The sequence below is a fragment of the Clarias gariepinus genome, chromosome 20 (genome assembly GCF_024256425.1).
Source record: "Clarias gariepinus isolate MV-2021 ecotype Netherlands chromosome 20, CGAR_prim_01v2, whole genome shotgun sequence".
Lineage (NCBI taxonomy): Eukaryota > Metazoa > Chordata > Actinopteri > Siluriformes > Clariidae > Clarias > Clarias gariepinus.
In genome coordinates, this window is record NC_071119.1 from 27,845,919 (window position 1) to 27,990,000 (window position 144,082).

The window sequence follows — 144,082 nt, forward strand, 5'->3', positions numbered from 1 at the left end:
ATGATGCTTGATTTGTGATGTCAAAAGCACATGTGGCGCGCGCCTACTCGCGTCTCAAGTATTCATTCCTGGGGGATCAACACCCACTAATAAAAGGTTCCCTTTAATCTTTGTTCACAATTATTTTATTTTATTTATTTTTTTGCGGCCGCAGTACATTATAAATGTATCCCAAAAAACCGCAACCCGCAACTCCGTATTGTTTCCCGCAACTCCTTTTCTAAAATAGCCCAATTGTGCAGGAAAACCGCTACCCTGGCAACCATGACGCTTAAGCTTTACCAGCGTCCACACCTAATCCTCAGCCTAGTGGACCAATTAGGGTGCCTCTGCTAGTAGCTGATTGTTACACGAACAGCACTCTTAAAGAAACATGCACAATATTCTCAGTCAGTATCACAGTAGTGCCAAAAACGCTACTCAGCTTTATGCTGCTAAAATTAATAGGGGCAATAGTTTACTCTCTTTTTAGCTGTACATAACCTTACAGGGCTATATATATATATATAGTAGCGTTTTTCACTGCTAAGAAGGAATTTGGAGAGTGAGCTTCCTTGCTGCCCAATGCAAATGTGCAAATGGCTGGGAGTAATTTTTCAGCACAGCACGAAGTAGCATGAACAGCACATTCAACAGGTCACACACGTATCAACACTCAATATAACACACATCTAACCCACACACACACAATATGGCCGAAGCCACTAACTCAAACACTTTTTCCCAACTAGGTGAACACACAACAACCCCTCCCGCAAAGCATGATGGTTGCTAGTCGAAACCCCGCCCACGCCACACTGCCTCTACCCGAGCTGTGACCGTCCCCGGTCACGATGGCGAACTCAGTCTTGGAGGCGGGAGAAGGAGGGCCGCAACCCTCTCCCTGGTGCCCCCACCCAAAAGTCTTGCAAGGGTGCTCGCGATCGCTGGGTAGGGCCCTTCTTTGCCGTGCAGACGTCGCAACTGTGAACAAAGAGTACACTATCAGTATGACAGCCCGGCCAGTAGAAGCGAGCGCGCAACCGCCGCAGAGTTTTCGTTACTCCGAAGTGTCCCGCACCCGCATGCCCATGAACCATCCCTAACACACGTGCCTGCAGAGTCCGCGGCACCAGCAGCTAAAAATATTCGCCAGCGCCGCACGGCTGTTCCCAGTGGCGGTAGAGTAAACCTTCCCGCAACGCTAGTCGGTTAAACTGCGAGTGGAGAGCTTTTACCTCTAGTCCCAGGTGAGCGACCGCTGCATAGTCTGGTCCCCGGCCCGCGTTAACCCAACCTAGTACCTGCTGCAGCGCCGGATCCTTCTCTTGCTCGGCAGTTAGCTGATCACAGTCCAGCTGTGGCACAGGCGAAACGACTACAGGCAGTTGTTTAGACGACGCAGTAACTCGGCTGCACGCCGGCTTGGACGGCTGATTACCGACGGGGATCCGGAGGACTGCGCAGGGAGAATGCTCTGAGTCAAGCGGTTCGGAAAGTGTTCAACGTCGTAACCACCCACGCGCTCTTCAACCCGCTCGCAGTACCGACAACGCTCTTTGCTGCATGGCCGGCGGGATAAAGCATCGGCATTAGCATGCAATTTTCCTGCTTGGTGCTGAACGGTAAAATTGTAGTCCTGCAACCGTTTGAGCCAGCGCGCTAACTGCCCCTCGGGCTCTTTAAAAATAAGCAGCCACACCAGCGAAACATGATCGGCCTAAAATATTTAAGCAGCTCGCGCCGCGTGACGCAGTAATTCCTTTCCAGTCCAGACAATGCGAAGTAGGCGATAGCACGTTCTTTGCGGACAGGGGATAGTCAACACAAAACCACCACGATTCGTCTTTTTATGCACAATCACAACCGGTGAAGACCACGGCCCGGACGCTGGCTCTATGTCGCCCGAGTCGGCCATCTCATGCAGCTTCTGTTCGGCGATAGCTTGTTTAGCTAATGGGAGGCGTCTCGGATGTATCCGAACAGGAGCTGCGTTACCTGTATCGATCGTGTGATGCACCATATTGGTATGAGTGCACTCGCGCTCATTTACCGCAAAAATGTCTGCGAACTCGTGTAAAAGGGACTTCACTGTGTCGGTCTGTGTCTGACTTAACCCCACACTGCTACGCTGCATAAGCTCGGCCATTATTCTCGCTCGGTCTGCTACCGGATGTTTACATGGCGCGTGCACCGGAAGTTCCGCCCCCCTGGGCGCTTTCGGCACTAGCAACCTGGCTAACCCGAAGTTACCACGCAGAGTTCCGTCAGCGAGATTCAGTACCGCACCCTACCTTTCCAAAATGTCCAACCCCAAGATACAATCATCCTTGATGTCTGCCACAAAGAATGGATGAGAAAGACTGATTGCACCTACTTGTTTTCGCACTGTGCGACAGGCCCGTATCTCCAGATAGCTCCCCAACATGGTGCGAATGTTCAAGGCTGAGTCCAGCAGCATACAACCGCGCTCGCCTCGTTCCAATAATCCCCAGCGCAGCAGCGAAAATGTAGAGCCGGTGTCTACAAGCGCCCGTAGCAAATCGTTCTCTAGGCCACAGTTCACGTAGACCCCGATTTCCTACACGTCCCGACCGAAAGTTAAATCCAGCAGTTGGGGAAACAAAGACGGCTGTGGGAGGCAGTTTCCCCTCGGCGCCCCCCGGAGCTAGTTTAACGGCTGCTGGTGTACGCTGTCCTCAGGCGTGAGAACGTTGCAGCGGTAGTCCGGCAGTCCCTGGCCTCGGCGTCATCGCGAAATCTCGGAGGCTGATTCGAGGCCTAGCCGCAAGGGGTAGCCCTGTCCCCGGTTAGGTTCACCTACCAAGTAGCCCCAAACCACGGGAGATTGCTCGGCTCTTTTGCCGTGGTGTTCTGCCATGATGGGCTCAGCGCGCTCGGCCTCGCGCAGCACCTTAGACAGAGAAGCCGCGACGGCCGAAGTCCCTGAAGGAACGCACGATGAGCTAGCTCTTCCTGCTTGTCGTGCTTGAATTCCGGGTAGCTCCTCGCGGCCTTCTTACAGTCATCTGCGCCGAACCGGAAGTGGAGCGACTCCCGCAGCTTCGCCCAGTCATTCCGCTCACCAGTGTAGCTTGCTCCGGTGCCTGCGCTGCGTCACCATTGGAATCCCCCCCAAGGTCCAGTGCCGGAATTTGTAACGCGCCGCTCCGCTCCGGTCGCCGCTCTTTGCTCGCGCTGGCCCCGACCTCCTCCTCAACTGTTCTGCTACTCGGCGGCCTACTTGAATTCTCCGGATGTCCTCTCGGGTGCGTTCTAACCCGTTACTCTCCATCCCACTTCTGACACCAAATTTAGCGTTTTATTTACTGCTAAGAAGGAACTTGAAGAGACGAGTGAGCTTCCTTGCTTCCCAATTCAAATGGCTGGGAGTAATTTATTCAGCACAGCACGAAATAGCATGAACAGCACATTCAACAGGTCACACACGAATCAACACTTAATAGAACACACATCTAACCCACACACTCACAACATGGCCGAAGCCACTAACCCAAACACCTTTCCCCAACAGGGTGAACACAACAACCCCTCCCGCAAAGCATGATGGTTGCTGGTCAAAACCATTTTCATATTTGCCATTTTCATAAGGATTTGAATTTGATGTGGGCATCAGAGGTGGAAAGTAATGAATTACATTTACTCGCATTACTGTAATTGAGTATATTTTTTTGTGTACTTCTACTTTTTAAAGTGGAAAACTTTTTAAATCTGTAATTGTCTGATGCAGACACAGCTGAAAGTGAAATGCCAACAAATTCTTATGATCAAACCCCTGGTCATATTTAAGCGACCACTTTGATTTCAAGCACAACAAAGGGAACAGATTTATTATGCAAGGGTGTGCATAATAATTTATTTATTATGCAAGGATGAAAAAAAAAAGTAACTCAGTAACTTTTACTCTGAGTAAATTTTAAATGATGTTCTTTTTATTCTTACTAGAGTAGATTTTTATAAGAGTAACTTTACTTGTACTTCAGTAAAAGATCACTGAAGTAACAGTACTTTTACTTGAGTACAAAATTGTATTACTCTTTCCACCTCTGGTGGGCAGCTAAAGAAAGCCAGTGCAGGGAGCCAAGAAGTGTGGAGGTGTGGAATAACTTGGGAAGGTTGAAAATGAGATGGGCAGCTGCGTTCTGGATCAGCTGCAGAGAACAAATGGTGGACAGAGGCAGGTCTGCCAAGAGCGAGTTGCAGTAGTCCAGTCTTGAGTATGCAGTTGTTGTAGTTCATTTGCAGTTTGACTTAGGAAGAGAGGCAGATACTTCCTGTAAGTTGTATGAAAACAGATTAACAAAATGTGATTAAAATACACAAATTTGATTCTCAACTGCATATTACAGGTTTACTCTAAACATTCACTGTATATTATACTATTTCATGGGTTGAATATGATAAGCCCTTCCATTTCATTTAGTTGTAATTAATGTTGTCCTAATCCACCAAAACCTCTGCTTACAAGTTTCTCTGAAGATAGAATTTCAGTTAATTTGAACAACAATTCTGTGTTGTAAGTTTGATCCAGTCTTTGCATCTTCATGACAAAAAGGATCTAATTGTAGATTAATGGCCTACTAGATGTCGCTGTTTGTTGCTAAAAGACATTGTGTTCATTTACCTTCACCTCAGCAACAAATGTGTTAGTGCTCCACTATGATGTGTTTTGAATGTGTTTTGAATCATGTTATCATTGAGTTATTGATTATAGTAATAACGCTGTTTTAATTACTCACCTCTGACTACTGATAAAATTATAAAATAAATAAAAATCACTGTTACTATTATAGCACAAGTTGTGTATGGAAAATGTATGTGTGACTTTAACCACGTCATGATTGTTGGTGTTGGGGCTAGTGGGAGTATTTCAAAAACTACTAATCTGATGGTAGTTTCACACACAACTAGAGTTAACACAGAATGGTGTGAAAAAGTGCGAGCTACATTTTTTGGGGGGTAGAAATCTCTTAATAATTTTAAGGGACTGAGAAAAAAATGGACAAATTTGGCAGATACAGTGTAGAAGATCACACATGCTACTAATGTTAGCCAATAACAGGAGTCTTTGAAAAAGGTTTCCAGTCTTCATCTGTCCAGATTCGTTGACCCTCTGCCATAATTACCTGTCTGGGTTTTGACTGACAGGGGTACAATTTCTGCTCTTGTAGCTCAATGTAAAACATGTATTGTTCCTTGGTGAGTCCACCTTCACCAATGAAGTGTACTACCCAGACTGTTGCATGCCCAGAGTGAGGCATTGGGATGGATCAATTATGGTTTGGGCAGTGGTTTGCAATATCATGGCATTCCCTAGGCCCAATATTTGTGCTAGATGGGCATGTCATGCCAAGAACTATCAAACCATTCTGGAGGACCATGTGCACACAGTGGTTCAAACATTGTATCCCGAAGGCGATGCCGTGTATCAGGATGATAATCCACCAATACACACAGCAAGACTGGTGACTGAATACTTTCTGTACCCACTGTATGTTTTGGAATCATGTGTAATGGTAACAGTTGACTCTGTGTGTAATTACTTTTGCAGGTTTCACAGAGAGTCACATGCATCTCTGTGTCACTGCAACTCATAACAGAACCTGCTGTATGTAGGGGAGTAGGCTGGTGTGTATGAATGTGTGCAGTTCGGTGGAAAAAAAATCTGTGTGAAAGTGTATGTGGTTGGACTGTTTCTTCTCACATGCATAAAACTAGCACTATAAAAGTAGAACACACTTAAGGATAAAACTGTTAGCATAAAAATTCTTGTTTCTAACCTCCATAAAACAATACAATTTCAATTTCAATTTATTTTTTAAATAATAATAATTTAAATAATTTTATTCATGGTTATTATACCATAATGTGTTAAAAAACACAATCAGCAATTTAACAGCTTTAACTGAAAATGAATAAACAGAATAATCTCAAAGCTCCAAGACATCTACAGTATATTATTAAGTGTTGTTGTGATTGACAGTTGACAGTTGTCCCACCTGGAGAACACTGACAAGTTCTCTTTTGGCTTCCAGACAGCTGTTTCATCATCAAGATTTAAACTGTTGTCACTCAGGACTAAAACCTACATATCAAAACAATATACAGTATATCTAAATAACCTACATACATTCTAAACAAATACATTACAGATTATTCAGGAGAAACACAGTGAGGAAGGTAAATACAGTCATTATGGTGGTGATGAAAATTCAATAACACTGAGCTAAAGAGGAAGAAACACTGGAAAATATCAAGATTAAACCCAGAGTGTTTCTGACTGACTCTGTGAATCATGGACCAGATATATATTTTATATCAGATGTTTTTAAAAATATAGATTTAAAAAGAGATGATTATGGTCTAATACACGTGAGCGATTATAATGAGAGTTATCTACACATGCAAACACACAGCTGAATGTTCAGTGTTACATTAATACTCTACTGTCGAAGCATTTTCTGCTTTCAGCTTGTTCTGACTTGCTTTTCCTGACATTCTGTCGTTTATGACGTTAGGTCTGAATGCACTGTAGATAAAAAAAACTGATATTCTGTCTCAGAAACAGAACCTCCACTGATCCATCAGGGTGTGTGTGAAGCTTGACCATGTGATCTGTGCTATAATTCAGTAACAAAGCCACTGTGTATTAAAGAAGCTCTAATCATAAGTATCTCTGCATGACGTGTTATGATAAGGCTGTGTACCAGAGCTCCATACAGCATGGAGTTTAACTGCTTTGTGCTCTGAATTCCTCACTCACACTGATGTTTGGGACGAAGGGGAAATGTCTGGCTAAGAAACTTCTTACAACTTTGCTGTAGCCCTGTTCCCTGAAAAAAGCGGGAACAAGATGCTCCGTGAAAACACTATGGGAACGTCCTTTTGTTCAACCGGTTGTAAAGCATGTGTGTATCAAACACGCCAAACTTTGGCTTATATAACCTCGGTCAGGTGACATCAATTGATGAGGTGCACCTGCACGTTATAAATAGCACTGAACCGGAAACATCCTCAGGTCAATTTTTGTCTGAAAGGATGTCCAGTCATGCACGCAGTGCGGCATTGGAGCGCAGCATTTTGTTCCCGCTTTTTCAGGGAACAGGGTTACAGCAAAGTTACCCGAGACGTTCCCTTTCAAAAGCTACACTCGATGCCGGCGGGAAAACGCTATGGGAACGAAAATACCAACGCCGCCGCACTGCAAGTGTCTGGACCCCAGGGTTGTATAGTGTGTGTGCACAATCACCAAATAGATCTCAGACATAACTCTCTCAAAGCAGCTTTTTAAGATGCTAGTGAGGCTAGTGGCTAGTGCGGTGAACGTAAATCTAAAGAGCACATACTGGACACAGTAAGTGAAATCTTTTGTGCTCTGGAGCTGTAAATGGCGGAGGACAGAATGCTTTGAGAACAACTGGGTGCATGGTCAAGAATGGAACTTTCGGAAGATAGTTTGGGTGAGAATGCAGAATAGCTTTGACTAGCTCAGGAGCAAAGTCTAGACAGGATGGGGAGTCTGACAAAGCCTGCAAATCCCCAATTCTCTTCAGAGAAATAATGGCCATAAAAAACATCTTAAGGGTCAGAAGCCTGACTGGTGCTGACTCTAGTGGTTTGAAAGGGGTATCAACCAAACCTTCGTGCACAATCGCTAAGTACCAAGAAGGGACCGTCGCTCTAGTGAGTGGCCTCAACCGTTTAGCTCCACAGATAAAGCGGGCAACTAAAGGGTGCTTTTCCACAGAAACCCCATCAGTCAGAACATGACAAGCCAAAATAGCGGCTACATACGTTCTGAGTACTAGGGCATAAGCCTGAGGACAACTTTTCTTGCAGAAACTCCAGTTTTGAAACAATTTGGCAGTGGACTCGCTCTACATGTACCATGTACCATGATGCCATGCACCAACTTTTAAACACACTCCATTTGAGGGCATACGTTCTTCTACGTTTTTCTTGGACACAAACCCCGTTTCTCTCGGAAACCAAGAAATATCGACTGTAATAGCCTGACTCTCTGTCTGGCAGGGGAACATGTTCTATGGCCCCTATTTCCAGCAAAGTCTGTAATTGTTGAGTCAGCAAATGCGCTAGTTCCGGTTTCATGGAAGTGGAGACCACGCCATTAAAACGCGGAGGACGATGTGCAAAATGAATCCTGTAGCCTCTCTTTACAGTGATTTGTACCTAAAGAGACATACCTGGCAGTAGGTTCCCTCTCTGGAAGCGGCACAAGTTTTGACACTTCAGCTAGATGTGGGGGGTGTTAGATGTTCGGCATCCTGAAACATCGCAGGAAGGAACCAAACACCTACCATTTCGCTGGAGACCAGTGGTGGCAGAGATTGAACCACAGCCTCCTGAGGGTGCCAGAAAGGAGTCTATATTCCTTATTGGAATTTATATGTGCCCCTCCACGGGGGGGAGACACCCCCATGGTCTTGGGCATGTAAGCCTCAGGACTTCTTTTTAGAGGAGATGATGCTCCTCAGGTCCGGCCTCTTTAAGGAGGTGAGATGTGAGCATCAAAGAGGAAAGCGCAATCCCTGTCCTTGATGCCGGTAAGGTTAAGCCACAAATGTCTCTCCGTGGCGACCATGGCAGCCATAGAACAACCAATAACACAGGCCGTCTGTTTGGTGGCACAGAGAAATAAATTTGTGGCTCTGCGTAGCTCTGCAAATGCCGTGTCGTCGATAGACCCGCCAGTATGCCTGCAAAACTGCCATGGTGTGCAGGGCAGCACCAGCCTGACCCGCTACCTGAAAAGCTTTCCCACCAACGAAGATGTTAGTCTACACGGCTTGGTGGGGAGTGTGGGCTTTTTCAGGGAGGTTGAGATCCCAGAAGCGTCTCTTCAATCTGGGGCATCATCATATAAAACCGCACTTTTGCATCAACATTCTACTAAATCGATGTCAATAGCACAAAAACACAGGTTGAATAGTGCTTATTCCATGAATGAGTTAACTCATCATGGAGGTCGCCAAAGAAGGGGAGGGACCATCGTTGAGGCCCCTCCCCCGGCCACCCGACAGAAACCTGTTGTCTAACTTTGAGCACTTGGGGATTTATTTTTTTTTTGTTCCTGCAGCCAGTCTAGGTGTAATCACTCGACTGCCCACGTTACTACTTCTCTTGTAATTCCTTATATGCTCGCTCATCACCAGAGGAACATTTTGAGAAGGTCCATCTCTGCTGAAGCAAGAGAGGAAGTCTTTTCTGCCTTTTCACAAGGAAGCGCCAGGGCGCGCTTGCGAAGTGAATGCTAAAGCTTTGCTTTCTGATAAAGCAAGAGCGCGAGAGAAAAGAAAGATTCCGTCTCATGTGCATCTGCCAGATCAGCACGTGAACCCCAAGAATGAGCCGCAAACCACCGTTTTGGTATTGTCCTTGGGTTTATTATTTGTTTTTGTCACTTGTCACTCAAAAAGTTAACTCTGTGTTGGTGTATGATCGCCAAACACTCTTGAACCTTCAGCCTGCTGTGGAAAATTTAACACGGTTTGAGAATAATGAGCAAAATCATCTTCCCCCACTGTTATTGGGAATACCTGCTGACCTCTACCGCTGTGCAGTTCCAGGTCGCCGGAGAAAGAGCTCTCATCGCTGGGGCAAACGCAGCGGTCATTTGGCGTGTTTTCCTGTGACCTTCTGCTCGATTCATGGAATTGATCAGTATGTATTATGTCTCTGGGTTTCATAAACATGGTACCCTGGCGTGTTACATGGATGTGGTTGGCTCGGAGAAATTTTCTTAGTCGCCGGCTGTGAGGGGTGAATAGAGGGAACCTGCGCTCGCTGTGTCGGGCGCCCTGGCCTTATCTCAACCCGCCCTCGACTCTAAACAGGATGGGCCTGGTAAATGTAAGGTCACTACCCGACAAAACCTTCATTCTAAAGGAGTTTATTACCTCACGTGGTTTGGACTTTCTTTTTATAACGGAGACATAGCTGAGTGTTGGTAAGTACGGTGCCTTCTCTGAACTTCTCCCACCATCCTATGCGTATCTAAACTCTCCGAGAACATCGGGTCAAAGAGGAGGAATCGCGGGGGTCTATAGGGATAACTTCTATTGTAAGCAGATGTCATTACTGACGTTTTCCAGCTTTGAGCTGAACTTATTTGAAATTGGCCGCTCCCACACAGTGTTGTGTGGAGTGATTTATCATCCACCCAAGTCAGTGTCGGGCCCCACGCAGGAGCAGGGGCACACTCTTGTTCATGTTTTATCTCATGGATTATCTATTTCTCATGCTGTCAGAGTGTCAAAAAGTAGAAAGAAAATGGAAAAAGGACAAATTGCAAGTGTCTTTTATTTCATTGAGAGATAGTTGGCGTCTTTATCAGAAAACTGTAAAAGCTGCAAAAACTTTGGCTAACTGTCATGAGCCACGCGTTTATTTCAGTCATTTAATGCAATTCTCAATGGGGCCCAAATTGTCAATTTCGAAAGCTCTTATGCAGTGCGTGAAAACTTTCTCCAGTTTTTTATTGATAAGGTTTCTTCTACAAGGGCTCTTATTACATCTCCTGCAAGTAACCCATCTATCTTCATTTCCGTCCCTAGCTCTGCTGTTTTTAACCAGTTTGAGCCCATCTCTCTTTCCTAATAAAGGTTAATAATATTATGAAGCCTGCAGGATCTCCAGCTGATCACATTCCTCCACATCTTTTTAAAGAGTTGGCTCCCATTCTAGGTCCTATAGTTTTAAAAATTATAAATAGCAGCTTGGGATCTGGGGTGGTACCCATAAATTTTAAACAAGCAGATGTGCAACCTTTGTTAAAAAAAAAAAAAACTAATCTTGATCTGTCTGTGTGTTTAATTACAGACCAATCTCCAAGCTACCATTTCTGTCTAAGATTCTGGAGAAGGTAGTTTATACACAACTAATAAGTTATCTTGGTGAGCATGGAATTCTTGAGGTCTTTCAGTCTGGTTTCAAGGCTTTTCACAGTACTGAAACAAAGCTGTTAAGAGTCTTAAATGACATTTATCAAGTCAAGTCAAGTCGCTTTTATTGTCACATCCTGTTACTGGTACACTGGTACCGTACACAGGAGTGAAATTCTTACGTGCAAGCTACACAAGCAATAGTGGTGTACAATTATAAGAATAAATACACATATGGATAATACAGTAGTAAAATATCGTGTAAGTGTTATTAAAAAAATAATAATAAAAAAAAGAAAAAAAAGTGAGCATAAGTATACACATATACACATACAAAATATACACACATATACACGTCTATATATATATATATATATATACATACATACAGTGGTGTGAAAAACTATTTGCCCCCTTCCTAATTTCTTATTCTTTTGCATGTTTGTCACACAAAATTTTTCTGATCATCAAACACATTTAACTATTAGTCAAAGATAACACAAGTAAACACAAAATGCAGTTTTTAAATGATAGTTTTTATTATTTAGGGAGAAAAAAAATCCAGACCTACATGGCCCTGTGTGAAAAAGTAATTGCCCCCTGAACCTAATAACTGGTTGGGCCACCCTTAGCAGCAATAACTGCAATCAAGCGTTTGCAATAACTTGCAACGAGTCTTTAACAGCGCTCTGGAGGAATTTTGGCCCACTCATCTTTGCAGAATTGTTGTAATTCAGCTTTATTTGAGGGTTTTCTAGCATGAACCGCCTTTTTAAGGTCATGCCACAACATCTCAATAGGATTCAAGTCAGGACTTTGACTAGGCCACTGCAAAGTCTTCATTTTGTTTTTCTTCAGCCATTCAGAGGTGGATTTGCTGGTGTGTTTTGGGTCATTGTCCCGCTGCAGCACCCAAGATCGCTTCAGCTTGAGTTGACGAACAGATAGCCGGACATTCTCCTTTAGGATTTTTTGGTAGACAGTAGAATTCATGGTTCCATCTATCACAGCAAGCCTTCCAGGTCCCGAAGCAGCAAAACAACCCCAGACCATCACACTACCACCACCATATTTTACTGTTGGTATGATGTTCTTTTTCTGAAATGCTGTGTTACTTTTACGCCAGATGTAACCTTCCAAAAGGTTCGACTTTTGTCTCGTCGGTCCACAAGGTATTTTCCCAAAAGTCTTGGCAATCATTGAGATGTTTTTTAGCAAAATTGAGAGCCTTAATGTTCTTTTTGCTTAAGTGGTTTGCGCTCTGGAAATCTGCCATGCAGGCCATTTTTGCCCAGTCTCTTTCTTATGGTGGAGTCGTGAACACTGACCTTAATTGAGGCAAGTGAGGCCTGCAGTTCTTTAGATGTTGTCCTGGGGTCTTTTGTGGTCTCGGATGAGTTGTCTTTGCGCTCTTGGGGTAATTTTGGTCGGCCGGCCACTCCTGGGAAGGTTCACCACTGTTCCATGTTTTTGCCATTTGTGGATAATGGCTCTCACTGTGGTTCGCTGGAGTCCCAAAGCTTTAGAAATGGCTTTATAACCTTTACCAGACTGATAAATCTCAATTACTTTTGTTCTCATTTGTTCCTGAATTTCTTTGGATCTTGGCATGATGTCTAGCTTTTGAGGTGCTTTTGGTCTACTTCTCTGTGTCAGGTAGCTCCTATTTAAGTGATTTCTTGATTGAAACAGGTGTGGCAGTAATCAGGCCTAAGGGGTGACTACAGAAATTGAACTCAGGTGTGATAAACCACAGTTAAGTTATTTTTTAACAAGGGGGGCAATCACTTTTTCACACAGGGCCATGTAGATTTGGAGTTTTTTTTCTCCCTTAATAACGTTTTAAACCTTCATTTAAAAACTGCATTTTGTGTTCAATTATGTTATCTTTGACTAATAGTTAACGGTTTTTGATGAGCAGAAACATTTAAGTGTGACAAACATGCAAAAGAATAAGAAATCAGGAAGGGGGCAAATAGTTTTTCACACCACTGTATATATACATATATCTACATATGCACATACACACATATGCATAAATGTATATACCCATACACACACGATTGTGGGAGTGTGTCTACTTGTGTATAATGTATAAGGAATGTCCGCAATGAATGTTGTGCAAAAAGGCAATTATGTGCAGTATGGAGTGCATAAAGTGGCTTAGTGACTATAAAGTGACAGTGTGAAAGTGACAGTGTAGTGTCAGTGGAGACCTATTGGTCAGTGTTCAGTAGTCTGATGGCCTGATGATAGAAGCTGTCCCTCAGCCTGCTGTTCGGGACCGGATGCTTCCATACCTCCTGCCTGACGGGAGCAGTTTAAATAGGTGGTTACTGGGGTGACTGAAGTCTTTGATGATCCTCCTCGCTTTCCTCAGGCTCCGCTTCCTGTAGATGTCCTGGAGGGAGGGAAGCTCACCTCCAATTATCCTTTTGGAACACCGCACCACTCTCTGCGGAGCTTTGCGGTTGTAGGCGGTGCTGTTGCCGTACCAGGTCGTGATGGATCCAGTGAGGATGCTCTCGATGGCACAGCGGTAGAAGGACCTAAGTATGCGGGGGCTCATGCCAAATCTCTTTAGTCTCCTGAGAAAGAAGAGTCGCTGCTGCGCCTTCTTCACTGTTTTGTCAGTATGAACTGACCATGTGAGATCCTCTGCTATTTGGACACCCAGGAAGCGGAAGCTGCTTACTCTCTCCACAGCAGCGCCGTTGATGATGATGGGGGAATGTGCACCCCTACACCTCCGGAAGTCCACTATCAACTCTTTGGTATTTCCGACATTGAGGGAGAGATGATTTTCCTGGCACCAATGTGTCAGGGCACTGACCTACTCCCTGTATGCTGTCTCATCACCGTTGGTAATAAGACCCACCACTGATGTCTCGTCCGCAAACTTCACAACGATGTTGGAGCTGCTAGTGGCCGTGCAGTCGTATGTGTAGAGTGAGTACAGTAGAGGGCTCAGTACACACCCTTGTGGAGCACCCGTGTTCATTGTGACGGGGAATGAGGTGATACTGCCCAGTCTGACCATCTGGCGTCTGTCGGACAGGAAGTTGAGAATCCAGCTGCAGAGAGAGCTGCTCAATCCTAGATTTTGTAGTTTCCTGTCCAGCTTTGAGGGAACGATGGTGTTGAATGCAGAGCTATAATCTACTAGCAGCATTCTCACATACGTATCTTTCTTCTCCAGGTGGGTGAGGGCAGTATGTAGAGTCAGGGCTATGGCGTCATCAGTGGACCAGTAATGTTTGGCGATCGTAAACAAAAAGACATAACGTGTTACTAGTAAAAAAATAAAATAAAAATAGAATTAGATACCAAAAACCACTATTGCTTGAGGGAGCTCGCGACGAGGCAGCCATACTCGGCGCCATCTTGGATCATATTACCAATTCTGGTGACTCTGTGATTCTTCTGCTGCTTGATTTAACAGCTGCCTTTAATACAGTAGACCATGGCATTCTTCTGTCACACTTAGAACACTGGGTGGGATTTAGGGGGACAGCTCTAGACTGGTTTAGGTCCTATCTTATTGATAGAACTTTTTCTGTTAGCCTTGGAGATCTTGAGTTATCATTAGCTCCTCTTACATATGGGGTCCCACAGGGGTCTATCCTCATTGTATTTGTTGCCACTCGGCTATATCCTAAGAAATCATGGCATCTTCTTTCACTGCTATGCAGATGACAGTCAAATTTATCTCCCGTTAAAACAGAAGGAAAGCTACTCTGTCAAGGCGCTGTTAACATGTCTAGATGACATAAAGGCATGGTTAGCCCAAAATATTTTACATTTGAATGGTAAAAAGACAGAGGTTTTGGTATTTGGGTGCCAGTGGTAGAGTTTGACCTCTGGATTTAGGAGATTTGGAGCGATATGTTAAACCCACAGCGTCCAATTTAGGGGTTATTTTTGACCATGGCCTTAAATTTGATAAACAGATTAGTGCTGTGGTTCAGTCCAGTTTCTTTCAGTTAAGGCAATTGGCAAAACTTAAACCTGTTTTGTCCTTTAGGCTGTTCGAAATAGCCATCCACGCCTTCATCACCACTCACATTAATTACTGTAATGCTCTGTATTTTGGGGTTTCTTAGACAGCATTACATCAGCTACAGCTAATCCAAAACTCTGCTGCTCGACTTGCGTAAAAGAGAACATATCTCTTCAGTTCTGGCTACTCTTCATTGGCTCCCGGTACAGTACCGAATTAATTTTAAAATTCTCTTGGTCACATTTAAATGTTTACATGGCCTTGCCCCGCCCTCCCTCTCGGATCTGCTTAAGCCCTACGCCCCACCCCGGTCTCTCAGATCATCAGATAAACTTTTGCTGATGGTACCCAAGACGAAATGCAAGCTTAGTGGTGATCGGGCGTTCTCTTTGGCGGCACCCAAATTGTGGAATGACCTACCATTGACCATTCGTGAGGCCACATCACTGAGGGTGTTTAAATCCAATCTTAAAACTCACATGTTTTCTCTGGCGTTTAAACCAACATGAGATGTTAATTTTACATATTGTTTTAATTAGATATGTGTGATGTGATTTTAATTATGTTCCTTTTTAAAAGATTATTTTATAAAATTTTATTTATTTTTTATTATTTATATATATTAGATTACTATATTATTTTATTATTTATGTGAAGCACTTTGGGGCATTCTTGTTGTTAAAGTGCTATACAAATAAAGATGAGTTGAGTTAATAGGGAGGAGATCACAGTGCTCATACCCTCCCTCGAGCCCGAGGAAAGCGTGCTCTTTCCCCACTCAAAACAGAAAGTATGGAGACACATGGAGGCAAACATCTCCTCTCAAACTCTGTCATAATTGGTGAGTCATCTAACACTTTCTTTTTTTTTTTTTTTTTGATAACTGCTTTTGCGCACCCACACACAAACACAATGCAGTTCTTGAAGACAAAAAGACCTGAGGATGGTTCCGGTTTAGTCCTATTTATAACCTGCAGGTGCACCTCCTCACATGACGTCACCTGACCGAGGTTATATACTGTAAGCCTAAGTTTGGCATGTTTGATGCTTCACAACCGGTTGAACGGAAGGGACGTTCCCCTAGCGTTTTGTGTTAAATGTAGCTTTTAAAAGGGAACGCTGACTATGGATTAGGAAATGATGAAGATTTTACCAGGAAACAGGATTCTTTGGACTTTTCTTCTCCTGCTGTGCTGTAAGTTTACACCTTTCCTTTACAACAGAAGAAACTGGAAGTGTAAATATAAAGAGTTTATAAACGAGAAACTCAGGTTTAATACTTGGTGTGTTGGATGTAGTGAGTTTTGCTCAGTGTTGAGCTGAACAGTGATACAGCAGTTTAGAGCTGTGTGTTAATAAGTCCTCTAAAGATCACGCTACACACACTCTATTCCTCCATAAACACACACACACACACTTCTTTTGTTTCCTTTGTATTACACTCTCTCAGAAATAAACACTAAACTCTACTTTTCCTGTCACTGTTTCCTCTCTACAGAACATCACTTATTCCTGTAGTTTATATCTCTTGTCGTTCTATGAGCTTCACAATAAACATGACTTTAAGAGCACAGGGACATTGTCATGCTAGAGCAGGTTTGGCTCTCAGTGAAGGGAAACTGTAAAGCTACAGCACACAGAGACATTCTACACCCACTGGTGGTAAAGGTTTGGAGAAGAACCAGATACGGGTGTAAGGGTCAGGGGTACACATACTTTTGGCCATTCAGTGTGTCAGAGTCATTGAACTTTAATAATCTTGGAGTTAACAGCATTAATATTCATCACAGTATAGTTTCTATGTGATGTTTGTTGGTGAAATAATGAATCTGAATCTGTGGTGCAGGTTTACTGTGTGCAGCTGGAGACGAGACGGTCACACTGCAGGAAGTGGAAGGAACCACTATAACTCTCCATACTGGGATAACTGGGATTCAAAGTGGTGCTCAGATTCTGTGGTTTTATGGACCTAAGAAAGCAGAGGAGAAGATATTAAACAGTCAGGTGTTTAAAGGAGAAACTGTTACAGAAATCCATGAGAAATTTAAAAAGCGACTGCAGCTGGACAGAATCAGTGGAGCTTTAACCATCAGGAACATCAGCAGGAATCATTCTGGAGTTTATTTAATACACGTTATTAATGGAGGTCTCTCATCTAGGACTTTCAGTGTCAGTGTTTATGGTGAGTAAAAGTCTGAGTGAAATTTGTTATTTAACTTTAATCAATAAGGTATTATTGGAGGTTTATTATTAAATTTTAAACCACAGTGCTGTAAACACCTGAATGTGTGTTTGGTCTGAAGGTGTTGATTAATTCTCTATAACAGCAGCTCTGACAGTAGTGTAACTACACATCACAGGTTTATAATAATGCACTCCTGGTGTGTCTGTTTTGTGGATATTAAATATATAATAACTATAAATATTTGAATGACTTTTTATATTTATTGCTGTGGTGTTAGAGGAATAAACATGAAGATGTTCTAACAGTAATTTTGTTATTTTTAACTATTTCGTGGCTTCATCTGTCTTCTAAAGCTGTTGTTTCTAATCTGTTATATTTTTATATTTGTTTCTGTATTTTAGCTCCAGTATCAACTCCAGTAATAAGAAATCAAAGAGAAAATCAAACTGTTTCCCCCACAGAGGTGTGTTTCCCCCTGTGCAGTGTGGAGAATGGAGAAGATGTGACGTTATCCTGGTACAGAGGGACTGAGAGACTCAATATCACCAATAACACAGATCTCAGTGTTAACCTCAGTCTCACACTGCAAATACACAACCAGGACATTAACACTAACACTTACACCTGTGTGTCTGCAAACCCTGTCAGCAATAAAACAACTTCTCTCAGCATCACACAGCTCTGTGATCATCACCCAGGTACGGCAGAGTCTTTAACACACACAGTGGAGTATTAGTTCAGTGCAGTGTCATAGTACAGGGTTCATTAATATTATATATGAGAATCTCTGAGGGGTTTCAGTGTGTGTTTTATGTAAAGCTGAACAAAATGAGATTATACTCATATCATTATTTGTATTTATGGCAGAATATTCTTTTCTGAAATCATGTGATGTATTTAAACAACAATTTGAAACTGATTGCAGGTAAGTTATAAATCAGCTAAATCTGTAAAAGTGTAAAATATTACAAATGAAATTTCAAATTCTATTCCGTTTCGGATGTGAAAAAGCTTATAAAACTAAAAAGTAAAAGAAAAATCCTTAAAACTACAGTTTAATTATAGGCTATATTTTAAATCTAAAGGAATAAATAATTAGCACTGAAGCTTTTTCACATTCAAAACAGAATTTTATCAGGAATTGTATGAACGTCTGGAAGTATAGTGTGATGTTTTTATTATACAGGTCTTAGTAAAAAAAATATATATATATTAGTTTTTTTACATTCATAAATCTATTTCTATTTTCAGCAGAATCTAAACGCTCCCGTATCCTGCTTCCTGTCCTGATACCTGCTGGAGTTCTTGTGCTGTTATCAGTGTTAGTATTTCTGTGTGTTTGGAGAAAAAAGGAAAAGGACGAAGGTAATAAAAACATCTCTCTAATTCTGTGTTTTGTAAACTCTGTCTATTTATATTTAGTAAAACTAATGAGATTTTTTTTGGTATTTTTAGTTTCTGATAAATCTGAGGATCTGACTTACTCTGATGTGAAACTCAGTCCAGAGAGAGTTAAAGCGGTAAGTGTTTAAATAAAACTTGTGTAAATGATCACGATGTAAATGCATTAGAGGTTTTGGTATAAACCTCACATTTGTTCCACGGGAGTGATAAAGTCTCACCCTGATTCAGATACTGAAATATACTGTTGTGTCTTACAGGAAGAAAACTGGAGTGTGACGTGTGTTGAAGAGAACGGCTCAGTGGTGTACTCAGAGGTGAAGAGAACCTAATAACTCCACACATCACTGGATCATTTTAACTGTACTCTTAATTGACAACAAGACTGAAACACCATTAGGCCAACGAGGAAGCCTACAGAAGTGGAGACAGAATCCTGTATTAACAGGCCCAGAACTCACTAAGGAGATCAGAGTCACTAAGACTCCGTCCACACAAAGCCGGTGCGTTTTTTTTTTCGTGAACACGGCGTCGTCTCAAGAAATATCTGTGTACACACGAAACTACTGAAAACGGTGTAGTATATATGCCAGACCAGTATGGGGCGCTGTAATTCTGCCATAGAGATACACTATACACGGAGATGAAGACTTTGAGCATGCTCATAACCTTGCGCGCTGTATACGAACCAAGATGGTGTTGTCCATTTTCGCTTGTTGCTCATAACAGTTGCATAGAAGCAATAGATTTTGCTGTAATAAAGCTAGTAGGCTTTGTAGCAACACGAACACAATCATGTAGTCCGCCATTATTGTTGTTGCTGTTACGTGTGACTCAGCCGACACGTGATGTGATGACATCATCGTTTCACAAAATATACTGATTGGCCATACACATGAAGACGCAAGCGTGTCGTTTTCAGATTTATCCACTTTGGGACCCGGTTTCAAAAAATAGCGGTTTCAGTCTCCTAAAACGTCAGATCCGTGTGGACGAAACGCCAATATGATAAAAAAATGTATACGTATACAGCGAAACACGTCTCCGTGTGGACAGGCCCTAAAAGATGCTAAACTTCATCTAATGATCCTGCATCAGTGTAAAGAGGCGTGCAAGACATCACAAACTACAGGAGACCATCTGTCACCCGTCTTCAACACCCAAGCTGTACTGACAATCTGTGAAGAAGATGTAAAACGGCTCTTCCAGAAACAGATCAGGAAAGCAAATGGCAAAGATAGTGTCTCCCCTCCTGTCTTAAAGCATGTGCTGACCAACTGGCTCTGGTCTTTACCGGATTTTGCATGTTGGCTACATTTTGGAAATCCTTTTCTTCAAACTCCTACAGCTCACAGTACATCCTGCCATGTGTCAGTGGATCACCAGCAAACCCTGTAGGGGTTAGGGTGTGTCCTCGGGGATTAGTGTTTCCTGTTTGCAACTGTTTACCATATAATTTTGACCATCAGCTTTAAAGTTAAATAATCTAATGATAAACAGTGAGCTCATCAACATCGCTTTAGTTTTTTATGCCTATTATTATTCTTATAAAGTATTTTTCAGCTGCCTCTGTGTCATGAACTGGTGGTGTTGGGCTGTGGGATAGTGTTGAGAAATAAATGCAGAGGGTAGTTGTCTTTACTAGTGGAGCATGTTTCAAACAAAACAATAATCAAATACTAACTCACAGACTAGTGACTAAACATACAAGACTAAAACAAAATACTAACCAGAAGACTGAATTAACTAAGCATATTAAACAGATGGGGAGACTAAACAGACTATGCATGTTAGTACGTAATCAGGTTAGTTGCTAAAGCTAATCCTCCTGGAGGCAAATCCTCCTAGGGGCTAACCCCATAAGGGGCTAACCATGCTAGTGGCTAAGTATACTCCAGGAGACACACAGACCTCAAGACAAACTGACACATAACTAATCAAAACATATATAAACTTAATCACCCAGACTAGAAAAAACGCTAACACATACTTAATCACAACAGGTATAAACTTCACAGCTCCACAAAACAAATGCCCACTTAACATAACCAACGCTCGACCCAGTTTCCCCAGAACAAAGAACTATTTATAAAGAAACCAATGAGCTACCTCGGTTCAGGTGCGCTCCCTCATCACCTGACCGAGGTGCCTTCTGGGAAACTGAGTCTACTAACAAAACTACACAAACCAAGACTCCAGGCACACTGTGCCCTCTAGTGGTGAACCCTCCCACTGAGTGTTCACGCTTTTTAAATTATAGTCTTATTGTTCAGAACAGAGACAGAGCACTATTTTAGCATGTGTGTTAAGCATATTATATACATAATTTTATAATAAATATATATTTTATGTATTGTATATACGCTTATACTAAGTACTTCTATATTTATCCTCACATTATATTTATCTAAGTTCGAAGATTGGTTTTATTTATTTATAATAGAGTAATCTGAGCTCAGGATTGAGCCTGGTATTATAGCTCACTGCTGTAGCCCTGTGCTGCTCTCCACACTCCATCTGACCTGGACACTTACAGAGGTAAAGCACGCTGATCTCTGGTTCACGTAAGGGACTGCCCCTAGAGGGCACTGTGGCTATGTTTGTTTTTTGTTTGTAGTTTTGTTAGAAGACCCAGTTTCCCAGAAGGCACCTCAGGTCAGGTGATGACGAAGTTCACCTGAGCCGAGGTGGCTCATTAGAGACGTTATAAAAAGCAGTTAGTTCTGGGAAACTGGGTCGAGCATTAATATTGTCTAGTGGGCTTTTTGTTTTGTTTGAATTCAGTTTTGTGTTGAACTGGCTCTGAGGGCATGTCTTTTGTGTTAAATGTGATTAAGTGTATCTTTGGTTTTGCTTCTGTTCGTGAGTATTAAGTATGTGACTAGTGTCATTTTGTTTTAAGTCACTCCTATTTGTTTTGTCCATGTGTCTTTAGTGTCTTTCCCCTTTCTCTAGTGTAGAATGCACACACTGTGGAAAAACATAAAAAAAGCAGATAAAAACGCCCAGGATTTGGAAAGACATGCAAAAAGTGTGGTAATTTCACTTTGCAGTAAAATGTAAGACAGACCGTGAACAAAAAAGATAGAAACCAGTACATACTGTCACACAATGTGGGAGCAGTGAGAAATATGAAGAAATCCTTTGTGTTAAAGATGCGGGGAAAAGAGAACACAACACACAGTGACAAGGTGGATGACACACAACTCTTTGCTGGCATGCCTCTGGATATGAATGTAATAAAATTCCAAATAGACTGTGGGGCAACATGTAATGTGATTCCAATTAATCTCCTCAACCCTGATGCAAGACACAAAGACACTATTGGTAATGTACAATAAACCAAACTGAAGCCACCGGGTAAATGCAAACTTAAGTTACGAAATCCCAGAAACAAAAAACTATACCAATTAGAGTTGCAATTGGTGGACAAACGTATACAGCACCGCTATTAGGCAAAAAAGCCAGAGAGGCCATGAAACTCATAAAGATACAGAATAAATATATTATGGCCATAGATAGCATTGTTACCACAGAGAAGCCCATGATGGGAAAATGGACAATGGAACAAATCAAAGCAGAGTATGCTGATGTGTTCACTGGTGATGGATGCCTTTAGGGGGAATACAAAATCGAAGTTGACGACACTGTAAAGGCAGTGCAGCTACCAAAAAGACATGTTCTAGTCGCTATGATGAAGCCGCTCAAAGAGGAACTGCAGGATCTACAACGTAGAGGTATTACCATGCCGGTAGAATGCAGCACTTATTGGATCAGCGGGATGGTTGTCAAACAGAAACAAAATGGCAAGCTAGGGGTATGCATTGATCCGAGGCCACTGAACAAAGCACTTAAACGGAACCACTTCCCACTGTCAACAATTGAAGACATACTGCCGGACCTGTCCAAAGCCGAAGTTTTCACTGTTTGTGATGTTAAAAATGGCTTCTGGCATGTCAATCTAGAAGAGGAGTCTAGTGATCTCACAACGTTTTCTACTATATTTGGCCTCTACAGATGGTTAAGGATGCCGATGGGAATAAGTCTGACTCCTGAAGTTTTTCAGCGCAAACTGACACAAGCCTTGGAGGATCTGCCTGGCCTGTATATCATTGCAGACGATGTGCTAATAACAGGGCAAGGTAAGCCACAAGAAGCAGCTGAGCACGACCATGATAAAAAGTTAAGAAGGTTTTTGAGCCGTTGCAGGGAAAAAAACATTAAACTAAACCTAGACAAACTAAAACTTGGCCAAACAGAAGCAGCATATATAGAACACCTTCTAACAACAAATGGACTTAGAATTGACCCAGAAAAATCGTGCCATTAAACAGATGCCTGAACCAACTGATGTAAAGCCAGTTCAAAGACTACTGGGTATGGTAAATAAAAGTAAATAAAAAGTTTTGCCCCCACCTCTCGAACCAGTGCCAGGTGTTGAGGCAATTGACACACAAAGACAGTGGGTGGAACTGGACAACTCAATATGAGGAAGCATTTCAGAAACTGAAAGAAACTATTTCTAATTCACCAATGCTGAAATATTACAACCCTGATGAGGAATTGACTGTACAGTGCCTCAGACACAGGCTTGGGTGCAGTACTCCTACAGAGTGGTAAGCCAGTCGCATTTGCAAGTAAAGCACTCACACAGGGATAGCTTAGTGGTTAAGGCATTGGACTATGGTTCAGAAGATCCCAGGTTCAAACCCCACAACCACCAAGTTGCCACTGTTGGGCCCTTGAGCGCGGCCCTTAACCCTCAACTGCTCAAATGTGTAATGAGATAAAAATGTAAGTCGCTCTGGATAAGAGCGTCTGCCAAATGTAAATGTCTTCCTCATAGATTTTATATTAACTTGTTTAATCTTCCATGCCGCTCCTTTTGTGTCTCCTCTCGCAACTGTACTTAGGGTGCTAACGCTCCAACACTCACCTTCTCATTCTCTTTTTGTCTCTGTCTCTCTCTCTCTCTTCCCCCACTCCGCCTAACTCAAGAATAACTACAGGATTTACAGGTCTTCTCCAAAAGTATTGGAACAGCAAGGTCTATTTTATTGTTTTAGTCATAAACGGAAGACATTTATTTACATCAAAAATTTAGCTTTATATGGAAGTGCAACAGTGACAAAATTTCTAAAAAAAAAAAAAAAAAAAAAAAGCATGTCGAATTGCATGAACTGAACAAAAAATGTATATGCTTTTTTTTTTATTGAATATGCTAATATACAAACACATCATAGGTCTGAATGTCTGAATCCTGTGTATCACCTGTACACCACCAGGAAGCCCAGAGGGCTGTGTGTGGGGGAAAAGCAAGCAAGCATTATTAACACTTTATTACACATGCAGTTTATTGTTAATTACTGCAAACAGTAGTGTGAGTTTGTGTTTAGACGTATAGCACTGACATTTGAATGTAAAAGAATATAATATATATGACATTCCAGAAAACCTCTGATACAGTATGTTTTTTTTTATTTTTTTTAGGTCACTTACCTTCGACGTTCGATGGTTTCTTACCTCTAACACTGTGGCTACGTCACATAGAAAAATAGTGGTGTAAAGTGTGTACCCAAGCAATAAAATGAAATTATTAAAATTAAAAGTGATTTCAGTCGGTAAAGGGCAAGGGTGCAAACATAAACTAGATGATCCTGTTCTTTGATTCCTCAGACGTCACTGCATCAAGAATCGTCATTTCTCTATAGGTAATATAACCACCTGGGCTCACGATTACTTGGGCAAACTTGAGTTAAGCACTACAATATATACTCTACATCCATAAATTCTGCTTTAAAAAATGGTATTGTGCCAAAAGGCAGCCTTTTGTTAACAGTGTCCAGAAGGACCGTTAACTGCTCTGGGCTCTGGGGCATCTGGAATGGACGGGATGGATGTGTGCTGTGGTCAGACGAATCCGAATTTCACATCTGTTTTGGAAGGAATTGACACTGTGTGCTTTAGACCAGAGATGAAAAGGACCTTCCAGACTTGGAAAAAGTAACTTAAACATCTTTGATGGCAGCATTAATTATGAAAAGTACATCTTTTAACAAGAAAATAAAAAAACCTCATACTGCACGCATTACCCAGGCAAGGCTGCAGAAGAAAAGAGATTTATTTAAGAGTAATCTGATGTGTAATTACTTTTCTATTTACAGAGTTTACAATGGAATACTGTCTGAAGTGAAGATGATCTGAATGTCATACTATTGTAACTGGAGCAGGATTCTTTGAAGACGGGTTGGCGCTGCCCCAATGGGTTTGGAGAACATCACCTCAAGCAATTTTTGATCTAACCGGACTCTGTTCGGAACGCCATAAACATACTGATGAAATTTCTTCAGAGCGAAAACCAGAGCAGTAGCTTTTAGCTGCAGATAGGGCTTATGATGCATATAATTGAAATAGGTATCAGCACCCCACTATGTAACTGGATACTTGACTTTCTTACAGAAAGACCACAGACAGTTAAAGTTGGCAAAAACTCCTTAGAGACCATCATCATGAACACCAGGGTCCCCCAGGGATGTGTGCTAAGCCCTCTGCTGTTCACGCTGATGACACATGACTGTTGTGCTAGATACAATTCAAACCATATCATAAAGTTCGCAGATGACACAACAGTGGTGGGCCTCATCAGTGACGACTACCAATCAGACTACAGTGAGGAGGTACATCAACTCATCAACTGGTGCGACAGAAACAACCTACAACTTAATGTCAGTAAAACAAAAGAAATAAATGTGGACTTTAGGAAGAACCACAAGCCGCATACCCCTCTCACTGTAAATTGCAGTGTTGTGGAGTCTGTGAAAAGCACCAAGTTTCTAGGGGTGCACATAACAGATGATCTGACATGGAACACCAACACCACCTCTATAGTTAAGAATGCACAGCAACGCCTCCACTTCCTCTGAAGAATGAGAAAAGCTGACCTTCCACCTCCGGCACTCACCACCTTCTACAGATGCGCTATTGAAAGCATCCTCACCAGCAGCCTCTCAGTCTGGTACGGGAACTGCACTACTGCTAACCAGAAGGCCCTGCAGAGAGTGGTAAGGACAGCCAAGAAGATCACCAGATCAGCCCAACCAGCCATTAAAGATTTATATTCGTCCCGCTGTAGCAAGAGGGCCATCAACATCATCAGAAATCCCACCCACCCAGCTCATGACATGTTTTTTACCATCCGGTAAGCGCTACCGCATCATGCGCTGCAAGACCACCAGACTAAGCAACAGCTTTTTTCCTCAAGCTATCAGACTTATTAACTCACTCAAAAGATAACATGGACATGTTTACATTTAACATAACAAAAACAGCACAAACATAAATACGCACAATATAATCATATATCTCCATGCTGCTAGTTGCATTTGCACTTCACATCACGTATATTCATTGTGTATGTATTGCGACAGGCAGTATGTTATACCTAGCAGACGCTGAAGTGCTTTTCTGTTAGTGGGGGGAAGCTGTAATATTACTGATACATTTTCACTCCATCTGATGTAATGACATGGCCTAGGTACTGTAAGTCAGGTAGTCTCCGCTAGATGGCAGTAGGTGAGAGGATTTTAACATAGACTTCTTCTGTAGACTAGACGGACCGGATTCACTGCACCCCTGTAAGATCCCGACGCCATATTGAAGAGATCTAATGCCGCATCGCGTCAATAACAGTGAATTAATTTTATAGTATTATATCAATGTTCTATTTAAGATTGATAAAAAAATACATTTTGGTGACTTATTTTAATCTTTTTTATCCTCCTGAATGTCTATTATTCTTATTTCTGTACGCCTATGTACTCTATATTTAGCCTTTCATGTCGTCTGGTGAATTAGTTTGTCACGGATTGAGATCTCTTCAATATGGCGTCGGGATCGCTAACTAAAGGGCATCGAGTCCGGCCGGTCTAGTCTACAGAATATATCTATGGTAAAATCCTCCCATTTACTGCCGGCTAGCGGAGATTACCTGTTACTGCAAGCTTTATTTACTCTTGCTGTTAACAAGCATTATGGATTTAACTATTTAATAAAATATGTATTTAAAAAAACATTTAAAAAAGCATTTATTAATGTTACATTATATTAATCACATTAATTTTTTTTATTATTATGCTTCCCGTGATTTGTGATCCCCTGCAAAAATTGCGAGTTAACACCTTTATTGTAGCATTATTCTTAAGTTCTGAAATTAATTCCTCTCTTTCTGTAAGAATTGAGCATTAACTTTAAATTAAATACATAAAATAGTTCATTTTAATTTATTTAACAGAGAGAAATGCACACACACTTGTTTACAACATGTTATATTTATGGCTCAGATGTTATTTTACAGAGTTTATATTTTGATTAAGAATATAGCAAAAATTATTTAACACTGATATCTAATAATTTATAATCTACATCATATAAAAAGTGTGTGTGTGTGTGTGTGTGTGTGTGTGTGTGTGTGTGTGTGTGTGTGATGAACTTGTTGTTCATCATTAAAAATACCTAAGTTCATGCTCTTACTGTGTGTTAAATAAAATCGAAATTTTCATCTACTTAAGACAACGCTTGTCTACGAAACTAATTACAAGAATAAATCTCAGAACAAACATTTTTGTAACACAAAAAAACACGTACATAATAATTTTTAATACATTCAATAAGTGATTTTCTTTCTGTGTTTTTAAACAAATAGGTCTGCATGTTTACAGAGAGAATAAATAAAGCTTGCAATAACAGATTGTCTTCGCTAGGCGGCAGTAGGAGGGAAGATTTTACCATAGATATCTTCTGTAGACTTTTTAAAATTGTTATCAAAACACAAAAAAATGACACAAGTACAATATGAAAAGTATGAAAGTAGAAGATTCAGGTATATTTGAAGATTGAATTGTACAAATAACAATCCACAGTTAAATAGAAGTTATATACAATATAAGCAAACTTAACAAAAATATTCAAATAAATAATAACAGTAGACAGAGTAAACCAACAAATAAACAGACAAATAAATAACTAAAAAACGGGAGAAGGGGGGTAGAGTGAACAGTTTTATTGTAGCATTAAATATTTCTGATATTAACTCTCAAATTTTTGTAAAATTGCCCCTTTTAGATGAATGTTAACTCCAAAGCAGACAAATATTGTCTATTTTAATTTGTTTAATACAGAAAAAGAACAAAGTTTGTTTTCCTGCTGTGTAATAAATGTAATAAAATAAAATAACTATTGCTTATCTTAATGCTTATCTGTAATGTGATTGTCTTACAAGAATTGCAGAATGAAGTTCAGAACTTTTTCGCAATTCTTGTAAGACAATCACACACACACACACACACACACACACACACACACACACACACACACACACACACACACTACAGGCAGTTTTGGAACACCAGACTAATCTGCATGGTTTTGGACTCTGGGAGGAAACGGAGTGTCCAAGCACCAAGCACAGGGAGAACATGTGAACTCCACACACACAGGGGGGCCGGACCCTGGACGTGACAGTGCTAACCACTACGCCACTTATCCACCACTTACTGTTCATTGTTTTTTTTAATCTTTCAGCTCTCCCGTCGAGGGGGTTTGCACACAACATTTTTATGCCGGATGCTCTTCCTGACACATCCCTCCCATTTTATCTGGGCTTGAAAACGAAACTGCATCCAGTGGGATGGGAATCAAACCCATCTTGGGCCTTCCGCTTGGCAGGTGAGACACCTACTACTGAGGCACGAGTTCCTCCCACACCAGATACTGTACATAATACAGTCAAGAACTGAAAAGATGAACAATATCACCTCCTTTTCATCTGTGACTTTATTTCTCCTGAAAGAACCTAACACACACACTATTAGTGTTGATTTACCGCGATGTGCAGTGTCAGTGTTGGAAGTGTGTGTGTGCACCACCTCGCTGTAGACAGTGTTCATATTGTTCACGCAGATTATCAACCCCAATTTCCGTAACGAAGGTCACTGCAGACTCCTTCAGGAGGAGATGATTTGCTGGCGTACGGTTCTTGGTGGATCTTCACTCTCCTTTAACATTCTCCGCAAGTAGGCATCAGATGGTGTAAGATTGGGGGAATGTGACGGGTACAGGATGCCACCTTTTCTAAACTTGGTCCCTGTTCAAGACCGCTTCCATATGAGCTAAAAATACTCAACCATGAATACTTCTTCCTCCATCAGGGGACTCATTTCCAACAACTGCACAACACAACTTCATTATCACTACTGGGAACAAGTGTGTCTGGAGCTTTGGCCCATCGACAAACACACAAGGGTACAAGATTTTAATGTTATATTTTGCTGAAGACTGAAACCTTATTTAACTACAGGATTCACGGTCTTATTCAAAAGTATTGGAACAGCAAGGACATTCCTCGACTCATATCTAAAAAAAAAAAAAAAAAGTACACACTGTTAATATAAAACAAAGTTTATTGTTTGTGTTTGTGTGTTTAGACTTCTTGACAGAGTTTAAACAGTGACTAAACTCTCCGTTTGTTTGTTTTTTACGTCGCCGACCTATGACGTCGTTCCGTCCCTTACCTCTGACGTCGTGCCTACGTCACATATGAAAATGGCGGCGTAAAGCGCGCGCCCGAGCGGAGGCAGTGTTCGCGCGTGCACGTGAGGGCTGCCTGTGAGCTGCGTAACATGCACAGGAGGGGAGCTCGCGCGCGCTAACCCCTCTGACTGACCATACATGTTCCGTTTTCAGGTAAAAGTCTTCACTCTGTCTTTAACATTATCTCTGTTTCCTGTTCCGTGTGACGAAACGCAGCGCTTTCAGCCGCGCCAGGTCGGTTTCGTCCCATTGTTTACGGCGCAGCCGGCTAAGCTAGCTAGCTGACTAGCCTTAGCCCTGGCAGAGGCCTGTTTTACGTTTCCCCACCCGTTTTATGGTCAATCTCCGTATTCCGTGTTGTGATTGGTTATCGGGATTTCCACGTGCACGCATGATGCCGCATGAGATTGGTGAGCTGGCCAATCACAGCGGAGGAGGCGGGAGTTGTGTAAATACGGGTGTGAGAAGGCCTAAGCTAGAAGCTAACACCGGTGTCAGTTTCCTCTGCAGTGTTTCTGATAAACTCTTATTAATCACAATAAATTGCACTTTATAACCTCTCTAATATAACCGTGTCCGAGTTTAGACCTGCAGGACGGACACTGATAGATAACCGGTCAGCTAGTTATCTAAACTAGTAACTAAGTTAGTACTCTTCACTCTGGAACTCATTTATAAATATATAATATCTAAATCTAGTTTATTTATTTATATATCACACACATGTAGAGTCTAAAGAAAGATTCAAACCCTGCTGAGAAAAAAAAAAACATTCTTATTCCGCTCTCACTGCAGCGCAAAAGTATGTGCCCCCCTTATTATTATTATTATTATTGTAAATCATTTGTGTGTTAATAAACACATCATTATATCAAAAACAACCTGTGTATTTTAGATCAGTACACAAACAAATCAGATTATAAGTTCACATTGTCTTTGGTGTCCACTTGTTTATTTAATTCAGATTTAAAGGCTGTGTGAGGATCAGTTGAGGTGAAATCTGAGTTAAGAGACAGAAGTGAATCTCAGATCAGTGACACACTGCGGGTGATTATTACACTCAGTGTGTGTGTGTGTGTAGTTTACCAGAGTCGCTCTAAGTTTAAGTTACAGGAGCCATACTTGTTTCGGTTTCGCTAAATTGATTTTTCATATTTGTAACCGTAACATGACTGATGTCGTTAATGTGATCCCGCCTCCTCTGTAGAAACACCCCGTACATAAGTATACACACACAGAATGATGCAGTTTTACTGAGTAACTGATGAATAGTGTCCATCGTACACCCAGCATGGCACTGTCCTTTGGCGTTGTTGTTTTACGTGTGTGTGTGTGTGTGTGTGTGTGTGTGTATGTGTGTGTGTGGATCAGGTGTCAGTAATAATGTCTAATGTTGAGCATCATGAAGTGCTGTCTGATTTAAAAGTTATATATAAGGTGGTGTTTGTGTGGGACAAAGTCGGCTCTTTTGGCCCAACAGTAGGACGGTGAGAACAGATCCTAGTGTGTGTGTCTGCTCCATCATAACCTGTGTTCCCCCTTTCCCCCGCCCCCCTTCCCCCAGTCTTTTGATGATGACTGCACCCTGGAGGAGGAGGAGGAGGGTCTGGTAGGGGAGGAAGAGGAGATCGACCAGTTTAACGATGACACGTTTGGAGCCGGAGCCATCGGTAACCCTGCAGCGCGCACACACACACATACACCGTCACCTGCTAAGGAAATCTACAATCACCAACAGATTTACACAACTGATTATTCACATCAGTCTTTGTCTCTCTGTCTCTCACCACACAGATGATGACTGGCAGGAGGAGCATGCGCGGCTGGCGGAGCTGGATGAAAGAGACGGGCTGCTGGGAGGAGGTGGTGAAGCGTCCTCCCTCCCCGTCGTCCCCCCTCCGTCCGAGAGCGTCCCTCTTCCCTCCTCTCTCCCCCCTCCTCCCGCCTCCTCCCTCTCACCGCTCGGCTCGGAGGACAGGACCGGGGGCGACCTGGCCGAGTCTCTGGCTCACCTCATCCTTGACGCCGATCCCGCCATCGCGGAGGTGGGCGCGGCCGAGCTGGACAGGTCCCGCCTCCCGCCTTCGGCTCTGCCCAGTCAGGGTTTGCCCCCGGGTTTAAGTGCCGTGTCTCGCTCGCTGCTAAGCTACCAGCAACAACAGCATCTCCTGCACAGAGGAACAGTTCCACTGCAGCAGGTGTGTATACACGCACACACACACACACACACATGTACACGTCTGAGTGAGATGATTGACACTGAGTGTATTTTCTCTCTAACAGGTGAACTCTCACAGTATTTGGGAGAACAACATGGGCTTCGGTCCTGTTAGTGTTACACATGGACTGGTCACACACATCGAGGTAAAACACACACACACACGGATCCGGAAGTTTATTGTCTTTTTTTTAAATCTTTAATTGAATTAAGACTGATTTGTCCACAGGAGTCTCCGCTGCTGTCCATGATGAAAGAGCTTCCGAAGCGGACTCCTCCAATCAGCCGGGAGGAGGGGCTGGATTTGTCTGAAAGAGTCCCGCCCCCACGAGCCTCCTCGCCCGTGATCGGGAGTCCACCCGTTAGAGCGATACCCATAGGAACTCCGCCCAAACAGCCTATGAGCCACGCCCTGAATCAGCAGGTACGCTCGGACTCGCCTCCATCCTGGAATCTCATTCAACTGGGGGGGTGGGGGGGGGAGAGAGAGAGACGTCTGGTCCAATCTGTCCATAAAAGAAAGACAGAAAAAACACAGACTTGGACTTCCACAAATTAGAAAAATTTCTTAATTTTTCAGTTTGTGATTTTTGAGATATTACACATCAGTTTCAGTTACAGTTCTGTGTCCAGGTTATGAAAAATAAGCTCCGCCCTTAAAGCGTAGTGTATCGACTTGGCCGATCATCGCACATGGCACACTGCTGCTTTAAGCTGCATCAACACTCAGTATGGTGTGTATTAGAGTTCATGAGGTAACTGTTGAGGTGTGTGTGTGTTCGTTCCTCTGTCTCTCTGCTCAGCTCCATCATCCCACTGCGGTCCATGTGAGGGCTCCAGTCCCACACCGTTACCCTCCTCCCTTCCCTGAGCGCCTCTCGCCCAACACCCTGCTCAACATCGCTGTAAGTCTCTCACACACACACACAAGACACATGTGATAATCAATCACTATTTCAGAAAGACCTGATGAAATTTATAATCTAATATAATAATCACTAATTGTTTCCTTCCTAAAAAGACCAACATTTTTATATTTTTCTAATTAATAGTTCAGTATTAAAGTATTAATCACATTGTTCTTTATTGTGTGTAATAATAATGAGACGTTCTGTAACTGTTTTTTTTTCCCATAATGCCCCTCTCTGGTAGAACTCTCCACTGTGTCGTCCTCCGTTCCCGGGCGGAGTCGCTCCTGTCCTGTCTCAGATACAGCGAGCGCAGCTGCTCAACTCTCAGGTAACACACACACACCATCACCCCCAAACCATCACCCCTCCCCCCCTCCTCCTCAGAGACACCATATATAACTATGGAAGTATATTAGTGCCAAAATTCTTCAAAGCAAAAAAGCAGGTTGAATTACATGAACTGAAAAAAAAACGTGTTGCAATAAAAATGTTTTTTTTCTGCATTGCAATTTAATCTGAATTGAAAAAAAATCCGTAGAGCATTTACAGTGTTCGAAATTTTTGCCACTGCAATTTATTGTGGTTGTATATTTCAAGTAAAAATGTAATTCAAGCATTTAAAATTCAATGTAAAAATATTCAAGTTACTAAAGTGCAGTTCAAAAATATTTTCAAGTGTTAAAAATACAATCTTCATTATTTTTCAATCTTACAAATTCAGGTTGCAGAAATTCAGGTTGCAGAAATTCAGGTTGCAAAAATTCAGGTTGCAAAAATTCAGGTAATAAAATTCAAGTCGCTAAAATTCAGGTCTTCACATCTGGGATATCACAGGAAGAGCAGTGGAGAGCCGATTGCTGCTGTTCGTGCCGCAGTGTACTTTAAAGTGTGCTTCCTGCTTCCTGTGCAGTCTACTTCTCAGAAACTACTTACCGATCGGAACGCAGCCCTCTTAACTAACAGGCCGGGTTGCCCGTTGCACTATAAACGGTTAAAATGACCCCTCTGCCGTAAACGCTATATTCAAAGCAAATTCCAGATATCCAGCAGCATTAAAGACAATAACACTAAGACAGGTTATAGACTGCACACTGTATATCTTACATACAGTGAGCACACACAGGGTAATGTGAGAACTGACCAGAGGTACTAGTGCAGTGATGGACAAAAACTACAAGATATATAAAAAGGATATAAATAAAAAAATATAAATGACAATAAAAAAGAGAAATGGGGTTAACTGCAGTGCAGCCATAAAAGTACAATTTTATATGTGACAAAGTCACAGTGCGACAGGTATTTATGAGGCGCCTTTGAAACAGGCAGTTGTTTTAATATTAATAGTAGCGAGTTTGTTACTGTTACGGCTGGCTCGTGAGTCGCAACATAAAACAGGCACAACACCACATTTTTGTGGGAGAAAACTATTTATTTACCCAAAATGAGAAAAGTTTACATAACAAAACTAGACGTCTAGTGGTGTAAAACAAAATTATACACGCGTGAGTATTTAATGGGAAAACTAAGAAAAGGGGGAGAAAACACACAAGCAAACACAAAACCTGCTCCCTGCACCAAAGAAAGAAAAAAAAACAGTTGTTATACATCGTGACCCTCCCAGAGGCTTAATCAGTGATTAATATCACCTGTTGCCCAGCCAGCGATTGCACTTCCAGCAGAGCCAGCAGAGGGGGCAATAAACAGGCGTAACAGTTACACATACAGTATACAAAAAATATTAAATCAAAATCACTCATGCACACACACATGAAACGCATGCATACACATATATGAAACAGTCACATACATATATACTACTAACTGCTCAAACAACTACATAAAGACTTATTACTTCATACTAAATATTAAACTGAAATGTTGTAATTGCGTTGCATAAAATAATTTGTGACCAAAAAATGTTTTTTTTATTTATTTTAATCAGACTGACATTAAACCGTACTATCCACACTTTACGTTTTTCTTAATTACAAGTTTTTTATGGTTACCTTTATTTATAAGCAATATAAATTTAACAAAGTGTAAACAGCATGTATGTTGTTTCGGCTGCTGAAAAAATTAATCCCCTCTTGTTACTGAATGTGACTGTAGTGTACATTACCGAGCGCAGGGACGGGAAACCCATCGCTCTCGCGAGTAAATGAAAGAGCGCTGGCTTTGCTTTGAATATAGTGTTTATGGCAGTGGGGTCATTTTAACACATTACACCGTTTATTGTGCAACTGGCAACCCGGCCTGTTAGTTAAGAGGGCTGCGTTCCGATCGGTAAGTAGTTTCTGAGAAGTAGACTGCACAGGAAGCAGGAAGCACACTTTAAAGTACACTGTGGCACGGACAGCAGCAATCGGCTCTCCGCTGCTCCTCCTGTGATATCCCGGATGTGAAGACATGAATTTTAGCGACTTGAATTTTATTACCTGAATTTTGTTTACCTGAATTTGTAAGATTGAAAAATAATGAAGATTGTATTTTTAACACTTGAAAATATTTTTGAACTGCAATTTAGTAACTTGAATATTTTTTCATTGAATTGTAAATGCTTGAATTACATTTTCACTTGAAATATACAACCACAATAAACTGCAGTGGCAAAAATTTCAAACATTGTAAATGCTCTACGGATTTTTTTCAATTCAGATTAAATTGCAATGCAGAAAAATTCAAACATTTATTGCAACACGTTTTTTCCAGTACATGTAATTCAACCTGCTATTTTGCTTTGAAGAATTTTGGCACTAATATACTTCCATATATAACCCTGTCTGTCTCCTCCTGTCCCCTGTCCAGGTGGGTCCGTTCCCCCGAGGTCCGGGTCCTGCTCCTTCCATCATGCCCGGTGCCGCAGGTTTCAGGCCCTTCTTCGGACAGCCGCCTCCTCGAGTCGGCCCTCACGGCCCCCACGGCCCGCATCCTAATCACGCCCCGCCCACTGGCCACGCCCCTATCCGCCACAACACCACTCACCTCCACCCACAGCACCGCAGGATGCTCACACAGAGGATGCAGAGCAGAGGGTGTGTGTGTGTGATAGTTGTGTGTTTATTTATATGACCGTGAGCAAGATGTTTATCTTTCTCTCTCTCTCTCTCTCTCTGTGCTCAGTGGTGGAGCGAGAGTGGGCGGAGACCGGAGGATCAGGGACCCCTACAGTAACCTGATGACCCCCAAGGAGAAGGACTGGGTGGCTCGTATACAGATGATGCAGCTGCAGAGCACTGATCCTTATCTGGACGACTACTACTACCAGGTACACACACACGCAATAATGTGGAGATCTCGTTGATCAAATCTGACCTTTAACCTTTATTGGGAATGTTTTTAGAATTATTATGAAAAGATGGAGAAGCGTCCGGAGCGAGACCGAGACAGTAGCAGGAAGGAGCACGCCACCAAACTCATCACTCCTCAGGTGGCCAAACTCGAGCACACCTACCGCCCAGGTAACACACACACACACACACAGATGTGATTATGCACTCAGGCCTTTAACCTCAGCACATACGGTTTATAATCTTATTTATAGCGAACAAAAAAAGTTTGTGTGTGTGTACAGTGCAATTTGCTGGGTCTCTGGGTAAACTCACCGTGTCCAGTGTGAACAATCCCAGGAAGATGATCGATGCCGTGGTGACGAGTCGCTCCGATGATGAAGTGAGAGCCAAAGTTCTGACCTCATCATGTGTGTGTTCAGTTTGTTTGTTTACTAAATGTAACGCGTTGTGTGATGTGTTTAGGAGAAGAGAGAGAAACAGGTGTGGAATAAGAGAAGACAGATCCTCTACACTGTGGAGAAGGTGAGCAGAACCTCAAAAAAAACAAAAAACCTAAAAACATCATTAAATGATCAAATGTGATCAGGCTTGTATCAGTTAAAACATGATTGTGTTCTACGTTGCCCCCTGGTGGAGGAATCAAGTTCCATCACCTTCAGGCTGGTTTCAAACCACACATGAAGGTTTAAATCTACACCGTCAGGTTTCATGTTATTAGTGATGTTCTGTACCTCAGGACACCTGTGTGTGTTTACGTTCTTCAGTATAGCATGATGTATAATATAGCATATATACAGTGTGAGTGTGAGCTCCTTAGACTTGTTGTGTTGGAGTATAAAATTAAATCATATTAAAGAATATTCAACAGCGGTAATGAAGGAGATTTTCATTTCAGCCTTTTGTTTCGAATCCTGCTGTCACCTTGAGTGTTACAAAATGTGTGTGTGTGTGTGTGTGTGTGTGTAGATGTACACGCTGCTGCTGGAGGTACAAGACTTCGAGAAGAAATTCCTCCAAACTCCAGAGGAGGAGAGAGAAGCTCTGCTGGAGCAGCACAAAACCAACACGCTGCAGCTCTACAACTCGCTGAGGGAGAAGGAGTGGGACGAGCGGTGAGGACACGAGACACACGGGACGAGACCAGTGTTTATACCAATATCAAACACGTTCTGTATTAATGTGTGTGTGTGTGTGTAGAGTGAGCGACGAGCAGTGTCTAATGATCATGTCGGTGCGTAAAGGGAAACGCCTCATCGCTAGGCTCCTCCCCTTTCTGTCTTCATCCCAAGCTGCTAATGTCGTCATGGGAATCGCCCGCAATCTTCCCGCTCTGGCCAAGAAGGACAAGCAGGACCAGGTAGCCACGCCCACTTTTAAGTGACATCGCCTCTGTGATCTCATCTGATCTGATTAATCAGTAAAACACACCAGTCACAGAGAGATTAAAACAATAAGCACGGGGTGAAAGAGCGCCTCCTATGTGTGACGTGTGGAAAATCTTTTAGTCATGCAGCTCAAAACACAGCATAAAATATATTGTACTGTACACATTCAGTAATTAATTAAATCATTAATAATAATAGTTTAACTTTATTAAAACATTTCTAGCAGCAAGTATTTTAAACAACCATTATTTATTATATATATTAATATAAATCTGTTGGATATCACTCCTGTCTCTTTATTCATAAATAAAGACACTAAACATCATGTTTAATTCTCGTCACCAACTAAACTGTAAGTGCGCCCTCTTGTGGTGTGATATTGATATTACCGGTATTAATCAGGTTCAAACAATAATCAGGTTACACCACTCTCACAATCTCTTCTACACACACACACACTTATGTTAATGCAGTGACTGTGTCGTGTGTGTGTGTAGGTGCTGTGCTGTTTAGTGGAGCCGGTTGCAGGTGTGATCCAGTCCATGTCGAGTTCGGCCCTCACTGATCTGCTGCAGGAGCTGCAGGGGGGCGACGGACACTTCCCCCGCGTGCTGCAGAATAAAGTAACTCACACACACACACACCAAGCTCTCTGTGTGTATATACCTCCAGTAGGGTGTTTGACCTCACCTCTCTGTGTGTGTGTTCCAGTTTGGTGTGACGCTGCTGTACCTGATCCTGAGTGAGGGAGAGAGGATGCAGAGCTCCGATCCACACTGTCAGCTCATGGACGATAATCGCTGGTGAGGTCACAGTCACATGATCACCAGCATCTTCTCACACACTCCTTCTCCTCCTCTGTTCTGTGTGTGTGTGTAACACGTTCTCTTGTGGTGTCTCAGGACGGAGCTGGTGTTCTCGGTGACCAGGGAGCTGTTACAGGTTCCCTCCTCCTCCCTCTCCCCTCCCCTCTTCACCCCCCCCAACCTCCTCTCGCTCTTCTCACGCTACGTCGACCGGCAGAGGCTCGAGCAGCTGCAGGAGAAACTACAGTGAGCTCTACAACACACACACACACACACACACACACACGTGTTTAAACATTTATAAACATGATGTCTGAACTGCTGTGATGCTGGTTACCATAGTTACCTTTTTTTTTTCCAGGACGCTGCATGTGTTCTAAAATGTGCCGATTTTATATATTTGTTTTTATTTAATTTATTTCAGGATCACTGCCTTGTCCAGGTAGAAGATACTTCACCCATCGAGTCGCTGTCCAATGTGTGTGTGTTTGTATGTGCAAGTGTGTGTGTGTGACATAATAATTAGGGCTTATTTTAATCCATCATAAAACTGTCATTTCTTTATTTTCCCAACTTTATTAGGTGTGTGTGTGTGTTTGTGAGGAAGAGGTTGCGTCCGATGAAGTCGAATATTCCTAAGGAGATGAATATTCTGCATTTTTAAATATGTTGTTAACACGATGCCTGTGATAAAACATGAAATTAAAAGTATTTCTATTGTATAAATGTGACTCTGTGTGTTTGTTCTCAACAAGTTCAGACGAGTTCGTCCGTTAGAGCTCGAGTCTTGTTCAGTAAACACACGATATACGCCATGACATCAACCGCTGTCAGGTGACTGATTACTGATCCTGAAGGACATCACACACAGCAGATGAACCATCAGGTCTCGAAGCTCCTCATGTGTGTATTGGATGTGTGAGAGATGACCGAGTGGGAGAAGCTGAGTGACCAGGCCTGAGATTATGACATCATCTGATCATGTGCTCACTGAAGGCTCTTACAGTCACACTAACGCTGAAGGTTTGACACCATGCTTAAGAGTAATAGCTCAGTGTTAATATGCTATAATTCGCCAAAACAACCGGTGAGGTTAAGGGGTAAATTTTTATTAAGCAAAGTGTTACTGCGTCTTTAACTTTTATGTCGTACTGTAACTGTGACCAAAACCCTGGAGCAGCGTCCATCTGTAACCGAGTTCTTTAGTGTTGACAACTTTTATTTAAATGTTTGTTTTATTTATTTTTTGTCCTGTCAGAAGGGAAAATGTCCCAGACATGTTCTGAGACTGTGATGATGATAATAAAAACAATAATTGGTATATGTCCTGCAGAAATGTTTTCTATGTACAAAGACTTGGGCATGGAAAAGCAAATGATCTGTAGAGAGTTTTAGAACTTTATATTTTATGAGATTGGAGATAGAAAAAAGAAAATAAGAAGGGTTGAGGGGGTGGACAGTGGCTCCTCTGGTGTCTATTTGTTTGTCAAATTAAAAAAGGAACTGTTCAATATGTTTAAAAAAATCTTTATAAGTATCCAATATGTTTCCATATGTATTCTTGTACTATGTTAATATGTATAAGCCCCTCTGGTGACCTAGGAAATTCTTCCCGAAAAGGAGAAAACTTCTTATTTTTCTTATTTTGTAAATTTCATATATATATATATATATATATATGTAATTTAAAGTATGTATCTTCTTACAAACATCTGCGCATGGACACAGAGAAGACTTGAATAGTGTTTAAAGAGTCTGCTTTTTATGAGATAGAACGACATTAGACAGGAGGAGCAACAGTGATTTTATTATATAATTTTTATTATTTTAAGATTATTATGACTTGTCTATTTTGTATTTGTTATGTGTAAAAAAAAAAAGTAGCTTATTAATGTGGCTATCAATATGTGAATAGACACACACACGTATGTACAAACACACAGGTGCATCTCAACAATGAAAGTTGATTTATTTCAGTAATTCAATTTAAAAGTTAAAACTCATATTAAATATATATATGTGTTAATTTTTTGTATTATATATTTATTAATTACAGACACAAATTCAGTGTCTCATAAAATGAGAATATTACTAAATTCAAAGAAATAAACACTTGAAATATATCAGTCTGTGTTACATAGATTCATTACACACAGACTAATATAGTTTAAGTATTTATTTTTTTTATTTTTGCAGCTAATGAAAATTGAGCCCCGAACAACATCTACTCCATAATTTCTGTGTTAAAAATTTCTTCTTTATATTGGTCTTAAGTAATATTCAAATTTTCTGAAAAAATACTGAACTTTGTGTTTTCATTTACTTGTACATAATAATCATCAAAATTAAAATAAATAAACCAATACAATATTTATCATATATATAATACAATATATCAGTGTGTGTGTAATGAATCTATATAATGTACGAGTTTAATCTTTTTTTATTTAATTACTGAAATAAATCAACTTTTCGATGGTATTCTAGTTTATGGAGATGCACCTGTATATATACTTTTTTGGCTCTGTTAGATTCTTTGGTGGCACAATTCATTCTAAATTTTTATTTTAAATTTAAATCTAAGACTTTCGGGCCTTTTACTGCCATCCTCCAACATAACTATCTTAAACCACTACGCATATATTTGGAAACTAACACTTTGCCGTAACAGGCGATTGTCAGCGTCAAACAGGCTGGTTTATAGGAGATCAAAGGTTTGGCCACATTCTAAACACAGGTTGACACACACAAGTTTACATGGATATTAAAGGAAAGTTTACACACCCTCATTGTAATTGTAATTAGTGTCTGCATAAATAGTCAATGAGTTTCTCAGTTCATGAGGTGATGAACAGACTTGGCCGGATACTGCACCAAGGAAAAGACAAAAGAAATGCCAATGGACCTGCATAATGAGGTAGTGGAACTTTAAAAAGATATTTCAACACTTGTTGAATTAGTCAGTACTGTTCAAACTTTGATAAAGCGGTGGAAAATAAGAGGTTCTGTTGATACTCCATGGTCAGGTAGACCAATTTATTTTTTTTTTTTTTTACTACTGCCAGAAAAATAGTTTGGGATGCAAAAAAAAAAAAACCCAAACAACTTCAAGAGAAATACAGGTTGCATTGGAAAAAAGTAGTGTTGATTCAAGGAGCACAATAAGGAGATACTTGATCACAAATGACCTGCATGGGCGAGTTGCCAGGAGGAAGCTGTTACCGCGCCCGTGCCACAAAAAGCCTGCTGGCAGTACGGCAGAAAGCACCTAAAGGACTAAATGTATGCAAACTTTTGAACAGAGATCATTTCCTCATTTTTTATTGTTATGTTTTGTTTGATTGTGCTGTAAGTCCTGTAAGAAATAAAATTAATTAGTTTTGCCTTCTCACTCATATTTTCTTTAAAAAAAGTTGTATACATCTTGTACATTTTCCCAAGGTACTTCAACTGTTCATATTTGAATACCAATCATTTTCCAAGGTGAGATTTCGCGTAACTGTTGGTGCCTTTATTGCGCTTTTATTAATGATCTTCTCAAAAATGAAAATAACGTGTTTTAAATCTCTTTAGTTGTTCTGGTCTGCCCTGAGCCCTGACCTCAACTTCAGTTAACACATTTGGAATAACCATTACTGCACACGTGACTGTACTTCCACATGTAAAGAGACACTTACAGTATATCACGGGCTAGATTAAGTCCATCTCTGTAGGACCTTGCAGGTAGTAAAACTCATTAAATGAAGACACGGAGAAACAAGAGAGGCCATCGTAGATATTTAATAAATTAAAACATGGTACAAAAGACCAAAAGAGAGAAAAGAAAAATCACACTCATATACATTCATCCACTTTTTTCTTCACCCTCCCCTTCTCTAAAATATATCCATAACTGGTAAACAACATGGGAGGCAGTGGACAGAAACACAGGGGCACACCCACCCACTGAAGTGGACTGTGGTGCTTGTCACTGGGATTCACGCAACTGATTTGCTCTTCTGCTGAGGAAGTAGTGGTCAATGTAAAGCCCCTCACTAAAATCTCTAAAGGCACTTCTTCCTGCAGGTGGACCCAAAACACTGCATAGTGATGGATCCTGTCGACATGGGTAGCTAACCCGTGCAAGCCCCACTGGGGTCTGTTCCCTCCTGCCAGCGGTCTCTCAAGGCCATCACTGTAGGTGTTTTCTTGGTTGTCAGCTTCCCTTTGACAGCAGTCAGTGGTTCGATCCAGATATCGCAGTTTGCTTAATAGGACTAGATGCTACGATTGCTGACACTTCAGCACAGCATTTGCTATGACTGGGGGTGGAGATATCTCCTTGGTGGGGTGACTTTGATGAGGCCACTAGTGATTAGTGTTGGATCGTTTATGAACAATGCGTTATTTTTAAACAAGTCTTTAACATGACTCAGAAGAAAGAGTAGTCATTGATTTTCTATTGGGCGCGCATGCAGAAAGCATCGCAAAACCTCCATAGGTTATATACAGAAAACAGAAATGAGTAGATATGAATTGTTTGTTCTTTTCTCACATGACTCAGTACACAGGTAACAGAACTAAACGGTTCTTCTCAATGAGTCTTAAAGTTCTTCTCAATGAGTCCTAGAAGATATGAGAGATGAGCTGCTCATTCTGTTCATCATAAAATGTCCTTAGCTACATTGTAATCTTTTCATTAATGGAACTATAGCCAAAATTTGTGTATGTAGACGTGTTAGGGGTCTGTAAAATGTAACATTGTATTTTATTTCTGATCAAAAGAACAAAATGAATTAAGTGGCTTAAAAATAGATTCATTTATTTTAATGAACGAGATTCAAAAAACAGAGTCTTCCGAGAACTTCTCTTCACTACTAGCCAACTCTTATCCTTACATAACCCATGTCCGAAGTACGAGATGGGCAGAGATCTAGTCTGCGGGGGTGGGGGGTGGGGGGTCAAAAAAAAAACAAACCCATTGTACAGCAATGCAATGAGTAAAATCAATGAAAATACGATATGCTAATTTTAATTACACATTGTACTAAATGCTTTTGACTTGTGTGAAAGAATATTATTTAATCAGTCTGTACCTCCCCCTTCAAATAAAATGAAAGTTTAGTCTTCACTCGTCGTATAAAATAAATACCAAAACATAAATGCATTATTGTCCAGATTAGAAAAGAAAGTGAAAAAACAAACAAACAGGCAACAGATAAAGGTATGCATCCATTTTTTCCTTCATGTTCATGAGTATCATATTATGTATGTAATACAACAGCCTAGTATAACATTTTTGTTTATTCATCTACTTATCTACTGTGTTGCTAATGTACATAGCACTGGATAAAGCCTGATTTCACTTATATTGATGTCTACAGTATACATACAGTATATATAAATGTTATGATTATTTATTAGTTTGTTTATTTGTAAATGTCTGAATAAAAAGTCAGAGCAGAAAAGGCAAAAGTTCAGGCCCAAACTTTTTTTTTTTTTTTTGAGTGGGAGGTTGCGCATCCAGGGTGCTGTACACAACAGAATCACATGATGCATTATTAATGACACACATGTTTTACCTTTTGATAATGAGTAAAAACAATTGCCATGAGATTGTGCTATGCTTTATTTTCATCTTTCTTAAAATGCATTAATGTAGACCATCAAATACATTGGAAACAGGTATGGAAAGTAAATGCAGTAATAACACAGGAATGTTTTTATATACCATTTAATAAAAATACATTTTTTGTCGTTTGATTAAGTCAACAAATGACTAATACCCCTGCTTAGTTATATAAAAGCATAATTTAAGAGCATTAATGTTTTATCTTATGAGTGGAAAGGTCTAATGTTTTAAAAATTTTTACACAGAGTGCAAGTGCATCTGAGGAAGGGCAGCATGGCTGGGCCCAGGGGTGGCACAGGGCCTTCACAGCGCCCCTGGAACTTAGCTGCATAGCTCATATCCACTTTCATGCAGAAAGCATCGCAAAACCTCCATAGGTTATATACAGGAAACAAAAATGAGTAGATACGAATTGTTTGTTCTTTTGTCACATGAGTCCCACATGATTCAAACTTCCCTTCACTACTAGCCAACTCTTATCTGTACATAACCGAAGTCCGAAGTACGAGATGAGCAGAGATCAACTGTACGGGGGTGGGGGGTAGGTCGGTGGGTGCAAAGAAAAAAAAGAAAATCTATAAAAATACGATATGCTACAGAATAAAACACATTTCATTTATGATACTGTAATTACATATTGTATGAGATTGTGCTATGCTTTATTTTCATCTATCCTAAAATGCATTAATGTAGACTATTAAATTCAAATTCAAATTTTATTTGTCACATATACAGTCATACACAGAACAATATGCAGTGAAATGCTTAGACAACTGCTTGTAACCTTAAAATAAAAGACTATGAATAGGAAATCAATCTGAAAAATTAAATAAAAGGTACATTTAACTAGGAAAGAATAAAATAAAATATAAAATTAAAGTTAAAATAAAATAACTGTACAACAAAAATACACAATATAAAAAATATATAAAGAATATATGAAGAAATATAGAAGAATAAGAGCAGCTGTAAATGTAGGTATATATTTATGTCATTTTTGTGTGGAATGGAGTTAGAATAAATAGTAATAAAAAAATGGTAATGTCCATGGTTGTGCAATCCACATATTTAAAATGTCTTGGTGTCTTGTGCAGTGCAAATATGCTTAAAGGTGATTTATTTAAAGTGGCTTGTGATAGAGTGATTTAACTAATGACCATGAAGTGTACCACGATGGGCATGGCTGGGCCCAGGGGTGGCACAGGGCCTTCACAGCGCCCCTGGAACTTAGCTGCATAGCTCATATCCACTTGCACAGATATGCATAAGACCTGTACATATTTAGTTTAGTTCATTGAGCTGAACGACTTTCATGACCCATGTCATGGCATCTGCTCCATAGGAAGTCAGTTACAGTATTTTGGGTTGTTTGAAAAATGCACTTAATGGAATATGATATACTCCCCCTAGGCAATTTATACAATCGCCATACAGTAAAACAAGGCCAATATGATCTCAAGACATTGAGGATCTAAAATTGTGAAGGCATTTTTGATATATTAAATGGTTTACCCATGAGAAGCCCTTAAATTTATGGCAAATAAATGGAAACAGGGAAAGGCTAATTACTTATATGTACATTGAGTGATGTGCATCAAACCTCAGACTTATGTTAAGAGAAGAAAGCACATGGATGTGACAACTGTGAGGCTCAACCGTATCACCTCCAACTGGCAGTAGTACTTTTGTCCCTTAATTTCTTCTGAATTGGTTTAAAAACAGTCAGAATAATTTAAAGAAATAGCTGTAAAGGATTTTTTTTTAATATCTTGAATAGTGTTGCAATGGAGAGGATTAAACGTGACTCAGAAGAACGAGTAGTCTCAGAGAGTGATCTGATTATGTTCTATTGGGCACACATGCATTATTTAGGTTATATACAGGAAACAGAAATGAGTAGATATGAATTGTTTGTTCTTTTGTCACATGACTCCCATAGACGCTATAAAGTGCAGTACACAGGTAACAGAACTGAACGGTTCTTCTCAATGAGTCTTAAAGTTCTTCTCAATGAGTCCTAGAAGATATGAGAGATGAGCTGCTCATTCTGTTCATCATAAAATGTCCTTAGCTGCATTGTAATCTTTTCATTAATGGAACTATAGCCAAAATTTGTGTATGTAGACGTGTTAGGGGTCTGTAAAATGTAACATTGTATTTTTATTTCTGATCAAAAGAATAAAATGAACTAAATGGCTCAAAAATAGATTCATTTATTTTAATGAACGAGATTCAAAAAACCGAGTCACTAAAATGATTCAAACTTCCCTTCAAGTTCAAGTTCAAGTTCAAGTAGGCTTTATTGTCATTACAACCATATACAGTTAGTACACAGTGAAACGAAACAACGTTCCTCCAGGACCAAGGTGCTACATGCAACATAAACTTACAACATAAATTAACAAAAACTAACTAGCTAAGTATAACAACATAAAGTGCACGTGCAAATGTGCAAACAAGAGCAACAACAAAGTGACAGTGCGCAACCACGACATAACAGAACATAAAATATTGTGTTGAGGTAGTGGGTAAACATAAACATTCCTTAAAACAGCAGCAAGAATTGAGGAATTAGTGCAAAAATTAGTCCAGTAATGATCATTGTGCAAAAGATAAACAGTGAAGCATTTACAGGTTGGTGTGTACGATAATTTGGTGGTGTAGGTCAGTGTGTCTGCACTTGTGTTGATTAGTCAGTCCAGTCCCAATATTTTGAGGTAGTTGAGTTAAGCTGTGTGATAATGTTTGTGTTAGTGTGTCTGTGTGTGTGTGTGTGTGTGTGTGTTTATCAGTCCAGTCCCTTTTCGTTGAGGAGACGGATGGCTTGTGGGAAAAAAACTGTTGCACAGTCTGGATGTGTGTGTCCGAATGCTTCGGTACCTTTTTCCAGATATGGCAGGAGTGTAAAGTGTGTGTGTGTGTCCTTCACTACTAGCCAACTCTTATCCTTACATAACCCATGTAAGTACGAGATGGGCAACTGTGCGGGGCTTGTGGGGGGGGGGAGGGGGGGGATATAAGTTGAAAACAAACCTATTGTACAGCAATGCAATGAGTAAAATCAATAAAAATACGATATGCTACAGAATTAAACACATTTCATTTATGATACTGTAATTACACATTGTACTGAATTATTTTGACTTTGTGTGAAAGAATATTATTTAATCAGTCTGTACCTCCCCCTCCAAATGAAATGGTTTAGTCTTCACTCGTCGTATAAAATAAATACCAAAACATAAATGCATTAGTTGTCCAGATTAGAAAAGAAAGTGAAAAAACAAACAAACGGGCAACAGATAAAGGTATGCATCCATTTTTTCCTTCATGAGTATCATATTATGTATGTAATACAACAGCCTAGTATAACATTTTTGTTTGTTCATCTACTTATCTACTGTGTTGCTAATGTACATAGCACTGGATAAAGCCTGATTTCACTTATGATGATCCAAATTCTAATTTTTATGAAAAATAAAATAAAATTACAGTTAAAATAAAATAACTGTACAACAAAAATACACAATATAGAAAATATATAAAGAATATATGAAGAAATATAGAACAATAAGAGCAGCTGTACATGTAGGTATATATTTATGTCATTTTTGTGTGGAATTAAGTTAGAATAAATAGTAATATATAAATATAATAAAAAGTGATAGAGTGATTTAACTAGTGACCATGAAGTGTACCACACTTCGAAGTGTACCAGGATGGGCATGGCTGGGCCCAGGGGTGGAACAGGGCCTTCACAGCGCCCATGGAACTTAGCTGCATAGCTCATATCCACTTGCACAGATATGCATAAGACCTGTACATATTTGATTTAGTAAATTAACAACATACTGTAATAGAAGATAATAAGTGTACTTATACCTTAAGAGTAGTAAGTTCTAAGGTTTTTAAATATTTTACCCGAGGTGAGCAAGTGATTGTGAGGAAATTAGCATTTTTTCATTATTTTTATTATTTGGTGGTGCTGAAGTAGCCCACGACATTTTTTTACATTTACTTTGACCTGACAGGGTTTTAGCCTGACTCATGCAGTACTAAAGAATGAAATTTAAATTTCCACCACAAGCTTTTCCCCTTAATTTTTTAAAAATGGCTTAATTTTCACAACGTTTATATATGGATTGATAAATAAAAATGAATATAGCAAGATGTGTACATTACAATGATTTGTTTCATTACCCAAACACTGCATGCAGTGCCTTTGACAAGCTCGGGAATATGGGAGGGTTGTGTCACGAAGGGCAACTGGCATAGAGCCTATGCCAAGTTGTGTGCAGATCCGCTGTGGCATCCCCTTGACTGGAGCATCCGAAAGAAAGTAGTAATGGTACTAGTAGTAGTAATGCTGTGGTTATTATTATTATTATTATTATTATTATTATTATCATCATTACCTTTGCTTTTTGCTTTTCCAATAAAATCAATACCAAAGGGTTACCGAAACATCAGCGGAATGGCAGCCTAAAGCAAAACCGCGTGGAGAAACGTGTGCCAAAAGTTTTAACACTAAGAATCTTTTTTGCTGGTTAAGAACAATACAGCATGTAATGTTATCTGCAAAGGCAACAGCTAAATATTGTTAATGGATCCTCACTAATCCCCCTATTGCAGAAGCACTCAAAAAGCTCAAGCCTTATTCTGCAGATGGTAAAAAGCCTTCAATAACTTTCACAAAAACAATAATGAAAAGAAAAATAAAGAGCGTTTTTTTTTAACCTGCTACTCCTGTTGTTTTCTTGTGCCTTATTTCTAAGCTTCGGCAATACGAATGTAAATATTCGTCAGGCTAATAAGGCACCATCTCAAGATCATGAGTGGTTCCCAGCTCTGGCAGCCCAGGTTTACTTTCCCGCTTCATGTATACAGGCTGACAGTGACCGACTATGCAACATGGCTGCACACTCTGGATGATAAGAGGAATAGACTCTTAAAAATACAGAAATTTTGATAATTATAAAGAAATGCCTGCCTTATTAGTAGCCTTGTTCGGCCTGCCAGATACAAAGTGACTAATGTTTGTGTTTATTTAAAAATGCTCAGTTTCAATTTCTTATTCACTGACCATAAGGCAGTCACATGTTAGGTTCAGCATGTGTGTGAGAGCTACCTAATGGAATTTTTTTTCTCTTCAGTCGAGCATAGATTATTATATTGGTCGTCTATTGAATTATTCTATTTTATTTCCTTAAAATCTGCATGAAATAATAAAAGCCGGTACAGAACAGGACCTGGGAAATAAAAGATCCCCACTAATCAAATTCTATCATGAAGGACAGCTTGTTTTTCATGAGTTGCGAGCCTTGTCAGTGGAGAAAGAGATCCTGGTCTGCTTCCCATTATTTCGACATGAGACTTTGACTCCTACGCTATAAAAAAAAGCCACCTCAACGTAAATATGCAGGCTACAAAATCTAATTAAAAAAAACTTTTTTTGGACCTAGGTATTGACAGCCCTTCTGGAAAGACTGTAATATTTTTATGTTCCTTTTCTATAATTAAATTCTTTTGGTGTAATTTGTCATTTGTAAATCATAAACCTATGAGTTTATGTTGTAATATAATATTTGATAGAGATTATCTAGGGGGCAGGGGGCATTTTAGCACATAACAACCTTTCACGCAGCTGCAGAAGGGGAGGCTACCTACCTATCAAGCCTACGGAGTAAGCAAGGAGTGACACCAGATTGAGGCCCATGCCCATCACAGGCGCACACCTTGACATATGTTACACAAATGAATTAAATAGTTGTGTGTACTTTATTATTAATATCTCTGATTTTCAGATCCACAGTATGGCTCGACGTATTGCTGTGATTGGAGGAGGAAGCGCAGGACTGACCAGCATAAAGTGCTGCTTGGATGAGGGTCTGGATCCGGTATGTTTTGAGAGCAGCGATGACATTGGAGGTCTCTGGATGTTTAAGGTGAGATTTGTTTTGCTGAAGAAATTATATTTTGTTTGGCTCTTTGTTTCGTAATGTATTAACATAGTGAATTAGATTAAATGATCAAACAATGCTACATAATAAGCATTACCATAAAAGAGGATAAAACCAGAAAGCCAGAAAACACAAATTTTTAAATAAATTTGAAATTATATTTGTTTTATGAAGCATTTTATCACAGGATAGGCAACTACAGAAAAAAAAATTAATACTTGAGTACATGTATGTATGTATGTATGAATTTATCACAGTAGAGAAGGTAAACATTACATACTATCTTCCCACTGTTATCAAGATTTGGAATTTTCCTAAATAATCACTGTCACTGAAATGGAGAGCTAGAGCTGATGTGCAATTTCATCCAAATGACAAAACATGGATGGAGATGCACAGTCATATAGGGTGCTAAGCTTTTTCTTTGCTGATAATGAAATGGTTTAAACAACTGTGAACCCATCGTATGTTGCACATCCAAGAGGGAACAGTTTTTTAACAGTACATGTGGGTGATGTTGTTGTGTATACAGTATATCGCAATACTGACTCTGTATATAGGGAACCAGATCACAAATAAATGTAATGCAATTCAAAAATGTATTTAGTAATCCACACATAAATCTCACACAGTTCACAAATGCAATACAGTGGAACCTCAGATTGCTAGTAATGTGGTTTGCAAGTGTTTCTCAAGACGAGCAAAGATTTTTAACAAATTTTGATTTGGAAAACGAGCAAGTCTTGGTTTACGAGTACCGAGTATCATGTTTTGACATCGGGTGTCACGTGATCACAACTGAGCCAATGGTTTTTCTCTCTCTTGCGCTGCGGAATTGTGGGTAATCGTCTCCCCTGCTCGATCTTAGTGTGCATCATCCGTATAATAAACATCCGTGTGCATGTGTACTGTTTAGGATAACACTGTGACCACGTGAGTGCGTGTAAAGCCTCTTTTATTTTTGTTTGTACATGTGCTCGTTGTGTGTGTGTACAGCGCGCATGTACTGTTCATTATAACACATGTGTGTGCGCGCGTTGTAAAGCAAAAGAAAGTCTCATTAGAGAGGTTAAAGATGAATTTTCTCTCTCTCCATTTTCTCACTCTCTCTGTGTTACCCCTCCTCCTTTCGCCTTCACACACACACCTTCTCCACTCGCCTTCACACACACCCCTCCTTCTCTTGCCTTCAAACACACACACACTCTAACAGAGACACTGCTCTATCGCGATTCTTTTCAAAAGTAAAAAGAAGCTCAGAAGCTTTTGCCCCCAGCACAGAATTGTTTTGCTTGATAATAAACAACTAATAAAAAACTGTGAGGTGAGATTGTCAGTTCTCTATTAGTGTTAATGTGTTTTATTATGTTTTAATATGTGCAGGAGACACCAGAGCCTGAACGTTCCAGCTTGTACCGCTCACTGGCCATCAATTCTTCAAAAGAGATGACGTGCTTTAGTGATTTCCCAATGCCAGGACATTACCCGAACTACTTTGACCACTCCATGATGCTAAACTATGTACGGCTATATGCTGAGCACTTTGATCTGCTCAAGTACATTAACTTCCAGGTTATGATTTTTTTACTCCTTTGTTTATTTTTTGTACTTATATGTTAATACGCATATTCAGAAACTAATGTTTGCATCTTTTAGACATCAGTGGTTAGTGTGAGACAAAGGCATGACTCTGGTCAGTGGGAGGTGCTGACTGAGAAGAGAGATGGACACAAAGAAACACATGTGTTTGATGGGGTGCTGGTGTGTTCAGGGAGCTGCACACACCCTTTTACACCCCGCTCAGCATTTCCTGGTATTCAGCAGTACCACTTCTCATAACGAATGGTTATGATTATAACCTCTAAAGGAGAGGAACGAGATATATCACATAATATATGGGGTGGGGGGGGGTGGCCCTCTTGTGTTCTGGCTAAAGACACCTTCATTCATGCCATAAAGGTGAAGTACGTATGTGCAGTATGTGAGGCGGGGCAGCAAGGTGTTGTACCTCTCCCTTAGAAAAAGAATGGTCATGATCATAACTATTAGTTGCCTTTCAGTCAAATCATTCAGTACTACACATATTGTATGGGATATATATTCACACCCCGGCAAGCAGTCATCAAATTTAGGAACAAGAACTCTGATAGCTCCTCTATTGTATCATGGACCCCACAGAAAGGACAGGATTAGCCATAGATAGGGGCTGTTATATCAAACTGGACAATAGTATTCTCTAAAGCCAACATCCCATTGCACAAGGCCATAATGTTCCCATAGCCCCAGTTGAGTGAGCCTTGACGCCCTTTGGTAATTTGACACCCCTGCTGCTAAGAACCTCCACAATCCAGTGTGATGACCAAGAGTCATGTATAAATGTGTTGCATATTTAATTGTTTTCTTTCCTTCTCTGGATTTGTTGTGTGTTTGGAGTGTGTGTTGTGTGAGAGTGTGTGGGTGGAGTTATAGGAGATCTCCTGTGACTCGCTTATTCGAATAGATTGAAGCAATCTGATTGGACAAGCTGGGATCCCATGTTAAAGACCCACCGATGACAGCGGTCCCTCTCTCCCTGCCCTGCCACTCCCAACCAAACCGTTTGTGTGAATTATGAGACGTGATGCTAAAATGCGCTGATCTGTGACCATAATTGGTAGCAATTTTGAAATTTTAGTTGTGTTGTTAAACTAGTAGTAAAAATAATCACTGTATATATTGAGCACTTTGTAGCCTCTGTAGGAGTGAGAAGCCCTTTTATGTTAAGTCTGTATTTTCCTCCTGTATTTTGTGTTTGATTTGTGACTAGGCAAGCCTAGGGCGGTAGAGTATTTTTGTTTGTTCTTTTGGGCATTGCTCAACTCTGAGTATAAATCAAGGCTACATTTACTTTGTTAAACCTGGTGCCTTAACTTGGGAGTGGGGAGGTGGGGAGAGGCCTTATTATGTTATCCCCATTACACCCCTAGTAAAAGGTCATAACACCAATAAGAAAACCACTGTTTGAACAGTTTAAATTTTCTGCAATAAAAAGGACTCTCACTAATTGGTTTTATCAGAAGGTAACGCTGTAATGTAACTGATTACTTTTTAATAACAGTAATTTTTTAATGTAATTAGTTATGTTAAAAAGTAACGTCCCCCAACACTGCTCACCTCTAAACCTCTAGTGGACGAGGCCCGAGCACATTGTATCTTGACCACATTCTGAGGAAGACCCTTAGCTATTAGATTGGAGCACTTAACAGGCCGGCATGCAAACTTCAGGAAAATCTGATAATGTGGAGGATTCCCAGGCAGATGGGACACACTTCGTGCTTGGTTTTCTCATGCAAAAAGAGGCAGCATTTCTGAGGACTGGAAGGAGTGGCAGACTTCTTCTTCATAATCATTGTGGTTAACACTATTAGTACAGCTAAGCAGAAGCTAGGGTAGACAACTCACCAACTGATGCTGTTGTCAATGTTGTGACAATAAAGGCTTCTACTTTGTTACGGCATGAATAGAGCCAAGTCTTCAGCCAGGACACAGGAGGGCATGATATCCCGTACGTTATGTGTTGTACCAAGTGATTTAACTGCAAAGCACATAGGTGTCAAAAATCAGTCTTATTTGAACCTTTTTCTTTTCTCCTTTTTAGGAATAGACACATTTCCAGGTAAGTGCTTTCACAGTTGGGAATATAAGGATCCACATTCATTCCATGGGAAGAGAGTCGTGGTTATTGGCAGTGGCAACTCCGCTGGAGACATTGCTGTGGAGATCAGCAGAGTTGCAGAAAAAGTAAGCACAATCAGTGAATTGGTTTCATTCAGTTTCATTTATGTAGCATTTTAAAGAATTGACATTGTGGCAAAGCAGCCTTGCAGGAATAAGTATTCTGGATTCTGGATTTTATTATTTTTAAAATTTAATCCTTAATGAGCAAGCTGGAGGCATAGGTGGGAAGGGAAAACTCCCTGGGATAAGATGAGGAAAAGGTCTTTCAGAGGAACCAGACTCGAAAAGGAACCCATCTCATTGGTGTAATACCAGATAGTGAGACCATAAATAAATAAATAAATAAATAAATACCTTCCCCAAGCTAAACCAAAATGTAGAAATGCTTAAAAACCTGTTTTAGTAATTAACATAAAATTAGACTATAAAAAAGTGAATTTTTAGATTGGATCATATAACAACATTTTTCATAATGCTTCTTATCTTTCAATCTATGCTTTGTTTTTTGTAAATATTCTTACATGTTTATATTTCTATCAGATAAATAGGAACACATTAGCTAAATACATGACCTTTTACTAATTTCATACTCTGTTATGTAGTCTCCATAACTTTTTCAATTTAAATATTATCTTAATTGAAATTCAGATTTTACATTTAAAACACATAAACATGAAAAACTGTATCAATCTTTAATGCAAAAAAAATTAAGATATTGCAACATAAATTTGGCATGGTTACGGACACTACAGATTGCCTGCTTTTTAAGCTTGTCCAAAATGTGTGGACCATACCAGCGAGACAAAGCATTAAGTCCCTTACAGAAGAAGGTGTCAAGTCCCGAACAACTCTGGTGAGTGCCAGCTTATTAAGCCAGATGACTAGGTTGGAGCATCTTTGAAATTGAAAGGCTTATGCTGTATCCCTGGTCAGTAAAGATACAGCACTATAGAACTGTTAGTTCCTCCTAGGAGGGACAAATCACAAAAGGGTGCCTGTGCATTGGGTGCCCAGTGCTCATCATTGTGGAGGACAATGAATACTGTTCAGTCAGGTATAAACCAACTATAGTTATTATCAAAGAAATGATGGTTACAGCACTTACATGGCACAAGATTTGATGATAAAGAAAAAAGGAAATGGAAAGAGCAGTAGAAAAAGATTGCCTTGACAGATTAGTCCTGTTACCGACAGTCACTTAGTAAACCAGCGTGTTACGCATGTTGCCTTGATGGCAATATCTTATCTGTTCACATCAGAAGTGTGCTAGTTACTATCTTTGTTGTGCCTTATTATGTACCCACATCATATCCAATTAAACATTATTGTTTCTTATATATTTTTACTTGAAAGACGTTTCTGAGCATGCGTGATGGAGCATGGGTTGTGAGCCGCTTGGCTACCAGTGGCATGCCTTTTGATATGAGCACAAATAACCGTTTGGTCAGCATACTGATGCAAGTATTTCCCCATGCACTGCTCAACTGGGCAGTGGAGAGAGTCTACAATGAGAAATATGACCACAAGCTCTATGGACTGAAGCCCAGTTACAGGTGAAACAACACAACACTACTCACATACTCACATCTCACAATTCACATCTCAACAGACACAAGTGTTTAAGAATGGCTTTATTCTTATGGATATGTGCTACATCCCAGAAACGACATCGGTATACAATAAAGTGTATTAAAAAAACAATGTAGCCCATAAAGTTTTAAGTGTAGTTATAATTTAATGATGATGCAGCACACTGTTTTTTCACTGATATCTGTGTTAGAAAGTTTGTGTAAAGCATTTCCTAAATGACATCTTTTTTCAACTATTGTTCTTACAGAATACTCAAACAGCGACCGATGGTTAATGATGAACTACCAGCACGTATCTTTCACGGGGCAGTGCAGGTGAAACCAAACGTGAGAGAGTTCCAAGGCTCAACCGTGGTATTTGATAATGGCGCTGTCGAAGATGGGATCGATGCAGTTATCTTCTGTACAGGATACAAGCCAAGCTTCTCATTCTTAATCTCTGCAAAGGAGATGGATCATGTGGGAGAAATGAGTCTCTACAAGAAAGTCTTCCCTTTGTTCCTAGAGCGCCCCACACTGGCCATCATAGGGCTAATCAGTGGCTCTGGAGCTATTATGCCTATGATGGAGATGCAGGCACGATGGGCCACTCGAGTCTTTGCAGGTATTACAGAGCAAGGAGAGATTGTACAGAAACACAAGATTATCATGAAATCAACTTAATCGAATGTTGATGCTACATAAAGTTGACTTTATCTTTGTTATTAGCATATTTAACTATAAACATAGTGAGGCAGTGGTTACGTACAGGTGCTCTGCTTTTTGTTAGAAACAAGACTAGTCTAGAAAGAAAAAAGTCAGTCTAATATATTACTAAAATAATATGACTAATACAGTATGTTAATGTTGGTAATGTTGGTATTGTTCCTTGGTGATGTTCCTTCTTTTCCTCTAGGTTTAAACCAACTTCCTCCTGTACCAATAAGGCAGAAGATCTATGAGAAAGACCAGAAGGCAAATATGAAAAGGTAATTTAGTTTAAAGGTTTTAATTTTCATTTAATTTTTAGATAACATTTTTCTTCAGATATTTGCAGTTCTAACAGTATTTCTTTCTTTAATGCTTTTTATTAATCCTTTACAGATGCTTTTCCCCAAGAAACGCTCCCCTCGAGGTAGACTTTATCCCATACATGGATTCTATCGCGCGGGAAATCGGTGTGCGTCCCAACCTCTTGTGGCTGTTCCTGACTGATCCCAGTTTGGGTGGGAGGGTTCTGTTCGGTCCCTGCACCCCGTATCAGTTTCGGCTGTGTGGGCCGGGTCAGTGGGCCGGGGCTCGTCAGGCCATCCTCACCCAGTGGGAGCGCGTATATCAGCCACTCAAGACACGCCCTATTCCTGAGGACGAAACATCAGGAATACTCTTCTGGCTGGGTCTGGCAGGAGGGGTGCTCTTGATTTTTGCTCTCATTATATTGCAGGAGAGATTTAACCCATTCTTAAGTATCTGATTACACATAATCTGGTCTTCATTGAATTAACTGCTCCAATGTTTTGCATTAAATTTAAATGATTTCTACTATTAGGTAAATAATATAACCTCATAATAATATAATAACCTTATATTAATATAAATATAACCTTAGACAAAAAACATGTAACTTTTTTCACTGTGCCATTATTTATTTAACAAAAATTAAGCTAAAAAGGAAAAATATTTGGGCAATACTAAGTTCTACACTGGTTCAATAGCTCGTAGACCCATATTTAGCAGCAATAACTTATTTGTTCTCTGTATGACTTTATCAGGCCTACATATGATTGTGGAGGAATTTTGGCCCATTCGTCTTCACAACTTTTCTTCATTTAGGTTTTTGGGAATTCACTTATGCTCTTAGGGCATAAAGGGTTGAAGTCTGGACATTGACTTAGCCGTTCCAAAACCTTGATTCCTTTTTTTTTCTGATGTAGCTGTCAGACAGATGGTCTCAAGTTTTCCTTTAGAATATTCTGGTATACAGTGGAGTTCATGGTCGACTTGATGACTGCAAGGAGCCCAGGCCCTTTGGCTGCAAAAAAAAAGCCCAAACCATCACCCCTCCGCTGTAGGAGGTGTTTCTGCTGGAATTCTGTTTGTTCTGCTGGAATTCTGTTTGCCGAACATAGCGCTGGCAATTAAGAGACTCTAATGTCTCATTTGTTTACAGCACATTGTTTCAGAAGCCTTGTGTTTTGTTCACATTCAGTTTTTCTGCCCTTGGGGTAAATGTGCTTGTGGCTCTTGAGAAGATTGCTTGAAAAGCTTTCCACCTGTCCTTAATCTTTCTTACTATTAAACTCCAAGTTGGTTGGAAATGGTTTTATACCTTGTTCCATTTTGATGTCCTTTTTGGTTTCATTTTTGTGAAATAAATAATGGCACAGTCAAACAAGGTTATATACAATGGAACCTTGGCTTACGAGCATTTCGTTCCGGAAGGAGCTCGTAATTCAAAACACTCGTAAGCTGCAAGAAATAATGGAAACTCAAATTATTTGTTCCACAGCCCAAAAGAATAAATACATAAAAATAATTAATCCAAAATATAAAGTAAGAAAAAAACAAATTAACCTGCACTTTACCTTCAAAAATAGTAAAAATAGGTCCGGACAGATAAGTGTTTCCGGTTATGCGTGCAGGCGCTGTGTGTGTGTGTGTGTGTGTGTGTGTGTGTGTGTGTGTGTGTGTGTGTGTGTACATCATCCTTAGCTTCCAGGCAGCATGGTGGCGTACAGGTTAGCACTGAGGGTCTATTGGATTTCCCACCTTAGAAGTTTCCTCCCACAGTCCAAAGACATGCAGAGTAGGCTAATTGGCATTTCCCCATAGTGTGTGTGTGATTGTGTGCCCTGTGATAGATTGCCACCCCATCCAGTGTGTGCGCTGCCTAGTGCCTCCTGCAAAAAGGATAAGCAGTATAGAGAATGAGTGACTGAGTTTTAAATGTTGGTTAATGCAGGCAGCAATACCGCTGTCCGTACCAACTTACTTTTACCCATGCTGCGCCAGAGAGTAAAAGTGATTAGTATTTGCTAGAACTAGTGGAGTGATGCATAGAGTTCAGTGGACCAGTGCTGTTATGAATAACCAGATTACTTAGTTGAAACTAACTGTTGTAGATATGCTGTTAAAGCATGCGTTTATGTAGTCAACTTGGCAACGTTGTGAGCATATTTGTATACTACAGTATATACTACACAAGTTTCCAGAGGATAGTGATAGTAAAACCAGAGTCTTTTCAGCCACTTTGTTAAATGGCTTCTTTCCCAAAAGCTTTTTTGATAAATATATTTTTTTTAATATTAGCTTATAATTGTATGATGTATTTTATTCTTTAGCTTTTGTCTATATTCAGCTTGTCAATGAAAAAAAAAATCTTTTTTTTTTGGGGGGTGGGGCGGTTAGTGGTCTCATACACTATTATGTCCAAGTTTATCTTCTGTATACATAACACTATTCATATACAGGAAGTTATAGTTAGTAGCCTAGTAATCCAGTGTAAGACGGTGTACATTTTCACTCTGCATAACAGAGTCTGCCAAATGACTGAATGTAAAAGTAAATAAAGCAAAGGGGTGTTCAGACACCGAGATCACATTGGGTATTGTTCACAATGAGTTCAAATAAGTTCAAGCTTCAAATAAACATTTTTTATTATTATTCATCCACTTTTTTAATCTTATTTCAGATTTACAACAAAGAGTTAAAATATGTAGTAATGTATTGTTTGTATTCTTGTTTGAAGTTTTTAAAGCATGGTTTGAGACTGCACATTTTCATTTATGAATATGTAATTTTGCATGTATTAATATGAAGTTTATTAAATAGAAATCATCTGCGTTAAAGGGATAATAAAAGAGTCTAAACAAAACTTTGTCATAGAATAGACAAAAGTCAGATACTCTAAATAAAAAGACAAGTTTTTTTCAGAAATTATCAGTCTGACCAAAAACCAAAAAAAAAAAAATGATGTAAATCCTCTGAAGCCAGCTGACAAAAAGGAGCAAATCACATCAATGTCCTTCTAATATACAGTATATTCTTTTAATTATTTTAAAAGTAATTCCTTCGACATTTACTTTTTGAGTGTAAACTCACGTGAATGGGTGTGGACTCCAGAGTGAAGTGAATGCCCTTACCTCTCTTTGGCAGGAGCATGGACACGGGACTTTGAATCTCCCTATCAAGCATCTAGACAAAAGTGTGCAGTGAAGACTAAATTAGTTGCAGCACAAATCGCACCCACAGACACTCATGATATTGACATAAAACTGATGTCACCTTAGGATGTCTGTACAGAACCTTACCCCGCGGGGGCCAGTCGTGTATAGCTGACACTCAGTGACAGCCATTATTTTGTTAATTAGGGTTTTAATCCCACTCTGGGTGAAAATTTTATAAATTTGAATCCTTTGTTTTACACTTTTTGCTTATGATTATCATTAAATTATAGTGAGGTGAATGCTAATGTGTTTCATAGTTTAAAAAAAAATCTCAATTGCAAACATGCATACAAGCATAACTTGATAATGTAATGGTGTGGTTATATCCAAAACTTGGCTTGTGGCTGTTAAATAATACGACTGACTTGAATTATTCAGCTGAAACACTTTTAATTGAAATTGCAATTACTTGTTACCACATTCATTAATTTGTTTTACTTTTCACTATACATTATTCACTTTTCTTAATAACACATGTAGAAATTATTATATTTTAAACAAGTATTAAACATTTGGCAACTATGACATGTGGTAACCCTAATAAAACTGAATGTTAATCATATATACAATTTACAGAAAAGGATATTTAATTGTTTTGCCTTCTTCTTTTATGAAAGAATTTATGTTTACATACAGGGGCTATCCCTGTTATTGTCTAAGTGTTTGGGGTAATAAATATTAATCTAATGAAAATGATGTTTCTTCTTATACATTATTAGTAATATCAAAAGGAACTTTTACTTATTTTATTCAAATTCAAAGCAAATAGTACAAACACTCATGTAGATAACAATATCCCTAACTTATTGTGAGTAGTGTGTATAGAGTGATTTGGATGAATCCTAACACAAACATGAAACTCGGACCTCGGCTCGAAGACATTTTATTTACCGGACCTCCATAAAAAAATGAGTGTAACGTTGTTTTACATTGAGGTCAATAATATGGTTTTCAGTAGACAGTGTTAGAGGAGGTGAGAAAAACGAGCGCCCGAACAGGGACTTGAACCCTGGACCCTCAGATTAAAAGTCTGATGCTCTACCGACTGAGCTATCCGGGCTTCAGTTTCTCTATAGGTATGAAAATTCCATAAAAACATAAGAACGACGAAGAAATTCGATAAATTGAAATAATTGATTTATATTACCTTAAACGATTAATTTAATGTTTTTACACGCGGAGACAGAAATATATTTAGCTTTTTATACCACGTCTTGAAAATTAAAGATAATTAATTATCATAAATATAAAGGCGATTATTAAGCCGCGTTCGGTTGTATAATATTGTATATAATATGTGTATAAGTTTATGTGTATTTATGTTTATATTTGTCTTTGTAAAATTTTATTTATTTATCAAAATCATACCAATTCCATGGTGCATGACGCTACAGAGATACCAAGTGTTCCGCCAGAGGGCGCTCACTACTCATCATACAGACAGCGTTCGTCACTGAGCAAAGTTTATAATCGCAATTCCTCAGAAGCTCAACAGGTGGCTCCGTGGCGCAATGGATAGCGCATTGGACTTCTAGTCAAACACTGGAGAAGTGATTCAAAGGTTGTGGGTTCGAGTCCCACCGGAGTCGAGTTTTTTTTTTTTCTCTCTCTCTTTCTTTATGCCCTTTTTAATGTTTGGCAAAAAAAATAAAAATTTATTTTGCACATTACTACAGTATTTTCCTCCTTTACGCATTTAATCGTCTATCTTTTTAAAGGCTCATATTATATCATCTATATGTTCTGGTCCGTCTAGAACAGATGCATGCGAAATTATACGAAATAATCAGTTACATATTAACTTAAACAAAACTAACATTTTAAAATACAGTTCTAAAAATAAGGTAAACATTTTTTTATAAACTTTTTAACAAAATGAAGTAGGAATATTGGAAAGGTCAGGAAAGCGAAAGCAGGTCTTATGCACATCATCACATCATTTTGTCCAAAAATATTTTCTAATATTTTCTAATATTAACCACCTTTCTGTAGTTTTACCACCTTTCTGTAGGATCGTTGCCCTCTCCAGCATGGCCGCCCTGTTGACGCGTTTGCCTTTCTTCCGGTCAGGTTAACCGCGCTTGCGCAGTCTGTCCCCGGTATCGAGCATTAGGAAATCCTGTGTGTAGAGAAGGTTCCAGACGCTGAGTGTGTGTGTGTGTGTTGAACAGGAGAAACCCAGTTCGATGAGAAAAGAGCCTTTACTACATCACACAGTAAGAGGAATTATGTTAAAAAAATAAATGAATAATGATGTGGAGAGTGGTAGTTTAACACGACTAGTTATCGTGAAGTTAATAGCCAGTTAACGTGGTTAGATTGAGCGCGTGAGCCTGGTTAAAGCAACACGATTTTCACTAAAATGTGGATTATATCTAAAAATCACAATAACAGAAATGTGTATTTATATGTATGATCATGATTTGTAACGGTGTATTCTGAGAGATGTCTAATATTTAACAATCTAACATTATATATATATAAATACACAAGATTCCAGCCTGCAGTAATGTCTATAAAACATTTACTTTATATACATTACAGTACATTTATTTTATATAACGTTTAGTATGATGTTTTTTTTTTTTTACTAATATTTGACTTGGTAACATAAAGAGGTGTAAATACTTACACATAAAGTGCAAAAGTTTATGCCCCCTTGTGACCTTTCAGCTGTTCTCACACAACACACATTTCTCATTTTAATGATATAAATAGGTGTAATTCTCTAATAATTAACACATCCCGGTGGTTATATAAGTTTAATTTATTCCGGAAGCGACTTCTTGAGGTGAAATGTTGTATTGTGAAACGCATTGTCCCATAGGAACTAATGTAAATGCAGGTAATCCGTTACAGCCTTCCAAAAATATTACCAATACTACCAATTTCCAACGCTATAATCATATTTTTGCATCCGAAACAATCAAAACATTAAGCAAAGACATGTAAATGAAGTAAAATATGAAATAAATAGGCAGTAAACCTCACTTTATTTATTAATTTATTATTTCTCTCGGCAAACTAAGCTAAAAGTGTCTCCCTTTTCTTCTTGATATAATGTTCACTAACACTAGAGCTCCGTCTTCACACGATGAAAAACAAAACCCCACAAAAAATAAAATTCAAACTTCACTTTGGTTTTCCACTGACTCAAACAATTTTTTCGCTCGAATATGTTTTGTATGATGAGACAAATTTCTTGCAAAAATTTCAGTTCTTAAGATGAAACTTTGTGAGGCAGGGCGTTCGAATGCCGCGGGGTCGCTGTGTCCGTTAGACAGGTGGAGGTGAATACAATTAAAATTATTTTTTAAAATACATTTTTAACACACATGCACAAAGCACTCACATGCACAAAGCACCGCTCACAGACTTTTTTTAGCGGTTTAGCTAGTGTTAGCATGCTAACAATCCATCCGTGAATCTATGAACCTCTGTAGTCCAACAGTCCGAGGACAGTTGTGAGTGTTGTTAATAGGAACATGCAAACTCAACACACACACAGACCCTAAAGCAGGACTCGAACCCGAACCGTGAGATAAAACTCTATACACTTATCACGATGAGAAATGAAGTCATGACTTTCCATGTACTAGTGAGGAGTATTAATTAAACACACCCCTTTAAAACCTCCTCACGCACGGGGGAGTCAGTTTCTCATCTTATTATTTGGTATCTCATTATTTATTATTTTTATATTTGTGTACTTGTACCGTATACATATAAAAGTAAATGGACATAAATTCTGGTCTCCACCTTTTCCTGTCTCTGTGTGCAGACGAGTCACGCGGCTGGACATCATGGTGAAGGAGACAGGCTTTTATGACGTCCTGGGTGTGAAGCCCAGCGCCAGTCCTGAAGAGTTGAAGAAGGCTTATCGCAAACTGGCCTTGAAATACCATCCGGATAAAAACCCCGCCGAGGGAGAGAAGGTGTGTGTGTGAGAAAGAGAGAGAGTGGGAGGGATGTTGGTTATATTATATAGTTCTTTATTCATCTTAATGTGCCGCAGTGTGAGTTTATTAATCTCAGACACTTTAAGGCAGCGTTTTATTACAGTTTCATCACTTTATAATAGTTTTTAAAGTGAAGAATTCCTTTTTAATGTAAATTGTTAAAATGCTTTACATTCACTTTCAGCATTTATCAGTATTTATTTATTTATTTATTTTTCCCTTTTTTTGTTTGTTAAACACGTCACACACTCTGACTGAGCTACAGCACTGTTATATTACACACACTGTGTAGTGAACAGGATTATACTGGTGTAAATAATTTACCTCAGAATGTTAACTATTCCTCTGCTGAAGACAGTGGAAGTGAAAGTAAAAAACAAAATAATTATTGATCAATATACACTCACCTAAAGGATTATTAGGAACACCTGTTCAATTTCTCATCAATCCATTTATCTAATCAACCAATCACATGGCCGTTGCTTCAATGCATTTAGGGGTGTGGTCCTGGTCAAGACAATCTCCTGAACTCCAAACTGAATGTCAGAATGGGAAAGAAAGGTGATTTAAGCAATTTTGAGCGTGGCATGGTTGTTGGTGCCAGACGAGCCGGTCTGAGTATTTCACAATCTGCTCAGTTACTGGGATTTTCACGCACAACCATTTCTAGGGTTTACAAAGAATGGTGTAAAAGGGAAAAACATCCAGTATGCGCCAGTCCTGTGGGCGAAAATGCCTTGTTGATGCTAGAGGTCAGAGGAGAATGGGCCGACTGATTCAAGCTGATAGAAGAACTACTTTGACTGAAATAACCACTCGTTACAACCGAGGTATGCAGCAAAGCATTTGTGAAGCCACAACACGCACAACCTTGAGACAGATGGGCTACAACAGCAGAAGACCCCACCGGGTACCACTCATCTCCACTACAAATAGGAAAAAGTAGCTGCAATTTGTACGAGCTCACATAAATTGGACAGTTAAAGACTGTAAAAATGTTGCCTGGTCTGATGAGTCTCGATTTCTGTTGAGACATTTAAATGGTAGAGTCAGAATTTGGCGTAAACAGAATGAGAACATGGATCCATTATGCCTTGTTACCACTGTGCAGGCTGCTGGTGGTGTTGTAATGGTGTGGGGGATGTTTTCTTGGCACACTTTAGGCCCCTTAGTGCCAATTGAGCATCGTTTAAATGCCACGGGCTACCTGAGCATTGTTTCTGACCATCTCCATCCCTTTATGACCACCATGTACCCATCCTCTGATGGCTACTTCCAGCAGGATAATGCACCATGTCACAAAGCTCCAATCATTTCAAATTGGTTTCTTGAACATGACAATGAGTTCACTGTACTAAAATGGCCCCCACAGTCACCAGATCTCAACCCAATAGAGCATCTTTGGGATGTGGTGGAACGGGAGCTTCGTGCCCTGGATGTGCATCCCACAAATCTCCATCAACTGCAAGATGCTATCCTATCAATATGGGCCAACATTTCTAAAGAATGCTTTCAGCACCTTGTTGAATCAATGCCACGTAGAATTAAGGCAGTTCTGAAGGCGATAGTGGGTCAAACACTGTATTAGTGTGGTGTTCCTAATAATCCTTTAGGTGAGTGTATATTGTTATGAATTTGTCTATTTATTTGCTTTAGAAACACATTGACGTGTTATTTCTTACAGATTTGCGTTCACATTTTCCCTGTTATGTTACACCACCATCATCATCCTAAACGTGTTTTTAAATTGTATCTGTAACGTAACAGGAAGTGGGCGGAGTTTGTGATGCGAGCGGTTGATGTCTCTCCAGTTTAAACAGATCTCCCAGGTGTACGAGGTTCTGTCCGACACACAGAAGAGAGAAGTGTACGATCGGGGAGGAGAGGCCGCTATTAAAGAGGGAGGGACCGGAGGGGGAGGGGGAGGAGGGTTCAGCTCCCCACTGGACATTTTCGACATGTTCTTCGGAGGAGGGGGTCGCATGCGGCGAGAGAGGAGAGGTACGTCCAGCGCGTCCCCGTGTTAACGATGGACGACAGTTTAAAAAATAAAGAAAACCAAAACAAACTCCTGCTCAGAACGTACAAAAAAAATAAACACATTTCATTATGTAAAACAGTTTTTCTGAACACTTTATTTAAATATAAATGTTCTTCCTGCAGGGTCTTTCTTCTAATCACATGACCGTCAGGTTTTATTTTCCACTGTTTCTGTTGGATTTATGTACAGAAAGCCTGATTTGTTTAGAATAAACCTTTTTAAATTAATCCAAATTCAAGCTTTCTGACACAGTGATAAGAATTCTTCCCCGTCCTTCTTCTGCTCTCCTGAGGGCTGTTGTACTGAATATCAGCACGGCTTTGTAGCGTCTGTAAAGATATCCCAGTCATGCTGATATTCAGCACAACAGCACAACCGAGTGTGATATCGCTTTTATACAATAGTTCCTCAGACAACATTTATTATTTAACAGATTGTAATTTGTTTCTATATTTAACTTGTTATTTAGCTCCGCCCACACATACACTTGGTGGAAATTAACAGTAATTAACAGGAGGTGAGAGTTAGTGTTAAACTCTTAGTGATACTCTGTGACACTGAGAAACTAAACAAGATTTACTTTATATTTACACTTTAGAATATCAGCTCCGTTAACCTCCGGGTTCTGGGGTCGAATCCCAAACCGTGTTTGAGATAGTGAGTGAGGGATTTGGTAAATTACTGATTGTCCCAGTGTGTGTGTCTCGTGTCCTCAGGGAAGAACATCGTGCATCAGCTGACCGTGTCTCTGGAGGATTTGTACAACGGGGCGACCAGGAAACTCTCGGTACAGAAGAGGGTCATCTGTGACAAATGTGAAGGTGAACCCTCGGTCGTTTATGATTAAAGATCACATCCGAATGTCCTTCCTGTCATCTTTTGACGAGCGCTCGTCACATCGTGGTGTCTTTTAGGCCGCGGCGGGCGTAAAGGCGCGGTGGAGGTGTGTCCGTCCTGCAGGGGCACGGGCGTCCAGGTGCGGCTCCATCAGCTCCTCCCCGGCATGATGCAGCAGATCTCCAGCGTGTGTGGCGGCTGCAGGGGTCAGGGTCAGCGCCTCAGCCACCGCGACCGCTGCAAAGCCTGCACGGGACGCAAGATCCTGCGGCAGAAGAAGATCCTGGAGGTGCACGTGGATAAAGGTGAGGAGGAGGGGGCGGAGCTGGGAGCAGCGATGAGCGGGTTATAAAGCCAAGGAGGTTCTGTGAGGTTCACACCAATCTGTGTGTTGATCAGGTATGAAAGACGGACAGAAGATTGTTTTCCACGGCGAAGGAGACCAAGAGCCAGGACTGGAACCTGGTGACATCATCATTGTCCTAGAGCAGAGCACACATCCCGTCTTCACCAGGTACACACACACACTCGTGGGAGAAGGGGGGGTATGGTTTTAACTGAAGTCTTAACGTTTATCATCTGACCTTTGACCCACACAGGCAGGGGACAGACCTGACCATGACCATGGACGTCCAGCTGGTGGAGTCTCTGTGCGGTTTCCAGAAACCCGTCCAAACGCTGGACGACCGGACTCTCCTCATCACCTCACACCCGGGTACGTGTCCCTAATTAATTACGTGTGTGTGTGTGTGGTGATGAGTTTCCGGCTGTAATGCTGTTGTGTTTGCAGGTGAGTTGATCAGACCAGGTGATAAGAAGTGTGTCCTGAGCGAGGGGATGCCCGTGTACCGACGGCCCTTCGAGAAAGGTCGACTCATCATCACCTTCAACGTGAGTCAACTGTTTAAAAGTTTAAAACTATGTGAAGTAAAAAAACAACAAAAAAAATCCTTTTTATCCTGATTAGCGCCCCCTACAGGACTGAAGAGTTTTAAATATAATGCCGCACTAAACTGTGATTATAATCTGGATACGCTCATGTTAGCAACATGCTAGGTGTTAGCTCATTCATGTAAGTGCTGTGCACAAACGTTAACAACTTTATTAAACCTGATTTAAACCAGCCAGTTTTTTGGCTGTAGGTTTGTTACACTGTTGGTATTGTTTAGTATTTCAGAAAGAAAGGTTGTGTGTCTTTTATGTGTTGTAGACATTTATACAGTATGTTCACAAGTTACATTCATGATCACTGAAAAGACAATTCTTGCCCTTTTTCATTGTCCATTTAGTTTTTTTTTAGTTAAACTTTAATCTGTCTAAAAAGTAACTAAAAAACTGGAGAACAAACCGTTAGTATCGCGTATCGTTAAATCCTTGGTTTATAGTGAATAGGAAGCTGTTTGGCATTCAGCCTCATTGTGTGTTAATGCAAAGTCTTATTTATTTTATTTTTTTGTATTTCTTTAAAAATTATTAAATTTATTAATATGAAATGAGTTAAAAGTATTGGAATACAAAAACCTGATTCCTCACTTTATATGAGACTTTATTCAATTATTAAATAGTTTTTGTTACATGTTGATGATTTTGTCAAAGTTTGAAGCTTTAATAACAAACGTGATTAATAATCTAGTTGTTTTTGTTGTTGGAGTGTTTTCACTGAAGTGCGCATTTTTATGAATGAAGTTCCTGCTGTATTCGATAAACACTTGACGTGAGAATAAACGGATAAAATGATACACTGGAGTATTTGGTTCGAGTTCAGACTCTTTGTTTGTTTGTTTGTTTGTTTGTTTCTTCAGGTGGTGTTCCCTGAGGCGAACTTCCTGCCTGTAAACAAGCTGAAGCAGCTGGAGCAGTATTTCCCCTCCATACGTGAGAAGAGCGACCCCGAGAGCATGGACAACGACCTGTACATCTACGCCGACCTGGAGGACTGTGATCTGAGCCACGAGCGACTGCGTCACCACTACGTCGAGGACGAGGACGACGAGGACTTTCACACAGGAGGAGGAGGAGGGGGGGTGCAGTGCCAAACCTCATAGAGCTTCCCGCCACCGCCTCGAACCCTCAACCTCAGTCTTTAAATAATTTGTTAATGAAAGAGAGACAGAGAGATCGCATCCTTTTAATTAGATCAAATGTCTTGTTGTGTTTTTAATCATGGGGAGAATCTCCTGTCCTGAGTCATGTGACCGAGACAGGTACAGTGTTTGTCCTTTCTTTATGTTCCTGTTCAAACGCAGCCGAGGTCAGACAGTGATAACGTACGGCTGCAAAAAAAAAAAAAAAAAACTAAACTAAAAGCCACACTTGTTTTTTTGTTTGTTTGTTTGTTTCTAACATTTTAAGGATACTGTGATTTAACAAGCCAAAAGATTTTCCTCAGTTGTACGTTAAAAAGCAGTGTTACTGTAACAGGTGAGTTGTTTTAATCTGTGTGTGTGTGTGTGTGTTGGTGAGCGTAAACTGGAAGAAAGAAAAAGGAAAACAGATTCTGGCTCAATAACTCGTCTGATTCGTCACGTGGTAGCAGCATTTGCACTATAAATAGACTGACATCTGATTTGTATTGTATTTATTTGCAGTCAGTTTTTACGTGAATTAATTTGCCTTTGATTTTAACTGTGTTCCTCTTTCCTACACTAATCACGATCAGTACGATTATGCAGCGGAAATCTTGTGATGTAAAAATGTTTAAAAGCAAATCCTACTTTCAGTCCTTTCTGCCTGCTGAAGGATGTTTATCAGTGAGGCCTTACGTCCAGGTGAAGAGGAGACGGACAACAACAACAACAATGCCATTATAACTTTTTAAAATAGTTATGTTTGTTAAAAAAAAAAATTATTCTGTTCTTTTTTTATGTGCTCGTTATTTCTTGTACTTTCAGGTCTCTTTATTATCAGGACCAATAATACACTTTATTTGTACTTTAACTTATGAATTAAACTGAAATCTTTCTTTGTCCTTTACCTTTTTTGTGGGTTTTTTGGTTTACATGATTTATACACACAAAGACAGAGCGTCACTTAGATATATTATATTATTATATTTAGATATTTCTTTCTGCTTTAAATTATATAAAGTGTGTTAACATAAAGAACACTAATGTTAATTCTTGTAGTTTTACTCAGAATAACATTCTTTTAGTTAATACTAGCAGAACTGAGTGTTCTTCTGTACCTTTACAGACAAAAAATGAGATCTCATGAAATTCTGAAAGTTTTAGTTAATATACACACACATAAATACATATAATACAGCTGAAACAGAAATATACATAAAAAAATAACCAAATAAGAAAAATACAGTTAAAGTTTTGCATAACATGCAGGAGGATTAATTTATTTCATACGTCCAGACGCCCATTTAGGCTGGAAAACATAACAAACCCAGAGTGTTACGAAGGTTGATGATGATGATGGAGGTAAAAACATCTGGTTGATATTGAGATCAGGAATAAAATTTCACCGTTTCAACACTTAATGCATTTACATAGTAAAATCACCTGAACCCGGCGTCCACACACACACACCAGTGTTAATTTTCATGCCCAGTGTGTGTCAGGTGTTAAAACACACCAATCCTTCACACCTGAGTACACTGAAGCCTCCTCGTGTTAGACTCCTCGCCAGCGTTGCTTTCACACTCGGCGTTGTTCATGTGACGATCGCGATGGAACCGGCGGTCCGGGCTAGCATCGGCTAACTGACTAGCCTAGCCTACTGTAGCTTAGCCTGTCTAGACGAGATTTCTTATAATTATGAGTGATGATGAGGAGCTCTTTGTTGCTGTGGTGCGTCACATCACGTACCAGAGTTTTCCAAAGATACACACAACGTTGTAGCTCCAGTAAAAAAACTGCAGATTATCGAATGTGGAATGATTAACAGTTGCATAGGTTTTATTTAAAAACTGAGCTTTTAGAGAAAAAAAAAAAGTATAAACATATGCTCGAAATTAAGAAATAATTCTACAGCGATGTGTGGAATCTGTGTTCTATCAGGCAACCGGTTTAAAAATGGGTTACATTGAGAATCTACTGTAGTTTGCTTTAAAAAAAAAAAAAAGCTAACAGAACATGTGAACATCAGTTTGACGGACGGAAGTCGATCTGTGATGCGATCGTGCACTCATTTATCTCATCAGGGTTGCCAGATTGCACTGAAAAATCCTGCCTGGGCTGTAGTGAAAAAAGCCAAATCACATCAGCAGGTGGTTCAGTGTAATTATTGACGTCCGTACTTGCACAAAATTGCCTAATTTTTATTACACATGTTTTTCCAGATCAAGAAGATTTAATTATTATTATTATTATTATTATTCAATGTTACGCCAATACATGCGTAGGAAATTAAAACCTTGCGTCATCACACCTCATACTGCAATTAAATTTAACGATTAATATTTTAAGATTTCACTTAATCACTGCACAGCATGAATGTTTATTGAATTCCGCAAAGTTCTTCACTTTAAACGTTCTTTACAGTCAATAAGTAACAAGCGAAATGATTTGTCTCCGTGTTTTTGGGTTAATCTCAACCTTTTAATACGATCTGATCCGTGAGGTTTGTGGTCCTTCTGCCTTTTCTCTCTCTCTCTCTCCCTCTCTCCTCTTGTTTAATTAATTTTTAGCCCCGAGTTTGCAGTCTCGTTGGTCAGCAGGTGAGAAATCAGCCGCTCTGTGCTTTTCTATACCTTTAACCAAAGTTTCAACCAAAAAATCAAATGCAGAGTGTGGAAGCAGCCGAACGTCTCTCGTTAGCTACATTATTGTCGCTGGTTACAAAAACCACCTGGCTTTTATAATATTCCAGAAATAAATACACCGCTTTCCTTAAAGAAAAACAAAGTGTCAGGGATACTGATGTCAGAGCACAAAGGTTGAAGTCGAGGTTTTACACGGAAAGAGATAGAGAGAGTGCTGGCATGCAGACACACACACACACACACACACACAGAACTGCTCATGAACAGCATGTCCACACCATCATCATGCAGCCTTTATACAGTAGAGGGACGGTGATAAAGTTTAATAAGTGGAAATATTAACAAACTTTGACTCGTCTTTCTTTCCTTCTTTGGAGGAAGAAATCAGTCGCGTCGGAACTTTTTACAGAAAAACTGCAATTATAGTTCGGTTTCATGCGATTCAGAAACATAATGAACTACTGATCGTGTTTAGTTTTTCCACGTTTCACTGTACAGAAATCTCGCAGGGTTGGTTTTCTGTGACAGAAGATCAGCGAGACTCGGACACAAGTGTTACAGGTGAAGGTTAAGTCTGTCGTGATCTTCAGCGTCTCTGGAATGGGAGACTTCCGAAACCTGGGAAACTCGATGCACGACTCCAGACATCTGGATGAACAGACGTACCACGGGATCAGCACGGATGACGACTGTTGATGAGTTCACGTGAAGCGTGTTTCGCGGAGGGTCACGGCTTCCAGAGCTTCAGCAGCCCGTCCTCGCTGTAGGTGGCGATCAGGTTCTGGTGAGGGTGGTGGGTGATGCCAATCACGTCCTTCTCGTGCACCTGTGGAGGCGTAGGAGGAGGAAGTTAGGGCTCTGGTGCTTAATATAGACTCGAGACTGAAGAGCGTTCAGTGCAAAGAACGAATCTGTCCGGAGTCATGCCACGTCCAAACGGTACGGTGTAATGCAACAATCTCCAGATATTAGTTAGTGGAGTTATTGAAATTCAGCATCATCATGGAACACTTTTAACTATCATGGCTTTAAAAGGAATTGGATTGAGATTTTATTCCTTCAGCTACAGTCACTTTCTTCAATAATGTTAAAAGTTCTTTACAAAAAAAACTGATTAGAATTAAGGCTTGTCTTTTGTTTCCTCGCTAGTTCAATAACGTACGCCTTGTTAAAAAGTGACAGGCATGCAAGAGCCGAACCCCACACGGACAGGTCGCTAGCGAGCCAAAAGCGCTGACTCGGCTAACAAGCCAATATATATATATTTTTTTTCACCGAGACTGTCAGAGTTAAGAAAATAATGAGCTAAAACACATAACCGGCGGTGGCTAGCTGTCCTCAGGAAGTTTAGCTCTCCTCTAAAAGTTTCCTCACACTAATAAAGTGCGTTCATGACCAGACGCCCGAACTCCTATCATACGCGTTTACATTTACAGAAAGGGGAAACTAACGAAGGCCCGAGGACGGAAGCGTACCGTCAGAGTTCTCTCCAGCTTTCCGGTGATGGTGCTGAAGGAGTACAGCACGTAGTCCTCTCCCACGCAGTAGATCCACTCTCCGCGAGGAGACAACGTGCAGCACACAAAGTCTCCTCCCTCTCTCACTCCTGAGCTAAAACTCCTCAGCACCTTAGACAGAGAAAAGGAGAGCGAGAGAGAGAGAGAATGCGAGGGAGGAAGAGAGGAAGAGCGAGAGCAAGAGAGCAGATGGAATGGAAGATTGAGGAGGCGGAGGAGGTTAAGAGAGCGAGTGAGTCAGCAAGCAGCCGAGCGATGAAAAGTGTGGGAGAGACGATCGCCTCGGCCTCTGGAGTTTAGACCACAGCATTTTTCTAAATTTGTTAACTCTCTAAATTCAGCTCTGGAACCCCAGAATTATCTGATGCTTCATTCTGATCGTTTTTATTGTTTAATCCCGGTGATTTATGATCTGCACCTGAGAGCACTGCAATTGGCCAGGAACAGTAAGGTCATTTCAAGGGCACATACACAGACTCAAAAATTCTCCGGTATGTGTGTGTGTGTGTGTGTGGCTACAAAACAAACAAAAAACAACAATTTTTGTTGTAAAGGCCAGGGTTTAAACAAGCCAGTTAGATTCTTCCCCCAATGTGACCTCATATAAGGTGTGAAACACACGGAGTATGAGTGATGAAATTATACGTTACCTGAAGGGTATTTCAGCTGGGGCATTAACGCACACACACACACACACATGATGAAAACACTGAATGGAAACCTGTGTCTATTACAAATAAAGTCCAAGTTGTGCTACAAGTCAGCAGTCCTCATCTACAAGCTGAGGCACAACATCAGCAGCTCTTTGGACTTCAAGTCGACTCAAGAGCAGAGTGGTGAAGCAAAACAGCTGTTTTCGAGTCAAGTCTCAAAGTTTGGTTTCAAACCCTAGATGTTACCTAAGTCAGAAACAATCAAAGACAGTTTGCACATTTTATGATAAGTAGGAAGTTACGATTATCCGAGTCACGTCACAAAGGCAGCAGCTTCCGAGTCCAAGTCTCATCAAAAGTCAACAACTTTCTAGTCCAACTTGAAGTCATTGACTCATAGAGTCTTAGTCTATGAGTCTCTGCAGCTCTTAAATGCAAGTTGAGTCTCGAGTCAGCGGCTCAGAAAGTCCAAGTCAAGTCTTGTCTTTGTCACGTTGCAAGTTAGGGCCTCATGGAGTCTAATTCAACCAATTTGTGGTAAGAGCTCACCCAGTCGAGTGACAACGTCAGCAGCTCTCCAGTCCAAGTCATCAGCAAATTCCAGTCAGCAGGTCGAGTCCAAGTCGCGTCACAAGATCTCGGGACGCAGATGCAGTTACCTGGCCCTGGACGTTCATGACGACCACAGTGCTGGTCCGGTTACACACCACAAAGTGCTCCGGGTTCTTGGGTACCAGAACCACGTTGTTAACCGTAATGTCAGATCCTTCTGGAACATCAGGAGTTTTGATGGTAATGGTGCATTCTGCCGTGTGTACGTTCCAGATCTGAGAAGCAGAGGATCAGTTTTAATGCCCCAGCGGAGAGGAGAGGAGAGAGGAGGAGAGGGGTGTAATCGTCCATCAGGGTCTGTATGCAAATGTAATGCAGATTCACCTTCACCGTGCCATCTGCTGAGGCGCTAACGGCAAACTGGCCGTTGTGTGAGAAGATGACGTCGTTTATGCCGGAAGTGTGACCTTGGAACTCCTTCAGCATCTTTCCTGATTTCAGTCCGTGGAGTCTGATGGATTTAAACACTGATTAGTCTATTCAAACACAAGATACGCAACAGTCTTCTTTAAAATATATATATATTCAAACCTACTCATCTGCTTTTGTGCCCGTGTGGCATTTATGTGTTGAGTCATGCGCCATGCACATCTGATTCAGCCTGACTGAGGAGTTTTTGTGTTTCAATAAGAACCCAATTACTAAACTAATCATTCCTTCCTGCCTTTTTTCTCTCTCTCTCTCGCTTGCTTAGAAACTGACGTAGCGAAGCAGCTGCATCCGCCAGAACCATCTCGCTTTCCTCAGATAGGAATAGAAACATGCTATCTTTCTTTCTTCCTCCTCCGTTGCTGGAGTGCACGTGGAAAATCAGAATTCCTTCCACCCACCCACAGACACACACACACAGACCAAGAGCCTAGCACTGATTCTGCAGAACTGCTAACGTCAGGCTGGTTAGTGAGAGACAGCGAGAGTGGGTGACGCTCAGATTCTGTTCATCACTGGAGAGGTTCACTCATTTAGACAAAACTAGGAGAGGTAACGGTTTAACGTGATGCATCATCCAGAAACCTAACGCTGATCAGGAACGCTTACATTCTTCTACACTGTGTGAGTACAGAGGCTGTGACTCTACTCCTGAAATTAAATCCCTGTAAAATCCCATTTATACTTCTGTTAGCATGACCTGATTATCCAATTTATGGTCTAGAGAGGGTGTTTATTCTGTGCTAAGGTCACACAGTTGTCTTGATGCACCTACATGTCACATGATGCTCTAAACAACCATGAACTCAGTAAAAACTCATATCCTTGTTTTGTGAAAATACATCATTATAACCTGCAATGTTAGTTTGAACACCTACAGACCCACATACACACCATCAGCTCAGACAGACTACACACACACACACACACTGCAGTAAAGGGAAAGCAGACTGTTAAGAGAAGCAAAGTGACTCCCAGTGAGATCCAGATTGTCCTTCCAGCATTTTACACTCTGTAGAATTTCTCAGGAAGAACTGAACGAATGAGGGAAGAGATGTGTGTGTGTATGTGTGTGTGTGTGTGTAAACCTGATGATATGGTCGAAGGAGCCGCTGAGGAGCTGACCGTTGTCCCTGCTGAAGCAGAGGCAGGTGACAGCTTTGCTGTGGGCGCGCTCGAATTTGCGCAGACACTGACCGTTACGAATCCTCCAGAGCTGGAGAGAGGAGACACGACCATGTCAAAAATAACACACACACACACACACACACACACACACACACACACACACAGTATCTACACGTTTCTGTCAAATTCAGTATTTGTAAATTAAGAAGAAATAACCGTTGAGAAGAGAAATAGTTGAGAAGAATAACCGGACCAAGAACATGGAATTCAGACACGGACTGTTTGACTTAATAATAATAATAGGGATTGTAACAGACAGACACTCTGAAAACCCTTTTACATTGGAAGATACGTCAGTGAAGTCCCTCATAAATACTGAAATGGAGTCTGAGGTGGAAGTGAGCACTGAGATGGAGATGAAGATCATGTTGGAGGTTGGGGTGAAGGTCAAGTTGGTACTGGTGGTTGAGAAGGTGATGGAGGTGGAAGTCGGGGTGGAGTTGGGGGTGAAGGTGAAGGTGGAGATCAAGTTGGATGGTGGAGGTGGGGATCAGGTTGGAGGTTGGGGTAGAGATGGAGATCAGGTTGGAGATCCGGTTGGAAGTTGGGGTGCAGGTGGAGATCACGTTGTAGGTTGGATGGTGGAAGTTGCGATCAGGTTTGAGGTTGGGGTAGAGGTAAATATCCGATTGTATGTTAGTGTGGAGGTGGAGATCGGGTTGGAGATCAGTTTGGAGCTTAAGGTAGAGGTGGAGATGGAGATCAAGTCGTAGGTTGAGGTAGAAGTGAAGATCAGGCTGGAGGTAGAGGTGGAGATGGGGTCAGGTTGGAGGTTGAGGTAGAAGTGGAGATCAGGTTCGAGGTGGCAGTGGACATGGAGATCAGGTTGGAGGTTGAGGTAAAGGAGAAGGTGAAAATCAGGTTGGAGGATGAGGTGGAGATCGGGTTGGGAATTAGATGGTGGAGGTGGAGATCAGGTTGAAAGTTGAGGTAAAGGTGGAGATGGAGATCAAGTTGGAGGTTGAGGTAGAAGTGGAGATCAGGCTGGAGGTAGAAGTGGAGATGGAAATCAGGTTGGAGGTTGAGGTAAAGGAGAAGGTTAAAATCAGGTTGGAGGTAGAGGTGAAGATCAGGTTGAGGGTTATATGGTGGAGGTAGATATGGAGTTCAGGTTGAAGGTTGAGGTAGAGATGGAGATCAGGTTGGAGGTTGAGGTAAAGGTGGAGATCAGGTTGGAGGTTGAGGTAAAGGAGAAGGTTAAAATCAGGTTGGAGGTAGAGGTGAAGATCAGGTTGGGGGTTAGATGGTGGAGGTAGAGATGGAGTTCAGGTTGGAGGTTGAGGTAGAGATGGAGTTCAGGTTGAGGTTGAGGTAAAGGTGGAGATGGAGATCAAGTTGGAGGTGGAGGTGAAGTACCTGTATTTTTCCATTCTGAGCCCCGGACACCACCATCTCGCTGTCGTGACTCACCGCCAGGCAGAGCACCGCCTCGTCCATCATCATGAAGTTATCCTGAGCCTGATACTTTAAATCCTATACACACACACACACACACACTTTATCAACAGAATTCTTAATAATATTCAAAACCCATGACTTGTTCATTAATATTCCTTAAACCTAATATAACATATTACATTGTATGACATATTCATTAATATTCATTATATACAATTTTATTTAAAGTTTTAAAGGATTGGTTTTAAATGTATTATTATTACACTTTTACACCAATATTACAGCAAATAACTAATTTACATTTCAATCTTTTTCAAGTTCAAATTTTCATCATTATAGTTTTTTTAAGCTTCATTTCGTGAGTGTGAGTGTGTGTGTGAGTGTGTAGCGCGGGTCATCCTGCTCCGTGGTGTGAAGGTATAACGGCTGTAAACACACCTCAGCGATCCCTCAGTGCGCTCTACTGTAAAAGTGAGAAGTCGGCCGGCGTTATTTTTGGCGGTTGGAACGCGCGTGTGCAGGACAGACGTCAGAGACGCTCAGGGTGACCCACATAACACACCTCAGAGGTTCACTCCAGAGAGAGGAAGAGCGCGGAACTAAACGGGAAAGTCTGTGTGTGTGTGTGTGTGTGTGTGTGTGTGCGCATTTTATTTCTAAAAACATACTTTTATAGGTTAATTTCTGACAGTACAGAATAGTGGATTCTATAGAGGTGTGTGTGTGTGTGTGTGTGTGTGTGTGTGTGGTTATTTTCTAAATTATTATAAAAGTTCTGGTTTAATCCTGAAAGTGACTGGGCGGGGCTAAAACTTGCACAAACTACTTGACACGCACTATGTTTAGAAAGTAGAATTCAAAGTATTTAAAACTTCAAAGTAGAATTGAGGTTCCTGTTCATAGGAACTTAATGAGAAACATTTCGTCCTCACCTTGCAGATTTTCCCGGTGGTGTAATCCCAAACCTCGATAAATCCGTCCACCGATCCCGTCATCAGATACTGACCATCCGGACTGAACCGAGCACATTCTACATGCGACTTCGGCCCAAACTGTAACACACACACACACACACACACACACACACACACATATTACATTTACTCCGGGCTGTATTAAGGTGGGATCAGTGGGACACTTTAATATTAAAATGTTTTATTTTAGTCGGTGGTTCTCTGTGCTGTAGTTTATATGTTAAACTATAAAATATAGTTTTAATATGTTAAAGGTTTATATAAAAAACATGAATTTAAAGTACAAATAAAATTTAATTTATCTTAATGCATCATCAAGGGTCTACGTTTTATGGATAAATGTACGTACAAGAAAATATAATAAAATAATAAAACTTATCAAATTCTTGAACAAATTAAGTCTTAAAATAAAACATTAACCTCATTCTTCCTCTAAAAGTAAGTTGTATCACATTTAAACAAACTATTAGGTATGTCGAGTGTAGGTTCATTGTTTTCAAAATTGTCTTGCTATGTATTTACAGTATAGTTTATAAATTATTATATTTATTATTATATTTATTAATTATTAATTCCCTCTCTTATTATTAATTTGGCTCCAATATAAGCAGCCCAGCGTAATTATACTATTTGTTTGTTTGTTGGTGTGTTGCAGGACGTTTCTGAGCTAAAGCGTTGGACGTGTTAAGACGGCGTTGCGCTGACTTTGCACTGACGTAAACCCCCGAGTTATAATAATAATAATAATAATAATAAAGATATTCTGATTAATTAACTAACAGACCACACTGCACTTTATATTAAATTATAAACTTATTAAAATATATTAGAGCTGAGAGACTCATGCATCGCTCAGCGCTGTAATCACTTCTTATCCTGTGTGTGTGGGCGAGTATAAGCGCTGGCCACCAGAGAAAGTATATTAGCATTAAGTTAGCACACACCCACACTATAATGATATCATGGTGCTTAGGGTGAAAGGTCATATGTGTTGGTGGGCGGAGCTACTGTCACCCTGAGGCCGTCAATCAGGAGGTGCGGTGAGTCACCATGACGACCATCTGAGAGAGGGGGCCTCGGGCCTACAAAACAATTATGCCACCCTGTGTGTGTGTGTGTGTGTGTGTGTGTGTTAACAGGATATTTAAAAAATGACTCAGAATAAAAGTCTAAGGCTGTTTAAAACCAAAACAGGCTGTTATACATTGTTGTGTTAAAAGTGTGTTTGTTATCTGGCGTCTGTCTCGTCTGAGCAGTGACACGGTTCCTGCGTGCTGTCTAGCCGTAAACACCTGCTGTCTGAATTTTTTTTTAAACTTATTGCTGTATACGTCCGGGTCAGGAAACTGCAGCGTTCCTTTAAATCCCCATTAACGGATTCCTGCTGTAAGGTACAGTGACTCATCTTCTGTATAAACCACTAATTTATTCCTGCATGAAAGCTGCAGCTCATCTCTCCAACACTGGCACGCTTCACTCCCCGGGTTCTGGAGGTGAAAGACCCGGTCCTGTTACGGCTCCATCGGACCCGGGGTCGTTCGTGTTTTGTCACTCTACCTTGAGAAGATGGCTGAGCTGGGTGGGGAAGCGCTCCTCCTCCAGGTCCTTCATCATGGTTTTGCCCCGGAACAGGTCTATGGACATGCCGGGGGGCAGGAGACCCTGGTGCTGCTGCCACTTCAGAGACTGGTGGAGGGGACAGATAAAGACAAGACAGTCTCGCGTACAGAGGAGGAGGTTACAGCAGAGACGCGCGATAGGGAGTAAGGTCACGCTTCACTTACCAGCATGGCTAACGATCCGAACTGCCTGAGTGCTTTGGTCTCCTGCAGCCTGTAGAGAGCGCTCTCACACAGACGACCCTGTGTGGAGAAGACGGACACTCGGTGGGGCGGAAAAACCTCAGGCGGGGGTAATTAAACGTTCTGTAACAAGCTGGTTTTGTTTTTACCAGTTTATCATTGTTTTTTCCCCCTAATGTGCGTGTCTCAGCATTAGCTCATTCACATAAACACTGAAATGCCATGTTTGAAGGAGGAGTAAAACTCACACACACTGGGGACGCTCTGAGATCTACACTAACTTGGTAACTAATTCACTGGTAATTAAAGATATGAAGCTTCCCGACAGATGAGAACCCACCTGCCCAAGCAGAGCCATGAGGCGAGACGGAGGAACCACACTGACCTCTCCGATCAGCGCCTGAGCGATAGCCAACCTGCTCTTCTCTTTACTGCTGCCTTCTGGGTAAACCTTCAGCAATACAGAGTGAGAGAGTGAAATTGAGTAAATAAATTAAGACCGCGGGTTAGCAAAGAGGTGCTGTCTCCAAAAACTCATCTGGACGCAAAAATTTGAATTCAGGTGCCAAAGCACCAAGAGAAGAGAGTATAGTTTAAGCCATACGCTGGCTCCGCCCACTCGTTACAGAAACTCCACCTACTTTCATGCAGCGGTACAAGTTTACAAACCGTATGCTCCAGTGAGTTTAAAACACACACACACACACACACCTACCTTACTGGGGTCGAAGTTCTTGTTTGTGAGCAGAGCGTCCAGTTTGGCGTATCGTTCAGGCTGCGTGTGTTTCAGCATGATCATGGGGTCCGTCTGAGTCAATAAACAACCCGCTGCTCCCAGTTCCTTCAGCTCGATCAGCTCCAGTACCACCTGGTGGGAAATATTCAGAGATAAGCAGATGGTGAGAGGAGCACAGGACCTTCATGATTACAGCAGCAGCTCCCGTGTACACACGTCCTCACCCTAAGCTGGAGAAACCTTCCTGACCTGCGCGGTGTTTAAATACATTACGTGGTAAATCTCTTCATCAATCACCACGTGGGGGAAAAAAACAACAAGATTCCTCCAGATTAAGACGTCCTCTTAAGCACGATTAAATCTGAAATCAAAATCTTTTAGAAGCCTTTGAGAATCTCATCCTACACTGGATCACTGAAGCTGTCGGACGTCTAATCAGTAACAACATCAGTGAGAACAAACTGCACTAAAGTCCATCCTGAAAGAATTCAATAAACTGAGTCTCACTGGAGCAGTGTGTGTGTGTGTGTGTGTATGTGTGTGTGTGTGGAGACCAGGATCAAGCACTTTGGAAAAAAACACCATAAACACATTTGGTGAAGAAACAGGACTTGTGGAACACAAACACAGAGATGTGAGATACAACATCAGAGTCTCAAAACTGGAAGATAAAAGGTTTCTATCGTCCTGTGACGCGCGTGTGCTGGAGCTGAGTCGCGTCCCTGAGCCTCTCACCTGCTCGTACAGGTTAATGAGCAGCTCGTCGGGGAGTTTCAGGTGCTGGATGGCCCGCAGCACGGCGTCCCAGCGGCCCGCGTTCACGTCCTCCACGAAGCTCTCGATGCTGTCCACTGTGTGCAGCGCCACCATGCTCTCCTCCTGCAGCATGGCCAGTGTGCGCGGAAGATTGTTCTCCTTCAGGTACTGCATGATCAGCCGGATCACACTGCCCCGAGACAACACACACACACACACACACACACACACACACACACACACACAAGCTGTCAGGTCTGATCTAACCTTCTGCATCATTCAGGACATAAGTTCATGACCCACTTAAAGCATCTCACACACAAACACACACACACCTGTTGCACTACAGACCAGTAAAGAAGAATACAGTGTGTGTAATGTAATAAAAAAGAGAAGAAAAAAAAAAAAAAAAGGATTTAAAGAATGATAAAATATACATAATTATTACAAATGAAAATTTTATATAAAAATAAATAATAAAAAAATAAATCTCCATAAAACACAACGAAAACAAAATACAGTTTATGAAAAATGGGAAGTAACTGAAGAATTCATTAAATAGTGATAACTACATAGAAGATTATTATTATTATTATTATTATTATTATTATTAATTAATGTAAATATTTTCAATTATTTTATTTAATATTTATATTATTTCTCAAACCCAACGCTGCTGTAATCAATAAATTTTATATAAAGGGACTTATATTACATTAAATGTTTTATATATGTATGCAACCATCACTAAATAATTATAGTGATAACTATATAATACATATACATATAATAATACGAATAATATAATACAGTATGTTTTAAAATAAATGTTAATGTTTTTATTGATTTTATTTCTCAGACCACACACAGCTGTAAATAAGAAACGTCCTATAGAAGACTAAAACCTAAAAGAAATACTAAAACATATATTTATTAGATAATGCATTATAAACGTTTGTAACCATCATTAAATAATTATAGTGATAAAGATAAAAATATGACTATATTAATAATAATAATACCTATATAATATTTCAAATTATTTTTATATATTTTATTGTATTGTTTTTAGTTTTCAAACCACACATAACAATAATTAACAAATTTTCTATAGAACATTAAAACCACCAATAATTTAAAACATTAACGCAATTTAAATTTATTTAACTAAAATTTAGGTTTCATTTAATTAAACAGAAACTAAATCTGACTGAAATTTTCCGTCTTGGCTACCTGTTACTGTAACTCCACAGACGTTCCTACACTACAGGAATCTTTACTGATTGATTTCTCCGTGTGTGTGTGTTTAAACCCCAGGTAGCTGTAATGAAGTGATGAAGCTCCTGCAGCTGCACGTTCTTCTACACTCCGGTTCCTCTCAGCTCCTCACGTTCCTCCTCGGTGATGAACAAAACCTCTTATTCCGGTGTAAACAGGTTTGTCTTTACACGGCTTTAAAGAGCAGTGTGAGATCAGCTCTCTCTCTCACACACACACACACGGTCCAGGAGTGAAGGGCTTCTCACTACACACTACATGATCCATCACGGAACCTCTGTAGTCCGGAGGAGATCAGCGTTATGTTTATTCCCAATTGTACAATAATTAGCCTGAGACTGTGGGAGGAAACCCGAGTCCCCGGAGGAAACATACGAGAGTGTGGAGAACACACACACACACACACAGACCCCGAGGTGGGAATTGAACCCTCGACCCTGATGGTCCGAGGCCACAGTGTCAGCACTTAGGAGTTAAAACATGATTAAAGACCCATCAGCCTTCCATCTATTTATCTACAGATGTTTTCTCGAAGCTGCGGAACACACACACACACACACACACACACACACCTGACAGATGAGACAGTTTAATGTGTGGAGTGATAAACCCAACACATAAAAACAACCTTTAATGACTGCGGCATGAACATGACATTTCTGTAACAGGTCGTTTCACTCACACACACACACACACACACACACACAGCGCTCTGACCTGAGGAGCATCACACAGGAGACGTGACTGACTCTACATCATGCAACAGAACAGTGCAGACAAACACCAACATCACTGTTGCATTGCTTTGAATGCAAACTTGCATGCATCACACACACACACACACACACACTCCTGCGCGCGAGACTCACTCGGCGGATTCCACCTCCAGCTCCATGGCTGTGATGAGCCGCAGCAGGAACACCAGCGCTCCTCTCACACACACTCTCACACACACACACACACTCTCACTCTCTCACACACACATCCTCCACCGGCGCTCGCCCTCGTGTCCGCGCGTCCCCGACACGTGAACGCGCTCCGTACACGTGCTACGGGCAGGGCGTCAAATTACGTCACTCTTTCTCTCCCTAAGTGCAACAATGTAACGGTTTTAAAGAGACGCGGGGGCGCGTGTGTGTGTGCGCGCGTGAGAGGGAAGGACACGCGCTTATACACACCCACGCGCGCAGAGTGTGATGTAAAAATGTTGATGAGGTAATACACACGCGCGCCGGCCACTTTATTAGGAACACCTTGATATATGAGAGCCTGTTTAACATGGGCGTGGCTCCACGTGCACCTGAACTGCAACGACAGCAGCAGCACTTAAGCACGAGCGCCTCAGTGCAGTGGCATTTATCCTGCACACATCCTGAATATCAATGTCCTGGTTATAGACGAACCCGTCCCTCAGCGCCCTCCTGTGGTCAGAGCATTACATAGGTGAATACCGCACACATTAACTGCTGTCTCTGCTCTGCTGACACCTGGTGGCCAACCAGCCGCATTACAACACGTCTACTGATCGCTGAACTAGGGTTTAAGAGCAGAGCAGTACTTATCTCTCTAAAATCTTATGACAGTTGCTTACACACACACACACACACACACACAAATTCCCTCTTTCCAAAATAGAGCCAAGAATGGCTTGGTAGTTAAGGTGAAACAAAGCTAATATAGCAGTGTCGCACACAGACGCAGCAGCCCGGTGCTATAGCGGGTAAATGCTTGGAGAGGTTGGTGATTAAGAGCATTAAGAATGTTCTACCACACACAATGGACCATTACCAGTTTGCATACAGATCAAATAGATAGACAGAGGATTCAGTAGTTGATGTGCTACCTTATGTGGAACACAAAACTACGTATGCTAGGCTCCTATTTGTGGACTCGTATTCGGCATTTAACACCATTTCGCCAAATAAGCTTCAAATTAAACTCATTGTGTAACTCAAATTCAAATTAGAATTTTATTTGTCACATACACAGTCATACACAGTACGATATGCAGTGAAATGCTTAGACAAATGCTCGTGACCTTATGATAAAAAAAACCTTAAAATAAAACACTAAAGAATAGGAAATAAATATAAAAAAATTAAAGAAGAGAAATTTAACTAAGAAGATTGAAATAAAATATAAAATAAAAAAATTAAAATAAAATAACGTAAAATAACATAACTGTACAAAACAAATATACAATATAAGAAAAATATGGGGAAAAATAGAAAAATAAGAACAGTTGTACAATATAGATATATGGAATTTTATGGACTTTTGTGTGGGAATGAAGTTAAATAAAGATTGAATATAAATGGAAACGTCACATATGTAAAGTGTTTAAAGTGTCTTGTGCATCCGAGTAACAGAACGTCCAGGGGGTGTGCAAATATGCTTGAAAGTGACTTGTGATAGGGGTAATTGTGTAATTTAACTAATGATCACGAATGGTATTTGTGCAGTGGCCACTAGAGGTTATTGTAGGTGGATGTCCAGAATGACCATAGTGAGTGCAAAAACCATATGTGTGTATGTGCAAAATGTATCAGTACTGTGTGTTGGTTGAGAGACCGTATCGCCTGCGGGAAGAAGCTCCTCCTCAGTCTCTCTGTGTTGGCCTTCAGGAAGCGGAATCGAGGAGTGAACAGTCCATTGTTGGGATGGCTGAGGTCCTTCACCATCTTCCTGGCCTTGGTCCAGCACCGCTTGGTGTGGATCGAGTGCAGTTCCTCTCCTGCTTAGTGCTGAAGTCCACTATCAGCTCCTTTGTCTTACTGACGTTTAGAAGAAGGTTGTTCCTCTGGCACCAGTTCTCCAGATTCCTAATCTCCTTCAGGTAGGCCGTCTCGTTGTTATCAGAGATCAGGCCCACCACAACGGTATCATCAGCAAACTTAATGATGGTGGTGGAGCTGGTAGTGGCCACACAGTCATATGTGTACAAAGAGTACAGCAGGGGGCTCAGAACACACCCCTGGGGGGCTCCAGTGCTGAGTGAGGGAGGCTGAGACATGTCCACCCATCTTTACTGCCTGTGGACTGCCAGTTAGGAAGTTGGATATCCACTTACACAAAGATGAGCTGAGTCCCAGGTGCTCCAGCTTGGTGGTGAGTGTGGAGGGAATTATGGTATTAAATGCAGAGCTGTAGTCGATGAAGAGCATTTTAACATAATTCCCCCTTCCAGTGTCCAAGTGAGTAAGTGATGTGTGGAGGAGATGAGAGATGGCATCATCAGTAGAACTGGACTATGAACCTTCTAACAAATCGTTTACAGTTTGTGTGAGTAGATAAAGGCATATCAGCCACAGTGCGTATTAACAAAGGGGTCCCCCAGGGATGTGTACTTAGCCCTTTACTTTATAGACTCTGCACACATGACTGCTATGCCTCCCTTCCTTCCAATTACATCATAAAATTCGCTGATGACATCACAGTGTTAGGCCTCATCACTGACAATGATGAGTCCTCATATAGAAGAGAGGTAAAACATATGGCAGCTGGGTGTGAATCAAGAAGACCAGGGAAATCATTGTGGGTTTTTGTAAGGGCACGAAGACCATCCACTTACCACTGGAAATGGGACGGTAGAGAGGGTTACCAGCTTTAAATTTCTTGGCCTAACTGTGACAGAGGACTGAACATGGGGCAATAACATCACCTCTGCCATAGGAAAGGACCAGCAGCGCTTCTTCTACCTGAGGAAACTGAGAAGAATTAATCTTTCTCAGCAGCTTCTGGTGAACTTTTACCATTGACCCATGGCCTTTTTCCTACTGCTGTGAGGCTGCTGAATGATCAGTCACCCTCCTATCTGACCTTGCCCCATCTATTCTTACATATCACACCACTATTACAATAATTGCGAACTGGATTCACGCAATGCATACATACACACAATACATGCATTTTTATTGTGTTTCAGTTCATTTTAGGTTAACAGACAACTATCTACGTTTTTATACAAAAGAGACAACATGAAGTGGACGTGCAAATGTGCAACCAAGTGACTACACAACATGAAATTATAATACTCTGGGAATAATGTAATGAGTTGAGGTAGTGGGAGGAGAAACAGTAAACGTTCTGTAAGTAGCAGCAAGGATAAAGATGAATATTGTGCAAAAAAACATTTACAGATGGGTGTGTACAATAGGTTAGGTTGATGATCAGTACTTTTGCCCATGTTGATTTATCAGTCCAACAATGACATTAAATTAAGTTGGACTTTGGAAAAGGAGGGCCACAGTTCGAGCCCCGACGCCACTACTAAGCAAGATCCTTCACCACCAAGTGCTCAGATACAATCACTCGTCAAGCTGGCAACCCGACGCTATAAATCAGTGTTCAGTAAAAACTGCTACAGAAATGGCGGATGTATGTCCATTGTCCCGAGTGGCACGTAGACAGAACCATCCATCCAATAATAACATGAGGAGCTGTGGGCAATCAGTCTGGAAGAATGCACAGCTGCAGGAGCTTCACTATTTCATTACAGTTACTTTAATAAAGAATAAATAAAACCATATCTATAATTCAGGACAATCTGTAGAGTTTGAGTCTAGGTAACAGGTAGGTAGGACAGAAAATACAAAAAGGTGAACATTCATTAAACTAAACATTTACATTTAGCAGACGCTCTTATCCAGAGCGACTTACATTTTTATCTCATTACACATCTGAGCAGTTGAGGGTTGAGGGCCTTGCTCAAGGGCCCAACAGTGGCAACTTGGTGGTTGTGGGGTTTGAACCTGGGATCTTCCGAACCGTAGTCCAATGCCTTAACCACTAAACTTGAATTATTTAACCACTTAAACTGTCATTTTAGCCCTTCATAGGAAATTCATCAATGGCAGCTATGTGGGAGGGTTTAAAAAAATAGGTTAAAATAAAAATATGAAAATAAAACCATGCTCTATATTGCCATTAATATAACTAAAATAATTAAATCCTTTAGAAGAAGCGAGTTTAATTTAAACAGTTTGTGTGGTATTACTCTCAGTAGTGACACTAAAAGCAGAATAAACACAAACACGAGAATTGAACAAAACCATTGTGATGTTTTATTTATGATGTACAAGCATGTGGAGTTTTTATTTCTGGCTGGTCTCAGATTTGGACTGGGAGGCTCTCAGGGAGGACAGGCGGCGTCTCTTGGCAATCTTCTCCTGACGTTTCTCTTTGGCCTCCTGTACAATAAACACACAGTTGGTTATTACTGGGTAAAATCCTCACACCACTCTTTTTCATCACACCGACTAAACACATGTTTCTAGATCGAGATGGTTCTCCATGAGCAGGGAGAAAGCCTGGGTTCTAATCTCGTACCTTCAGCCTCTTGGCCAGCATCTTGGCGTACTCTGCAGCTTCATCCTTGTTCTTCTGCGTACGCTGTCTCTTGAGGGCGATGCGGCGGCGCTTGTGCTGCAGCACACGGGGCGTCACCAAGCGCTGGATCTTAGGCGCCTTGGTCCTGGGCTTCTTACCTAACGAGGGGTCAGGGTGAGTCAGGGTGAGTCAGGTTAAAAAAAACAAAAAATAAACGATGAGATACACAAGTACACAGTGACAGGTGTAACTGACTGAATACAGCAACATTTAGCTAAAATAGCTGAATAAAGTTTATAGTAGAACGAAAAACTTATTTCCATAACTTATATAAGTGCATTAATCTGTAATTCTAAACACACAGGACTGTCTAATCAATCAAAAACACTGTGATCAGATATTAAACTTGCTTTGTGTTAATCTTATTTCTTTATTAGGATACAAGTGTGTAGGAGCGATGCAGTTCGACCAGCCGTGGTGTGTATACGGGTCAGGTCGATATCCGGATAGCAGCTCCGTCATCACTGTGGCAACACGCTGCCCCACCTTTAGAGCTACTGAACAGCTAGAAAGGGTCTACTTGTGTGCCGAGTTTCTCCTGACCTACACACCACTACTCTAAATCCTCAGACTCACTCCTTAGGGTGCAAACAATACACTGAACATAAACACTTACCTTCCTTAGTGAGGGGTCTGCGCACCACGTACTGCCTGACGTCATCCTCCTTGGACAGGTTGAAGAGCTTGCGGATCCTGCTGGCTCTCTTGGGGCCCAGGCGGCGAGGCACGGTGCTGTCAGTCAGGCCAGGGATGTCCTTCTCACCTGTATACACACCAAGACAGGTTTTTTTTAATGCTACATTGCCATACATTTATAAAGACAAAAGTTTCAGTAAAGAGTACAGATAAAAGAATCTAGTACAGAGTAAGTTCAGAACAAACGCAGAGTGCTTTAACACCTTAAATAAATTACAACGCATTTACATGTTTAATGAACTTGAACTTAAAAAAAAAAAAAACCACTCGCTACCATCAACAGACTTTCTGTTGTGTAATCTGCCCAGGATTTTCTGCTATAGCAAAAACCAAAACAAACACTGCAGCACATTTTAGCAGGTGTTCTCTTCTTTATAAAATTTCCAAAGTACAAATCAGGACTAAAATAAAACCCAGAGTAAAAACTACACTTCTAAAACAGAGATTCCATACGAGCGCCTTTACCCTTGATTACACACACACAGTGGTGTCCAGTTCATGTGTGAAAATGATTCCTCATGCTCCCAAAACCACGCACACACACTGAATTATAGAAACCCTCCATAGATGTTATAACCTAGTGATTCAGTACATTCAGGTGGTCAGCTGACTTAATTTTATTGCCCCCAACTTTTACCGAGTCTAGACCTGAGTAACTGGGAAACACCAGATCATAACACTGTCTCCAGAAGCTTGTACAGTGGACACTATGCATGATGGGAGCATCGCTTTAGGAGCTTCCCTTCTTACCCTGACACGCCCATCGCTCTGGAATTGGGTCAATCTGGACTCATCAGGTCACATGACCTTTTTCCATCGCTCCAAAGTCCAGTCTTTACGATCCCTAACAAACTGAAGAGTTTTTTCTGATGAGTCTCAATAACAAGTGGTTTTGTTATAGACACACCGCTGTTAAGTCCCAATCCTGTGATTTGCTCTTATTAAACCTGGCTCTGATTTCTACTGAATACATATTTTACCATGTGACTTAAGTGGTCATTATATTTAATCACATTTATTCCATAAAGCTGAAAGTTTAACTGAACAGTTGTAGAATAATTCAACCAAACCATTTCTGTGACTCTTCCCATTAACACAATACCCCAGTCTGGAACCCCTTACCCTTCCTGACGATGACCAGGTTCAGGACGCTGAGGTTGGCGTCGACAATGCAGCCGCGTACAGACTTGCGTTTGCGCTCTCCGGTACGGCGGGGTCTGTAGCACGAGTGACCCTTGCTGAGGAGCAGGCGCACACGGCCGTTAGTCAGAACGCCCTGCTTCATGGGGAAGCCCTGCTTATCGTTTCCTCCGCTAATGCGCACCACGTAGCCCTTAGAAAAACACACACAGGTTAATCACACGCCCACACAACACATGTACATTCATCAGATGTGAAACGATTGTCGGAGCAATGCAGTTCGACCAGCCATGAGGTGTGTGTACACGGGTCAGGTCGATATCCGGATAGCAGCTCCGTTATCACTCTGGCACCACGCTGTCCCCCCTTTAAAGCTACTGAACAGCTAGAAAGGGTCTACTGGTGTGCCCACTCAGACGTCCCACACAAACACGATACACATACAGTTGACCAAAAGTTAGCATTTTATGGCCTTTTTTTTCTTGGGAATATATAATTTGTCATGCGCTTTAAAGACTGACCTATTAAGAACAATTAAATTTACCAGTCTTAAATTCAGCTAAATTTTTATATAAAAATACTGTATACAGTCTTTTAGTACTGTAGAGAGAACAAAGTGACTGTAGATGGAAACACGGCTTGTGGTGGCGAATTACCACCATATTTACCCTACAGTACAGATACTAAAGAAAACACTTGCATAAATATCCTACATATAGGGGTAACATGTAATTTACAGTGTTTCTTTTAAGAGTAATGTATTAAGCCGAGTCAGAAAGGAAAATCAATTATTTCGGGGGCATGTTTTTTTTTTTAGACCACGTTTTTCTACAAGTGGTCTGTACCGAGACTCGAATAGAACCAGAAACAATCAAGTGAGACACTTCCACACTTAGTACTGTAATAGTCCTAATATTATTAAGACCCAGAAAAGGATCTGAAGCAGACACAGAGCTCCAGATGAACGATGCTCTTCAGGAAAAATGCTCAGGCACAGAAATGATCCAAAGACGATTGTGTGTGTACGATTAAAGACTCACCTTCCACTCATCACCCAGGGGATCAGCGGACACCTCAGTGGCCATGCGCTTCTCATAGAAGGTTCTCAGCTTGCGCTCATCATCCACCTCGATGAGCTTCTGGCAGCCGGTGGCAGGAAAAGAAATATTGAGCTGCAGAAAAAATGAAAAAACAATCAGGAACCCATGTTATCTCATGGCTGTGTTGGAGGAAACGAGCTTCCTCTTGAATAAACCACTGCAGTTCGGATGCTCATCCTGAACTTTAGGTGCACTGGGTGAGACAAGACTAGCAAATTAATCTCACGATGGAATAATCCTCAATATATCACAGGATTATATCCAAACAGTCAGTCAGTGATCTGATCCCTGCAGTCTGACTGAAGGCTCTCCTCAGAGTCAATACTTTAACTTATTACCATCACAACCAACACTAATCATTGTATAGAATATTTATTATATACAACCCCAGATTAGTACAAGTAATAAAAAGTCAAGAATAAGTTTAACAGTCTCCATGTGTGTTAGTTAGCTTCCTAGCTAGCCGAGTCACACACAAACCGCCCGAGGTGAACACTTCACACTTCTCACCACTTCTAAAGACAAAACACTAACAAACTGAATTACTTTATCACCCATATTCTCTTTCTCTCTCTCACACACACACACACTTTCTCTCCCTCAGAACGCCGCCATGTTGTGATTAGCCTGTTAGCCGCACCACAGCCGGCCAACAATCCATCATCATCCTCCTCACACACAACCTCCTGAACACCGCACTACACCCGGCCCGCGCCTCCACACTGTTCCCCACCCGACACCGCTCATATTTGGGCCCGGTTCCGAGATAAAACCATAAAACAGATCCGATTTTTGAAGCTCACCTTCATTTTGGGGGACCGTCTGTGCGCGAGTCCACCGCGGAAAAGGGACCGGAAGCGCGCTGCGTGATCTCACATACACTCCGGAAGTCTCGCGAGAGTTTACACGGAGACTTCCTGACGCGTTTATTCAACATTGAAGAAAAAAGAAAAATACAAATAAAAAGCGTTTTTGTGCGCTTTATACTTGGTTAATGTATCATTTTATTATAAAAAAAATAAATAAAAATTATATATAAAACACGCAAATAAATGAATGAATAGCGGTGGTGAATGACTTACGACTCAATAGACTTTCCACTTTAGCTCTGGATATAACAGATCACACAGTTCTATCGCACACATGAGAGAGAGACTCATCTGAAACGCACAAGTTCCACAATCATGTCATTTTATAAAGTATTTATAGAATTATATTGATAAATGCTCCTAATGTCCACTAGGGGTGCTAAACTGTAAAGTGCTTCATTCATATGTGCAAAGAGAAGGGGGGGGGGGGTGTCAATACTTCTTACAGTTTCTATGTTTTTGTTGTTTTTTGGCTAATCATTTATGAAAGTATATTGTTTTGGCTATTTTGTATCGATTTAACATTTCACTTCTTTTTTTTATACACAAAGTGTGTGTGTGTGTGTGTGTGATTGTTAGGAGGTAGGGGAAGGGGGTAAATACTTATGCATATGTACACATTTATTCAAATTTGTAAATTTTTGTGATTATTTGCCAATTTTATTTGTCAACTAAAAAATACAAATAATAATGGTCTGCTTTTTATAATTTATTGTTTTATGATACTACTACTACTATTATCAATATATATATATATATGTATATATATATATATATTTTTTTTTTACAAATAAGCAATCAAAAATTAATTGAAATAAACATAAAAGTATAAATAAAAATACAGAGACAGCCAAAAAAAAAATTATACACACTTCAGGAAAAGAAAAATAGTACGATGTATATTATAAAAATATAATTTTAATAATATTATCATATTCAAAAATATGATAATATTACTAACATTATATAATATTATATGATAAACAATATCATATTTTATATTATATAATATCTACATTCTAAAAGTATGTAGATAAGAGCAGGCAAGAGAGAGAGAGAGAGAGAGAGACTCACCCTCTGTAAACTCTGTAACCTGTTCAGAAATAACTCGTCAGTTCTCACGCAGCCTGAAAACAAAAGCAGATTTTATCTTTTTTATCTTTTTCCCCCCCCAACCACAGCTTGAATTTACCCCTTTGCGTCCCCTGCAGGCTGATCTGACATTGCTTTATTTCCCTCTCCCCCAATAAACCGTGTGATTGACAGCTGAAGTCACGTGACCGGCGCATGTGCATTGTTTAGTACAAGAGTGATCGAGAACACAGAGTCAGGGTGAAAGTTTGTGTGTGTGTGTGTTTAGAGCTGAGTGTGAGAGCATGCGGGAGGAGAGAGAGAGACGACCATCAGCAGCAGGGTGACCAGGATGGTGATGATGATGATGGGGATGGTGAGCTCTGAGAGCTGGAGGGATCCGTTTCAACCCGGCAGCTCAGAAGTAGACTGGTGTGAAGGGAATTATCTGGTCCATCCGTACATCGCTGAGTTCTACAACACGGTCAGAGACTTTAACCTCCACTGGTGTGGTGTTTATTCCTTACATTCCTGCTTCTTCTTCTTCTGTAACCTTATTATTCATTTCAAATGATAAAAGTGAAACTGGTTACAAAAACACATAAACCCACCTCTCTCTCTCTTTTATGCTCTGTCCATCATCATCATCATCCCCGTCTCCCTTTTTTCTTTCATTCTGTGATTTCAGATCAGTAACGTGCTGTTTTTCGTCCTGCCTCCTCTCCTGATGCACTTGTTCAGTCAGTACGCCGTGTCTTATAACCCTGGGATTTATGTCATATGGGTGCTGCTCATGGTCGTCGGTAAGTGACCAAACTTACTGACTTAAATATTCGCCATCTCTGAAATCTGTTCTGTTGGAGGTGTGATTCAGTCATGTGACACAATATTAAACAGTAATAATAAAACTGATGAACTTTAGCCTTAGAGTTAGCGTGAGTGAAGGATGTGATGAACGCGTCTACAGTCAAGTTTTAGAAACTCATAAACATACAGTGTGTATGCAGAATAAAGAATTTGCACTACTGTGATCAAAAATCTACAGAACTGTGTTGTATAGTATTTTAGGGTCTTTCTTTTAACAATATTTTTTATTGATTTTTAAAAAGAGACATATCACACAAAGTAAATTTCAATGCACGCTTGTATAATCTGGATTTATAAGCCCCTTACATACACACATGTATTCACCAATAAACACTTTACATGTCTAAGAACTGGTTTCTGAACTGATAAAGTGTATAATATTGCTTTGTTTCATGTGTACAAGTTTCCTGTAGGAGCAGCCTGTCAGTGCTTTGTGAGCGCTGCGTGTTTGGCCCAGTGGCGTCAGTAGATAATGCAGTAACTGTCAGAGACGTTTCCCCAGAGATACGGCCTCCTGCTTCCTCTACTGATAATAAACTCACAAGACATTTGCCGTTTCTGATATTTATCCACAGCCATGAGATGCGTAAAGTAAGAAGTCGGGATCGCTGCGGGGCGTCTGTACTGTATATCAGTTAACAAGCGTTAAACAAGTTCTAGGTGACCATCTCCATCTCCATGGCGGCTCTCGTCAACATCCGAACAGTGCATTGTTCTTTTCTGTTCTAACGATTCGCGTCTATAATAATCGTAGATTCTCTAATTTCTCTTTGGCTTGGGTTTCTGTTAACCTGTGACTTTTAGATCATCAGTTAAAAACGATCAGCCATAACATTAAAACCATTACCATGGATACCATAACCAAGCACAGCTGGCAGCGGATCATTTGGGTTCTGTGCATTGTGGGGCCGAGCCTTGGTGGATCAGACTTGTTTGTCCAGTGCCTCCCATGGGGCTCAATTATATTTGGATCCGGGGAGTTTGGGGGCCTGATTGGGGGCTCTGTTCCTGGTGAACTGGATGTACTGGTGGTGAGATCAGATCGAACCAGGGTGAGCCGCGGGTGTCCATCATCCGGTCACCAGTTTACTGCGGTGTAGCGTCGGATAATTAATGATGTTTAGTTCACATCTCTGTGGTCATAATGCCATGATTGATTGGTGTATACTTTATGGAACATGATATTTTAATGCTGCTCTGTGGGTTACGTCACTACTTGTGTAGGAATTTTATAAATAAAGGGAACTTAAATGCACCATTTCTTATCATTTAGTGTGTGTGTTTCCTACCTTTATATAGTTATCATGCAAAAATTGACATTTAAAACAAACGAATAAATAAATAAAATAATGATATTAAAGCATTTTATTTATATTGGCACCTTTCTGGTCACCCAAGGCCATCTTCCAGATCAGATCAAGGATAAACTAAACAATAGAACAAGATAAAATTGATAGCAAAGATAATGTTAAGTAGTAAGAGAAGATTAAAACAAAACTAAATGAATATGACGGTCATTAATAATGTGTGTCATTATAGACTAAATGTTATAGACAGCAAAGACAGCCAGTGCTTAATAATAAGGAAGAATACCGCTCAGAACCCTGAACCTCTATATAATGTGACTTGTTTAGGTTTCTTCACACTGAGATCATTTCACACATTCATTTTCACATGTGTAAACTAATCATGTCACTCCTGATGATGGGGTGAACTGGTTACACTTGGCACCAGTAGACCGCTTCCCAGTTCAGTACCTCTAGCAGAGAACACGGCCACAGGTGGACTCATGGGGTCAGAGTGTTGAGCAGCGATCCCCATCAGAAGCCCAACAGAGTGTGTTTATGGAGTAATAATTAAAAATGATTCCTACATCCACTAGGGGCGCTAACTCCATTCATAGAAGAGCGACATACCAAGGGGGTAAATACTTATGCACTCACAGCTTCTTGTTTTTTATTTTTTTTAAATCAACAAATCAACTATGAAAGTAAATAGTGTGTTGATTTAATATTAAGTTTTTTTTTTTTTTTGGGGGGGGGGTAAATACTTATGCATATGCACACATTCATCTGGTGTTTTTGATGATTAAAGCTGCAGACAGGTGGATTATAATCTAAACGTCCGTTCCTGTCTGTGCCAGGCGTGGGCTCGGCGTACTTTCACGCGACTCTCAGTTTCACCGGCCAGATGTTGGACGAGCTCTCCATCCTCTGGGTGCTAATGTGCGGTCTGTCCATGTGGTTCCCTAACAGACTCCTGCCCAGAACGTTCCAGAGAAACAGGTACAGACAGGAAACCAGCTTCAGGATTAACAGAGGATTAATTATCTCCTTAATTGTTTTATCATTAACGAGTCTTCTGGAATTTTAGTTTAAAGTCCGGACGTCCTTAATTCTATAATCATTTTACGTAAATGTAATGCTGAAATTCTCTCGTTTAATTTGCAGGTTTATGTTAATACATGCTGATATTTTATCGTTTCCATTAGGGCTGTGTATTGGCAAGGGCCTCATGATACGATACGTATCACGATACATGGGTCACGATACGATAAATCACGATATATTGCGATACAATACATATTGTGACACATTGCAATAGTTTGTATTAGTATGTGTACTCCCTGGTATCGTATTGAAACCGAAGTGCAGCCACACGTCAGCCCTAAAAGCTGGAGGCGTTTTTATATTTTCCGCCATGCTCACTCATGTCTTGCTTACTTACTTGTTCTGATACCGTACTGCTTAGTGTTTTGTTGATAGCGAGTTAGCGACATCTATTGGAGCGGAGGAGGAGTTTTTTTGGCACAACTTGGATCGATATTTGAGGTTTGACTATCGATACACTATCGTAAAAGAAATTATCGCGATAGTTAGATGTATCGACATTTTTGCACAGCCCTAGTTTCCATAGTAAAAGCTAATTCACAGGGCATGGTCAGCACACATCACACACATGAAAAGTATAGACAGATATGTTTGTGTGGAAGGAGTCTCCAGTGTCAGTCCCAGGTAAGGCCGTAAGGTTGATCATGTGACGCTGTTCAGCAGGTGCGGCTTTAAGCTGCTGGTGTTTCTGCTGTCGCTCGTCTCCACCTGTCTGGCCTTCATCAAACCGCCGCTGAACGCCGTGTTCCTCATGACTCTGGGCGTCCCCTGTATAGCGCTGCTCATCTCCGAAGTCCACAGGTCAGAGAACACACACACACACTGACTGTGAATATAGAAAACATGATGGAGATAATAAATAAGAGGAAGGAAAAGGAAGAGAAAGCACAAAGACTGAGTGAATAAAGCGGTTACGGAGTGAATAGAAAAATAATGACAGATGCGAGTAAAGAGAAAGAGAGACCATAAAACAAAACAAATATATATATATATATATATATATATATATATATATATATATATGTAGATAATGTATAAATGTAACAACATTACATTTGCTTAAGTAATTTCTTTAATAAAATTAAATACTTTTAATTTACCAAATATTAAACATATATAATGTATAAAAATTATATATAAAAAAACATTTACTAAAATTTATACTTACTAAAATATTTAGTTTATTTGTGTGTTTTGATAAGCAGATGAGGTGATGGGTTTGTGGTTGTGTAGCTGAACAAACTTCAGGTTTATCAAGTGTTTATTATAAATCAGACTCAGGCTGGTATTAATACCCATGATTTCTCAGAATGACACGCGCATTATTGTTTTGCATGAGCTCTGACTCCTGCTCTCATTCTGCTGCAGTGTGTTTTTCTTTTTCCTCATTGGCCATTGTGAAACACACACACACACCCAAACACACACACCCAAACACACAGAGGCAGCTGCTGTGTGTTCTTGAACAGTTTCTAATTGGGTCGAAGGTCTGAACTGATAAGAGAGTGGTCATGAAACTTGTTCAGAAAAAATACCAAAGAACAAAGTCAGAAGGACATAAAGGGAAAAAAAGATTGAAAAGAAACAAAAGGAATAGAAGAGGAAGAAGAAAGAATGGAGAGATTAAAAGATAAAAAGGTAAAATATAACAACAGAAAAGAAGAGAGAAGATGAATGAAAAAGAAAATAAAGCAAAAAGAAGATAGCAAAAGAAAAATGAAGAGATAAACAGAAAAGAAAGTAAGTAAGAAAGAAAGAAAAAAAAGTAAAAAAAAAACCTAAATAGGAATTAAAGGAATTTTGGTAAAATAGTACAGCATGTAGTGACGTATTCATTTAATTTAGGGGATTGTGTTATTGCAGGATAAACGAAAGACGAGCATGAGTTTATTTTTATGTTATAATAATTTATGTTGATATGTTTAATTCTATATTTTATTTTATTATTTATAAAAATCAGTCTATGTGTTTTGGTACAAATTAATGTGAAACTGTTTAACTCATGCAGTAATGCTGAAGCCAAGTATGAGGATTTATTTATTTATTCCTCCAGTGGACACATTGAGTACTGCAGAAAATTAGAAATTAGAAAATTAGAGTAGAATGTTGTGTTTTTTGGCTTTTATAATCCGGTTATAATGTTCTCTCTCTCTCTCTGTATATTTTCTTGGCTCAGATGTGAGAACTGGTGTGTGTTTAAGCTTAGTTTAATCTCACTTGCGTGGTGGACTGTCGCTCTTCTGTGCTGGATCAGTGACAGGATCTTCTGTGAAATCTGGTCCAACATGAACTTCCCCTACTTACACTGCATCTGGTACGGTCCAGTTTATTGTTTTTGTGGGGGGGAATCAGTCTGGGAGCAGTTTGGCCACATGATGGCAGTGTGGGGAAAGGGGAGATTTAGTCAAGCGGCTTGGTATGCTTTATATTGTATATTCGTGCCAAAGTTGTACAAGACTCACTTTGTTGGACTTACAAACACGCTCTTGATTCGTAAGTTGGGGACGACCTGTATGTATAAAGTAAGTAATAAAGAAATACATGAACAAATATTTAATATATAAGACATGAGCGAGGAGAAGGATAAAAGAGAAAGAAAGACAGATGAAGAAAAAGCAAAGAAAAAGATGTAAATGTACAGATTTAGAGTTCTGGTGATTAAGACGTAACAATTATCAGCTTAATTTCTTTTTCAAATCTTAACTTTTATTGTTTGTCATAAATTTGCTTAAAAAATAATTTAAAGTTAAAATCCAAAATTTTTATTTCAGGCACGTTCTCATCTGTGTGGCCTCGTACCTGTGCTGCGTGTGCTTCGCGTATATCGATGCCGTAAACGAGGTTCCAGAGCGAGAACCAGTGATTCGGTTCTGGCCCAGTGAGCGCTGGGCTTTCATCGGTGTTCCTTACGTCACTCTGCTAAAGGCACACCGAAATGACTGTAACAAGATGTTATAAAGGTTCAGGAGGAGTGTGTTTACACGGCAATGACACATGATCAGTCTACCTCTATAACAATACTCTCAATCCCAAACAGCTGGATGGATGCTATAAACGCACAGCTAACGTTGGCTAATGCTGTTTAAAAGTTTTAACATAATGTTTTTTTTAGACGAAGTTTTTATTGTGTCAATGGAACTTTTTTAATTTGAATAAATAAAGATGTTTTTTCTATTCTCTGTAATGTAGTGTTGCTTAATTAATTAAAGAATAGAGAAAATTATTTTAATTGTTTGTAAACAATTTTTTAAATCTTATTCTGTAATAGTTCACTTCTTGTGCATGAATAGCACAAAGACAGATGATTTCATATCTATATTCATTACGTATCCAGTTATTAGCAATACAACTTTTGATAGAATTGTTTTATCATTGTATACAAAATGAATTGTAAATATACACACTTTTTCATACCTCTATTTTACATCAATTTGAATTTGTATGTGTCATTTTGCAGCTGAAATTTAAATTGTATTCCATGGTGTGAATTTCGATTAAATTTCATAAACTAAATTGTATTTAACATATAATAAGAAAGCCATGTGTCAGTGAATAATCTCAAGCGCTAGTGATTGTTAATTTCCTGTTACATATTTGTGATCATTAGAAATAATACAGTTTAAATATTTCTGCCATTTTCTTAAATAATTGTCAAATCTTTGGTTTTATCAAGTAATTTGTGTTTGTCTAGCTCCTCATTCAATTAATTAAATAATAAAACAAGTGTAGCAAGGTCACGGTTGATCAGGAACTCCAGGACTATACATGCAGGTCCATAAATATTGATGCAAAGATTCAGCATTTGGTCCACGTATACCACTATACTGGATTTAACACCCAAGATGTGATAGAGGTCAAGACTTTCAGCTTTAATTTAAGGGGTTTGACACTAAGTGGAGCATTAACCATTTAGGAAATTCTGCCATTTTCATACACACACACCCCATTTTAGGAGCTCATAAATAATGGATGAAATGGTTGGGCAGGTGTGGCCCGCTCCCTCATTACTCCATGACTAATCGAGCAGATAAAGGGTGGTTTTGTGTGTTACACTAGTATTTGGTAGTTGGTCACTCAAACACAAGTGTGTATAACTGCCAGTCGAACCATGTCACTGGTGTTTACTGATGACCTGACTGTTGATAAACATAGCAGGATGAATCCTGAAGTGCACAGGGTGATACTCTCTACTCGGAACTGATAGAACACCACTTCATACTGCAGATGGATAATGACCCAAAACATACAGTAAGAGCTACACAAGGCAAAGAAATGCGATATTCTTCACTGGCCAAGTCAGTCACCTGATCTCAACCCAATAAAGTGTGTGATTTTGTTGGATGAGAAATGAATCATGGTAAAGTGTAGTAGGGTAGTTGTAGTAGTCTTAATGTGGAGCCCCCTAGTGACAGGGAAGAATTGGACACGACTCAATTAAGAAGAAAATCAGGAAAAAAAATAAATAAATAAAAACAATCTTTATCAAATAAAATCTTTTAGCTTTGTTTATTTACAATGTTTGACAATAAACACTGTCAATAAATTACTTTTATTATGAATTACACTCATTTAATTATGAATTACAATTAATTCAATTACATTCAGATTTTAAGGGTTAATATCCCCTAGTGGTGAATATGCACAACTCTCAACAAATTAACCAATTAATCAATTAAACACTTTAAAACAACCCTTTCTGTAACATACCTGCACAATAAGGATATAATGTGGAAATAAAGATTTTGTCGCCTGAGAAATGAATCAGCTCCACATAAAACACAAGATAACAGATTAACCACAAGTCAAAAATAAAAAGTCAAAATAACTCAATATAAAATAACACATTCGACGCCAAATGAGTAATAAAAGTTACACAACACGTTTACAAAGGGATAAATCCACAAAAAACGTTTTCTTATGTGTTTAAATAGCTTTTTAAACTGATATTTCTCTAACAGTTTTAAACGCGCTACTCACCCACAGCGAGTCTCCTCAGCTCGGCTGTGGGCGGTCCTTATTCCACACATCCAATACCACCACGGCCCAGCAGATGGCGCTGTCCCCTCTTAATTTAACTTTAATTCATTTAACCTTCTATACACCCTGTTACACTAGCAAAGTTATGGAGGACTAAACATGACATAATTATAAATAAATCAATCAATAAATAAGTGAATAAATAAATAAATACATAAATACAATATACCCTGGGAAATTGCTAAATGTATTCCTACTTTTGTTTATTAATATATTTCAAGATTTATTTATTTATGAATTTCCACATTTCTTTCTTTCTTTATTTTTGTGTCACATTTCTTTATTTATCTATTTTAGATTATCCACATTTTTACATATATTTATTTCTGCATTTCCACATTTCTACATTAATTTCTTTGTCGCTGTATGCTGATAAGCTAGGCGGTCCCCAGCCTTAGTCGAAACCGTGATTGGGCCGCAGGGCACCTCAGACAGGAGCAATCGATCTAATCAGCGTGATGCTTTTTAGTTATCTGCAGAGGTGTCAAGTAACGAAGTACAAATACTTCGTTACCTTCCTTAAGTAGAAATTTTGGGTATCTATACTTTACTGGAGTAATTATTTTTCAGCCGACTTTTTACTTCTACTCCTTACATTTTCACGCAATTACCTGTACTTTCTACTCCTTAAATTTTAAAAATAGCCTCTTTACTCCTATTTTATTTCATCTTGTCATTCAAAAAACAAACCAAAAAAAAAAAAAACATCCGGATAAATCGCGCCGTCCGAATGGAGTGAATTTGATTGTGGTTGGATGAGAAGTATAAACATACCATTCCGACACCCTATTGGTTGGTACACGATCCATCGCACCTGCACATGACGTCCGTCACACACTCCAGCAAGGACGTTTGAATAAAATAGCATTTTCGGTTGTTAAGGTTGTGATAAGTAGACGAAGATGTCCGTGAAAGAGACTCGAGATTCCAGCGAAATGTCACAACCAAGCACCAGCGAGGAAGGTAACAGGAATAATATATATATATATATATATATATTTTTTTTTTTTTTAATGAATCACTTGGATTAATCATTCATTCTGACAGCACTAATGTTTATTGTAGACAACCATACAAGGTTAATTGTTACTAAGCCTGCCCTGGGTGCACTAATTTTCTTGTATGTTGCCCTCACAGATTCCTGCAGCTAAGCTTAGATGTACATTTACATTCCAATAAAGGTTACCGATGACGTGCCTCTGAAGTTTGACTTTTTGCACTATTAAAATACTTATAGGCAACTAGTTATCATATCTTCTTCTCCATGAAACATGTTAATGCTCAGTAGTACACATATACGGTTCTTTAATGTATTTGCATTGTACTAAAATGCATTCTTTTTCAATTGCCATATACAGTATCCCAAATCACTATGGCCGTTAAAAAATACAACAAAAACACAACAACACATTTTTCTTTTTTTTTTTAATGAGTTGTTAGTGCAGTTTATAGGTCCGTGGCACAGCCTAAGCTTTTATCCTTAATGCTTTTCCCCTCACGTTACTTTTACTTTTATACTTTAAGGTGTTTTGAAACCAGTACTTTTACACTTTTACTTGAGTAAAAAGCTTGAGTTGATACTTCAACTTCTAAAGAAGTCTTTTTAAACCCCACTATCTATACTTCTACTCAAGTAATGAATGTGAATACTTTTGACACCACTGATTATCTGAAACTAACTATGCAAATAGCTGCCAACGAGAGACCATTAGCACACGTTCTGCGGGATCCTTAACCAAACTGTGTTTGACGGTCGTCAAGAACTTTATGTCCTCACGCAGATAGAGGAAGGGAACGTTGGGCGTCCACGGTGTGTTTTACCCAGAAGTAGATGAGCCTCAATTATATTCGAAGGGTAAACCGACGCCCAACGTTTCCTTCCTCTATCTGCGTGAGCACATGAAGTTCTTGAAGACCGTCAAACACAGTTTGGTTAAGTTCAACATACATCTCAGCATCAAGCTGAACTAAATCGTCCATTAATCTTTCGACACGATATAAAACATAGTCATTTGCTGCAAGGGTCTCAATTTCATCGGTTAATGATCTTAACTCATTAGCGTCAGCTTTAAAAAAAATACGCCATAGTTGCCAGACAGCAGTCATTACAAGCCAAGGCATTACTAGTCGAGTCGAAACAATCTCACTTCATTTAACCAATCACGGTTTCGATTAAGACTGGGACCGCCTACCTTATCAGCATACAGCGACAAATAAAAGAAATGTGGAAATTTAGAAATAAATGAATCTTAAAATATGTTAATAAACAACATACATTTAGCAATTTTTTTCAGGGTATATTGTATTTATGTATTTATTTATTTCTATATTTACTTATTTATTCACACATTTATTTATTTATAATTATGTCATGTTTAGTCCTCCATACAAAGCATAAAATTCAACAACTTAACATGTATTAGATTCAATCATGTTGAGATAAACCAAAGAGATCTTGTCACTATGAAAAGCGGAAATATCAGATCAAACATCGCGAGAAGAGAACACAGCGTGTTGAGAAGACAAACGTTTGGCGGGCGTGTGGAAAAGGTAAGCAGGAATTAATTCCCATCTTTCTAAATAGAAACGAAATACTGAACAAAAATGTCACCTGCTGTTTAGCGATGTTTAATCACGTTATTTTGGTTTAAGCTATTACTTGTATTTTTAATCACACTTAAAATACCGACGGTTATATGCGCGTGCTTAATCTGCGGTTCGGTTCTGGTCTGTTCTCATGAGTTTTGAAGCGAGAGGAAGAAAGAATAAATATTGTCCATTTAATAAATTAAGTATCATGAATTTTAATTGAATCTATCTCTGTATTTTTTCACAGGAGTTTGTGAGTGAAAGTGTCCTGTCTGCATCTGACTTCAGGAGTTTCCTGACCAACCGTCTCTAACGGTCATATTTAAAAGTCATAACGTACAGTTATAAAGTACAAAACGCTTCTGTTGGTGTTTAATTGTTTTTCTATGATTATTACTTATTTGTGGTGTTTTATGTTTTGTACATCTTTTTAAATTAAGACCTCATTTGTAAGTTGCTGCTGGTGTAAAATAAAAATCTCCGTTTTATCCCGTTTGTCTTGTGCTTCCTTCCTTCACAGAATTCTGTTGACCAGGTCTTGAAATTTAAATTTACTTGAGTTGGATCAACTTAATTTTCCACTTGAAAATTTTTCTGTACAAATTCATTTATGTTAACAGTATTAAATTATGTTGGACGCAGCTGTAGTAAATAAGTTAAATGAACCTAATAAAATTAATTTGACTGAACCTAAGAACATTCAAATTCAAATTCAAATTTTATTTGTCACATACACAAACATACACAGTACGAAATGTAGTGAAATGCATTATACGACTGCCATTGACCCTAAAAGAGAATTAAAGTTTACAAATAAGAAATAAATATAAATAAAAAGAATACGATAGAAATTAAATAGAAAAATTAAATTAAACTAGGAAAATATAGAACTAAAAATAAAAATAAAAATGTGCTAGGAAAAATAGAACTAAAAATAAAAATAGAAACATGATGTGCATAGAAATAGAAATATACTGTACATAGAAATATGATGTGCATAAAAATAGAAATATACTGTACAAATTGAAATATACTGTACTGTGTGTGCAAATATGCAAAGAACAAAGTGTCTTTGTGCAGAGGTTATTAAAGTGACTTTGTGCACTGGTCCAGGATGTAACGTAAACATGTAGTGTAGTTGTGAAGGTAGGTGTGCAAAGTTATTAAAGTGTCTTTGTGCAATGGTCCAGGATGTGAATGTACAACATGTAGTGTAGATATGAAGGAAGGTGAGCGTGTAATTGTCCATAGTGTTCATGGATGTAAAGGGATTGATAGATTTGATCAATTATGAAGAGATTGTGTTAGTTCGTGGTTGTGGTTGAGAGACCTTATCGCCTGTGGGAAGAAGCTCCTCCTTAGTCTCTCTGTGTTGGCCTTTAAGGAGCGGAATCGCTTCCCAGACCGCAACAGAGTAAACAGTCCGTTATTGGGGTGGCTGAGGTCCTTCACGATCTTCCTGGCCTTGGTCAAGCACCGCTTGCTGTAGATCGAGTGCAGGTCAGGGAGCTCGATGCGGATGATGCGCTCAGCTGATCGCACCACCCTCTGTAGAGCTCGCCTGTCCTGCATGGTGCTGTTCCCGAACCAGGTCGTGATATTTCCCGTCAGGATGCTCTCTATGGTGCAGGAGTAGAAATTCCTGAGCACCTTGGAGGGCAGTCTAAAGTCTCTCAAGCGTCTGAGGTGGTAGAGACGCTGCCGGGCCTTTTTTACCACGGTGTTGATGTGACAGGACCATGCCAGGTCCTGCGTGATGTGAACACCGAGATATCTGAAGCTGTCCACTCTCTCCATTGGGCTCCTGTTGATGACGGGGGTCTGGTAGTTCCTCACCTGCTTTGTACTGAAGTCCACTATCAGCTCCTTTGTCTTACTGATGTTCAGGAGGAGATTGTTTCTCTGGCACCAGTTTTCCAGATTTCCAACCTCCTCCAGGTAGGCCGTCTCATCGTTGTTCGTGATCAGGCCCACCACAACAGTGTCGTCAGCAAACTTGATGATGGTGGTGGAGCTGGTAGTGGCAACGCAGTCGTGGGTGTACAGAGAGTACAGCAGGGGGCTCAGAACACAACCCTGGGGGGCTCCAGTGCTGAGAGTGAGGGAGGCTGAGACATGTCCGCCCATCCTTACTGCCTGTGGTCTGCCAGTCAGAAGATCCACTGACACATTGATGAGCTGAGTCCCAGGTGCTCCAGCTTGGTGGTAAGTGTGGAGGGAATTATGGTATTAAATGCAGAACTGTAGTCGATGAAGAGCATTTTCACATAATTCCCCCTCCGAGTGTCCAGGTGAGTGAGAGATGTATGGAGGAGATGAGAGATTGCATCGTCTGTGGAACGGTTTGGACGATAAGCGAACTGTAGTGGGTCGAGTGTGTCTGGTAGTGAAGAGATGATGAAGTCTCTGACCAGGCGTTCAAAGCACTTCATCACTACTGAAGTGAGGGCTACAGGGCGATAATCATTGAGGGAAGCAGGATGAGGTTTCTTTGGGACAGGAACAATGATGGACTCTTTGAAGCATGTGGGGATCACCGACTAAGATAAAGAGATGTTGAATATCTCAGTCAACACAGGTGCTAGCTGGTCTGCGCAGGCTCTGAGGATACGGCCTGAGATGCCGTCTGGTCCTGCTGCTTTCCTGGTGTTCACTCTCTTGAAGGCTCTCCTCACGTCATGCTCGGTGATGATGAACGCGCTTCCGGTGCTGGCAGTGACTTCCTGTCTGCAGCCGTTAGCGCCGCTAGCATTAGCATCGCTAGCGTCTTTAGCTGCAGCCTCGAAGCGAGCATAGAAAGTGTTCAGCTCGTCTGCCAGAGTCACGTCTGCGTTTATCATACCGGATGTTGGTGCTTTATAATCCGTTATTGTCCTTAATCCCTGCCACAGGCTCCTAGAGTCACTCTGTTGGAGCTGTGACTCTAGTTTCCTCCCGTAGCGCTGCTTCGCCTCTTTCACCGCCTTCCGGACGCTGTATGAAGCAGCCTTGTATGCTTCCATGTCCCCCGACGCGAGTCCCGTGTTGTAGGCAGCGGTGCGAGATCTCAGAGCGTCGCGGATGGTTTTATCCACCCACGGCTTCTGGTTGGGAAACGTTTTAATAGTCTTTTTTTCTATGGTATCGTCCGCTAGTTTCCCTGATCAATCCCACAACCGCTTCCGTAAACACGCTGACGTCACCATCGGAGCTGTTTCTGAACATGTCCCAGTCTGCGTCATCGAGTGCGTCCTGTAACGCGGCCACCGATTGGTCCGTCCAGCGCGCGACCTCCCTCTGAACCGGAACTTCCTGTTTCAGCCTTTGTTTGTATTTTGGCATGAGGAAGATGGCGGCGTGGTCGGATTTACCAAACGGTGGACAAGATTGTGCCTTGTAGCCGTCCTTGACAGTTGTGTTGTGTTTGTTGTTGTGTGAGTGCCTCATGCAGCTCGCATAAGGCAGTGTCCGTGTCCGCTTGTGGTGGAATATAAACGGCGCTGATTATGACCGATGTAAACTCCCGAGGAAGGTAAAAAGGACGACACATAATGGACAGTAGTTCCAGGTTTGGTGTGCAGGAGCGTGTGAGAGGAACAACGCTCGCACTGTTGCACCAGCTGCTGTTCACCATTAAACACACGCTGCCTCCCCTTGACTTCCCCGAGTCCCGTGTCCTGTCCATGCGGTGAACCGAGAAGAACTCGGCCGGCTGGATGGCGTGGTCCGGCACCGCTGGGTTCAGCCATGTCTCGGTGAAGCAGAGGAGGTTGCAGTCCCGAATGTCTCTCTGGAACTTTATCCTGGCCCTGAGGTCATCTAATTTGTTCTCCAGTGACTGGACGTTGGCGAGCAGGATGCTAGGCAGAGGTGTGCGGTGTGCACGGGCTCTCAGCCTGTTCCTGACGCCGGCTCGTTTCCCTCGGGGCCGCCGCTTCGCGTCGCGTCCTTTGTTGTCCCTCAGGATCTCACTCGGCCAGCTCGGATCCGGAGTTAAAAACGTTGAATTGTGAGTACATTGTATACCAATAGAAACAAGAGTGTCTCTATCATAACTAATGTACCCCATGGTGGTAATTTTGCCGGTTTTAAAACGCTGTAAACTAACTTAAAGAACAAAAACAAAGAAAAGGTGGTCGGAGCAGTTGTGACGGCAGCCGACCTCACCGGCGCCATCTTGGTTTTTCCAACATTGAGTTGGGCCAACAAAATTACTTAATGCTAAAAGAAAAGCCATTACATCAGGTGGAAATTCTTTCCATAATTTAATTATGTTCATTCAACGCGTATTTTTTTGAGTGTACTATAAAATGAACAAAAAGGAGATAACTTAAAAATTGCTATCCATAGCTCATCACAATAACAGCACGCTGGACCTTATGTTGTAGCTTATCTATGTAAATAGCTTATTCAAATAAAATGATTCTGAGAAATCCACACTGCATTTAAATTATGGTTTCTATGCATAACAATTTTTTTCCCATCAGCAGAACAGACTCATGGATTTTGGACATTTTATTTTGCTTACATTGACTGATGATGGCCCTTTACAGTGGTTCCAGTTGAGACCAGTGTTCGTCATGTTTCTTGTGTTTATTCCTTTGTAACCCTGAGAAAGTAGAGGAACCAGGCAGTGCAGGAGATCCTCACTGTTAATCAGGGCATGCTGCTGATTCTTTACCTTTTTTACTACCTGATTTAGGCATGTCCTGCTAAAACTAATGTTCATTAACAAACCCACCTGGTGCGCTCATGTTCTGTAATTATTTAGTTGCCTTGTGTTCCAGTATGGGATTATCATGGGGCTCTATTTGTAGTGGTTTTAATTATTGGCTGGCTCATCACTGCTTATTTTTGTTACGCATAAAAGAGTAATGCAAATAGGTGATGCAGATCATCTCCTGTGTGGGTTGTATTACCTTGGAGCTCCAGTAGGGGCTGCTTTCCCTCACTAAATACACCCGAGTGATGGCAAGTGTGAACAGTGTGTTGGCGTTTCCATCCTCCACCCTCTCACTATTTCTCCTTTTTTGAGGGTATAACGTTTTTTTGATGGCCGGTTTTGTGCAGCTTACACCATGCAGGTTTGATGCTTTTAGAGCGCCAGCTTATTTATCAAGTAAACCTACAAATAAAACACTTTTAAAATCTACACAAATGTAGTATATTAATACTTTCCTACAGAATCCACTTATCTTTTAAATGTGGTTTCCCCAGCATCATAAGCAAGACCTTGTGTATTTAGTAGAGTTTTTTTTAGCCACAAAATGTTTAACTATTTGACCAAAAAGAAAAAAGTTTCTTCACCACAGTTTCATACTAAACACTGAAATAAATGATTAAGATGTGTAACCACATTTCTCATTAATTGTTTAAGGAGTTTTGTGATATAAAATATAAAAGACAAATGTTTAAATTATAAAAATTAAATGTGCAATATTACAGGGAAATTAACCTCAGACAGACTAATTATTGAGTTTCACTGATCCTGATTTCTTTGTATTTATTTGATTTGTCATAATGGAACATGAAGAAAGAAACTGCCTATATAAATACTAAAGTCCTTCTTTACTTTACATTTAAGCATTTGGCAGATGCTTTTATCCAGAGTTCTTTGTAGTTTCTATCATTTGATAGACCCTTAAACTGGATTACTAGGTTATTAACTAAGTCAAACACTGACATTAGTCAAACACTGTTGGGAAGTTTTTATTTTGTTTGTTTTTGAGTCAGGGATTAGCCCAAGTACTGAAGAAACAGATATGTCTTAAGTCGTCGTTTAAAGATGGCCAGAGACTCTTTAATTGGTTATGTACTTGAATCTTTACAATTAGCAAATATTAAACAACTGGGTAAATTTGTAATGTGTTAAACTACACTGTAGGCCAATAGCCAACATGCCCATTATCTCTAAGGTCCTTGAAAAGGTAACTTATACTTGATTTAGGGCTCACTGTGTCCAGATAGCACTAGGCAAGCTAGCAAATGCCCTATGGAACTGAGCACTGGTTAAAGTTGTAAATGCCATGTCCAGTAGTGCTGGTTTAAATCGTAAATGTTTTGTTACTTAAATTAATGTAAAATTTCAGATGAACTCCCATGGGTAAATGAGTGCTACTTAAATTAGTTGATGCCATGTGTAAGTATTTCATGGTAGTGCTAGTCAAGGCTTGATTTGAGGAGGTATGTGGGGGGATGGCATGTTGAATAACCATCCCTTCTGTAAAACCACCCCCCTTTTACCATCCCCTTCAGATTAATAATGCTGTGTATTATGTAAAATTTGTCATGAAATAAAATATTAAAAATCTCTACATATGATCATCTACAAACTATAAATAACAACGATTAGCCAATCAGATATCAATATTGTAACGCGGTGCTCACACGCTCACGCAAGTTTTCATAATTTCTCGCGTTGTTCGCGTTCCTGCATTGGCCAAGAGAACAGTTCAAGCACAACTTTTGACATAATTTAAGTGTTATGATACATACACACGAATCACCCGATGAAAATGAAGAATTCAGTTTACCAGAAGTTTTTCGAACTGACTGACAGCTTTAATGGTTATAAAAGATGAATTCTTTACTCAATTTCATTCTCAAATGGGGTAAGGTTAAGATTAAGCTAATTTACAATTTCCAAAAATGAATAATGTGTGTAAATGTTGACTGGAGGTCGGACCACGTTAAAAATAAGACGTAGGTTCCAAGATGGATTGATGGATAGGAGGACTACAGTACACTCTCTATATATTTATATCACGTCACACGCTTTCCACTGATGAAAGCAGTGACGTGTCCCGAGCTAGTGAAATGAATTTTACATTATTTACACATGTGCACACTCAATCTTTCTGCAGGATGTGTCTGATTCCAGCAGGTATGTTATAGGTGTTTTATCTCTATTTTATTCCAAACCATTGATTTAAAGTGTTCAGATGTACTCCAGCTCTCGGATTGTTATGTTTTTATGGTTTGAATGTAAATTATATATAAAATGTAAACAAAATCAAAACCTGTTGAAATCTTCATGGTACCACGTGCACTGCTCCAAAAAAGGATGAATTTGATTGTTATTTCAGGGTATGTTTGCACAGTTTGTCCCAATACTGAATTGAAATGATAAATATTTTGCACATCAAATTACATTGATATTTTGAATACTGTTGAGTCAGTGTTATTTGTGAATGTGCAATCTTAACAATATTTTATTACTTTTTAAATGTGCATATCTATATCCTTTACCAAATCTACAGATTGCTATTTTTAGTTTCTGATATATTTTTTCTCAATTCCAAAGTGACTTCCAAAATACTTTTTGAAGATATGACTAATGTTACAGACTCCAACATTTTCCAACACCATTGGCGACTCTTTGTGTTGACATCATCATCATCATCATCATCATTCTAGCTGCAGTTTTATGAATCATAATATTTGTTTCTTCAAGCACCTTAATTTCCATTAAATTATTTTTACTCCTAAATAAAGTATATCTTTATCCATTGTTTGAGTGTGGTATATGTTTTGAGCGCTACTTAGCTGTGGTTCGCCCTGTCACTTACCTGAAGTACAAAGTGCAGTACAACTGCTTCATTTTAAACCTTTATTTGATGCTTGGGATTCTCATCCTGGTTTCTTGCACTGAGATGATTTTCAGCTGTTCTATCCTAAAGGTGTTAAAGCGCAGCACTCCAGGAGAAAGGAGAAGAAATCAGTTGAATGACATAAAGAAAAGAGCATTTACAATCATCATTGTTCTTCAGATGAAGGTGCTGATAAATTACCTGCCTTATATTTTATTTTCTACTTTTCAGGATAAATTTATATATATATATATATATATATATATATATATATATATATATATATATATATATATATATATATATATTACTGTTATGTACTTTTTATTGTTGTTAACATTTGCACTTTTGGACACTTTTTGTAGGCTTTCCTCTATCTGCAGAGGGTTGGGAAACTTTCAATCCCATAAAGAATCAGACTGAATACTAGGTTAAGGTCGGCAGGTACATAAAAAGGGAAAAATTATACATAGAATTAAGATGTAGCTTTAGCTTGACCATTAATTAAGAAGTAACTATAAAATCCTATAGTACTAAGTTAAGCTAAGTGAGAAGTTCAACACCATAAGCCCTACCCTCTGAGCTAATTTATTTTCAAATAAAAGCTAGTGCTTAACATTAAAGTTTATCTCCCGCTAGTCATTTTTATGTTTAACTAACATGACTATGCATAACTGTTAATATAAACCTATCTGTGAGTAAATAAACCAATAAACACTTTACATCCAAACTATTTACATGTCATATGTGGGATTTATTTAAATTAACAGAATATAGTTTATTAACAGTGACATTTCTCTATTATTAATATGTTTATACTTAACTTTAGATATTTTACTAACTGGTAAGTATTAAAATCTTTATGATTAGAAATGATTAGGTTTAAATATGTTAACTTAAAAGAAAATAATATAATTGAAACTTATTAGCTTTCCAATTAGAATTTTTTTCATGTACTATAATATTTTTATTAGTTTTTAGCACTTTATCTAAAGTATTTAGAAAATCTAACCTTTGAAGTAACTTAAGTACATACTGTACTATAACATATAATAAAAAATGACTTTGTCCATATCTTTGGTATAATTCTGTTAGAAGTTGTATTGTACAGTATTTTATATAGAAAAATAAACGAAATTAACAAACAATCCCAAACACATCAATTAGATCCCAAATAAGAAAAGTTTCATTTAAAGAAGTTATTCAATGTTTGCGTGTATGTCATATGTTTGGTCTGTGTTTCTAAGTTGAGTTTTTGCAAAACAGAGACTTTATGCAAATCAGATGGAAATTTAACACACAAGCTTCTTTGCATTTCTGCTCCTGCTTCTTTTGTCATGCTTCAGATGAATGTCTGCTTGCTTGTCATCTTGTCATGTTAAGACAAAAAACACATATATTTCATTAAAAACTTTGCATCAACCTAATTTATTTAGATAAGTAAGGTTTGATCCGTGGCATTACCAGGGGTGTGTGTGGTAATGCATCTTAACTGGACAATCCTCAGGTCCGAAGCAAAACTCTGCCACGAGGTCGTCCTACCTGTTCCATAAACCACTTTCTACTGATGCACAGTAACACCTGATACCACAGTGCTCCCACTACTGGCTCCATTCATCAGAAAATAAAATGGATCCCGCCCACTGGGTCTCTGAGCTGCGGATTCTTTTGGCTACTTTTTTTAAGCGTCTCGAACAGAGACATTTATTAATGTAGGATTAGAAGTGATTTAGCTTAATAGATATAGACGTCGTTTTGTTTTTATAAAAAGCTTAAAATGTTATGGATCATACTTTATTGTATTCTTTAGGCATGCACTATGCTCATGTTTACTTGTGTAGACTACTTGCATTATACAGCAATAGTAGAGACTAGCTAGTTCAACTACAGACGTTATTAAAGCCACTAACAATGCTGCGCGCCATTCATTCAATTAAGGTCAAAGCTTGACGCTATCAAAAAGCCATGGTTGACTTTATATGTCTGGGTGAAACCAACATGCTAACCGCCCAATCATCTGGAGATCGCTAGTTCGATTAGTTCGATTCCCAGATGAGGCTGTAGCCTCCCGCAGTTGGGGGTCTGGAGAGATCAGATTAGCTAAACCCTTTCAGAGGGGGCGGTGGGGGGGTGAATGAAAGCACTCTGCACTATTCTCCGAGTGTGATAGTCTTTGACCCTCCCTGACTGGTAGTAGCCTTGACGGGAGCTCCTCAGTGCCCGAGTGACAGGTAGGAATTGGACAGGACTAAATTATGGAAAAAAATTTGTGAAAAAATCACCCCCCCCCCCCCCCCCCCCCCCAAAAAAAAAGAAGAAGACCAACATGCTATCTAGTAAGACACAACCAAACCAATAAGAGACTACCTAGGTTAGCAACTGAAAAAGATTTGCACTGCAACTTGTTACTTGTTACTGCTGACACTAAACTGGAGAATTCTAGTTTATGAGTGTGTGTGTGCATGTCCTGCGATGGACGGAATCGTGGGATGAATCAAGGTTGGACCCTCCCTCAAGCCCAAAGTCTCCTAGGCTCCAGACTCTCCGTGACCCTTTATACAGGATTATCGCTATATAAAAATGAAATGAAAGTTTTTTTTTTTTAATTTCTATTTTTTTTTATTTTTAGTCCACGTTCTTGGAATTTAAAATGCAAACAGTTTAAATAGATGTTGGAAATTGTCTAATTTGATTATGTGTTCCCAAACGAAACAAAAATGAATAATAAATGATTAAATAAATAATCATTAATAAATCAGCTGTGCAGTTGTGTTGACACGGTTATTATCCTAGTAAACACACGTCATGGTGATTTGCTTCTGCTGTCAGCGTTAATGGATATCCCAGAAAGTTTCATTTGCATGTGTGAGGTTTTCCTACAGCACAAGGATCAGATATAAAGTATATATTGTATAAGTTCTGAATCACTTTGGCTTGAGTGTGATGCTGTGAGTATATATACTACAAATTTATCTTATCTAGAACCTCACGCCTGACACCAACTGTCCTCACAGGTATGCATTACGGCTTTTTACTATGCCAGATAAAATAAGATAACATAAGAGACATTAACAAGTTTTTCAGCGTTTATTCTCAATACATTTCTTATTAATATTAATTATTCATTAAAACAATCAAGATACCATTGCAGTATAAGCCTTTCAACATTAATTCAAGGGGTTTAATTTTCTCCAACTCAAAAGTAATCAGACAGCCGACTGATAAGCAAACTTGTAAACTCTTAAGTGTATCGAACTGTACGGTACACAAAGTAAGATGCTTTATATTTTAGATTCTTTAAAGTGTAGCGGTCAAGTAGTAGAAATCATTTCCCAAATTCTTGAAAGAGTGTGCAAAGCTTTATCAAGGTAAACACTTTTTCACCAAATGAAGAACAACACCTTGAATCTATAAGTGTGTCTAAACTTTGACTGATACTAAAGGCATATGCAAAGTGATGAGAACAATCAAGAACAGCCTACTCAGTTCCAGAAGATGTAGGAGGAGAAGAGTATGGAGAAGGAAAGGAATGATGACGACTCTGGTGATCCAAAGTGTCCCACATCATCATCAGACATGGCGATGTCACTAGTGTGTATTGATGATGTAACTGTTGATCGAAATAACAGGATGAACTCTGTAGTGTATAGAACTCTACAGTCTGCTCAGGGTTCTTAATAGACCTTGTCACCTGACCTCAACCCAGATGAGGTGCTTTTCTCTTATTGGAGACAGAAAGAGCCTGAAGGCATCTGCGGTAGGACTGGAAAAAGGGACAACCAGATCATTTTGATTTATTCCTATTTCCTTGCAGGTTTTAAGCTCTTTTCTTTAATTTGTTTTGGATGCTGTAAAGCTGTGACATTGGCAATGACCATTGTTAAAAGCACTGTATGAGACTGAATGTAATTGGATTGAAAGTAGCACAAAGTACGACACTCAGCATGTTGTGACATCTGCGTGTTCCAGGCTGGGAGTTACTGACTATAACATGTTTACTTTCAAGTTAAAAAAACAACAGCTCTTATTAGAGCCCAAGCACTATAGAGTGCACAGAACTCTTGGGGATTTATTCCACCCTTTTGGACTTTTGGGGGTCTTAACGTGCTTAAAAACCCATGAAAATTGGCACAGGGTGGAATCGGATGCCTGAGATTCTGGGGCCCTCACAAGAGATTTTGCTGCATAGCTGATACTCACTTTCACGTAGGCACACACAAACTCGGTACACAGTTAGAGCTCATTGAGCCGAACAAGTTTCGCGTTGCATATCCGGGGCTACACCTAACAGGAGGCCGGTTATTTTGGGTCGTTCGCAAAAACGCACCCAGTGGATTTTGATATACTCCTTCTAGGGAATTTATACAATCGCCACCAAACTGGGCCGATGCGATCTAAAGACATTAAGGACGCAATATTGCGGAGGGATTTTTGATATCTCACACACACACACACACTAACGCACTCAACAAATATTTAGAGATACAGATGTTTCACAATATGGTTGAGTAGAAAGTACAGGATTTACAATGAAATGTAGAGAAGTAAAAAAAAATCCCTAAAAAATATAGAAGTGTACAAAAGTTTTGAGACTGACATAAATATTAATTTTCAGTCTGCTGTTTTAATGTTTTATTGTATAACTGACACAAACACGTCATACTTTTTTTCATGTTACATCTCATTATATTTGTCAAAAAATTTACAGTATTTAAAAATACACTCTTGTGAAATTAACCACACGTGTTTGTACATTTAGCCACCTGGAACTTCCTGTCCTGTGTTAGAAAATGAATAAAACAAAACTGGATCCAATAACTGATGGTCTTTCATCATCGATTACAATGTTCATCGGGACTGTCAACTTGTGCGTGGGACTTCCTCTAAACATCGGTGTCATCATCATCCTAACCCATGGTGGAGGACTGGATAGATCTCTGATTTTTGCACTGAGCCAAATTACAGCCGAAATCCTCTTTGAAATGGAAACACCGTTCGTCATCCTCTGTTATGTGAATGTGCAAGAACTTTGCTTTTATTATCCAATATCACTGATTACTGCCACCTGCATGATGGCTCGCTTGCTCTTCCAGTGCTGTGTGTGTTTTGAGCGTTACGTGGCAGTCACCCACCCGCTTATCTTCCTTAAGTATAAATCAATAAAGTATCGCTTAGCAGTTATAGTCATTATATGGATGTCTTCATTCATAACTGGCATTATTACCATGTTTAGATTTTCAGATGTTCCCTTTGATATTATGGCAGCTGTATATATCACTGTTATGAGTGTGATGCTTTTCATGAGTCTCTCTCTCCTCAGAAGTCTAAAGAGACCAGGACCAGGAGTGAGGAAAAGGGATGATGGTGGGGTGAATGTTGCCAAACAAAAGGCTTTAAAAATCGTGTCCTTAAATTTTCTAATATTTTTATTCCAAACAATCCCAATATTGATGAGCTTTTTTATATATTATGCAATGCCTGAGGACGCCTTTGTGTTGGCATTTTTCAATGGTTTAAATATTAATACAGTCGCTATAAGTTTAATGCAACCATTCTTATTTTTATACCAGAATGGAAAACTGACATGCATATGGTGAAGCAGAATATGGAAAGAAACAATTATCCTCATATACATACACTTTTGGATATAGTGAGTTATTAAAAAAAAAAAAATTGCTGTATGTTTATTAGAGTGACCAAAAAGTACATTACAATACAAATATAATATACTGTATATGCACAAGAAAACAGTACAAAATATTAATGTTGTAGGGACTAGAAACCCCCTCAAAAGGGTGTAGTTGAACGAAGAAGGGACAGTTCACGACATCAGCAACTAAGGAAAGAAACGGTTACATGTCTCCAACTCAGATGGTGTAAATCTGCAAAGCAACTCCCTTGAACGAGGAAGAAGCCAGTTTCACAACCCCTCTGGCAGTTGCTGACCATCAGAATGTGTTTCCTGCTTCATCTCGTGACCCCAGAACAGAGAACATACAACAATCTGTGGGACAGACCCGCGCCGTGAGATTCAACACCCAACGTTTGAGCAGCTGAAGGAGATTCATTAGAAAGAGATTTGTCATGAGTGTCTGAAGGTAACCAGCAAGCTCAACCTTCCACCCTTGCTGGTGTCATCTGCTCTTCAAGAACTCTCAACAAGACTTTGTGCCAGAACTCCAAAGTCCTGCAATGAACAAACCCTCAGAAGAAGTTCCAGAGTGCCGCCATCGAAAACCAGGCAACCAACGCCTCAACAAAGGGCTTTCCTGAAAGACGTCATCTCAACAACTGTGCACCAACCAATCAGCAACGCCATGATTCCTTTCGCTGGAGGGAACCACCGGATGAGAACGAAACGTAACGCATGTAAACAAACAAAGCTTCATACCTTGCTGAAATTTAGTGCTTAATTCATAGCTAACAGTAAGATTGAACCCGAGGCTCCGCTCTTGTGACTTTCTCAGGTCTAGTAAACAGTACTAGAAGAACTCCATTAACTTTCAGCCTCTGAACTGTTTATGTGTGTGTGCGTGATTAAGTAGCGTAGATTTATGTATCGTAGATAAGTCAAATAAATAATTTTTTCTTTATAAAGAACTGTTGTCTTGGTCATGTATTTTAAAGTTTAAACATTTGCCCAGATCTTACGTTACCTTGCTCATATATTGTATTGGTAAATACCTGATTTTGTATTATCATCGTTGGCCGCGGGATAAACAGAATTGGTAAGATACACTAAATTGTGCTAAACGCTGGATGTATAAAATCTTCATGACAAGTTAAATATCTTTATGAAAGCATGAGTGAATATTAGGAATACTTGGTTGTATCATTTGGCTAGGATAGTGCTAAATATAGCATTTATTCTATTGCTAATGAATTCCAGGATGGTCTTTCCTGCAGCACAAATTGGTCTTTGTTGATGATATCTTGTTCTAATCTTCTAATCTTGAGGGGAATCATAGGAGAATATGGATTAAACTTGGACCAGTTTAATGAGGTTGCTCAAACCTAGATTGTACAGGAAAGCAGAAAAGATTAAACTTCATTTAGGCACTGTTTCTTTCCAAAACTTCCCAGAAGAGAACACTGGAAGAAAGTGTAACTGCCTTTTCTTTACCACCACCAAGATAACACAAATTAAACAATTATATATATTTTACTTCTTTTAAATCTGCTGCTCTACAAATCAGTGGCCCAACACCAACAGTACTCTCTGTTTGTATGCCCTCATTTTCCTCTCTTTTAACTAACATTATTGCCTTTTCTCTCATCTCTGGCAGTGTTACATTTTTTTTTTAAAACAGCTGACATAAGTCCCATCCTTAAGAAACCTGAATAATAACAATCATTTATATTTAGGCATTTAGCAGATGCTCTTATCCAGAGTGACTTACAAAAATGCTCTGAAGTTTCCATCATTGGATAGATCCTTACACTGGTTAATAACTAAGTACCATCAGGCAAACACTGCTGTTGTTTTGGTTTAGTTTTGGTTTTTTTTTTTAAGGGAGAAAGATTAACACAAATATCTAAGAGATAAATAGATCTTCAGTCGGAACTTAAAGATATTGGCTGTACAAATATCTAGAGGAAGGTCATTCCACTACCTAGATACCAGATCAGAATCGTAATTATTTCTGCCCTATATCATGTCTCCCTTTTATTTCAAAGATTTTTGGAAAAACAGATGTCTTACAGGGTTATGCTCACTTAACGACAATAATCTGATTGAGTCACTTCAGTCTGGGTTCTTTACCAAACATAGCATGGAAACGGCTTTGGTGAGGTCAAAAAGGATCTCCTCATGGCTGCCGATGCTGATGTGAGATCTTTATCTCCGTGTCGGTGTGTTTTAAAAACCAGTGAACAAGAATAACAAAACAACGACCAAGTTAACCAAACCAAAAGTGTATTATACAAAAAATGAAACAAAAAAGTGCACCAACCAAGAAAAACAACAACAACAAAATATTTACAAAATATATACAATGAAAAACTGCATGTGTGTGAATGTGTAAGTGAAGTGTCCAAAGTCCAGGTTATTGTATACTGTAAGTGTGTGAGAGAGTTGAATCGGTCTCACCGGAAATGATGGAATAATCCCGGGAGGCCGATGTCGGAGTGAGAGAACCGTAGCAAAGCAGTCCAGTTGAAGTAAATCTAGATGGTAAGAAAAACAGCCTTTGTTTGTCTCTCTGTAAACTCTGTAAACTCCGTAAACACAATGTGAGCAGCGTGCTGTATCTCTATAACTCTATAGAGACGACGCAGTCTTGTGAGAGTGTGAGCGGGAACCAAAACACATAAAATACATAGGCACAAACAAACCTTTGTAAGCATAATCAATAAAGTGCTGCAGCTTCCTTATCTTTAAGCCGACTTACTTGCACTATATAAAATTGCCCCTATGTGGCAGTGCTACAAACTCATCAGGCATTCAAGACCCTGCTGCCCCCCACACGGGACCCACTGCAGTTTGCATATCGTCCTAACCATTCAACAGACAACGGCATTTCCACTACACTCCATCTTGCCCTCACAGACTTGGACAATAAGGACACCTACGTTCAAATGCTGTACATAGATTTCAGCTCAGTATTCAACACTATCATACCCCAACACCTGATCGGGAAGCTGAGCCTTTTGGGTCCCTCTGTAACTGGATTCTATACTTTCTGACCGGGAGGCCTCGGTCAGTACGGATCGGGAACTTCCTCTTCACCAATATTACACTGAATCCTGGGGCCCCCAAGGCTGTGTACTCAGTCCCCTGCTGTTCACACTGCTGACACCGACTGTGTAGCGCGACACAGTCCGAATCACATCATCAAATTTGCTGATGACATGATCGTGATGGGTCTTATTAGCAAGGACGACGATATCCATTACTTGATAATTTTGCACTAACTATTTTATTCCTTGCTGCTACTTATGGAATGTTTACTGTTTATGTAACACTCCTGAACAGAAGATTTAATTAAGAAAATTAATTAAAGACAGGCTTCCTCAACGCTGTATTTAACACGAATCAATAAAAAAATTAAACTATGACAGCTCTACACATTAATGGTTACAGTAGTAACTGGCTATCAACATGAGATTCTACATAATTTAGATTACTCTAGAAGAAACATGAAATTCAGCATCTTCCACACTATTAGCATACTAAACAGAAAAAAAAACGTCATTCACAGTTGACACCCAAACATTAGACTTTGACAAGCAGAATCAGAATCATTTTCAAAATACATATGCACACGGAGAAAATATATAGTCTTATATAAATATATGCATATATAATCTTCACTCAACAATGACACAACTGTATGACCTTAATAATGCAACTATACAATTACCATATTAGCCATACACTCATAACAAAACACTTGCGCAGTCCATTGCATTCAGCACATTCAACACAACAAAGGCACACTTAAATGATTAACATTTGCAATGCTTAAATCCCAGTGACCAGATATAATGGACCAGAGAAATGGAGTTAAGTTACTCAAATTGGTCAAGGGCAAGCTAAACCATAACTTAACATCAACAATTCTTAAATAACATTAGCACATTAGCCGTTTATCATAACTGTCAGGCTATCGTGCTATTCGTGTGCTTAGCATGCCGACCTCATGGCACACCATCAATTTAGTTCAATTAACTACTTTAAACACTACTTTAAACACAGAACTCAGCAATATCACTTGAACAGTGTATGAATATGAACAGTGTACCTAATGGAAGTGTGTTTTCTGCATTTAATTATTGCAAATACCTGAACAGAAGATTTAATTAAGAAAATTAATTAAAGACATGCGCAGCAGTGATGGCTTCCTCAACGCTGTATTTAACACGAATGAAGCACAGCACATGCGCGCCACCTACTGAGGCATGCGATGACGTCATGACACAGGTATGCCGATTAACAGGGAGCACTATTTAAAGGCACAGAACACCCTTTCCTTGAGTAAGCACAAGTAAGCAGTCAACAACCATTTTTAGAATCACATCAACATGACATGTATACAATGTACTGTACATCACACTCAGCAGACTTAGCAATCTTATCAAAACATTTAACATAATGTGCATTTACTATAGTTATCACATTTACTGTTTCTCCTCCTACTACCTCAACTCATCACCTCATTAACACAGAGTATTGTAATGCCATGTTTGTCGCACTGTAACTTTGTTGCTCTTGTTTGCACATTTGCATGTGCACTTTATGTTGTCTTTTCTGTATAAAAACATAGACAGTTCCCAGCTAGCCAGCTTATTAGGTCTCTAAGTTAGCTACTTAGTTTTTTGTTAATTTATGTTGTAAATTGATGTTGCATTTAGCAGCTTGGTCCTGGAGGACTGTTGTTTTGTTTTACTGTGTACTTACTGTATATGGTTAAATTGACAATAAAGCCTACTTGATTGACTTGACAAAAAAAAAAATCTGTTCTCAGTCTCTACTTGTCAACAGTGGAATTCCCCAATGTTGTGTCCTAGGCCCTCTTCTATTCTAATCTTTGTCCACCCCCAGTCAGATTTTCATAAAATTTATGGTATTTTAAATTATCCCTATGTTCATCTTTACAGAATTTGACACAGGTTTTTTTGCCCTGGCTAGTAGATATTTCATAATGGGTGGCATTTATCACAGGCAGCACAGTATATATTTTCATCGTCATGCAGATGAAAATACACAGCTTTATCTCTCCACAAAGACTGACTCTGTCCTTCCACACTCACAAGCTGCATAACTAAACAAAATCTTTGTTTTGATGGTTCATCAGTTTCTCTATCTTCACAGAATGTCTCCAGGTCATGTTACTTCCATCTCCATAGCATTCATAGCATACACCACAATTCCATTCTTACATATGCATTGGTCATCTCACATATTGATATTGTAATTCACTTTTATCTAGTATACTTAATACCCTCTTCTATAAACTCTGCAGAATTCTGGAGTATCATGACCCAGAAACCCTTTGTCATTATGTCATCATGTCACCCTGTCCCTTTAGCAACTTCACTGTGTCTCTATCAGATATCACATATAGTTTCTTTAATCTTCTTCTTTGTCTTTCAGCTAATCTCTTTCAGGGGTCGCCACAGTGAATCATCTGTCTCCACCTAACCCCAACTTCTACTTCCTCTTCTCTTACCCCAACTTACTTCATGTCCTCTCTCACTGCATCCATAAATCTCCTCTTTGGTCTTCCTTTAGACCTCCTGCCTGGCAGTTCCAATGTCAGCATCCTTCTACCAATATGGTCACAATCTCTCCTATGTCCAAACCACCTCAATCTGGCCTCTCTGACTTTATCTCCAAAACATCTAACATGGGTTGTCCCTCTGATGAACTCATTCTCGATCCAACCCTTCTTGTGGTGGTCTCACCACTGTCTTGAACACCTTTCCTTTCACTCACGCTGAAACTCTTTTGTCACATAACACACCTGACACTTTTCTCCACCCATTCCAACCTGCCTGTACCCGCCTTTTCACCTCCTTTCCACACTCTCCATTGCTCTGGACCGTTGACCCTAAGTACTTAAAGTCCTGCCCTCTCTTTACCTCTGCTCCCTATAGCCTTACTGTTCCGCCTATGTTGCTCATAAAGTTTCTTTAATAAGTTCTTTAAAGAGTTTCTTTAATCATACTCCTCCCCGCCTCTCAGTGCTTTTACAGTAACACATCCCATTGTACTGATAAGGAAAAGTATAATATTCTCTTATCTACTCTACTCTGGCCCAATTGGACAACATGGGTTCTAAAGCCTTTATCTTCACTGCTTCCAATCTCTGGAACATTCTCCCAGAAAACATGTGTAACACAGATTCTCTTGCCACATTCTCTTCACATCTTAGCACCTCTCTGTTCAGAAGCACTTATCCAACATGATTTTACTGGTAATACCTTTGTGATGACCATTTCAACTTGCATGATTTTTATTTATTTATTGTACTAATGTTGTTATCTATTTATTATTGAGTATATGTTGAACAGTGACCGTAAGTGACTAGAAAGGAACCCACAAATAAAATGTATTATGATTTTTGAGACCTCTCCACCAACAAGCTACAGGAGTAGAAGTTTGGCAATGAGTGCCTAAAAATGAGCTAAATAGATGAATGTGTTTTTGTTTTGTAAGGCTAAAACCATAGTACTCACGATTTGTTTCTGCTGTCAGCACTGACAGATGTCTCAGAAATGTTGATTTGCATGTGAGAGATTTTCCTACATTACAAGCAACAGGTATAAAGCCGTTCTGTAATAGGGTTCTTATGCATTGTCATGGTCTGATGTTGTGCGTATCTTCTACACGTTTCCCTTACATAAAGCCTCGCGTCTAGACTAACAACGTCTTCACAGGTATTATTATTATTATTATTATTATTATTAGGCCCATTATTATTATTATTATTATTATTATTATTATTATTGTTTTATGTTTTTTGTCCTATGTGCTATGGTGGATCTGTAATAATACAGTGCAAACCATGTCAAGTATTTGCGGGGTTACAAAAGAAATGCAGCAAAATCAAATACAGTAGATCAGTTATTATTATTGATATGTAACTGTGTGTTTTTTTAGGACTTTTACAAGCTACAATTATGTTTGGCTTATTATACAGTATACAAGAGTGGGGGGAAAGAAAGCTGCTGAGAGAATTAGCGCATTCGCGAATCATTAATTTTGCATTCGCAAAGCCTGGGATTTTACTCAAATTTACTGACCTCTCTCCTGGGTATACAGTATATATCCCAAAGTGTGCGTCATTTAAGAGTGAATTGCGATGAAAAGAGGAGGAGAGGGTGTGTGTGTATGCAGTGTGTAAGGCAGAGAGAGAATTATTGAATGTCCGGTTAGATGGATTAAAAAAAGAAACAAATACTGTACAGTAAAACCTTGGATTGCGAGTAACACGGTTTTCGAGTGTTCCACAAGACGAGCAAAATTTTAATGTAAATTTACGAGTACCGAGTATCATTTATCGCGTATGCGCCTCTTGTTTTGAAGCAGAGAGTCACGTGATCATACCTGAGCCAATGTTTTTTCTCTTTTTTGTGCTGTGGAATTGTAGGTAATCGTCTCCCCTGCTGAGTCTTAGTGCTCGTCTCTCACTGGTATAATCAACATCTGTGCATGCATGTACTGTTTACTACAACACTGTGACCATGTGTGTTTGTAATAACGTGTGTGTGCACGTGCGTGTAAAGCAAAAGAAAGTCTCATAAGAGAGGTTAAAAATCCATTTTCCCCTCTCATTTTCAGCCTGTCGTTATGTGTGTGCATGCGAAATTTGATATTGTGTCCCTTCACACACTCTCTCTCTCTCTTGCTCGCCTTTACACCCCCTCTCTGCACAGAAACACTGTTCTGTCGCTATTCTTTTTAAACCTAAAGTGCAGGTTCAATGATTCCGTTATTATGCGTTCACACGAGTGTCATTTTCGATGTTCCTTGCAAATTTTTCTGATAAAACAGTCTTTCTGTTAATGTCTGTGTGTGTGTGTGTGTCTTACTGTGTAAGATGAAAAGGGGGAGACGGGAGGGGCTGAAAGTAAGAAGCTCTTCTTACTTTAGCTTTACACACACACACGTACACACACACACACACACACAGAGCCTGCATGCATAAACGGAAACACTTATCTGTCAAGATTTATTTATTTATTTATTTTTTAAGGTAAAATGCAGGTTAATTTGTTTGATTTTTACTTTATATTTTGTGTTAATTATTTTTATGTTTTTTATTTTTGGGGGCTGTAGAACCAATAATTTGAGTTTCCATAATTACTTATGGTAAATTTTGCTTTAATTTCCGAGTGTTTTGGGATACAAGCCCACTTCCAGAACGAAATATGCTCATAATCCAAGGTTCCACTGTATAGTTATTGTGCCCTGTGTCATTTACATTTTACTGAGTTAAAATCTAATAGCTCGAGCTGTTATATGCTTGATCTATCTGTAACTCATTAACCTTGGATTATGATATGAACCTCCTCGCTAATTGTTCACTATTTTGGATAGGCTTTTGTTTGGAAATGTCATTATCACCTTCTGCACATTGTTTTGTTGTATGGTGTATAGAGCTATGACCCAGCCCAAATACTTTTAAAGCACCCCAACGCAGCCTCTATTCATCGTGGACGATGGATATAAAGGCATGCTGAAAACAAAAACATTGAAAAATGTATATATGACTCCGCAAATACCGGCCAAATCACAGGCATGTTGATTCGCACGGGACTAATATTATCACAGGAACTCGATGTTTAGCGATGTATGGTAGAATGGTAAGGAATTTTTACTTTACAAATTACAGACATGCCTGATTTGCACGGGATGAAGATGAAAGACAACCTCCGCAATTTTTACAAATCATGCGAGGTCCCCAGGTAATACTAGGCGCGTGCGAATACGACAATATCTACTACATCTCATCACCCCAAAACTCAGTATTTCAGTACTTAGTATTTCAGTGCTCAGTATTTTCATTACTCAGTAACACACTCTTGTGAAATTAACCATGCATGTGTTGTCTGTACCTTTAGTCACCTGGAACTTCCTGTCCTGTGTAAGAAAATGAATAAAACGAAACTGGATCCATTTATTCAGGGTCTTTCATCACCCATTATTATGTCCATGGAGAATATCAACTTCTGTGTGGGACTTCCCCTAAACATCTGTGTCATCATCATCCTAACCCGAGCTGGAGCACTAGATGGATCTTTGATTTTTGCACTGAGCCAAATTACAGCCGAAATCATCTTTGCCATGGCAGCTCCGCTCTTCATCCTCTGTTATGTGGACTTTGAAAGCCTCTGCTTCTATTATCCTATAATATTCATTACTGCCACCTGCATGGCGTCCCGCTTGCTGTTCCAGTGCGTTGTGTGTTTTGAACGTTATGTGGCTGTCGTCCACCCACTAACCTTCCTTAAGTATAAAGCCATAAAGTATCGGTTAGCAGTCTCTGGTTTTATGTGGATATACTCATTCATATGTGGCTCTATACCTTTGATTATGCTTTCAAAATTTCTCTACAGTATTTTTATAATTATTTACATTATAAGTCTAAGCATGATGCTCTTCTTTAGTTTCTCTCTCCTCAGAGGTCTGAGGAGACCAGGGCCAGGAGGGAGGATCAGGGGCGATGGTGGGGTGAGCAGTGCAAAAAAAAAGGCTTTAAAAATTGTGTCTTTAAATTTTCTCATTTTTTTATTGCAGACATTTGCAGTAATGGTGAGCTTTGTTATATCTTTTACATTGTCTGAGGATGTCTTTGTTCGGTCACTTTCTGTTGCTGTAAATATTATGATCATTGTAAGTTTAATGCAGCCAGTCTTATTTTTATACCAGAATGGGAAACTCACATGCATGAGGTGAGGCTGAATTTAAGAAATCTTCCATGTCGGCATTCCGACCAAACCCTGGCAAAATCATTTACATTAAACTTACAAAACATGGCAGACGCCCTCAGCAAGAACAACTTACATTTATCTTATTATTTCACTTCTGGGCAGTTAGGCACATTGCTTAAGGACCCAACAGTGGCAGTTTGGTAGTGCGGTGGTTTAATGACCTTCAACCAGCCGACACTGCATGGCTTTAGACTGGGAGAACATCCAAACACTGCTCACACAGAGGTCTGACACTAGGGATGCTTTCACTAAGGATGATAATTTTTATTCCCTACGTACAAGGTGTACAAGGAGTACTTTTTGATGTACTCCTTTGCACACAAACACAAAACTATACTATGAATAAAACATACATTCTATAAACATTTGTGCTGTCTTGCTGTACAGATATTCTGATATGTGTAAACCAGGGGTAGGCAAGTTTGGTCCTAGAGAGCCACAGTCCAGATTCCAACCCTGAAAAAAACCCACACACACTCACCTGCCTGTAGCTTTAGTATTCCTGAAGACCTTGATTTGCTTACAGGATTGTGGCTCTCTAGGATGAGTTTGTCTGCCCCTGGTGTAAACTGTGTATGCCAAATAATGCACTAATATAATGTATAATTGTTACTGAGACAATAATAAAAATGTGAAAGTGTTAAAGTACTGCATGTCAAAGGACTGGAATGTGGTAGTAAACGGTCAAGGTGTCCAGTGATATGGGTTATGTGATGTTTCCAGGGGTAGTTTGGGGGTCTGTAGTATGTGCTAAAACAGAGAATAAGTGACTTACATGCTATGTGCTTCAGGACATATCAGTCCTGCTCTATGAGTTTGCATGGTCTACCACTTCATAGCTGAGCTGCGGCAGATCTGTTTCCCTAATTTACTTGTGGCAAAGAGCCCTCCAGGCAGCGTTTGTCTTAATTGTATACACCGATTAGCAATGGCTAGGGGAGGCTGCCCCCAATGGCCTCTATCTTTAGCCTGGCGTGGGAGAACACCCTGTTGAACTCTGGCATAAAGTTGTCCAGAGTCTTTGTTTCCTCTTTATCTCTAGCCTTCCCTTCTGTAAAGCAGCTTAGGATCAGATGACTTAGTTGAGCCAACATGGAGGCTCATTCCTTGGCCATCAGATTGTGTCTTGAGAGGTAGTTGAACTTGTTGGTGTCTTTCAGGCTTGGATGTCTTTCAATGAACAGGTTCTTGGCCCATTGCCTTGTTTGGCTAGTGATCATGGACAACTTGATCTTTTGGTACTTGACTCCTTAGTTAATTTCTATATATTTTTTTCTTTAAACCATTCTCCCATCTGATTCTTTGGCATCCACATAAAATGTCCATAATGACCTAGTGCTACTTTTTTCATTTGAATAATAAGTGAACCGTACATTTGTGCATTGGTCAGATGCACAGGAAATAGTTGGGATGAGTAGGAGGCATTTACTGAATATCAGTTAGTACATGCCACAAACTTTATATTGAACTTACTACAATAATGTACTTGTGCTATTAAATACATGTATTTTCCTCATGACCAGCATTCTAACAAGAAAATCATCTGATATCAGTATTGGGTAAATACACCTTGACAAGAAGGAGACTTGCATCAGAATGCTGTACATAGATTTCAGTTCCGCATTCAATACAATCATCCCCCAGCACCTGATCCGGAACTTGATCCAGCACCTGAGCTTGTTGGTTGTAAAAACTTTCCTCAGTAACTGGATCCTAGACTTTCTGACTGAAAGACCCCAAGCAGTGCAGATTGGGAACTATACCTCCAGCACCACCAGACTGAGCACTGGGGCCCCCCAGGGCTGTGTGCTCAGTCCCCTGCTGTTCACACTGCTGACTTATGATTGTGTAGCGACACCCAGCTCCAATCATATCATTAAGTTTTCTGAAGACATGCCGTGGTGGGTCTCATCAGCAAGAACGACAAGTCAGCGTACAGAGAGGAAGCGCAGAGGCCAACAGACTGGTGTAAAGACAACAAACTTTAGCAATCACTCTCCACTCAGCAGCAACTGCTCTTCTGTGGAGATCGTCAAGAGCACAAAATTCCTGGGTGTCCACCTGGAGGAGAACCTCACCTGGTCCCTCAAGTCCAGCTTTCTGCACAGGAAAGCCCAACAATGTCTTTTCTTTCTGAGAAGCTTGAGGAAGGCCCAGCTTCAACCACCAATCCTCACCACCTTCTATAGAGGAACTATTGAGAGCATCCTGAGCAGCTGCATCAGTGTCTTGGGAATTGTGGCATATCAGACCGCAAGACCCTAAAGAGGACAGCTGAGAAGATCATCGGGTCTCTCTCCCCTCTATCGAAGACATCTACACCACACCCTGCATCAGCAAAGACACAGCATTGTGGCTGACCGGACACACCCCTCTCACACACACTCTTCACCTTCCTGCCATCTGGAAAAAGGTACCGAAGCATTCGGGTACTCACATCCAGACTGTGTAACAGTTTTTACTTTTTCAGGACTGAACTGATAAACACACACAGAATCAAAATATTTTATTTTATCTACTATTTGCACACAATATTTTTTAAATAATTGCTGCTACTTTAGAAATGTCTATGTTTACTGTTTCTCTTTCCACTACCTCAACTCATACCTCATAACAAAAAAAAAAAGTATTGTAAGGTGTTACATTGTCGTGTTAAGTTGTTCTGTAGCTCTTTATTTGTAAAGTGTGTTGTCAATTTATGTTGTGATGTTAACTTATGTTGTTGCATGTATGTAGCACCTTGGTCCTGGAGGAACGTTGATTCGTTTCACTGTGTACTGAACTGTTTATGGTTGGAATAACAAAAAAAGCCTGTTTGACTTGACTACAACCTCAGACGAATAACAACAAAACTTTCTTTACTGTGTCATTATTTGTTTAACAAAAATATTGGTGAGTATTGGGCAATACTAAGTACCCCCTTATTGCTTTTATGGGATTTTTTATGGGATAAGTTGCAGCCAGGTTTAATTAATTAATCATCAGTAGGTATGCAGACCTATATAAAAGTAAAAGTTTTGGCAGTTTTCTGGTTTGGAGCATTCAAGATTGTGTTAAGAGAATGCCAAGAAAGAATGACATAAACAATGGTCTTGGAGAAGCAATTATTGCTGCACATCAGTCTGGAGAGGGTTATGAAACCATTTACAAACATTATGGTGAGAAATATTATTGACAAGTGGAAAGCTTTCAAGACAGTTCAAGACATCACATTCAGGTCAGACCATGCAATGCTCTGAGAAATACAAAAAACACCCAAGAGCTACATCTCAGACCCTACAGGCCTCACTGAGCAAGTCCATGTCACTAAAATGAGCATGTCTATGTCACTAAAATGAGAAGAAGTATGGTTTGTTTGGAATGGTTGCCAGGGGAAACCTGTCTAAAAAGGACATGGAGGCATGACTGAGGTTCACAAAAGTACATCAACAAACCACAAGGCTTCTGGAACAATCGACCAGGAACTCATCTGTATACCAGATTATTCTACAGGCAAATTCGAAACCATCTGTCTGAGGGCTAAGGCATAGTCGAAATTGGGTCATACAATAGGACAATATTACTGCTGCGAAAGGTGGGTCTATATGCTAGTGGGTTGTTTAGTATTGCTTACATTTTTACCTATTTGACTTCATTTTTGTTAAATAATGGCACGATGAAAAGGTTAGATGTTCTTGGTCATCTAAGGTTGTATTTGTCTAGTACAAGGATCTGATATGATCAGATAATTTTTATTATGTTTTTACCTAAACACTAGGACTCCACAAGTACTGCACAGAATTAACCTACTTAACATATATAACATTACCTTCTTTATCTTGGCTATTGAGTTAATAAGTTACGTTATAACTATTGCTAATCAATGTATGATAAAGGTTAATATTAAATATTTGTAAATTAGAACTGATTATATATATAAACAAGATTATAGATAAGGATGAAGTTGAATACATATATGTGTATAAAATATTAGTCAGAATGAGCTGAAATATGTCTATTGTATAATTATGAGAATCTCTAAGAGTTATTTTGTTTATGTTGACTGACCCACTTTAAAACATGGTCAGGCAGCCGATCATTTCATTAGATCTTTCGTCTGTTAGCACTGAGCTACTACCACGGAAAACTTACTTATGTTATTTTTTATTATTTTACTTGACAGGCGGTATTATGTTTCATTTGCACCCGAATGCTAACCCAGATTCCAGCAGATGACTGACAAAATAATGACCAATACTACAGTTTGTGAACATGGTGTAAGTTCAAGCAGTCTATATATTGTTGACAATTTATAAATAATCTCTCACCAGTGAAACCAGTAAAAAAAACTGTGCTTTATGACAGTTTTTATTATGTTTACAGCTTCCATTTTCAAAGGGAATTATGTAATAAAAACAGATCAAAATGCTGTAAAAAAAACCTTATACTTACCCATAAATTTCTGCATTTTCACAACAATGCTTCTCATCACTTCACTATGGAAATAAACAGCATGAAAAATTAAAATAAAATAAATCTAAACTGTGTGTCTGTGTGATAAAGCATTGTTGAAAAATCCTATTTTGAAACAATACAATTTTTTTAGTAGGAATTACTAAAAAAAAAATGAAAAAATTAGGAGTAAATTTATATATACTGTGTATATATATATATATATATATATATATATATATATATATATATATATATATAACGAGTATTAACACTGGGACCGTTGCTGTGTATATCGTAATATACTGTAGATTCTATTGTATGTTTTGTTTCGAATGAATTACATTACTCGTTGACTGTGATTATGAAATTGTTTATTTCCATTAGATTTTTCAAACTATGCATACATTTCCTCAAATTACTATATTACAGAGTCTCCAGCAATTATACAGTAGGTCTGCTATTCTCAGACTTCTCTTCTTTACACTTATAAAATGTAAACAGAACTTCAAATGTTTCTTGAGATACTTGTAAAAACAGATATTTCATGACATGCGATATTGACTTTTATTGATATGAATGTAAATACAAAATTAATGCGAGTATCATAATATCAAGTAATGGAATATATTGATAACCTAAACAAAAAGAAGATAAAGCATGTATAGACAGCTTTTATAAATACCGAGCTATTAGCTAAAAAGTAAAGGTAGGAAGATTAAAATGGCTCAGGGCACATAATGTTAAAGAAACGATAAATATAGGTATTTTATTAAAATTTTTTCCCCTATTTTTCTCTCTAAACTGATTTCTTGTTTTAACAGGTGTGTGTAGATTTATCTACTGTACAGTTCTGTCTTACTGAATCTCTTGTAAAATCTCTATATTAGAGGTTAAGCTTAATCCAAGTCTTAAAATATGGATAATTTACACATCAGTGTTTCCATCTGGCTGCTTCCGCCAAGTCACTGTACTGTTCTCCAACATGCCCTTTTCCTCCAGTTTCTGCTTCATCTGAAAAACAGAATCAGGATTTGATTACTGAGTATAACTTCTAACCCAACACAAGCCAAAGAAAAAAATCTCTGTGCCCTGGTATTTTCATTAAAAGTGTGCTTTGTGGTTTACCTTTGTGCCAACTGATGTATAAGATTTTGAGCACTTAAAATCAGTGGGACAGGCAGGGATAACACTTGTAGATTCAGGTAAAATATAAAGGTATGCAAATCCTATGTAAAATGTAAAAGTTTTAACCCTGCTAAAAAAATATGGGGGGATAAACAGTTTCAGAGCAACTTACCAGGTCTACAATGGATGACAGCACATCAGGATCAAACACACTCCCGTCAGACTTCACCTTCAGTCTCACTACCTGCTGTTCCCTTACTGGACCAGCTGAAGGACAAAGTGGAAACTCAGCACATGGTTATAAAAAAGTGCGATGCTGAAATTCCAGACTTTATACAGTAGCTAGAGTTTTAATCAAAATCTAAATGTGTGTACATCACCACAAGATGAATGATCAATTACCCAATTAGAGTAATTTGGGGCTCAGGTGTCTAATGGGTCATTTGAGGATATGCTTTTACTTACATGTGATTCATTTGTGAAGATGTATGTCAACATGTTCATACTTGTGCCATCAAATGAAAAATCCCATGAGAGTAAAGAAGGAGTGTGGGATTATTGATGTAAAATGTGTGATGTGGAATGTATCCATAATCATCATCATCATCATCATCATCATCATCGTCATTTGGTTTAAGGTTTGGGTGAGGTGTGCAGTACAATAAGTCATGTAACCTTCAGGAAGTTTCACTACAGACTGAGAGCAGAAGCAACAAGTACAAAGACTTACTTGTGTCACAGATGAAGTAGTAACGATTGCTGCATATTTGATCACTGAACTGACGGATATCAAGTGCCCCACAGTTGTCTTTAAGAAAACAATTATTGGGCAGTCCTGAACGCCAGGGGAGGTTTGTAGTATTGGTCCCATCCACCCACTTCCAGGTGTGTCTAACCAGGCCAATCCAGGACTCATTCTGTGTAGATACCACCTGCTGCAACATGTCGTTGTCTGTTTGTGTGAGTGCGCTGGCCAAATCGGTGTGAAATGTTCGGCAGTAATTCTGAGCTTTAGTCCAGGTCATTAGGGGGCTAGCGACACCAACGAACCTGTCAGCACCGCTGTTACTAGCTGGAAACAGAATGTGTGTGGATCAGAATCATTTTGGAGACTTTGTCCTTCATTTATATAAAAATCAGGGTATTGACTCACCATTAAAGCATATAACAGGTCTTGTATCTGTACAGCACTGATCATACCAGTATCCATCTGTGGCCATCGTACCACAGGATTGGTGACCACCGTTATTATCCGGCTGCCCAGAGTACCAGTTTGTCAGAGTGGCTTTCTTCAAAAGGAGGTCATTTAAGGACCAGCGCCAGCTATCGATGTCATTGTAGAATCCAATCCAGGCGCGAGAAGTCAGACCTGTGCTTGCAATTTCTTTATTCAGTCGTACCCAGTCGGCACTGGTAATGACGATGGCCAGGTCGGTGTACATCGATCTGCAGTAGTTTTGCGCCTGGGGCCATGATGCCTTTGACATGATTATGTGATATTTGTGTGAGACTGGTTGTAGAATGGATACAGTGACCAGAACAGCACCTGTGGGTGATCAAATCAACAAATCAACTCCTAAGTGTCAGCAACTCCTAGCCGACCGTTCTTTTTTTTTTTTTCTTTTTTTAATACAAACTATGTTATGCATGTCTATCTACTGTAATGACTTCATTATTAATATGAGTACAAAAACATTCCTGATTGGGAAATTGCTGATTGTAAGCACTAAGAAATTTTTAGACTTTTCAGTGAGAATGGAGTATCATAGACATAATTACATTACATTACAAATGCACAATCAATTGCTATTACAGTAAATGATAAAGATTATGTTAAGTCAACATGATTCTTTCACACAAGTTTAACATGAATGAAATACTTTGGTTTAACAGGCAATATTTGTGTAATTTGGATGATGTGGGACCGATGTACACATTAAAATCAAGTAAATTCAAAGGATTGATTTTTTCAGTGTAGGAAGTATATTTCCAAATATTGTAAAATAATGTACAATTGACTATAAACTCCAGTCTTGTAATAAATCATTTACGAACAGCCTCTCACCAGTGAAACACAGGAGAAGGAAATTCAGCTTCATGTCAAATGAGTGGCTGTGGAGTTTAAAAAAAAGAATCAAATTAAATTATCATCGAAATAGATATATTTTACGTAACATTTAGATGATCTGATTAAGCGTTGATAAACTTGCCAAACAGTAAAACAAGCTTCAGTGATCTAGATCTAAAATCTACATAAACATTTATCCAAGATCTCAGCTTACTCTTCCTAAATGTGCCATAAGATCCAGCCTGAGCAATACCAATGGGCTAAACTCATAATACAATGCTAAGCAATTTAATATTTAAAATATTTTCAGTATGTTACAGTATAAATGTACAACTTTCATAACTTCCATTTACAAAAAGTACAACATTTGTTTTTTTTGGCAAAGTGGAAAGTTTTTATTGTTCAGCCAAAGACATATATATATATGTATATACTCACAGTTTATACTCACGGTACGTTCAGCAGGTTCATACGCCCTTCAAAATAAAGCCATCAAACAAACAAACAAAAAAAATGTCCAAATTTGCAGATTCCGCACTATCTCTGTACAGTCTTTCCAGATGTTCTGATTTTCATTCTATGCATTATCTGTCTGAAATGTCGAACTTGAAAAGGAGTGAATGATGTAAACAAGGTTTTCTTGAGAAAAGCCCTTATTTGTTAGTCTAATTGGACTGATGCAACCTGAAATGCGGGGTCTGTTTATGTTTATGTAGGTTTATTAGTGCTGTCAAAATTAGCGCGTTAACGCATGCGATTAATTTGAAATATTTAATGCATTAAAAAAATTTAACGCAATTAACTCGGTTGCAGTTTTTTTTTTATTTCCTGTTGTGGCCGACGTGTGTTCAACGTGCAAAGAAGTATGGATTAGACCAAGGAAGGACTTTTAGATGGAAAGTTTCAGTATAAAACTCTGCCGGATGGTTCTGTGGATAAAACAAAAGTAATCTGTACATTTTGCAAAGACGAATTTAAATACCACAGAAGTAATTCGTCTTTGACATATCACTTAAAAGCAAAACACCCCACCGAAACAATCTCTACAGTGCCTCGTCAATGTAAATTGCATTGATTGTTTTAAAATTCAAATGACACAAATGGCACATACCTGTGTTTTTATTTCTGTAATAAATATGGCTTTCAAGCCAACTGTTAATTTGGAGGATATTAATGGTTTATTGCAGGTATGTTGTTTACATGAGAAAATCTGTGTTACAAGTTAAACAAAAATTCCAATAAACAATCATATTTGAATTTAAATAGTTTTATTGTTTTGAAATTGTCTTGAGTTTACATTAATTATTTACATTTACATATCCAAAAAGGTTTAGTCTTTAAATTGTGATTAATCGCGATTAATTGCAAAAGAAATGTGCGATTAATTAGTTAAATTTTTTTAATCGATTGACAGCACTAAGGTTTATATATAAATTTTTTCTGGGTCGCTATAATATCATTTCATTTACAAAAACACTTGCAAAGAGGAAAAAAAGGGATTGAAAGCTGGCTGCACTTTGTTCTCTCCAAGTAAAAAAAAAAATTGCATAATCCCATTGTAATTAACACACATTTACAGCTGTGTGAAGACGTCACACGGAAAAGATTTACACCGAAGGAGCTATTATCTGAAGAGGGAAATACATGTTAGTATTTACAGTGACATGTTTGCGTTGAGTTTATTCATGTGGAACTTTTAATATTCCTAAAACACTCAAACATTCGCACTTGAGAGTGAGAAAATATCAGTCATAATATGCAGCGCAATCGGGATTTTTAATTTTTCCCTTTTTTTCTCTCCTTTGTTTCTATCAATAATGATTTTCCTTCATTATTATTATTTTCCTTCAATGTATTATTATTATTATTATTATTATTATTATTATTATTATTATTAATAATTAGTAGTAGTAGTATTAAATTAGATTTTTACTTTCATTCTCTGATGTGTGTATATATTTTTAATCTATTATTTCCATTTTTATTTTGTGACTTGATTCTTAGCATTGGTAGTGTGAGTATTACACATAATATTGTGTGTTTTGTAGGATCCTTTCTTAATCAAGTGTGTTTCCCCCTAAATGCTGCCCTGAACATCAGCTCAATGTAGATATTGTAATGTTCTCTATTCTAATAGTGTGTGTGAGGTGTATGATATATGGCCGATGGGGGTGTCATGTGTGTGCACAAAAATATGAAAAAGATAATATCACAAACATGAAAAGATTTTTTTTTTTCAGAAACGAAAATTTTTTGGAAGTGTGTATGTGTGAGAAAAATGTGTCTAGATTATAATGAGATGAATGAATGAATGATAAATGAATGTCATGTTCCTGTATTTAGCAGGTTGTTTTAGCACTCTTGTTTGTTTATGTGAAAAAAGAGGTAAAAGAATAAACTCAACAAAAAAAAAAACCCAACTCCTCAGGCTGGGTCTGCAGGTGGGCTAAATAGCGAAAAAGATAAACTTAAAGAACAAAACAAAGAGATATAGGTCTTAACCACGAGCTGATTACTTTTCAGCCTTGACCTTGACTTTGTCGTCTCTATACGAACCGGCCCGGTCCCTGCAGACACTGCTCAGTCCTGAGGAGGAAACAAATGACAAATGGAGGGTTAATGTCGACCATTGACGAACATGAAAACAACAGTGAACGGACAGGGACCTACGGGTTCGGCTGGTTTAAATAGTGACACACAGGGGACAGACACAGGTGAAACTAATTTGGTATTACTGGGAGACATACCGACGTAGACGCACTAGGTGGAGACAAAGCGGCGGCTCAGTAATCCAGAGAACCAGATCTTATTCCCCGGGACCGTGGTGGTACAGGTGTGACAATGAAATATCTCTGATGAGCAAGCCAAGGGTGACGGCAACAGTGGCAAGGAAAAACTCCCTGAGAAAATTAACTGAGAGAGAATAAAATAAAATATTTGTACAATACAAAATATACAATATATGGAAAATGTAAGAAAAACCTAGCGAATACTTTTGTATGGAATGAAGTTGTATGCCTGAAAGAATTTCAAGTGACATTGTGCATCAGGGATGTCCATGAATGTGCAGGTGTGCAGTGATCACTAGTGTCAAAGAATGTCCAGAATGTCCAGAGTGAGTGCAAGCAAAGAAACGTGATGTGTGTGGATGTGCAAAATGGATCAGCACTGTGTGGTATACTGATTAAGAGACCATCTCTCTGTGTAGGTCTTCAGGGAGCGGAATCACTTTCCTGACCCCAAAAGAGAGAACAGTCCATTGTTGAAATGGCTGAGGTCCTTCACCATCTTCCTGGCCTTGGTCCAGCAGCGCTTGCTGTAGATTGAGTGCGGGTCAGGGAGCTCGGTGTAGTGCGGATGATGCACTTACACTGTGAACTGTCTGGTTTGTGTTTATTCACAACTCTGAATTTATAAAACTCTGAATAAACATCTAAATCGCCTACAGGTAAATACAAGTTTACTCTTTTCAGTTTCATAACTCCCTTATGATTAATACACCTATAGGGTAAAAACACCGCAGAAACAAACCTGACTCTCTCCAGTCACAGGCCAGGATTAACTAAAAAAAAATTATGGGAAAAAAAACTCACCACATAAGGAGCTCTGATGCATTTCGGTTTTGTTCTGTGATTAGACAATTTTGGGTACGCTGGTCCCTGTACTTATCTGTTTTATTTAGAACCATTTTCGCTCAGTTATCCGAATCTATCTTACATTGCCTCATTTTGCTTAAGTTGTAATGGCTTGCATATAAAGTTAATAAAAGCTTTACATCCCACTGCGAGGCACATTTTTTGACATTCTTTTGACTTAGAGAGAGTTGAGTAGAGGTAAGAGGGTTATGCAGATGATACACAGCTTTCTCTCTCCACAAACCCTGACTCTGTCCTTTAACCCTCATGTCTCACCAGCTGCTTAATTGAAATAAAATCTGGTTTTGTTCCTGTAACCTCCTCAAACTAATTAACATTAAGAAAAAGTTTCACCTTATAAATTCTAAATGTACTCTTTCCAAGTCTATACATTTTCCACTTTGTTGATGGTTCATCAGTTTCTCCATCTTCACAGAATGTCTCATGTTCCTTCCATCACCATAGCATCGCCCTTCTTACACATGCAACTAGTCCTCCAAAACAAATGAGCTAAATAAATGAATGTGTAGTTGTGTTGACAGGCTAAAACCATAGTACTCACGATTTGTTTCTGCTGTCAGCACTGACAGATGTCTCACAAATGTCGATTTGCATGTGAGAGACTTTCCTACATTACAAGCAGCAGGTATAAAGCCGTTCTGTAATAGGGTTCTGAATCACTAATGCATTGGTCTGATGTTGTGTGTACAGTATCTTCTACACGTTTCCATTACATAGAGCCCCACGTCAGGACTGACGACTTCTTCAAAGATATTATGATTATTGTTATTGCTATTCTTCTTCTTCTTCTTCTTCTTATTATTATTATTACTGTATACCATCTTATGGCGGCATAGTTGCTTCGTGGTTAACAGGTCCTGGGCTCAATTTCTGCGTTGGGTCTTTATGCATGAAGTTTGCATGTTCTCCCTGTGCTTGGTGGGTTCCCTCTGGGTTTTTTTCCCACTGTCCAAAAACATTGTGTGTGTTGACTGGTGGTCCTTCCACGGTTGTACAAATGGGAATAAATGCAATGGTCACCCATGACTTCCATGGTCTCTAGTTGGAATACAGAGGTTCCTAGATGGATGAATGGATATCTCATGTACTATGTGCTATGGTGGATCTATAAAAATATTCCAATCCATGTCAATCTGTTGGGGGGTTACAGAAGAACTAATACAGTAGATCAATTCTTACTTATCTAATCTAAAGACATTATGGATATGTTGGTTTGTGGTTTCCCAGGCGTTTGAGGCTGACAAGCTCATTTTTGGCTTTTTATATAAAAAAGTGATAAAAACGTGGCTGCTGAGTAAACGACTGCTTATAGTTGCTTTTATTTATAAGAGTGACAGCTACATCCCATCATTCCAAAACTCAGTATTTCTATTATTTTCAGTACTCAGTATCGACCCCTTGTGAAATTAACCATGCATGTGTTGTCTCTGCCTTCAGCCACCTGGAACTTCCCGTCCTGTGTAAGAAAATGAATACAACAAAATTGGATCCATTTATTCTCTGTCTTTCATCGCCCATTATTATGTCCATGGAAAATGTCAACTTTTGTGTGGGACTTCCCCTAAACATCTGTGTCATCATCATCCTAACCCGAGCTGGAGGACTGGATGGATCTCTGATTTTCGCACTGAGCCAAATTACAGCCGAAATCCTCTTCGCCGTGGCAGCTCCGCTCTTCATCCTCTGTTATGTGGACTTTGAAATCCTCTGCTTTTATTATCCAATATCATTAATTACTGGCATCTGCATGGCCTCCCGCTTCCTTTTTCAGTGCTGTGTGTGTTTTGAGCGCTACGTGGCAGTCGCCCACCCACTAACCTTCCTTAAGTATAAAGCCATAAAGTATCGTTTGGCAGTCTCGGTTTTTATATGGATATACTCATTTATATGTGGCTTTATATCTGTAAATAAGCTTTCAAAACATTTTTACGGTATTTCCACAATTCTTTACATTATATCAATAAGCATGATGCTTTTCTTTAGTGTCTCTCTCCACAGAAGTTTGAGGAGACCAGGGCCAGGAGTGAGGGTCAGGGATGATGGTGGGGTGAACAGTGCAAAAAAAAAAGCTTTAAAAATTGTGTCCCTAAATTTTCTAATATTTTTAATACAAACAGTTGCAGTAATGGTGAGCTCCGTTATATCGTGTACATCTTCTGACGATGCCTTTGCTCTGGCGTTTTTTATTGCTTTAAATATTATCATCATTATAAGTTTAATGCAGCCTTTCTTATTTTTATACCAGAATGGGAAACTGACATGTTTAAGGTTAGAATGAATTCAAGCAATTTCCATATGGGATTAATAAAATGTTTTGCAATTTGAATTTTGAATATAAACACAACGATCCTCATTTAAAATACAGTAAGTTATTTCTGCAAGCACTGTTACAAAACCAAAGAGATGCCCAAAGAGAAGACACAGAATAAATAATTATTTATACGCTATGTGTGTCCATAATTATTGGCGTACCGACCCGACCCTGCTGATCAGAGTCATTTACATTACACTTACTGAACAGAACAGATGCCCTTATCCAGAACAACATACTTTTGTCTCATTATCTCGAATCAACGTAGTTATGGGTGCAGTTTGGGGGTGCTGGACTTTACCAGCCTAAACACTGGGCTACCCCCGCCCTACAATCAGCCTACACCACATGTGTACTGCCTACACCATTTTGGACTTTGGTAGAAACCAAAGTACCCAAAGGAAACCAAAAAAGCACTGGGAGAACATCCAAACACCACTCACACAGACCGGAGGGGTGCATTGATAAACATTAAGAATAATCACTTTTATTCATTATGTAAAAGGTTTGCAAGGAGTACTTTTTGTGCATTTTCACGCAAACTCAAGTATACCACTAATAAAACAACTAAAATAGTAGAGGTAGACGGAACAAACGTTTAATCACTTATGTTTAAAACTGTGTGAGTAATTTCATGACAAAAATATTGTAAGTGAGATTTAATGTAATTGTTCCTAAGAATAATAAAAAGTGACTTGTACTGCATATCAGAGAGGGAACGTCTTTGTTTAGGAGAATTGCAGTTTACAGTCCGATGGCCTCTATCTTCAGCTGGGCGATGGAGATCACCCTGTTGGACTCTGGCATGAACTTGTCTGGAGCCTTTGTTTCCTCTTCTTCTCTAGCCTTCCCTTCTGTAAAGCAGCCCAAGCTCAGAGGATTGTGTTGAGCCAACATGGAGATTTTTACTCCCCACACTAAACAATTCCTGGGGAGGCTCATCCCTTGGCCATCAGAGGGTGTGTTTCAGGAGGGTTAGGTAGAACAAAAGTGTTCTTTACTTTTATAACATGTCATTTTGACCACTCTCGGAATATGATAATGATAGATATAAAAATTAAAACTGTCAAAATGAGCATATTGCTTTTTTTTGTGCCTATTTTGTGCTGAAAGGACAGGATACATCACTCTATACTCCACAATAATTAGCCCTAATTATGTTTATTAAAATTACAGCAAAACTAATAATAGCTCAACATTCGCTGTGTCCATCATCAAGAAACTTAATTTCCCAGACTGCCATGCAGCCTAGAAACTTATTCAGTTTTAATGGGAACTGAGAATCAGGTAGGGAACGAGAAACCAACACTGCACCGGCAAATGGAATGAAAACTTTCACAATGAAAGTCATTGTGTTTCACTGGAGCATGAAAAAAAATGCAACTTGAAAAGGATTTATATATTTATTATCATTATTATCGAGGACGACATCGTATTTAAAGGACAGAAATTTACACTTTAATTTAATCATGAAATCCTTAGGCTAGTAATCAGTTAAAATCAGCGTGATGCTATTCTTTAGTTTCTCTCTCCTCAGAGGTTTAAGGAGACCAGGACCAGGAGGGAGGATCAGGGGTGATGTCGGGGTGAGCAGTCTGAAAAAAAAAGGCTTTAAAAGTTCTCTCCCGAAATTTTCTGATATTTTCAATCCAGACATCTGCAGTAATGTTGTGCTTTGTTAGGAGGGATGAGACGTACTTATGCTCCCACATTAATTATGGCCAATCAGGGGCGTCTGTGAGCTCATTCAAGCGAATAGCGCTGTGCCCCGAGTGTGTTACACCGAGTGTGTTACGTGTTATTATGCAAAAAAAAATAGCATAATATACGAAACCTACTTTTTTGCGTTGATCAGGGGCAGAGGAAATAGATGTGATGTAGGAGGCATCCACCCAATATTAGTTAGTAACTAATTATGTAACTACTGTAAGTATAATGCACTTGTGCTCTAGAATACAGGAATCTGCCTCATGTATATATACTGTATATATTGTAATATAGATTCTATTGTATATTCTGTTTTCAATAAACCACATTACTCAGTTACTTTGATGATGAAATTGTTTATTTTTAGCGGACACTATGCATACATTTCTTTAAATGACTAAATCACAGACTCTCCTGAATTATGGTTGTGCTGTAGACAGATTTCAGATGATCTTTTCTACATAAATATAAAACGTAAACAGAAACTAGTAAATAGAGATTTCATAAGATGCAATATTGACTTTTATTGATATAAATGTAAATACAAAGCCATTTCATGTGGTATAATATCCACAGTACAATGATAGAACATATTTATAACGTGATGTAAGAAAATATAAATACTGAGATATGAGCTTAAAAATAAAAGAAGAAAAATTACCATGAAAATGGATTAAGGCACATCATGTTAAAGAAAGAATAAAATATATATTTTTTCTTTTAGATATTTCCCATTTCCCTCTCTGAACGTATTTCTCATTTTAACAGGTGTATGTAGATTGATCCACTGTACAGAGCTGTTACTAAACATTTAACAAATCCAAGTCTGTAAATATGAGCATGAGGATAATCTACACATTACAAGTCATCCTTGTTGGTCCTGTAGAAGATCTTCCCATCTGGCTGCTTCCGCCAAGTCACTGTACTCTCCTCCAACATGCCGCTTTCCTCCAGTTTCTGCTTCATCTGAAAGACAGGATCAGGATTTGATCCAGCATGAGACTCTGGTGACTCAGGGCATGAACTGTACTAAACACCATAAGGGCATTAAATACACAACCTCATCAATCACCAAGCACACAGTGGCACAGACACCAATCACTTTATCATATCCTTACACACATATCACAGATTATAGCTTATTTTCTTAATAATTGATTTCTTATATAATTTATTTCATAGCTATTGTACATACTTAATCTTTTATTCCTATATATATATTTTTTAAATAATCTGCACAGTCTGAAGTTCGCCCAACTGCATTTCACTACAGCTGTACTTGTACAACCATGTACGTGACAAATAAAAGTCTTGAATCTTGCATCGTTAATCATTGAGTCTAATAATCTCCGTCTTGTTATTTACGTTAAAGGAGTGCTTTGTGGTTTAACTTTGTGCCAACTGATGCATAAGGTTTTAAATATTTAAAATCAGTGGAACAGGCAGGGTTAGCACTTGTGTGTGTTATTCCTTTATATTCCGAGCGGAACATAGGGCCCTGACTATTTGTCTCCATTTGCTTCTGTGTTGAGCAGCCTTCTTTGCTTCCGCCCATGACATTTGGATTTTCTTTAACTCGTAGTTGAGTGTGTTCGACGCGGCGCCCTGTTCTGACTGGTCTTCCCTGTTTGCGTTTGCCTTGGTGATTCCAATCTAAGGCGTGGAATGCTGTGTGGGTCTCTACGTAGGGTGTGGCCCATCCACTTCCATTTTCTGGATTGGATGGTGGTTGCAATGGGCTCTTGCGTTGTTATTCTCCAAAGCTCTTGACTGGTCATTTTCTGGGACCATCTAATGTGCAAGATCTGTCTTAACAGGTATTGGTAAAGACTTGCACCTTTGGAGGATCTTGGTTTGGCGCCAAGTCTCCGATCCATATAACAGGACAAGTAAAATATAAAGGTATGCATATCTTAAAGAATATAAATCATATGTTAAATATCAAACTTTTAACCCTGATAAGAAAAATAATATAGAAGGAGGAACTTTTACCAGGTCTACAATGGATGACTGCACATCAGGATCAAACACACTCCCGTCAGACTTCACCTTCAGTCTCACTACCTGCTGTTCCCTTACTGGACCAGCTGAAGGACAAAGTGGAAACTCAACACATGGTTATAAAAAAGTGCGACGCTGAAATTCCAGACTTTATAGCTGGAGTTCAGTGTGAATCAAAATCTAAATGTGTGTCACCACATCATCACCACAAGATAAATGATCAATTACCCAATTAAAGCCTCCATTCCACAAGGCTGAATTCAACGTCATTGCAATCGCTACCAGTTTGGTTAAATTTTCAGCTACCCTACTTGGAGCCGTTAATATTTTAACGATGCATTTTGCTATGAACAATAACAACGTGCTATCGTAATAACAACATTTCAATAGCCAGCCGTTGAGGAATTAACGATGTTCATCCTAAATTACTGATAATAAAACTGTACTGTTACTAACAACATAAAGCAAAATAAAAATGTCGCTACTGACTATAATGGACTATTATAGAACGGTTAACAATATGATAATGACCACTTATCATCCCAATGCTATGTTTTTTTTGTGATCTGAGTATATTATGACTGAAATAAGGCTGTGAACGCCGTCGCGCAAATGTTTACTTTGCAAAAGGCAGCAAAGTAAACTATATATTTGTCTTGCTGTTTTTCTGGGGTCTCTTGCTGTTTTTCTGCCAAATTGACTTGATTTATGACTGCAATAAGGCTGTTCATATTGCCGTGCCAAGGTGATCAGCTTTATTTCAGTCAGAAATTCACAACCACATTCCAGCCATTTGTGAGCAAATAATTATTCAATGCTGGACACAAACAAAAAAGCAGGGTGATTATTATATGAATAATAAAAAAGCCTTGTGTGGATTTATGTAATGAATTATTTTCTCTGGGATTCTTACATGAATATTGAATTATTATTATTTCTTTGTTTTTTTTTTTTCATTCAAGCCCCTTGTGTT

At 39.5% G+C, this 144,082-nt stretch overlaps 7 protein-coding genes and 2 non-coding genes across 14 annotated transcripts; 6 read left to right on the forward strand and 3 right to left on the reverse strand.

The window, feature by feature from the left end:
- Nucleotides 1–15,986: 15,986 nt before the first annotated feature.
- On the forward strand, nt 15,987–24,930 carry LOC128508518 (CD48 antigen-like). 2 transcript variants are annotated; one of them, XM_053479853.1, is made up of 8 exons: nt 15,987–16,096; nt 16,748–17,083; nt 17,488–17,784; nt 18,338–18,451; nt 18,542–18,606; nt 18,748–18,804; nt 22,505–22,629; nt 23,978–24,930. In XM_053479853.1, exons 1-7 carry the CDS (start codon nt 16,039–16,041, stop codon nt 22,541–22,543), a joined length of 966 nt encoding a protein of 321 aa, XP_053335828.1. In that variant the 5' UTR covers nt 15,987–16,038; the 3' UTR covers nt 22,544–22,629; nt 23,978–24,930. The 2 variants fall into 2 exon arrangements, with proteins under 2 accessions (XP_053335828.1, XP_053335829.1); XM_053479854.1 differs by having other exon boundaries at nt 18,341–18,451; nt 23,978–24,929.
- A 4,163-nt stretch (nt 24,931–29,093) lies between these two features.
- On the forward strand, nt 29,094–38,410 carry patl1 (PAT1 homolog 1, processing body mRNA decay factor). The gene is made up of 18 exons (XM_053479418.1): nt 29,094–29,227; nt 30,639–30,744; nt 30,869–31,272; nt 31,358–31,438; nt 31,522–31,716; nt 32,096–32,197; nt 32,445–32,531; nt 35,009–35,235; nt 35,324–35,468; nt 35,544–35,661; nt 35,775–35,872; nt 35,956–36,015; nt 36,460–36,605; nt 36,691–36,850; nt 37,376–37,501; nt 37,590–37,681; nt 37,781–37,930; nt 38,109–38,410. Exons 1-18 carry the CDS (start codon nt 29,213–29,215, stop codon nt 38,128–38,130), a joined length of 2,334 nt encoding a protein of 777 aa, XP_053335393.1. The 5' UTR covers nt 29,094–29,212; the 3' UTR covers nt 38,131–38,410.
- Nucleotides 38,411–46,522: 8,112 nt separating this feature from the next.
- LOC128508597 (flavin-containing monooxygenase 5-like) lies at nt 46,523–58,104 on the forward strand. Its single transcript, XM_053479989.1, has 9 exons — nt 46,523–46,600; nt 49,097–49,237; nt 50,636–50,824; nt 50,909–51,065; nt 52,890–53,032; nt 54,323–54,522; nt 54,807–55,162; nt 55,454–55,526; nt 55,642–58,104. The coding sequence occupies exons 2-9, from the start codon at nt 49,106–49,108 to the stop codon at nt 56,009–56,011; spliced, it is 1,620 nt and encodes a 539-aa protein (XP_053335964.1). The 5' UTR covers nt 46,523–46,600; nt 49,097–49,105; the 3' UTR covers nt 56,012–58,104.
- A 1,646-nt stretch (nt 58,105–59,750) lies between these two features.
- On the reverse strand, nt 59,751–59,823 carry trnak-uuu (transfer RNA lysine (anticodon UUU)). Its single transcript has one exon. It is a non-coding gene; the product is annotated as a tRNA-Lys (tRNA).
- Nucleotides 59,824–60,260: 437 nt separating this feature from the next.
- On the forward strand, nt 60,261–60,352 carry trnar-ucu (transfer RNA arginine (anticodon UCU)). The gene is given in 2 exon segments: nt 60,261–60,297; nt 60,317–60,352. It is a non-coding gene; the product is annotated as a tRNA-Arg (tRNA).
- Nucleotides 60,353–60,866: 514 nt separating this feature from the next.
- dnaja1 (DnaJ heat shock protein family (Hsp40) member A1) lies at nt 60,867–68,567 on the forward strand. The gene is made up of 9 exons (XM_053479399.1): nt 60,867–60,979; nt 62,545–62,698; nt 64,534–64,723; nt 65,480–65,584; nt 65,678–65,905; nt 66,000–66,114; nt 66,200–66,315; nt 66,391–66,491; nt 67,403–68,567. The coding sequence occupies exons 2-9, from the start codon at nt 62,567–62,569 to the stop codon at nt 67,643–67,645; spliced, it is 1,230 nt and encodes a 409-aa protein (XP_053335374.1). The 5' UTR covers nt 60,867–60,979; nt 62,545–62,566; the 3' UTR covers nt 67,646–68,567.
- Nucleotides 68,568–68,848: 281 nt separating this feature from the next.
- smu1b (SMU1 DNA replication regulator and spliceosomal factor b) lies at nt 68,849–82,606 on the reverse strand. Of its 3 annotated transcripts, XM_053479551.1 has the most exons (13): nt 82,524–82,606; nt 80,356–80,566; nt 79,600–79,752; nt 79,225–79,335; nt 78,867–78,944; nt 78,640–78,768; nt 77,041–77,160; nt 76,067–76,183; nt 74,611–74,738; nt 73,418–73,544; nt 73,141–73,308; nt 71,787–71,939; nt 68,849–71,137 (listed from the first exon to the last, which is right to left on the reverse strand). In XM_053479551.1, the coding sequence occupies exons 1-13, from the start codon at nt 82,547–82,549 to the stop codon at nt 71,039–71,041; spliced, it is 1,620 nt and encodes a 539-aa protein (XP_053335526.1). In that variant the 5' UTR covers nt 82,550–82,606; the 3' UTR covers nt 68,849–71,038. The 3 variants fall into 3 exon arrangements, with proteins under 3 accessions (XP_053335526.1, XP_053335527.1, XP_053335528.1); XM_053479552.1 differs by lacking the exon at nt 77,041–77,160; XM_053479553.1 differs by lacking the exon at nt 68,849–71,137 and having other exon boundaries at nt 71,829–72,494.
- A 4,088-nt stretch (nt 82,607–86,694) lies between these two features.
- Nucleotides 86,695–90,896, reverse strand: rps6 (ribosomal protein S6). Its single transcript, XM_053480338.1, has 6 exons — nt 90,782–90,896; nt 89,919–90,050; nt 88,861–89,071; nt 87,659–87,805; nt 86,983–87,140; nt 86,695–86,843 (listed from the first exon to the last, which is right to left on the reverse strand). Exons 1-6 carry the CDS (start codon nt 90,785–90,787, stop codon nt 86,748–86,750), a joined length of 750 nt encoding a protein of 249 aa, XP_053336313.1. The 5' UTR covers nt 90,788–90,896; the 3' UTR covers nt 86,695–86,747.
- Nucleotides 90,897–92,168: 1,272 nt separating this feature from the next.
- Nucleotides 92,169–98,286, forward strand: LOC128508651 (alkaline ceramidase 2-like). 3 transcript variants are annotated; one of them, XM_053480071.1, is made up of 6 exons: nt 92,169–92,402; nt 92,607–92,721; nt 94,929–95,070; nt 95,836–95,976; nt 97,352–97,489; nt 97,947–98,286. In XM_053480071.1, exons 1-6 carry the CDS (start codon nt 92,271–92,273, stop codon nt 98,131–98,133), a joined length of 855 nt encoding a protein of 284 aa, XP_053336046.1. In that variant the 5' UTR covers nt 92,169–92,270; the 3' UTR covers nt 98,134–98,286. The 3 variants fall into 3 exon arrangements, with proteins under 3 accessions (XP_053336046.1, XP_053336047.1, XP_053336048.1); XM_053480072.1 differs by having other exon boundaries at nt 95,839–95,976; XM_053480073.1 differs by having other exon boundaries at nt 92,296–92,425.
- The last annotated feature ends 45,796 nt before the right edge of the window (nt 98,287–144,082 follow it).

What these genes read in the sequence shown, in the direction of transcription:
- LOC128508518 (XM_053479853.1), top strand. Translation starts at nt 16,039, where the DNA reads ATGATGAAGATTTTACCAGGAAACAGGATTCTTTGGACTTTTCTTCTC. An exon ending in AAAAAAGGAAAAGGACGAAG is followed by an intron (nt 18,452 to 18,541) that starts GTAATAAAAACA and finishes TGGTATTTTTAG; the next exon opens with TTTCTGATAAATCTGAGGAT. An exon ending in GCTCAGTGGTGTACTCAGAG is followed by an intron (nt 18,805 to 22,504) that starts GTGAAGAGAACC and finishes TGGCCTCTACAG; the next exon opens with ATGGTTAAGGATGCCGATGG.
- patl1 (XM_053479418.1), top strand. An exon ending in ACACCCTGCTCAACATCGCT is followed by an intron (nt 32,198 to 32,444) that starts GTAAGTCTCTCA and finishes CCTCTCTGGTAG; the next exon opens with AACTCTCCACTGTGTCGTCC. An exon ending in GAGAAGGAGTGGGACGAGCG is followed by an intron (nt 36,606 to 36,690) that starts GTGAGGACACGA and finishes GTGTGTGTGTAG; the next exon opens with AGTGAGCGACGAGCAGTGTC.
- LOC128508597 (XM_053479989.1), top strand. Translation starts at nt 49,106, where the DNA reads ATGGCTCGACGTATTGCTGTGATTGGAGGAGGAAGCGCAGGACTGACC. An exon ending in GAGGTCTCTGGATGTTTAAG is followed by an intron (nt 49,238 to 50,635) that starts GTGAGATTTGTT and finishes TAATATGTGCAG; the next exon opens with GAGACACCAGAGCCTGAACG. An exon ending in GGACTGAAGCCCAGTTACAG is followed by an intron (nt 54,523 to 54,806) that starts GTGAAACAACAC and finishes TTGTTCTTACAG; the next exon opens with AATACTCAAACAGCGACCGA.
- dnaja1 (XM_053479399.1), top strand. Translation starts at nt 62,567, where the DNA reads ATGGTGAAGGAGACAGGCTTTTATGACGTCCTGGGTGTGAAGCCCAGC. An exon ending in GGAGGTGCACGTGGATAAAG is followed by an intron (nt 65,906 to 65,999) that starts GTGAGGAGGAGG and finishes TGTGTTGATCAG; the next exon opens with GTATGAAAGACGGACAGAAG. An exon ending in ACACATCCCGTCTTCACCAG is followed by an intron (nt 66,115 to 66,199) that starts GTACACACACAC and finishes TGACCCACACAG; the next exon opens with GCAGGGGACAGACCTGACCA.
- smu1b (XM_053479551.1), bottom strand. Translation starts at nt 82,549, where the DNA reads ATGGAGCTGGAGGTGGAATCCGCCGA. An exon ending in AGAACTTCGACCCCAGTAAG is followed by an intron (nt 79,336 to 79,599) that starts GTAGGTGTGTGT and finishes GTATTGCTGAAG; the next exon opens with GTTTACCCAGAAGGCAGCAG. An exon ending in TCGGATCGTTAGCCATGCTG is followed by an intron (nt 78,769 to 78,866) that starts GTAAGTGAAGCG and finishes CCCCTCCACCAG; the next exon opens with TCTCTGAAGTGGCAGCAGCA.
- rps6 (XM_053480338.1), bottom strand. An exon ending in CAGACCCCTCACTAAGGAAG is followed by an intron (nt 87,141 to 87,658) that starts GTAAGTGTTTAT and finishes ACCCCTCGTTAG; the next exon opens with GTAAGAAGCCCAGGACCAAG. An exon ending in TGCTGGCCAAGAGGCTGAAG is followed by an intron (nt 86,844 to 86,982) that starts GTACGAGATTAG and finishes TTTATTGTACAG; the next exon opens with GAGGCCAAAGAGAAACGTCA.
- LOC128508651 (XM_053480071.1), top strand. Translation starts at nt 92,271, where the DNA reads ATGGTGATGATGATGATGGGGATGGTGAGCTCTGAGAGCTGGAGGGAT. An exon ending in GGTGCTGCTCATGGTCGTCG is followed by an intron (nt 92,722 to 94,928) that starts GTAAGTGACCAA and finishes TGTCTGTGCCAG; the next exon opens with GCGTGGGCTCGGCGTACTTT. An exon ending in CCCTACTTACACTGCATCTG is followed by an intron (nt 97,490 to 97,946) that starts GTACGGTCCAGT and finishes TTTTTATTTCAG; the next exon opens with GCACGTTCTCATCTGTGTGG.